At 41.7% G+C, this 122,512-nt stretch overlaps 3 protein-coding genes across 3 annotated transcripts; 2 read left to right on the plus strand and 1 right to left on the minus strand.

The window, feature by feature from the left end:
- The first annotated feature begins 619 nt into the window (after nt 1-619).
- On the plus strand, nt 620-1,984 carry LOC131258470 (elongator complex protein 4). The gene is made up of 3 exons (XM_058259796.1): nt 620-815; nt 882-997; nt 1,081-1,984. The coding sequence occupies exons 1-3, from the start codon at nt 665-667 to the stop codon at nt 1,915-1,917; spliced, it is 1,104 nt and encodes a 367-aa protein (XP_058115779.1). The 5' UTR covers nt 620-664; the 3' UTR covers nt 1,918-1,984.
- A 54-nt stretch (nt 1,985-2,038) lies between these two features.
- On the minus strand, nt 2,039-5,541 carry LOC131259018 (CD151 antigen). Its single transcript, XM_058260428.1, has 4 exons — nt 5,479-5,541; nt 2,939-3,178; nt 2,474-2,869; nt 2,039-2,404 (listed from the first exon to the last, which is right to left on the minus strand). Exons 1-4 carry the CDS (start codon nt 5,539-5,541, stop codon nt 2,039-2,041), a joined length of 1,065 nt encoding a protein of 354 aa, XP_058116411.1.
- A 31,734-nt stretch (nt 5,542-37,275) lies between these two features.
- Nucleotides 37,276-120,429, plus strand: LOC131259691 (neurogenic protein mastermind-like). The gene is made up of 7 exons (XM_058261260.1): nt 37,276-37,964; nt 81,624-83,780; nt 94,275-94,340; nt 111,573-112,233; nt 114,204-115,436; nt 115,861-116,130; nt 116,185-120,429. Exons 1-7 carry the CDS (start codon nt 37,401-37,403, stop codon nt 116,733-116,735), a joined length of 5,502 nt encoding a protein of 1,833 aa, XP_058117243.1. The 5' UTR covers nt 37,276-37,400; the 3' UTR covers nt 116,736-120,429.
- Nucleotides 120,430-122,512: the final 2,083 nt, after the last annotated feature.

Below are 122,512 nucleotides of genomic sequence, written 5' to 3' on the forward strand. Positions count from 1 at the left end.
ATTACATCGATTTAAATTCCTGAGATGTACAACCACACGAATAAATATGTAAATTACACATTTGCATAACTTACGCATTTTATTTCGTTTGTTGCAATTTATGTTGTTTTAATACGCTTGCATTGCATTCATATTAATGAACAAAGAAAAATTTCGAATATTCTATGATACATGTACACAAGAGCTCGATCTCTTAACTCCTAGTATAAACTATGTGTCAAGCAATATTCGAGATACGCGGAAATTCGAGATACGCGGATTTCTCTGGTCCCCATTATCCGCGTAACTCGGGAACAGACTGTAACGCCAAAATTTCTCGTTGGGTAATTTTTTCGAAACTACACAAGTTGATCAACTAATTTGTTACAAATTTATCTACTACAGGTAGCTAAGAAATATTTTTGCAATAACTTTATTCATCAGAAAAGTAAATGTTTTTCATCAGCACACGATATGCATTGTTCTAGGGCAGATTTAATTTCTCTCAGTTTACACCATTCGTTTCACGAAAATAGTGCGATATGTCAACTTTTTGTTTATATTATGTATCCCTCGTAGGATGAACGTACCTGTTCATACATACCTTGGGTGTACAAGGAGAATTGTATGAACCGTCATTATTTGATTTTGTTTACATCAATTCACGTGGAATATTTTGAAAAAGATGTCCGGGTTTGTAAAACGCCGTCGAGGTTTAAACATAAAAGGTTCTCGTTTGTCGCTGCACAGCGGTCAGCCGGTGGTTTCGTCGGGAAATCCTTCACTTGATCATGTTTTTGGTGGCGGATTCCCAATTGGTTCGATTATAGGCATTGGTAAGCAAACATTCTGTCGGTAACTCAATTGCACTTCTAGATACGATACATCTGATGATTTTTCAGAGGAAGACAAATATGGAAACTATTCGAAAATATTGGCGAAATACTTTCTAGCCGAGGGAATCGTCAATAATCATGCACTAGTACTAGGGACATTGGAGGAAGACCCTTCACAGCTGGTAAGTCCGTTTGCGCGGAACACATAAATCTGCTATACATAACGCAGCAGCTGATACTTACTGATTGTTTATTTTCCATACAGTTACAAAAGTTGCCAAAAGCGGTAGAAGAAAAACCAAATGCAACCAAGAGCTCCACACAAACCCCGGAAGATATGCGTATTGCGTTTCGATACAATCAGTTAGCGCCTGTAGATTCGGAGCAGAAATCCTCCACTACGTTGGGGCATTATTTTGATCTAACGAAAGCAATGGGCTCAACTGTACTCGAGTCACAAGACATTACTCAATGGCATGGAGCTAACAGTGAGAAAGAGGAGTTAAATTTCACAGGTTTCAGGAACCCTCATTACGCATCTCTGTTAACTTGCATCCATCAGAAAGCTAGTGAACAACTGTTCAATTCTAGCACAGATGAAGGGTCGAAAAATCTGCTAAGAATTTGCCTAAACTCCATAGGATCTCCTGTGTGGTACGACGAAACCTTTTCACAAGATCTGCTACGCTTTCTTGGAATACTTAAGGCTATCGTACGCAACACGCTGTCAGTTTGTCTAATTTCTATGCCGTATCACCTTTTCCACCATCTGGATGATAGCTCTCTGTGCAAGAAAGTTACGAACCTTTTTGATTATTCCTTCGGGCTAGAAGCTTTCAGTGGAAAAAATGAGGAGCAAGCTAATCCTGTGTTCAAAGAATATCACGGGCTGCTCACTATCTCAAAAATGTCTCCTTTTAATACACTGGCTACATTCACACCGGAAACACGTGATTTGGCATTCAAACTGAAACGAAGCAAATTTGTCATTGAGAAGCTGCATCTGCCTCCGGATATTGCGGACGATGATGGCCGAACACCGAAATCAGTGCCTACGATGAGTTGTTCCGCTGGTGGAGGGAACAATAAATTAGATTTTTAATCAAGCACCACTGCTATGAGAATAAAGTATTCGTAAATGAAAAATATTTTATTTTCGATTCTTAAAAGTACAACCTTATCTTATCCTATCGAGTGTATTGAAATCTTATAATTTAGTACCACTACACTAGATAACTTTTGGAAATCTGATAGTAATGTGAATTATTGTTGTACGGCATCTCTTGACGATGTTTGGTATATTCCTTTGGTTGAATGTAAGTTTCCCGGACGGTCGGCACAGGTATCGGTGTCGGTAGGTCATGCTCGTAAATATTATCCCGTACTCGGCGATTTGTTGGCAAACCAGGAATTGGTATTGGTGGTAGTGGATTGGCGCGTACCGGGAGCGGATTTTTACCGGGCAACTTAGTGCAACTCAGGATGATGCTGAGCAGAACGCAAAACTCAACGACGGCCACAATAAGTCCAGCGCAGAGGAAGAGAAAATATTGTTCACGATACCACAGTTCGATTTTATGGAGGCATCCCTGTGGATACAAAGGAAGAAGTTCAAAGCTCTGATGCAATTCAAAGTCATAAGAAAGCTCTAAACCTACATCAAGATGACGACTTTTTTCATAGTCCTGCGTTTGAAGCGCCTGGCAGAGCGTCATATTTATCGGAGAAGGATCCAAATAGGCGGAAAACTGGAAGCGGTTCTCCAACTTACAGCACGTTAGCGGCACGGTGAGTTCCTTTTTACCCAAACTTTGCAATTTCCACAGCGATGTGTCGTAGTTGATGCTTGTATTGATGGCACAACATTCGAAGATAGTTTGCGCCAGATCCATCGCGGCGGTGAACTGCTCGTGCCCCGGTACACCGTAGCTTCCTTGCAGTGCTTTTACCATTGCCGTTTCGTTCAGGTTCAATCCCAGACACTGAGGCCACGCTGTGATCATCAAACAAACGCCAAACTCGGCCACCAGTAGCGACAGGATAATGAGAAAGTACTGCAAAGAGAAATACAAGTTGTTAATGTGGTACGTGCAGGAAGGTCGTTTTTGCCATTTGCTACCAACAATCGTTAAAACGCAGTATGTGTTCATGCACGAGGCCCAGCAGCCCAGTAGCGAAGCGATGATGGCCACTAAACCAGCCGTGGTGAGTCCAAATGCGACATAATAAAAGAGTGGCTGCTCCAGTTCGGATAGTGGTGTCCTATGTTGGTCGGAGGCGGATATAAGCAGCCGTGATAAGAGGATCCTTGGAGAGTCGGTGAATAGATAGAAACCTGTTGATAGTAGCGTTATGCCACATAGCTGTAAAAATGAAATAGGAAAGTTTGCATTTCTATATTATTTCTAAACTCCGTTTTAATTATATTTCTTAAAACTTCCCGTTCAGGGTACTTGTTTAAAACTTCTGTTTGTTTTTTAATTAAAATGGAATGGTTATTTTAAAATAATGTTAGAGTCTTAGTATGTTGCTCGTTATAATAGTTATGATGAAAGATAGCTAGCTGATTTACTACAGTTTTCGGAAATTCTGCTGGAACCCGACGGCCTGCAACAACATTCTTGTTACGAAATATTCGGAACGTAGTGGTTGATCCAAGGTAGACATATTTCAACAAACTGTCCAGGCTCGACGGCGCTCAATGCCAGCAAAAGTTCGTTGACATTAACCCATACCTATTTTCATTGTATTTTTATTGTAAAACAAGTGCTTGTTGGAAAAGGAAAACAGCATAACAATTTCCCGTGACGTTCACATTTCGTCACCGGAGCAACGACAAATTGTTTCAACTGTCTACACCACCGACAGAGACGTGAATTAAAAGCGTGATCGTACAGGTGTGACAATTGTCCCACATGCATATTGTTAGTGGAGTTGTTCCCGCACAATGCAATGCACAGTCGGAAGTACATCGCGTCATGGCATGGGAAAAATTTTAACCGTCGACATGCCGGGATGGATCTCGCCGTCAATAGAGAACTTGTTAAAACACTTCATTAGTAGCATTAAAGAATGTTGGTACATTTGTACAGTGATCTTTATTGGTATTCGTTATGGAACATGGACATGTTAGTATTTAAAATTAAAATTGGTTCAATATAACGGCTAAATGGTTATTCGAGCAGTTAGACGAAAGATTTAAGTCCATAGAATAATCCTTATGTTTGAGAATGAAAAAAACCATGATGTTCTGATCTTTTAAAGTTAGAAAACGTATTTTAACATGTCTTTTATTAACAACAATTATTGGCTCTTCGGTAGGTACTGAATTTAATCATTCACCCTTCTTGATATCTTTTTTGCAGCTCACTTCCCATGATATCGATAAATGTGAAATATCGTTGGTAACAACATTAGGATCAGCGCCACACAAATGGTGTATGCTTGCCAACTGCTTTTACATGCTGTTTAACGATGGCGTGAAAACATAGTATCTTTTTAAGTGGTACGTTTCACGCTAAGTATCGAAGGTATTTCATACACGCTGCTTACATTTTTTATGTTTACCCCTGCTCCTGTTTACGGTGGGATTAATCGCTCCGTGCAGGAAGAGAAACCGACTAGAGTTTCTGAAGAAAAGGAAAACCCGCATATGAAAAGATGAACATATTTTCGCAAACAAACAGGCCACTGGGGGATCTCGAACAGTTAGAAGAATCTTATATAAATTGCGAAACGCATTAGGCCCAATTTTCACTTAGCCTTCGCGCATCGTGCATGTGCATTATGCGCCGCCAATGCAGGTGCGCAGGTTGTCGGCAACAACTCTTTAGTAAGGTAAACGCGTGCACTGGAGATTTTCAACATGATTTATGACTACAGATTAACACGCGTAATTGTAATTGCTGCCTAGCTGCTGCTTTTCCGGCCAGTTTTTACCATTCATTTTTCCGCCCCGGGTTTTTCTTCCGTTTTCTTCTATTCCGCGCTGGCTCAATATCTCGCACGTACTTTCAGCAGTTCGTAGGCTATGGCCTACGTTACGTTAACGGTTTGAAAGCGGCAGGTGCGCGGGAAACCGCCGAATTAAATCACCACCCGAAATCACTCAACCGAACTGGCATTTTCCATCGTTCTCCCTGTTGGGCTTTTATTTTTACGTTGTTTAAAGGCTCAACGTGGTAGGTTCTACATACCACCGTACGTTGGATTGGTAATTGTAGTTGAGGCTTTCACAGGTAAAAGTTGACACTCCATATTATTATTATTTGCCGCATAGTAACCACAAACACGAGTTGAAATCACTGTCACATTTTGCTCGCTGATTACTTCCGCTTTGCGGGCTTTGATATTTCTTTGATGGACACTGTTAATGAGCGTATGCGCCCTATTGAACAAACTGGTTCAAAGGCACTAAAATTGGTTTGTTTGTTATATTTCAACATCAGGATTTTTAACCGTATGAATTATGACGAAGGGACGTTGCACGTTGACCGGATGTGAATCTCTTGATCGAAACACGCTACTGCTGTGCCACAAAACAATTGATCCTATTCATAACGAGACTTGTGAGGGTTGTTACTAGATTAAAGCCAACGGTTTACGAAACTTTCGGCGTCGTATGATGCGTTCTAGTTGAATTATTTATTTCTCTATCAATTACCATGAATATGAGGTTGCAGCTCCCTAGCACAAACTTATGGTTGAACACTTTACCAAGCTTCATGATGAGGAGTTGAAGCCGGTACCTTGGAACTTTGTGTTAAATTTGAATTTCCTTTTTTTCACTGTAGACTACCGAAATTTGATGAAAGCCTCTTACTAACGACTGTTATAAAATAAAACCGTATCAACCGCTCGATACACGTCTACGATATAATACTTTCAACGCAACGACCATTGCACCACGAATGCCGACAAAGAACTGGTGGACTGGACGGACTGCTGGCCGAGCGCATTGATCACCCTTTGAGTCCGGTGCGTCCGTGTGCACGAAGCGTTACATATTTCAAGCGTTCGCCGCGACCACACCTGCAAGAACGCATAGGCCGCGTTTCGGACCAGCGCGCCAGGGCTTCGGGTCTTGGTCTCTCCCTATTCCCGCGCCGACAAACATGAAAAGTAAAACACTCACGTAAATTAAAAAAGGCTTTCGATGCGATCAACTTTTAAACTCTAACGTGATCCTCACGGACTGGCCTTTAGAACGACGTAACGGCACGTGCTACCGGGCGGCATATCGGACGGGGGTGACTTTGCTTGCAAATTGGACGTGATGGTGGATCGCTCAGAGCTATAGATAAATTTAGGACGATAGAAAATGCTATCAATGTCTGCTGAGGGATCTGTTAATGTAATTTTATAATCCTGAGGAGAAACATGTTTACCCTGCATAGTGTTAGGCAATTCGCGATTCAATTTAAAATCAAATGAATGGTCTGCGAGATAACATATGTAGACCATTAATTGAAAACATTTTAAAATGTACATTGCAATGTATACGAGAAAATTATTATTATAAATTGGTAAACGAATCCGAAGATTGCAACAAACATCAACGAGGCCTACCGATTTTCTATAAGAAACTAGTACGCAATAAATAACAACTTTGTGCCCGACTTCTCTTTAGCTACAGATTACATGTAAATAAAGGTAAGTTTATGTTTTAATTTATTAGCGTGTTTTGCTTAAGATGCTCCCTGAATTGATCATAACATTAGGTGTTACATGAATTCCAAAGAAGTATGCACAGGATAAAAACTTGATGGGGATGAACAATGTTTATACTATCAGCAAATACTGATTATAGTATGTTTCTATAATATTGTTAATTTTTCATACAAAGTGATAAAGGTACGTGAAATCGAAAAATTAAATACAGTTTTAATAGAATGAAAGATCCCTACATATTCACATAAAAAATTGATTTATTTGTATTTGTGCTGTATTTGTTTTTGTATTGAAATTGAATCATTTTGGAACTCAGTTATTTGGTAATAAAGTTTGAGTATTATTAGGTACCTTGCAAATTTATACAGGCTTTCTACACGTTTTAAAAAAATCGCATAAAATGTTTTAACTGACGCACATGTGATCTATTTGACGATTCAATAATGTAAGGCTAGTCGTCTTTGCATATTCTGTTAAATAAGCATCTGGATTTGGTCTTATAAACGTATGGAAACCGAAACGGTACGTTTACCGATTCGGTTATAAAAAAATTTCATATATTTATCTTTCTCTTTCGTACTGCATGTTTTTGAAACGAATTCCCTTTCTAACGCGAAGGACCAGTTGAAGCTTGCACGTTGGATAGTAAACAAGTGATGGTAAACAATTGCGATAGTCAGCTAATGCTTATAGTTAACGGTAACGAAGTGTATGTTTCGGTGGCGCTGTTATGTAGTGCTGCAATACACTATCGGGATTCCGTCGACAGAATTTTCTTACCAAAATCCCGTATCCATTTTCTTTCCACGCAATTTTTCTGTGCGAGTGCGAAAGAAAGCGTGTTTGCGTGTGCGAAACACCAAATGTTGCTTTTCGATTTCCTTCGTAGGGTACGCTGTACGCAAGAAAGAGAAAGCGACAGTTGGTGTTGCACTGAGTTTGCCAAGGTGCTTACAAACGTGTCAGCTTGACGTTGAAGAGCGTTCGAGAGAAGAGGTTGCAGCGACGCTAACGGATTCATTGAAAATAGTGGTGGAAAAATTGTATAGAGCGACTCGTTACGTGACTAACTCGCCTCACATCAAATTCAAATAGTTTCGGACTTAGTCAGAATCGAATCAAATCAAGTCCCAAACAAATCAAATCTGATTTGAATTATAAACAAATTAATTCTGAATCGAATCCCAAACAAATAAAATCTGATTCGAATCCCAAACAAATCAAATTCGATTCGAATCCCAATCGAAACAAATCTTTCGAATTCGTAAAATGGCATTCGAATCTTTCGAATCCGTTTGGGGATCGAATCTTCAAGTCTTCTGAATCCCGATTCTGCCAATTTACCAGCAGTATGCCGGGGACTTCCAACAACATATGAGCGTGCGTCGGGTGGGTAGCGTCGAGGTGTTTTGCTTTTTACGTTTGTTGTGCTTCCGGCCACCACCAATTGCGTGCTAAACTGTGACGAATTTGTGCAATGTTTTCGTTGCGAGATACAACTGTTGTACAATAGCAATAGGTGGAGTGTTGTGGTGAAGCGTCCCTATTTTGTAGATCGTAAATAGATTGCGATAGCGCAAGAAAATGCGTGTGCCAATGTGAGGTGCAAACGTTGAGACGCGGTAGAATGAGATAATCCAGTGGTAATGGCAATCGCTATATTTTTCCCGTTATAATATCATTTCTTAACAGGTTTCGTAGAAGTGTGTAGTGAATGTTTAGAGTGATTAAAACGAATACAGATCCCTTCAACATTTGTGCAACAAATGATAATCGTGACGAAGAAATTTCAAATAAACGTACAAGTGTAAATAATGTAAAGAAGTGAATGCATTATTGTGATCTGTAGAGATCAAAGTCAAATATGTAAGTATACACAATTTGTTTTTATTCCCACAAACCAAACTAACAATGGTTGGTCACCTAACAATTCCAATCGAATGCAATTAACAAATGGTTCGATTTTGTTTGTTTAATTTGTTTCGGAACAAATTGGGTGATAGTACTTAGTTTTCGTTTCAACGAATTTAGTCAACTTTCTAAAGCAAGTCGACTACAAGACAAACCGTGATAGGTGAAAATTAAAGCACCTATCAATAGTTATGCTCGTTGCAAAACAAACACAGATTGTTCCAAGTTCAATCCACTTGGTGCAGAAAAAATAAAACGCTTATTTTAGTTAAAAGAATGTTTACCCCTTCCACGGAAAAGCCACTGTCACAAAGCCATTGTGACATCCTTAGGCTTTTTAGGTCGGTCTCATAACGATTCCACATTGGATCGAGCCTGATCCGTTGCATAGATCAAACCGTACGCGGACAATCAAATATTCGACCTGCCTATGTATTGGCCCGTGCGCTTTGCTTATCGCTTCGCTTCCCGGTCTGGAATAGATCACTAACATGATTGACTGGGTGGGCGCTGATCGTCCGCATCGATCACGTCCCGGCGTGGTGTTATGTTGTGTTGAAGAATGCAGAACGGAAACCATCATAACCTGTGCGCGTTCCTTTCGCTCCGCCGTCGTCGAGCACACGTTCCTCGGTGGAAAGGTGGAAGGTTTTCGGTGGCCATTTCGGAGCAGCACCACGGCCGCCCAGGAATGCCCCGTGGGTTTGGTCGACCTTTTTCTGTTTCTTTCTCCTTCTCGATCGCTCTGCGGTACGCGCCCAGCGCATTCTCCGTTTCCTGTTGCTTGACGACGACCTGGCCGAGGGGGTTGTGTGTTACCTTCTTGCTTACTCCGTGCCTCGTGCCTGCTACCTGGCTCCCGGTTTTTTTTATTCGTATTCACTATAATTCTACAGGAACTTCGTTCATGTTACCCTCCGCGCTTCTTGTTTGAAATTTTGATGAAAACACCATACACTCGACTGTGCGCTTGTGACCTGCACTGTTCTCATCAGGCCCACCCCTCTGAAGGGTTGAAAGCTTCGTAAACCCTTAAAAGCCCATCCGGGATTCTGTGCCAATAAAGCGCACATTTGGTAACAGCCCGAAGAAGGAGGGTGGTGAACACACGTGTGAAGCAGAAAGGAGAGGAGGGAACAAGTGCAGGGGTGGGCATGGATTTCGGATCATTCGTTCGGTACATGTGCGCAGCACCATCACAAAGGAGACAAAGATTATGGAACGGTAGGGAGAGACAAGCAAAGCAAAGATCGAAGGCAGAGAGTGAGCGAAGGATGCGATTATGCATCGGCAGCATTTTTGCATTTGCTCTTGAGGAGGGATGCGGGCAGGGGCTGTATGGAAGCGAACAGTACAAGGGGACTATCGTTTGTCCGGGAGCAAAAAAAAACGTTAAATGCACACGAAGAAGGTGTCTCACGCACACTGGGAATGGAGAAGAAAATAGAAGGAAACGGAGATGGATTGTGCATTTGCGAAACCGTCCTATCCCGTTTTTAATTGCTTGTTCTTTAGGTGTTTTTCTGCTTATATTTAACATACCGATATAAAAGGTTAGGTAAACAATTTAAATCAGTAGAATAGGATGGAAAGTTTTGAATGTTATGTTTTGATTTGTGATTCAAAATTTGTCAGTTATTATCAATATTTGTAAATATAATCGGTTAAAACGCTGGTTGTTTGCAAAACGAAAAAGAATATTAGGAATGTTGTGGTGGGAGTTGCCTAAATCAGTACTAAACCGCCAGTGACCTAAGACAAGATTGGTGTCTTTGTGGAATTAGAAAACAAAGCGAATCAAACACATTGCGGGAAGAAAAAAGAATGTACATAACGGCAAACGACAGCCAGACAAGGCAGTGGTCACAGCCCAGTAATATATAAAAAATAAAAAGAAAATCAAGAAAACTGTAGAAAAAACCTAAATCGTCCAAAGCATCGTATGGAGGATGAATACAATCGTCAAATCTGGAAGACGTATCAGGGATACGCTGATGGAAGGCAAGAACGGACGTAAGTGAAACAAAAATAAAAAAAGAGCAAGATCGTGCACGGGAATGATCTTCTTGTTTACTGCATCGCCACGACATCCTCCACCAACACACAATTAACATCGGGTGTGTGATATTTTTTTTGTTCCACCATTTTTTGTTGTGGAAAATTTTATTTTATTTCGAACCGACGTCGCGCGACGACGTAAAGCACCGTTTTGCTGCCGTGTTTCAAGTGGTTTGTAGTGTAGGTGCACACTGCCTGGTGTAAACATGAACATTAAGCATAAGCATAAGCCTTTCTGATGTTGTTTTTCTTCTTGTTTTTATCGTCATCGCACGCCTCGCCGTATAGCGTTCTCTCTGTTTTGTTACCAACCTTTCCTCTTATTCGTGTAATCTTTCTCTATTTCTCGTTTTTTGCACTCTTCTTTCTCTCTTTATCGCTATCTCCTCTCATTCATGCTTCATCGTGTTTCTACATACGCACCATTCGTCACCATCGAATCTATCTGCTTTCCGGTGAATTCACCTTTCGTTGATCGCTGTGTTTTTCAACGATCGTTTCATCTGGATCGATTTGAAGAAATATAAGACGTTAAAATCAAATACATAACGCTAGACGGAGGCGTCATCACTTTTTAGATAGGGCATTGCTAAGCTATTGTATTTGACACGGTCTAAGTTGTTTCTAATCAATAAGTCACTGTGATTGCAAGTAGACACAATCTTTGCTATACCTATCCCTGGCGTGCGTTTCGCAGTTGGCAGGTTTGTATAACCGGGTCCGCTGTTTCCGGTAACTGTAGGAATTCTCCGCCCGGTTTACCTTTCTCATCGTCCTGTTCTTGTCTTGAGCACACCGGTAGGTATGCTGCCTGGTAGGTGTCCCGGTTCCGAACATTGTTCACGGTTGGTTTCTTACTTCCATCTCCTATCGGACGATCGCGTCGAAAACACGCGGGGAGCTTAACAATCGGCCATACTATGTTCGTTTATTTTTGTGGGAATTTTATTATATCTCACGGTGTTGTATCAGGGTGATATATTTTACTATAGTCTGATTTGGTAGTTTTGGTTTTGGTGTGGAAGAAACATTTTCGACACATGCTATTTTGCGAATTGAAGCAGTTTTGTGGTATCACGCACCCTTTTTTATTTCGACACAACTCACGTCCTTCGCCTTGGTTACGACGGTTTGGTTACAAGTGGAAATGCGAAAACTTAAAGTTTACGACACGCGGAAACATTTTTTGTTGCATAGTGAAAAAGATTTATTTTTGATAAAAAATGTTTGATTCTTATGCTGCCTCAAACAAATTTGTTTGCGCATTTGACGTAAATGATAATGATATATTTTTCACTAAAAGTTTTGTTTTATGAGCTATTTGTTTAACTTGCAATGAAAAGTTTTCTCGCGAAATTGTTTTACCATTGTTCAACTGGTTTGCAATCGTGCTAATAAAACACAAATGTATGACTGCCCTTCGCCTTGTTCATCGTTAAACCCTGCATGGCTGGTCCGTTCTCTATGTTGCGAAGCGATTTTTCGAAGATCCAACCTTACGGTACATAGAATACGGAAGCCCCCGGTTCGTTGTGCTTGGCCCCTCGACCATTGGCGAAGGGGCGGCTTAACGAAATGTATGTGGCATGTAAACGCAGCGCAATGGAAAAACGTAAAATAAACGGTACAATGATGAGCGGGGAGTAATTTCTTGGCACGCGGAACATCTTCACACTGGACGCCTAAAACTTGCCACCGGTTCTGGTGCTGGTCGGATTGGTTAAATCGTGGCCTTTTTTGCCCCGTTTGGTAGCGTTTTTCTTCGCCCGTAACGGTTGATACGTACGCTCAAATGGTAATTGTAACCACATACCTTAAATTCAAGTCTCTTTTAAATCATTGAATGCATACTTTCCATTAATTCATTATTATTATTTCGTTTATTTTATTACTTCGTCAATAGTTTGTCGTGGCAGCTTAATTATTTAGTGTAAATAAGAAATTCCTAATAAACGTGTTAATTTTTTAAATTCTTGTTACTCTTGTTGCTATCTGTTCCTGAACATGCCAACGACATAAGATTCAACCATCGTTTAGTTGGCAATTAAGTTTAATTTTTAAAATATTTTAATAAAATATGTCAGGTTTCGGCTTAAAACATTTTTTCTAAACTCAGTCTGCTTTAATTTTTCAATAATGTAAAATGCGATTTGCTGAAAGTTCTAAATATATCCATTTGATTTGTGACAATCGCTCTGAGTTTTGTTTACCATCAAAAGCTCACAACAAATAATGCGTTAGCAAGTTGCCGCAACTAGCTTTGAACGGTTTACCCTTAAGGGCACGGTAAACGAAGCGTAACCGCTGGTCTCTCGCGTATCGTCGATATTCTGGCCAAGCGTCATCTGTGTTTTGTTTATGTTTCGCAATTTGGTAAATGTTGCAATATTTCTTGAAGCTGCAGCTATTATTTTGTTGTGTATTGTTGAACATACGAAATCGCGGTCAAATGAACTATTGATTCGCTTGTTTACATTCTGACAAGATTACGTATGCGATGATAGGGTAGGTGAGCGAAAATTCTTTTTGACAGTTTGAGCAGCGGTATAACACGATTCCGCTTCGCTTCCCTTACCCTTTATAGTTAAAGTATCTTTACTGAAGACGCGGTGCCACCTACGGTAATCTGATGACGATCGCGACGTAATCGAGTGCTACTGTTAGTTTGTTCCCATCGATATGGTCGATCGATATGGTATCCCAAAACGATATGATTAACCGCGTAGGGTTATCCAACCGCCTCAATCGATCTTCCGTAGATTGATGGAAAATAACATTGACCCCGCGTTTTTCACATTGTTCCTGTTATTTGGGCAAAAAGTGGTCAAACATGAAAGAACATTTTACAGCATGTTCCTCACATTGTCAAAAATTTCCTTCATTGTGCCAATGAAATCAAAGCGATTTGTTCGGAATGAGCTCTTGATCCACTTTGACATTAAGATCAAAAAAGGTATTAGGGACCGTATTGACGTGGATGCTACGAAATAGTTCTGTAATCTAGCAAAAATAACCTTTTTCCCAATCTGTCTTGTATGGAATCATATTGAATCATCCAAACTGCCTCTAACGATTTTCATTCTTTTTTACGCAAAAACTATCTTGGCAGCATGATTGAATGATTTCAGATGTGATTGCATATGTTGTATTTTATTATCTTTTATTGCACAGTTTACCATGAAAAACGTTTATTTATTTTGTATTTATTCATTTTTTCATTCAGTTTGAAACATTTGAAACTAGGCTTTCAAACGTAACAGGTTGTTTAATATAAATTGTTAGTATGACTATGGTTTCGCCCGTATTTACCTCAATCAAATGATTTTACTCATTTAGTTATTGATTAATCGAATTTAATAATCGATTTAACTTACCTTTATTTATAACCTCGCCTTGGATAATCCTTAATGTTGACAGTTTTAGATTGTTAGACTACAAGTTACGATTTAACTTGTGTCATGAGATTCTTCAGGTGGTTTTATTTGAATTGAATAATAGTTTTTCTGTTTTATTGCCTGAAAATAGGGCAATAAATGGATATTTTTGAACCTGAAGTCTATTTGTAGTATTCAACGCCTCATAGGGATATTTTGTGGAAAACCCAAGATCGACTGATGGAAAATCTTCTTGTGCTACTATGGCTCGCTTAGTGTGTTCGTTGTGGATTACGTGCGTGGGTGAGAATATTTTCCACCTGCGGAAATTATTATTGCCTTTGGAGGAAAGTGGGACACGGAAGGGGGGGCAATACCACCGAGTGGCTAATCGGTTGGGTAGATGTGTTTGGCGCCATTGGTTGGTGTCCGTACGTAGGTCACATTTATTCGTCCGGTTCGAGCACCACCATCATCATTAAGCTTCACCGAAAACACACTCGATCACATTCGAGTCGACGAATGTTTTTGCGGCAGCAAGTGGTGCGCTTTTCTACAAATAGCGTGTCCTTTAGCCCTGTCCCTTCCATTCGCCGGCTAGTGTACCGGGAGTTGGAGGTGATGCGCATTCCGCCACGGCGCACTTCGACGTCACGGGTAGCCTTCGAAAAGTTTCAGTTCGGTCGGGAGCGCATCGATGTCGGTTGCGACCCTTTTCCGCCTATCGCAACGCCAAGCTTTTTCTCCTAAACCGGTACGCTGTGGCGGCATGAGACACGAGCAGGAATAAATGCGACCTAAACCCGGAAACCAGCGACGACGCCGCCATCCATCGGTTCAATGGATTTGACAAACACGCTAAATGAAATTCATTTTCGTGGCAAACAGGCGTCCGTCGATTAGAACATCTTATTACCAGAGGGCACCTTTGCAATGTCGCCAACATAGAAAGCGCAAATTTATCCAGTTATTTAAGGCTTTGATGTTAATATTAAATGGAATATTGTGAAGCCTATGAAAATGATACTATTTAGCTTTTAAAAAAACTTGATTAACAAACTTCTTGTATCGGTTTAAGCTATCATTTTCATCGTACCACACATTTCGTAAAGTTATATTGCACGATTAATTCAAGCTCTATTTAATTAGTTAGGGGAATATTTTCTTGTGTGCACCTTTTGGGCTAACAATAATATGTGGACTTGGTCGTTTTGTGGCAAAAAAGGAAGAAGTACATGTTTACCATATTCAGGCCCTGAAATGCTTTATTTTAACGTAAAATAAAGGCACTATATAAATTCTTAAATACAGGCTTTGCCAGCCAACTTTGCCTCGAAAGTGGGTGATTTTGTCTCTAAAGCTGGCTGTAGACGTCACATATTAATCTGTGCAGATCTTTGACGTCTACAGCTTTCCTTTGTTCTCTCCTCGCCATCGTCTGTCATCAACATCCCTCCAGATATCCCGAATATCTCGAGGGATGTTGGAAAGAGCAAAGGAAAAGCTGAAGACGTCAAACATCTGTACAGATTCATATGTAACGTCTACTCCCAGCTTAACACACGTTATTTTGAAATAGCTCATCAACTGTTGTCTCTAAAGCAACTGGTATTGAAATAGCTCATCGACAGTTGTCTCTAACTCATCTCATTTTGCCTCTAACTCATCTGTCTATGTCTCTAAAGCATCTGGGTTGCCTCAAGCCGAAAAACAAGGAAAAACCAAAGTAATTGTGATTATGAGATGTTGTAGAATTTCAAGAACAAGAAACATAATTATTTTTGTATGCTTTAAAGCTATTTTTTATTATTTTTAACCAATTTTGCGTATGCTTTTCATTCGTGCATGTATACGTATGTCAACTAAGAAGGCTGCATTGTGATGTTTAACCCGGTGGCATGGTCGTCAGGCCCTGAAATGCTTTACTTTTACGTACAATAAAGGCACTAGATAAATTCTTAAATATTAAACATTCGACTAAAAAATATAAAACATAATCCAACACTGTCAAAAAATCTCTTCCGCGGACATATTCAAAATCTATTCCGCGGACGACATGAATCCACGTGGTTTGTTAAGTTTGCAAACAAACAGAATCCATGTTTAGGAAATAGAAATACAAAAATCGCCAAATGATGATGATTAAAATGTGAGTTCAACCTGAACTGTGATTTCTAAACACCACCAGAATTGCTCAAATTTAATGTTTAGATGTTTCAACCTAAGCGTAAAGCTAGCGAGGAATTTTCGTAGGAACACAAAAAGCTACTATTTGTATTGGAACAGCATGTATTCGAGCAGGTATAGTTTGATGTTAATCTTGATCGCTGGGAATAGTCTAAAGCTCTTTTAACTTGGATGGTGCATATTGAAACACAGTACCCTATAATGGCCCATTAAATCTCACAAAAGCGTTGCAAAAGGGTTGGGCCATTCAAAATATAGGGTGTTGGATGTTTATGGTCGTATTTATGTTAGAACCGGTGGCGTATTTAGTTTTTCCAATTTTTTTTGTAATTTATATATTGATAATATACAAAGTGATGCTTTTTCCTTTTTTTCGTGACGAGAGCTGCTTCAAAGCTTCTGTTGCGTTCAAAAAAGTGGCTATCTATCTGCATCGGTGGTTAAAAGCGTCTTATCCCATCCTTACCGCGACGCACGTGATGGGTTGACGCGGCTCGCGATCCTATTGGTCGAACAGCTCCAACGAGCAGAGGGTGACCGGCGCGGTTTTAGCAGGGAACCCTGAGCATCAGTCAATCAGTGGGAGAAATGTCTTCACCGAAGCTTGCGGACCCAAAAGTAAGCCACGTTCGGATCGTGCAGACCCCTTTTCGGTGAAGATGGAGGGAGATCGTTCATCCCCCACGGTCACCACGGTCGATGTGGCCGGCGGCGGCGGCGGCGGCCTCTTGGCAAGCTATAAGGCTCAAACCAAGGCGAACGCCAGAGTTTTTCTCTCGGTCTCTCCTTCCTTGGAGTTGCTGCGGCTCGGCAGTTCGTTCGGGTCGGAAAGTGTGCGGCGGCTCAGCAAGAGCCCACGATACGGGAGGAGGTTCCCTTGCCTGCCGACGAAGAAAATCATGCCCAGCGCGCGCGGGCATCATGTTTTCCTTCCCGCGGTGGTGAGAAAGCTGCAGAATGAATGAAATGTGTTTGTACGGCAGAAATGAGATCATCATGCGAGCCCTGGTCGGCCGAACGGAAGTGAAAGAGCTCTCGTTGTGCTCATTGTTGGCGTTCGGGGAATATACTTTTTTTCTTAAACATTTCATTCGCCTCTTGCGCCACGAAACCACCGGGCCTTACCGCCCTTTCCCTTGTCGAGTTCGCTGGGGCCAACCGTGTGCTGTATGTATATGTTCTCGGTTACTTCCGGCTAGGCTGGGGGAAAGTAATTTTAAAACGAAACCCTACTCTATGAAACTGCAGTTTTAAAACTTCATGTTTCATCAAAATGCTTCTTCTTGTAACATATGCGATAGATTGATTATCAGTACGCATATTGAACATCCCAAATAAATTCGCGATTCATTTACTTTCGTGCATCTTTATCCACGCAGGTTGCAAAATATGCAACAATGCATACAAAACAGTATTAGTAGTTTGTTTTGACGTACTTTAGTTTATCAGATACTCTACTTCAAACGACATATGAAACCTGTTTGCTACGAATTCAAAACGAAAAAACCATGCAAAAGCCCTGGTTGAAAGAATAAAAAAGCGCGCCTGACATTAGGCCTAAAAATATTGACGTACATCGAAATCTCCGATATCGATTATGAAGCAGTACAAGTGTGAGAACGGACCAATTCTTGCCGGGTGGGTTTTAAAGATGGCGTACGGGATTATGGGCTTGTTTCGGCAGGTTTCTATTTTATTCATCACTTTTTCAAGTGCCCACAGACCTTTTACGGTTAATTTTTGTTTTGCGGTTACCATTGCCGGTGCCTTTCAATAACATTTATGGGGCTGAGTTTTCCCACAGCAGAAACTTTCTCTTTTTTTGGTGACCATTTTAAAGACTTTCGGGTTGAAAATGGAACCTATTGATTGAAAATAAATCATAATTAAACCATCTTTATTTCGTTAAGTCGTATAAACCCAGAGTGGCATAAAAGTTGATAGAAACGCGTACCAGTTCCGTACCCTGGAAACGTCGATTAAAATGCATACTTCGGCACGTTTTGCGAACGGCGGACGGTTACGGAACACTACGGCAGAGATTGTAAGTGTGGAAAAGGTTAAAGTTTGGATCCGGTGGATATAGCCTAGGATTGTACAGGAAAAAACAAACCCTACACCACTATCTCGATTAGTTCTAATACTGTCCTGCGCCGAACAACCATGGACGGCTTCGCCCGTTACGCCTGTGTATGCGTATCCGCACCACCGGTAAAGTGTGCGAATAAGAAAGCGAGCGGGAACAATTCGGAGTTTTCACGTCCCATTTCCCCTATTTCTATCCTGACAAAACCGTTAGGGGTTGACTCCTTGGCTTTGGCCGAAGGCCGCAATGCACAAATCCTTTCGGAAGAGGCAGAAAAGTTTCCGATGGCTTGACTCGGTCGGCACTGTTGCACCCGTGCCGAGTGCAAAGCAATCCTGTTTGGTAACAGTGGTGTGTTTGGAAAACAATTCTTCGCCGAACGCAAGTGACGGTTTTTAATGTCAATGAATAGATATCAAATAATTTCACAGTAATAAAAAAAACATAAACATTAGTGTCAAACGATACTTTTGTTCCATGATTGAAAGTTTTTTGGTCAACAAAAGCTAAATACAGCAAGACGATATGTGAAAATCAGTCAACTATAATTATAAAAGGGTTGTTAAGTAATTAGAAACATGTTGCTAAGATGCTCTTGATAATGATAACTTTTTTAATATCCATTGAAGTTACAAGATTCATTCTTGCAATTTTTGGTGGAACTCAACCCTTTAGATGACTCGGAATAAATTTAATATTCAGTTTTATTTACGTTTACGAGTTACAATTGACGAGTTACAGTTAAGTTTTGATAAATTTCAAAACTCGTTTCAATTAGACTTCCTTGTCTAAAATTCTTCATCATTTGTTTTGTTTTACATTATTATCCTCTAGTTCAGCTTTTGTTAGTTACTTGTTACTCCACTTGCGGGATGATCTGTTGAGAAAAAAAGCCACCTACAGACGAGGCTGCATACATTGAGCGGGCATTCGGGAAAGTGTAATCGCGGCCACCTAAGATGGGATGGGTACTGCTGCGTTTCTGTAACTCTCACCTTTTTCCGGCCTGTCCCGCACTGATGATTGCTGTCTCGGTCGCACGCGTAGCGTTGACTCTGTTGCTCGCTTCACTTTTTGGCCGCTGCATGTGGTGCTGTTGCTGCACGTAGTACAAGTCCCATTGTATGTGTGCCAGACCGATGGGGGGGAGGGACGGTAAAACGACTACTGACTGCTGTACTTTCAAATTATGCTATCGCGGGGTGAACCTTTTGGGTGGGAGCTCAGGTTGGGAGGGCGATAGTGGTTGCTAGGGAACGGGGATGGCTTTACGGCTCGCACGCGGGGTGGCATTAGGAAATGGATGAAAGGGAAAAAATACCCATATGTGTGCTGCTCATCTCGCTGCGAAAGAAAAGTTTCTTATTGCATAAGTAAAGTATATGTATTATATTGAAAAACTTATTTCGGATTTGTTCTTTATGGTTCTGTAACACAAGCTCGTTTGGTGATTGTACGACCTATTTCGTTTAGTACCTGTTCGGCCATATCAAAACATTAGTTTTACATAGTTTTTTTTTTTTAAATTTTTGAAGGAACAAACATTATGTTTTTTTTTTTATATTTGGTAAAATGTATATTCGGTTTAATGTGCCTTGTATACTTGTTCCTTCAAAAGAAATTATCTTATTTGATTCTTCTTCTTTTGGAAATTGTCGTTGGAAAGAACCAGTTAAATAAATTTTAAAATTGTATAGCCAAATAAGAATAAAAACCAAATTTCGATAGTTATATTCCTGTCACCGTTTGGGCGAAAAGAATATGCTACGGTAACTATCCGTAAATAGCTCCGTTTTATTTGTTTTCGTTTTCTCGTCTTGTGTTTCACGAGGCGCGCGTGAGCCTTCTCCTAACGCCACCGTACGAGACGCGGCCACAACATTCACTACACTTACACCAGAAAGTGGCGCCCTTCGCGTCGTCGATACGCAATACGCGGCGTCGTTCCCAATATGCGTGAAGAAACGGTAAAAAGAGCCACCGAGCCGAGCCTTTCTGGTGCGCGAGCAAGCGAGATGGCGGAAGCCGAACCCACGCGCGGAAGTGAGAGACATGGTGCGGGGAAAAGAGAGGCGTATGCAGCTGCTTTCGTCACGGTTCACAATCCCCGTCGAACGTTTTGGCTTCCTCCTTGCAACCGCCCTCGGAAGAAGCGCAAACAAACTCGCCTTTCGCGGCCTCTTGGTCCGACTTCCGGGAGTGTTAGGTTCTTCGCCGTTGCTGTTGACTGTTGGTGAGACGTCTCGTCGTCGTCGAATTGTCTTTGTACATTGGAGTCAGTCTGCTGGAGGACGGGCGCCAGGAACAGTCGTTGTTCTCTACTCCATATCCATCGGCGGAGAGGTCAATCGATGTCCGGTTTTGATAGCAACGCAATGCGCGCCGAACAACGGTGGTGTTATGGTGTGTCCAGCACACATCGTCAGAAGAGTCAGCCGGCACTAACTAACCAGCGGTTCGATAGCCGAACTCTCTTGTGCTCGGTAGAGGTCTATCGCCGGTAGCGTACACCCAGTCTCGGGGAACCGCTGGGCGCAAACTGCACGCTGGAAGAGCATGTATGTGGGGCCCGAATAGTGACTTATGTAAATTAACCTCTGAACTGCCGGACCGCGCTGTACGTTGGGACGCACGCTTCGAGCGCGAGTTCTCACCAGGTTGGACGGTGTCCGGCAGCTTGTGCTACCATTCGCACAACATAGCTTTATACTCGCCACCGAAATTGAACCCCCTTAAGAGTCCATGTTGGTAATCCAGTTGCCTTTTGGCGGAGCGTGGCGGCACACATCTGGCATCCGTGGCCGCCTATCGTATGCTGTGGTACGCGGGCAACTGCTATCAGCACTGTTCTGGTTTGCTGCTGTTGCTGATCAAACTGTTGACTCATCGAACTCAACTTCACGTTTCAGATGCAAATGTCCGTTTCACTTACCAGTTAGTACACTAACTATAGTTTCAATGAACTAACAACATCCAGTATTACGAACGGCTGACCATATACCGTCTTTCGGTCACAGTAACTTTCTTCGAGGAGAGAGGGCTAGTTCCACTATAGGATGTTGTGCCAACAAAAAAGGACCAACAACAAACACTAGCGTATGAGGTCATAAAATTTGTCAATCATCTTCTGTTTTTACCTGCATTATCAAAAAAGCGAACATTAGTTTGCGAAACCCACAAATTACGCAGAGCATTCAAATGTTACCCATTTCGAAGGCAAACTCGTTAGTTTCTACACTGTGAGTAGGAGAGTTTGAAAACTTAATTAAGCAATTGCCGTTCAGCAGCATGTTTCAGCATACTTTGGAGACATTATTTTTGGAAACTTCAACATATTTAATTCTGATTGTTCTATTTTAGGTTCTGCAATGAAAAAGATCAGCCGAATGACAAATATTTGCGAATTGAGGTTTTATATGACATGATAAAATAAAGATATTATAAATCAACCATCCTGACAACCATAATCAACCATAATGAAATTAAAGGCAATGATTATATAAAATAGAACAGAAGTAAAGAAAGTAGCAGATTGTTCTACGTCGCTCAAGCCAAGGAGTAGTTTGGGACTATCAGTGTGCTTCAACGTATTTGACAATGATAGTTAAAAAGGTCTCTGGTAAAGTTTAGTTAGGGTTCACATTAGTTTGTTTAATCAGTTTTGTATCCGACAATCCTTTTAATTACCAATTTAAAAAACCTTGCGTTTGGAATTATCCTTGAAGAACAATCGCTATTGTAACAGATTCGAATGGGAAAGGACTTCACCAAAAAATTCCCGATGAGGGCCTGAGAGATACTTTCAGCTGTGTCTTTTTGCTGGTGTACATGTGTTTAACCGCTTCGTAACGACGAACCTATTTGATCCTGATTCCATTGAGAAAGACGACTGTCGTGTCGGCGGAAGGAAGTAGAGGTCTCGAATCGAACCGACTAGGTGAGATGGAAGGAAAGGACTGAGTAAAGGAGAGATAGTTTAGCATCTGTCATTATTTTTGGTAGTCGATGGGGAAATGTTTTCTTCCGTAGCTCATCTTCCCGGTGCCAATATAGGAGTTTTATAACGCTTCTCTGCCTTGTCATTACAAGCGAGTGGCCCGTTCGTGGCAAACAGGCGTCGGTTGCATGCAGGCTTTCGTCTCGTGCAGCGTGCAGGGTCCGCTTCAGATGTATGGGTAGATGGTGCATCCCGAGGACTCGGCACGTGTGTATCGGTAGTTGTGTTCCGAAACACGCGCGTCCCTACAGCAGCAAAGTGTATTGCTAGAGTGCGGTTAGGACGGGGTGCGGGCACACAACTGACGGATCGTAGAGCAGTCACCATCCCACTGAATCCAGAGATTCAGCAGGAGTACCGGGTGCTTTAGGTTTGGGTTTTGGGTATCGTCGGATTTTGGACGACACACACTGACCCTGCCGGTTATACCACCACGAACTGCCTGTATGCTGCGTTCACTGTCAAAGACACGCCGTTTATGATGCTTTATCCTGTGTGTTCGGGTTTTGGTCCCTTTCCGTCGTCCTTTGGCGGATGATGAGGTGCTGGTCTGCCTTTCTCTTTCCTGCGGCTATCCTGTCTCACCCTCTCAAACATTCGTTTTCAGTTCATTCGTATTCTTTTCCACCAATACACCGATACGCGCATCCGGTGTCGAGTGCAAACGGTCTCGTTCTCCTGTGCCACCAGACCAGACCCTGTACGAAGGGAAACGCATATGAGAAGGGAGCACACTGTGCGCCGGTATCTGTCCTGTGCGTCGTGGTTGCCCGTGGTTTCAACTGACACATCTTCTTTGGCTGCTGCTGCGGCTATTTCGTGCGGCGATGCACGTTCGTTCAAATCGATGCCAAGTGTTGCTCCTCAGTCTCGGTGATCCCTTCGAGGCAGGCTTTGGGCTCTCTTGTGTTGATGGCGGCGGGTGCCATTTCCACCCTTTGCATATCCCGATCAGCGTCATCTCGTTGTGGAGGATGGTGCACGCTTTTGTTTTCTTGTCTCGGAGATTGCATTTCATTCCGCCAAAACTGGTTTGTGTTGCACCCTAATTTTTGTAATTTCATCAAAGCGAGCGGTTACACGTGTTTTTGTACCGCTTTTTTGCGCAGTTAATTTGGTTGTGCAATAAAACATTTTGGGAGGAGAGAAACTAAAAACAAAAATAAATAAACACATAAAATTCATCAACGCCTTCAGATCAACGCGCTTGCGTTGAGTAGCTCGAAAGGAATCTAAGTTCGTAAGGGACCAAGAAACCTTACAAACGAAAAGCTTCTTAACTAAACTTCTCGTCATTTACTTTGTGCTCTGATGTAAGCATGAAAAACTGTTCATTGGCAGCATCTGAATGTTAAATGCTTACGTGACGACTTATGTAACATTTTGGCGATTGGGTTAACTGTCTGTAGGATTAGTAGCGAAGCAAGGTGTACGCTTTGCAAATAACTTTACAGTTTCTTCGAAAGGTTTCATTTCGAACAACAAAAAGTTGTAACATTCTTTGGAGTGTTCAGCGCTGATTGGATTCATGTTATTCGTTGTCATTTATAATAGTATTCAATTCAGTGGGAAGTGGAATTGATTCCTCGTCTGACTGTAAAAACCTGCAATATTTCTTTAATGTTTCTGTACCTGCTATCTAATTACACTAATCTGCAAGTACGTGAAACGAGCGGCAGAGAAGCAGTATCAGTGCATATTTACTAGCGGATATAGATAAGATAATGTTAATTTGACTTTTCCGTTCGGTTGAAGGGGATTTCCCCAGTTCGGTCGGAAGAGATCGACAAGCGAAGAAGCAGCATTCCGCTGTGTAAATCGTTCTGTTTCACACACAAATTACAAATCAGAACACAATTGTTTTAAGATTGATTTAACAAGTTGTTCACAAATGTTTTGAGATTCAATGAGCAGCAATTCAGTTGTATGTTTTTAACAATGAAAATATGATATTAATTTAAAATCTGTTGATTTTTCGGACGAATTTGATCTATTTGGATACTTCAAAATTGCCTTTTTTGTCAAGAAAAATACACAAATATGCCAAACAAGAAGTTATGAAAAGTGCTCTAGTTAGTGTAACATGAATGGAGTTTACATGTCACATTATAAGTTTGTTGATTGGACTTCGATAAATTTTTCGATCGATACGTTATGTAGCGCATATTGTATAATTCCTAATTTGGTTTGGTGTATATTTGAAGCAATGTAAGTAATCCCAAATATACACATTTCGTGCAAAAAAGTATTGAGACGTCAAGCGATCGTTTTTTAAAGTGTCACGCCTCAACCGAAGATGGTTTTCTTTCAAATGGCCTAACCAACACACCTTGGTTTGTGTTTTTTTAAGGCGTCACATTTTCTTTGATCCCTAGTGAGTCGCAATGATTTGTTTTTGTTGCTGTCGAGTGGACAATTCATTGGTATACAAGTGTTTAAATGCATAAAATTCATGCTTTACATTTTTACATTATTTGTCAATCGATTTAAGTCAATTGTCATTTAGTTGAAATTGCATACTTCTTCTTCTTGGTGTTACGACCATCACAGGTAATACCTGTTCGTTAAGGGCATACTAGACTTTTTCCCTTTGCATACGTGGATAGTCAGTCCTCTCGTACAGCAGAAGGTCCGGTCTCGGCTGGGAATCGAACCCACGCTTTCGAGGTGGTGAGTCTCGGCGCTCATGGGCCGATTTTCTAACCGGCGCTACCTCTCGGGTGTCGAGGACCCCAAAACAAAAATTGCGGAAATTGCAAGCTATCACGTTGACTGCCAAGCGTTTTTAGCACACTTTTTTAGAACAATCTTTTTTAATATAATTTGTTTATAACATTTATTAACACGTTGCGTACCAAGCGTTTTAGCACAATTTTTAGTACAAGTTTTTAAACTACAATTTGTTTATAATATTTGTTAAACCGATTGTTTTCGAAGGCCAAGCAAAAACTTAGCTTCCCAAAAATTTATGTAAAATATAACAATAATTTTTATGTTGCATTTTCATTTATTTATGGGTCAAAAACTTTTTAGAACTTGAACTGATGTCACCCATATTTGGGTGACGCGGTACGGAACGTGTTAAACCAACGATTTTTGTTGGCTAAGCTAAAAAACTTAGCTTCCCAAAGAATTGATATGAAACATTACAATAATTTTTATGTTGCATTTTCATTTATTTATGGGTCAAAAATTTTTTAGAACTGAATTTTGCTGTCACCCACTTTTGGGTGATATGGCAGTCGACGTGCTATACTGCTTTTTTGCACAATTAAATACTTGCTACTAAATCTAAACGTATTTTTTTGTTAAATAAATTTTTAACTTGAACATTTTAAAAATTCAGTTCATTTGGAGAATTTTTTGTCGTCGTTAATGTAAAAAAAAGTGTTACTTGTGAACTTAAAGAAACAAACACGGATAAATAGTGAAATTGTATTTGCTCGCCTACACTTCGAACCAGTCCTCTATCTTTCAATGACGGCCATACTTGTGTGGCAAAACTCATTCTTATGGAACATTGCCCGCTGCCCTCAATTTAAGGTTATACCCATTATCGAACCTTCTGTGTTGGCCACCTTCGTCTGCTGCGTGCGATTCCCTGTGCTCTCCTGTTCTTTTCCTTACATTTGCTTGCGATTAAACCTTGGCGCTTAGTTGATTATGCTACCAGCGAGCACTAACTTTACTGCCACGATCATGCGCGTGTGTTTGTCTGTGTGTTAGAAAACGATCGTGACGAGTTGTGTACATATAAGACAAGGTAAATTTATAGGTCTACTATTGGTCTCTATACTTCCCCGTTGGGTTTCGTTGCTGGTCGTCTAAAATTTTTATTGTTTGTAGATTTTTGTACGGGTTCCAAGTTCCAGATTCGGCCTTCATTTAAAGGTATTCTTATCTTCGACATGCACTATCGGTATAGTCTGTCCAGTTGTTTTGCAAAAAGTCAAAAAGCAAGGCATGAAACGTTCAACAAATTTCAACGCAAACAAAAATGATGCTAGCGATCGTGCAGTTGTTGTGTATAGATTATATCAATTTTTAAAATTACCTCATCTTGAGTTTATATGTTCAATGTGGATTTATTTGTCCTTTACTTGCTTACAATCCACTGTCAGCTAGTCGAATCTAAGGGATATGTGTGTTGGAAGAAACACTAAAACATGGGTAATGGCATTGGTCAAAATAGTTCAAAAATCATTCTCAGTGGGTTTCCAACCAGCATCTATCGTCCCGCTTCAACGGGCAGCGGACGGAACTGAATCTGACCGTCGTTGCTGATAAAGTTCTTCTACTCCGCGAGCAACTCGAATGACAGAGCTGATTAAAAATAACGCATTGGCTAATTAATCGCGATCGTCGTAATTCAAAAGCGTTCGCTCGTGTGTTTTCCGAGTAATAATGAGCCAAGTTTGCCGTAGTACTCCTGTGTGACTGAGCGGGAGCAGAACGAAACCCGGCGTGACAAGGAAAGATCGAGCGAGTGACGGAGATAAAACTCCAAGGAATGCTGCTCGATGCGTGGAAAAACTGGGTGGAGGGGGAGCGAGGAGGGGGTGGGGAGGCATCTTAGCCAGTTGCGAGCGAGATCCCCGAACATCGCGTAGCGCGACGAAAACGGACAAAATAACAGAAAACAGCACTTTGGATCGAAGCGCGATAAGAAACGCGTTTAGGTGAATATAAAATAGGCGTTAAATAAATTGTAACGCTTGGCGGTGGTCATATTGATAACGGCGTTTAGTCATACAGGTTGTGGTTGGCCCTTTGGAGTACTCGTGATGTTCTACTGTGCAAAAGATATATCCGCATGTCGCAACAATCGCATTACATCCGATTTGGCAACACTGACACCCAGTGTTTATTTCGTTGTTTTCCTCGCGCTTTCCCGTACTTAAACACCGAACGGCATCACGTCTGCCCCATTGAATGGATCAAAAAAAGGAGGTTTGGTGGGGCTAGTGGGGGAGAGGTCGCAAGTGTTATTATGAAGGGGGAAACCGCGGGTGCACAAAAACCTTCGCTCTTTGCATGAAGTGTTTTACTATGCTCAGCAATTTCTTCAATGTCCCACACTTGCTTGACTGCCTTATTGGTTTCGACTCTTTTGCGTCCGCGTTCTCTCCGCGTGCTGGGGAGCATGCTCCGTAGCTAACTCTCGGGTAGCTATGAAACTGTGGATGTTTTAGTTTACTCGCGCTTCCGAGAACGCGTCTTCCCTTTCTGACCCGAGTGCCGGGGTATACATCGTTCTCGGACAAACAGTAAAGGTCTCGCGCTTCTCCTGCGGATCTCGCGGCACGTAGCATTAGTATACGGGATGGTACCAATCGAGCTCTCTTCTCTCGCCGGGTGCGCTTTCTGTGCGAAGCAGTGGTACATGGAGCCACTTGTTTCTTTTTTTTTTATTTCTACACTATGGGGCCAGACTGGACCAAACTTGCTAAACAACATTTTTTTTGCATTTCAATGATTTGATGTCGTCTTGTTGAATGATTATAGATTGTATGGGATCATAATGTATAGGGGTTTAACACGTTCCGTACCGCGTCACCCAAATATGGGTGACAGCAGTTTTAGTACAAACAAGTTTTTGACCCATAAATAAATGAAAATGCAACATAAAAATTATTATAATATTTTATATAAATTTTTGGGAAGCTAAGTTTTTGTTTGGCCTTCGAAAATAATCGGTTTAACAAATATTATAAACAAATTGTAATTTGAAAAATTGTACTAAAAATTGTGCTAAAACGCTTGGTACGGAACGTGTTAAAGAATATTCAACCAAGGAATTTTATATTTAACACGTTGCGTACCGCGTCACCCAAATATGGGTGACGGCAGTTTTAGTACAACAAAGTTTTTGACCTATAAATAAATGAAAATGCAACATAAAAATTATTGTTATATTTTATATAAATATTTTGGGAAGCTAAGTTTTTGATTGGCCTTCGAAAACAATCGGTTTAACAAATATTATAAACAAATTGTAATTAGAAAAATTGTACTAAAAATTGTGCTAAAACGCTTGGTACGCAACGTGTTAAAGGAGATAGCCTATGGAGGGGGTCCGCGACAGCCGAGCGGTAGCGCCGGTTAGAAAATCGGCCCATGAGCGCTGGGGCTTACCACCTCGACGGCGTGGGTTCGAATCCCAACCGAGACCGGACCCTCCCCTGTACGAGGGGACTTGACTATCCACGTACAACAGGGAAACAAGTCTTGTAAGCCCTTTGCGGGCAGGCATGACCAAGAGGTCGTTATGCCAAGAAGAAGAAGAAGAACATGTCTTAACACGTTCCGTACCGCGTCACCCAAATATGGATGACAGCAGTTTCAGTTCTAAAAAGTTTTTGACCCATAAATAAATGAAAATACAACATAAAAGTTATTGTAACATTTTATACAATTTTTTTAGGAAGCTAAGTTTTTGCTTGGCTTTCGAAAACAATCGGTTTAACTAATATTATAAACAAATTGTAATTAACACGTTGACTGCCATGTCACCCAAAAGTGGGTGACAGTTCTAAAAAGTTATAAAAAGTTTTTATCTATAAATAAATGAAAATGCAACATAAAAATTATAGGGTAAAAGAGTAAATGAGGCCCCGGGCTATATTCTCCTCTTCCTACTGGTTCACATTAAGCGCCTGAAGCTATGCAAAGCGCGACACATGCATTCGTTTCGAATTTTTGAACGCTAACGGTTCGCTTAAAAGGCAATAACGGTTTAAACAAATCACGCAGTGGAGGTTGAATGCGGGTTAATATACTTTTACATGTTAAGTTACTAGTAAGTAAACTATTCCACACATGATGGACAGCATGAAACAATGAGTTTCGTCGAAGAAATGAGTTGGAAACGGCGGCGCGCCCGCAGCGAGCGCAGCGAGCGGACTGCGCTAGGTCTACCGAAAAAGAGAGTTTGTTATAGTTTTGAGAAATAAGGGGGGCCCGTGGGCCCCCCTCATACCGCACCCCTAGGTTGATTGCGTAGCCGAAATTAACGGTACACACTACGGTTCAAATACTCGTAGGTTGAATTTAACGAATTAATGTATCACCAATTGCATACATTCAGTTTAAACGTCCACAAGAGGTGTAGCCACGATCGAAAACATGGCGGCCGGGGCCTCATTTACTCTTTTACCAATTATAGTAATATTTTATGTCAATTCTTTGAGAAGCTAAGTTTTGGCTTAGCCTTCAAAAATCGTTGGTTTAATAAATGTTTTAAGCAAATTTTATTAAAAAAGATTGTTCTAAAAAAGTGTACTAAAAACGCTTGGCAGTCAACGTGTTAAAAAAGTAGTACTAAAAATTGTGCTAAAACGCTTGGTTCGCAACGTGTTAACACTTTGACTGCCAAGCGTTTTTAGCACACTTTTTTAGTATAATCTTTTATTTATAAAATTCTGTTACAACATTTATTGAACCAACTGTTTTTGAAGGCAAAGCAAACACTTAGATTCCCAAATAATTGATATTAAATATTACTATAATTTTTGTGTTGCATTTTCATTTATTTATGGGGCAAAAATTTGAATGTTTTGTTTTGAACTAGTGACAGCTGGCTATCAAAAATGATAGCCATTTCAGTCAACGTGTTAAAAGCGCTGAATGGTTCTCAACGGTAGTGTGGACTTGAAATATGACCAAGACATCAGGTCCTTTATGGGAAGTCTTATCACCAATTTCAAAGTTAAAGCAAAGAAAATTCCTGATTATGATTATCAGTAATATCTAAATCTCTTAACACTTTGACTGGCAGGCGTTTATAGAAAATAGTTTTAGTACAATCATTTTTGATAATATTCAGCCACAGCACACGGACTATGAATCAATGCAATCCATGTCAATTGTCATACATATCACACCAACAATTCGGTTCTTTTGACGCGATATCTATGAAAATTCATAGCTCGATTCGATCAGATTCCAGTCCAGGGTGGGTCCAGTCTCGGTTGTAAATTATTAGAATATTGCTAGTAGAATAAAAAAGGTATTTTTTAAAAGCAATTCAAAAGACATGCACTGAACAAAAAACGCTAGCTTCCCTTTTACGTTTGTAGTAATGAGATAATTTTAATGCTCAATATTTAATTTAAATTCAGTGTAATATTTGGTATGTTTTATTTGTATCAATTTATTTGAATATAAAGAAGAATTTCGACATGGATTTTGATTTCTAAGCGATATGAATTGATAAAGTTTAGTGTGGCGATTTTTGTTGAAATGTTAGTTGCACAAAACAGAAGTTTTCACATACTGCAGCAATATGGTGCACAATATTGTTCGATCAAATGTGCGCTGCTCTTTCTGTACTTCAATACCGCAACCTCCGATCATTGACATTCCTGTGTGGCCCTAGCCCATAGTGCGCGATTGAGAAAGAAGGTAGCTGGTGTCGCGTGAAACCCATGGAGGAACACGGGCGGTATTGCTTCGCTCCCGTTTGCTCCACTTCTCGCGGATGTCTCCACTTTGTGGCACGTTCGTCCGGAATCACAAAGTGTGCGACAGCAGCAGCAGCGGCAGCAACAGCAGCAGGTCTTCGAGCAGCAGGAGAGCAGCCAAACAGCAGATGTGTTTTGGTTTGGATCGTGTGGCCGGCAACGCGACGCGTTTGTAGCTGGGCTGGGTTGCGGGCGGACACGGTACGGCGGTGCACGCGAGAAACACGGCGAACGAGAAACGTCGACGGCAGCTTGCCGGACGAACTGAGCGAGCGTACGAACCATCCAACAACTAGCGATGGATGATGGAACCGTCGGACGCTGTGTGTAGGCACGACATCGAGCGGACGGACGGCGCGCATGGAATGGAATTACGAAGAAATCGTTCAACGCGACGACGAGAGATTGTGCCGATTCAGTCGATAATTGCGCGGCCGCTGAGGTGAACGCGCGCGCGCGCTCCAGAGAAGCAACTCGTGCTTTGTGTGTGCCCTTAGTGTTCGCTTGGTGTCCACGGCCACGAAATATAGTAGCATTAGCTCACCGGCAACGTTGTACGGCGGAACGTGTGCGATATACGAGTCGACTGCCGTTGGATTGGAGCGCGGTGCCGGGCCAGTACTACTATTGTTGGTGCAGGAGACAGTCGCTGATAGTCCGATAGTGGAAAAATTAGCGCGGGAGAGACGTAAAGGCAACCCGCGAGGAGGGGGTGCGTGTGTGTGCGGCCGGTTACCGACCGCGTGTTTTACGCAAGCGAAGTTAAATCCGCAGCAACACCGTGCTGTTTATTAATTTGGCGGATTGGTTCACGTTTTTGGTTATTCGTCGTAGGTAGTTTAAATATTGGGCACATAAGTGGTGCTACATTTGACGGCATAAGTATCCCAGAAGTGATAGTGCAAAGTGTGAGCTACTAATGTTTGTTCAATACGTCGTGTTATAATTTTGAGATTTTAAAGCTGGTAAGCTTTGTGTCTTGATTTAGTTTCTTAATATTTTTTGGGTAAAACAAACCACTCTATCAACGACATCAAAATGTTTGAAATGCGCAAAAGAAGATGAACGCCATCTGTTTATGATTATTCCTCATCGATATTCCTACATCGCCTCCGGCTGCGATCGATAACACTTTTGACCACTTTTATTCCTCGCCCAGTGCGTCGATCATTCCGGCATAACGATCAAAACACAACCACCACTGACACAACGAAGCATGGGAAGAGCACCACAAATGCGGAGCGTTTGATACGAGTAGAAAACAGGAAACAGGCAGAAGACAGGCTGTAACGAAGAGGATGAATAACAATGTGAAGGACAAACAAAGCTAGATACCGAGAGAGAGAGAGAAAGAGGAAATAAGGAAAGAGAGAGCGGAACAAACAGCAAATCGGCAGGAAAATCTGGCGGAAAATAAGGATAATGAAACGAACACGGGATGGTGTTTCAATGTTCTCCCTTAACTAGCTTCACAAAATAGGCCACTAGAAACTAGAGTTGATGATGGTTACACCAATGACCCACAATGATGTACGTTATCATCCCACGCTTTGTTTTAAGTTCATCCATTCACACAAAATTTAAGAATTTGACAAAAGTAACAAACAGCTCCTAAAGCTAAAAATAAACATTTTGATTTTTAGTTATTTTATTTTTATGCTATTTGTGACATTGCTTGAACTGTAACGATGGTTTTATTTCTATTACACGATGTAGCTACAGAAACTAAATGAAGGTGACAGATGTGGTCAAGTCCTTGTTTAAAACAATTTGTGTTTGATTGAAACCATACACCCATTTGGGCAAGTATCAAGCAGTGTCTAACAGCGATTATGCGGTTCCTAATGAATAGGGCCCGGATGTTTAAACCGCTCGCTAAACGTTGAATAAAGCAACAATTTGATGTTATTTTAAAATGAAATATTTTTTCATGCACACCCCGAAATAATCCCGGCAAACCAAAAAAAACCCACGAATTATACAAAAAAACAAAAACGTAATCCCCAGTTCAGTGCATTACTGATGAAAACAAACACCTAACCACCTAACCAGTGAAGTGGCCGTGTACGTTTTGTTGGCGATTATCGACTCTAGACAGCGTGCTCGTTTTTGATGATGGACACAGTTAATACGAGATAACAGTGTAGAAGCATACTGTTGGGATTCTAGCGCACGCAGCCACAAACACCACCGTCAATGTCATCGGTTGATGGAGCCGACTCTGGGACGCGATGTGTGCAGATTAGCTTCATCTGCCAAATTGATGTTTGGAGGGTAAAGATTTTACTGGTCTACTAAATAAGACAGATTGTTTCTACCTCATAGCAGACCAGTATCCTTCGGGTTTGACTTTTATTTTCACATATGAGTGAAATTCAAGTATGATTAGATCAAATTTGGTTGGATACATCGTTTGAAATAAGATATGAAATAGGGGTTTTTTAAGTAGAATTAATTTAAAAATTGAAAGCAAAAATTTGAAACGTTAAGTGAGCGTCTCGTGATAAAGGTTAATGCACTAAAACAATTGCACGCACCCCAAGCAAGGAATGTCTACACATACCAAATGTGGCTCTTTTCTGCATTAACAAAAACCATAAATACTTTTCTCAACAGACCATATAATTGCGCGCTTCCAAAGGGAGTGCATGAATCGATTCCCATGGGAGAAGGCTAATGCCCGGCAAAAGCACAGGAGCGGGGTAGAGATTGAGTTCCGGTGATAATGGTGTTATCATAACATTCTCAATACATTCGTTAATGTCGCGCAATGCTACCACAGTAGACCTCAAGGGTGTATTCAAATTTTTACCAGGGCGATGAAAAATAGTACTCGAGCCAAAGACTGAAGGTTTATTGGGTCGCTAGTCATCGCTTGAACGAGTTTGATGCTGGACGGATCGCTGTGATATTGTCGTCCTAACTCGTGCATATATTCTCTGGTGATACTACATTCCACTTGAACAGCTCAAAATCAATTATCATTCGCCCTCGGTTGGCTTGGAAACTAATGGACCTTCAACTGACGTGGCCATATATCGCAATGACGTGTCGCATGCAGCGAACTCCATAGTTTCGTGGCCTAGCTCGATTTGTTTTAGTTTACTTTGATTATGCTTGTACGTTGGTACTATGCAGTAATGCATTAGAAACTGTCCCTTTTTCTCCGAAATTACTGTCATTTAGATCTTTTGTGGGAGATACTGTTTCACTGGGGACTATCTGTTACATCACTTAATGTTTCTTTATTTCTTTTCAAATCGAAGATTCTACCTAACATTAGTATTCTTAATTATAAATTATATTATAAATAATAAACGTCATTCACGTGCTTCATTTTACACAGCTGTAAAATCGGTTACTCGAATTGATTTACACATTAAAAACTATTGATGACATTCTCCTTTCGCTGTGCAAGACCATAGCTTTGAATCCGTGGTGCTTTTCGCAACTCCTACGCACCTTCGGTCACTGACGCCCGGTGGTGGGGCGTTGGAGGGACGGTTTGTCGTCTTGAACAACAGCCATCCTTAAAATAGCCCGACCCACCAATAGTCTGCGTGCAGCCGGGTTGAGCCTAACGAACGTATTAGGGCATAGCCAAGGTGTCTGTGTCTTCTCCGGTGGAAGTATAGTACTCCCGATGATGACAGCATCAGTTTCGCGGACAGCTTGGCCTGGTTCCGTATCGAAACATACTTAGACATTGGGCCTCGCCTAAAAGGCTTCGATTGTTCGCAGATTGTTAATGTTATGTTGATGATTTGCGTGCACAATTCACAGCGTCTGGGTGAGTGTGAGAAAGCTAGACTGTATTTTGAGTTTTTTTTCTGTTCTTGGGGATGTTTACCAAGCACCTCGAATACTGTTGAGCTCTGTTTAAAACCCTATTCTATACTGTAGGGCACTACGAGGCTAAGGCCTTGATTCTGTATAACCGTTCCAGTCGTCGTCTGACTGATGGTTATTTATGAGCAGGATAAAATATTAAAATCTAATGAAAAATTAACTTTGGTTCAACAACCGGTACCTTGAATCAGAAGAATTTCAAAATATTTTGTTTATTTCAAGTAAATGTTTTTTTTATCATTTACATAAAAGTATGTTCTTCTGGTTCATACTACGAACCGTTCATTCTGAGAACTGGATACGTCATTACCATTCGAGTAAGATATTACTAGCCAATGGTGAGTCAGCTATCCAGTTCTGCTTAAATCAAATGTTCGTAATCATTCCATCAGGGATAACTCGTTTATGAGAAGCTGGAATGAAGATATGTAAATGAATCAGTAAAGTTCATTCTTTGCATGTCTTTTTAAAGCAAATAAGTACTCTTATGTACGTTACATATCCAAATGTTCGTCCTTAGCCTCTTGCGCCTTTATTGCAGTTGATAGAATTTGCTTCTCGTTTATTACCCAAAAGGGTTGTTCTGTGTGCTCGGGTTTGGGTAAAAGCGGAACTCAAAAATAAAGATTAAAACAATAGTTCATACAAAAGTAGTCGATGGGTAGCGTTCAGAATTTTTTTTTCTAGATTCTTGCACAAACTGTCAGGATTTCTAGTTCCAATGGTCGATTAAAACGTCCCCGTACCAAAAGAATGGTTGGGTGCGTAAATTTGCGCGCCATGAAGACAATTATCAATTAGCTTTAATTGTCATTTCCTTGTTAACTGCAATTGCAATTGGGAAGGTTTGGTTGGTGTAAAGCGGGCGCAACAAAAACTAAAACAGTCTCTTTTCTTAAAGGAAGGGGACTTCGAGAAACAGACAACTGGCAATTGACCAAGCAAATACAAGAAGTTGCGAATAGATTAAAGAGGCAGATTTAGAAATAATTGAAACTATTTTAAAAGTACATAGATTCCCCTCTGTTCCCAAATTGAGCTCAAATTCAGCATGTTGTCTAGAACTATGTGATATTATTATTATATTTATTATTTATTTAATTATTGTATCTGCCACTTATGGGCTAAACAAAAATTAGAAATTAAGATACAAAAAACAGGGACTTAAGCACTACAACCCTAGCTCAGACTACAAACGAAATTTGTGCTTTTTAATATTTACAAACTTTTATGAATATTTTTTTTCAAATTTGAGATCACTTAAATGGATTGTGAAAATGAAACGAAACGATATGTCTCCTTCGTTTGGTGGCTGCTTAGTGTTCCTTTTATGGGGTGTCTAAATTTACGAAGAGGCTAGTGAGGGTCTATATCTTTTTTGCTTCATGAAAGCTCAGTTTTACCGGACTCTGAGCTGCGCTTCCTAGCTCTCGCATCCCTAATCCGTCTCGTTCAAACACACACCCACATGAGAAGCACTTTTTCGATCGGTTCGCATTGCTATTGTCGTGGTTGCAGGGACACATGAAATCCTAAGACTGGCAAGGTGTCGCATATAAACTGGTCGCAGAAGTACACCAGCAGCGTCAAGTCGCAGAGATTTCAATTTGTCGTAGAATTAATCGATTTCTCTTCCGATATCGCTTCGTTCTTGTCTTATGCTCTCCTACTCATCCCGTCTGTGTGCCTTCTTTCTTTTGGTTCTCTTTCTTTCAGCCCACCTTCTAGCTGCTTCTAAACCGGTGACTGTCGTGCATGTCCTATTGGTTGGTGTTCAGCGGAGGATTTGCTGCCCATTCTTAGCACGAACTGCCTTGCCAGCTACCCTCCTGTAGGTGGAGCCTCCCGAGCAGAAGCTAACGATTTGCTCCACGTGCAATTCCTTCTCGTGCCGTACACTTTATTTCGTCGTGGCAAAGGCAGCCGTTTTTCGTTCGTCCATTCGGCGTCGAATACGGGTGTGTGTGCGCTGGCACAACAGGAGAAGGACCTAAGAGCGAAACTAGCCCCAACTGCTATCGATTATGCTCCACTATGCTCCGGCCTGACACCCAGCGGGCAAAAACCGGTTCATCATCGGTTCGCGCACTGACAGCGAAGACGTCGTCGTAGTGTGCAGCAGCTGGTTGTGGAAGTTGGCGGACTTCTTGTGGCCGACGACGATCGTGAACGGCGAAGCGAAGTACAGGGCGTGTGCAGACCACGCACGATCACTCCTGGACCGTGAAGACACGAATGGCAGTCACAGTGTGGCCCAAGCACACAGTCAGCACTCAGTTAGCAGTGAAAATTGATCGATGATAACTACTCGGATCTCGTTTGGAGAGCACCTTTAGGAGGCCTGCAGAGTGCGGGATACGATACAATGACCAATAGTAGTGGCTTAGTGATAGTGCCGGGAGGGTATTCTTTGTACCTGCAGCAACGCGCAGCGTACGGCCATCGGAAGGTGGGTCACCAACGGGCCGTTTGTAGTTCAACGTACGTTAGCGATCCCGAAAGTGTGACCCCAACGGCATCCTGCGAATGAGTAGATCGCAGAGTGTATTTATCCCCGACGAAAACGGGGTCCGTTTGTGCAATAAGTTCGTGTCCGCGCGCGTGTGTGTGTGTGCCTCTTTGGAAAATTCGCAATCAGCTGTTTTGTCCTTAATCAGTAAGTGTTGAATGTTTAGGTGCAGGCTGAGTACATACAAATTCGGGGTAAAATAAAGAGAACCCACCGGCTCCCACGACTGGTACCGACCTGTGTGGAACCTTACTCAAACGCGACCTCGAGGTGGGTGGGCTATGGTGTAGTAATTGGGAACTAGTGTAGAGCGAGGTTTCGTCATTTTTCGAACGGCGCTTGGCGCGGAGGTACACGACGGCGACGCGGGGTCTCTCGCTTCTCTTTTGGGGACTACCACCGTAACATTTGTGGGTTCGCACGCACGCAAACGCGGCGCGGCGTGAGACCACAAAGCAGCCACCAAGGCACCGGCAGTCTGCATGGATGCGGGAGGACTCCCAGTGTTTCCGGGTGCCAATCAGGCCAATCACCTGAACAGTCTTCACCTGCAGCAGCAGCAACAACAGCAAGCGCAACATCACCAGCTGACGCTGCAGCAGCAGCAGCAGATGCAACTGCTCAACAGCCACGGTCTCCATCACCAGCAGCAGCAACATCCCCAGCAGCAGCAGCAGTTGCTTCAGCAACAGCATCAGCTTCAGCAGCAGCAGCACAATCAGCAACAGCTACCTTTGCAGCAGCAGCTCGCGCAGGGCGGAGAAGTTCCACAAAAGCGTCAGGCCGTATTCGACAGGCTGAAGCGACGGATCGAAAACTACCGGCGGCGGCAAACCGACTGCACGCCGCGGTTTGAGCAGACGTATAGCGGGATCTGCGAGCAGCAGAGCCTCGAAACGACTGCCCTGCAGAAGAAATACCTCGAGCAGAAGAACAAGCGCTCGCTGAAGAAGACGGAAAAGAAGCAGGCCGAACAGCAGCAGCAACAGCAGCTCCAGCAGCAGCAGCAGACACTTTCGTCCAATCTTCAGAGCAGCGTTCATGTGGTGAGTTACTTCAATGTCTCATATATTCTTTTATGAAAAAGTGTGATGGAATTATCCATAAAATCGGCATGAAAAGTTGGGCAAATAACAATACATATTGAATGTTACTTTTGTCTTGAAAATTTCTATTTTCTCCAACAAGTAAATATGTGTGGATCAAACTGAAAGATAATAATAGTTTTTTTTTATTTATTTCACTGTTTAGTGAATGGTTGGGTTTATTTTTTAATGGTGCTTTTTAGTTGAGAACCATCCAGATAGACACATATTTTTATGCTCAGAGAAATCTTTTGGAAAAGACAAACAAAAAGATAGAAAACACTTTTTTGAGTTTATACTAATATGCTCCAGACAATCATCAGAAAACGAATTCGCAATCGATGGTTATTTGCAACGAAATACTGATAGCAAACGAATAGAAGCTCCACAAATGTGTCAATATATTGCCAGCTTGATTTACCACGTTTCAAATACGTGGTCATCGAGTGCTACGTTTTGTGTGCTCCACATTGATTGGCAAATGGGCGAAAATTGGTTGCTAATATATAACAAAATAAAATTTGAGTATATTGATGAAACCAACAATACCATCTTAGGATTACCCGTTCTTCTAGATACATGAATCTCTGGTTAATTTTAGGCAATTACTAAGGCAACTTTAAAAAGTATTACAAATTTGTTTTCCATAAATGCAAATAATACCAGTGATGATAATGTTTTGATTTCTACGTAGTCAAATGGATTATACTGCATAACTTGGACAATTTATTATTCAATTTCGTTTGCTACATAATTGATAATTAGTAAATCAATTTCGCATGTTGTTCGATCACATACGTTGTTTAAATTAGAAACTTATCACCATGGTGGCGTGGGTTCGAACCTCACCGAAGACCGGATTCTCCTCTCCTGTGCAACTAGTAATCCCCATATAGAAAAAAGACTTATTTTTGAGGTTTCTTTTATAAAAACAAGAAATTTTTAGCAGGTGTAGTTTTAACTGTATCTGGTTAATGCAGTAATTTTTCAACTTCAACGTGAACTTTATACACCAGAGTTGTTTATTTACACTTGAGAATACCTTCTCTACCTAAACTGGTACTACAATTTGCAAGTCAATTTTAATATTTAATTCCTTTTAGCTTCTGCAAATATAGTTGCCAGCAGTACAAACGCATATTTGTTCAATAAACAATTTGTCTCAAAAATGTGTGAATGGTTGGGAGGAAGAGGTGCATAAGCTGAAGAGAGCCGTTTAGCTTTTGCATCGGATAAAACGTTGTTAGGGAACGTAGACGTATGCGACACAGAATTGATTGAAATTAATAATCTCACCTGTTCGGGTTGCATCGCGTCGTGTGGAGGTCAGTTGGATATTTCTCCCGCGTGCCAACTTGCAAGCCGCCTGCATCTCCATCGTAGCACACAAACACCTAGCGTGCTTCTGACGTCCGGTGCATCTGCCCGCTGCTATCGGGATCGTTTGTGTGTGCGCTTAAATTGCGCGATGAGGCAGAATCCAATTTTCGTTTTCAATTTTCACGTCTGACGAACTTTACCGGAGTTTTTTGTACATGTGTGTTTGTGTAGGAATGGTCATCACCTGCTCGGAATTAGCGTTTTCTATATATGAACTCCATGGCCCACCGTATCCACCGAACTATTAATGTGGCTGGTTGGTTTTATATGAACCTTATGTAGGTGTATGAGAATGATTTTTGTAGTATCCTATCCTCCCCCGTCGAGATCATTGGGAGGAGTTGTATCATCGAGTGATACCCTACGGGGTGTTGAATTTCATGTAATCTACTCAGCGACCCAGACTCTGCATCCCTGTGAGACATCTTATTTTGGTTACATTTGACGTTGCACTAGTTCGTGTGCTGCTAGTTTGTGGCATCGATCGAGTTATTGTTAGCATAATGTGCCTGCAACCACTAAATACTGGACGAAGTACACCAAAACGACACTTACTCGAAGAAAGGGAGTGCCTTTTGGAGTTCACTATCCATCAGGTGGTATTTAACAGAACATGTGTTACATGATGGACGTTTATTATTCACATTGCTCAGTATCTTCATTTTCGTAGACGGAACAGTAAGGGTTATGTGAAATTAATCAGTTCATCAGGAAATAGCATACAGCGGTCGCTATAACTACATACAGGAGTAGAACTCCAGAGTTATCGAAGGATTATCCACTACTATTCAAAAAACAAGATGCTAGACACGGCACGTTAAAGGACTTTGAACAGCAATGTGTCCTGTTTGACCTTTATGTTTATGAAGGCAAAAGCACAAAGGCACGCTGCTCGGCCTTTCCAGATCTGACCTGAATTGTTCCAGCTATTTTGTGTTTAGATTGCATAAAGTGTTTATAAAACAATAATACACCTGGCGCTAACCGTCAGCAAGCGTTTGACGTTGGACTTCGGTATGCCAGTTGTGTGCGTGTATGCTTGTACGGTACAGTTCTCATTGATTATTTTTCGGCATGATTGTATGCTTTGGGGGGGGGAACTCGCCTGTATCGCATCGAGCATGCTTATCGGGTACGGTGTATCGGCGAAAAGGCCACTGGCGGTGTGTCCTGTGGCCCGTGCGACCGCAAGGCAATTTTCCCTGGCAATGGTCCCACAGTTGGACAACTGTGCCTGGATCTGACGGGTGAACGATTGCAAACCGACAGTGCGACACCGTTGGAATCGTTGTATGGTTCGGCGAATCTCGACCCGGTTGGAGCAGAACACACTGTTGTAAGTACAGCTGCCATATAAGCTTCGACTAAAGGGCGATGGTTAGCGTCGCTCTTGGAAGCTCCTTCAACGGTACTCAAGTTGTACAATATTAAAATAAAAAAAAAAAAAACAATATACAGTGGCAGGACGAACTCCACGATGTCTCTATCCGAGAGACGACGGCGCAACTTGTTGTCGCTTGTGCTCTCGCACACCCGGTTTGGCTGACACCAGCTGGAGAGCTCAGCAGGTGTCAGCTCAGTCGGTGAGACTGAATGCTGCTTTTTTCCTTCCTTACTTCAGTATCGATTACACAAGTATCACTAACCAGGGGGTGAAGCTTTTGGGCCTGCGTTCACCAACAACTGCGACGAGTGCGACTGACTATGTCGTATATAACATTGGGCTCGTGTATTGAATGTGTAAAATAAAAACATATCTTACTTTTCGAAATGAACGTTTTACTCAAAACTCAAAAAACAACAAAAACTCATCACGTTGCATACATTTTGAAAGGCATGTTCATGGTTTCTTGTTAACTTTCGAGTTTCCAAAGTTTTCTGTTGTTAACTATACTTCTACTAATATAAAGGAATAATTTTCATTTATTACATTTTTGCAAATTGTTCAGAATCAGTAGCCAACCAAGTTTTACTTGCATATATATAACATATTTTTTTTGTCAGTTCTCTACTTTTCTTTTTAAATCGGTGGAATCTCTCTCAATGCATGCATCTCCTCCACTAGTAATTCTCCTTAATTTTAACACTAGATACTCCAAAATGCTTTAATATTTTAATGCGATTACTGTTGTAATATTTTGTTTTGAGTTTGCACTATAGACGAAATATCAAAATTGAATGTCATATCTCACAAACAGACAATTTATTAAACTTTTCTTGAGTTGGACGAAGTGAAAAACAACGTATCGATCGATTGTGGAAGCCAGGTGCCGGACTAATAATTTTGATCGCTTATTCTAGTGTTAATTAAAAATACATATTAAATCTATTGAAAACGCATTGGAACGAAAACAGTTTTTGTAAATGTCATCTAAAGTGAAATAAAATTTGACATTTCTACCAAAAATGACAGTGAATGCAATATTTCGATGCTTAGTCACCCGTCTGGATCTTTGCAATATTGTAATGAAATACGCATAGCAATATTACAATGACTGTCATTTTAGGTAGAAATGTCAATATATCAAACATTTTAAATATGCCGTTATTCTAACTATTAAATTAAATCGAATTTCAAGCAAAGAGTAAAACCGTAACTCTTTTCTCAACCTCTTCTTCGCCGAGCAACGCCGGGCGTCAAGCTAGTGTTCTATACAATTTTAATTTTATTTATTTGACTATTATTGCTAGCGGCTTTACGTAATCTTTTAAATTGGTTTTATGTTATCCATTTTATCAGTCTAATCAATTGCATACAAATGAATATACTCAGAAAAATAATATTTATAGTTGTAGTATAGAAGTCGAAAAGTTGAGTTTCATATTTCTTAACTAACTGTGCTAGTTGATGTACTAGAGCCTTCATTTTTTTTTACACCAGAAGGATGCTCAATACCATTCCCTCCATTGGTATTTTTTTTTCCCTGAGGTACGTTACCGCGCGAGAGAAACCTTCAACTGCGAGGATAGGTCTGGTAGTGGTCGTAGTAACCGCTCACGCACAAACATCGCATGTTGGCACCCGCTAAAGATGGGAACGCGTTGTCACTGTCGCTTCATTCGCGGTACACTTCTTCGATAAGCATCAGATGTGTGTGGGGGATGATCGGTGGACCACTGACAGGGTCGGCTAGGGGAGAGTGTAGTGCCATTGACCTTTCGGGTCGCTTCTTGGCATAACTGCACCTGAGACCTCGACACGCGGGCTTGACCTTATGAAAGAATCAATCGGTTGGATCGAAACCTGACGGTTCCGAACGACACCTCCTGTTGTACAGCGCACTGTAGTGGTTGCCCGTTGCTAAACACTGTTTGAACGTGTAGCTCATGAGGTCAGCTGCAACTTGCAGTTCAGCAGACGCATCACTCTGCACATTGATCTAAAAACTCAACTACAGACATTTTCGACCGACAGTTCTACATACATCGTTTCTTCATCTCGCTTTTACGCTCTCTCATTCGCTTGTGTGTGCGAATAGAAAGAGACCTATGAAGGGATAAGTGGTAGAATGTTCGGTCCTATTTTTAGATCCATTCCATTCACGTATGTTGTTTTGTTAATCGTTTTACTCACTTCGTAAACTGAGAGTTATACCTTTATTTCAAATCTAACGATCTTCACTAGACTAGTCCTAGGGTGGTTCTCTCCGTGACAGAATCATCCGAACAGTGATGTCCGTGGCACAGTCTCTTGAAACAAAATATAGAATAAATCAGGCATGGAATCGTCATCAAAGCTAATTTTAAAGCTTAAATAGGAAACATAAGGATTTACTTAAGTACGGAAAAGAGATAAGCATGTATTTTTCAATTAAAAATGTATCGATATATTGTCTATATTCGTCCTTGCTTATTTCTCGGCATCTACCTACGTCCTTGCTTATTTCTCGGCTGAATCTACCTGTGCTTCGATTTAACCGTATTGCGTCCTACATTAACGTCCCAAACACTTGATTCCGCCGGTCATGGCGTACGTTATTCGAACGCGGTTGCCTCCTCATTAGGCACCGTTTTGACGGTTTGTTGTTCATTTGATTTTGTCAATAACAATCAAATGGAACCTTATGCAAGCCATCCTCCCGGGAACGTGTATTTAATTGGCCGTTGACAGTCGCCGCTACGGCGAGCTTACGTTTCGTAAAGGTTTCCTCCGAGGTCAACCTCTGGAATCCCGATTCCGGGTGTTGGTGGTAGGGAGGGCGGGGTAAGCACATGCAAAGGAATCGGCACCGGACGTTAATAAAATGTTCATTAAAGAAAAGTCACGTGGCTTTAAACGAAAACAGCAAAAAATACACACACACACACATACACACTTAGTAAAGTAACCAATGTGCTTTACTCAAATGACAATCCCTCGAACAAATGAATGAATGAGGTAGAGGGTGAAACAGAGAAGGCAAGAGAGTACTTTGGACGTTGTTACATACGTACTACGTTACCGCAAGGTTTTTCTTCAATGTGTAGGGTTGTCTCCAATGGTTTTTTTTTCCTGTTTTGCTGTTTCTTTTCTCATTGTTGTTGCCGCTGTTTTCCATTGTGTTGCTGTGCAGCAAAGTACAAAATTAATCACGTCCAGGGCACTGTTTACAGTGACACGCTTTGGAGGACGAACTATGGTGCTAGGCTATATTTTAAAGGAGTAGATATCAACTCTTACGCGAATTCACTGTTAATTTACTACCGCGCCAGTAAACAAAGAAAATTTTTCAGAAATTTATTAATGAATTTTCTGTTCGAAAAAAAATCGTGTGACACTTACATGAACAGCCGAAGATCATGGGATGGACGACGGTACGGAGTGGTAACGAGCGTATTTTGATTTAAGAGCTTTCATTGCTACTAAGCTTTACTGCTGCTCATCAAAAACCTTTTAAGTTTCGGTACATTCGGTCTTCGGACATTTTTGTGTATCAAGGGCCAATGAATAGTAACATTTCCTATTTCCAACGTATAATGTGGTACATGAGCGATTATTTTCTACTATAGTTTACTCTGTAGGATTGTCAATTATTAATTCAACCGCCGGAGATGGGATGTCACAATGAATGTACTATACTCAGTTGGACGTTTGTAACCTGCTTTTCATGTTCAAACCTTGGTGGTGACGCTTGACGTTCTCGATCATCGATAATGATTGTTTTGTGTCAATAGAATCCTTTCGGCCGTTTAACCTACGTAGCATTGGCTCGTTTACTTTGTTGTACATAAAACACAGCGAGAAAAAAACAACTTTGGAAAGTCGTAAGCAGTGAAAATTCCTAAGGCTTCATTTGAATTTTCACTCCTGCATAATTAATACCTACGAAGTGTGTACGGTTAAAAAACCGGGCACCATACAGTCCTGGTCCCGGTCGTCCTCGCACTAACACAACTCTACCGTCTGGTGCATTACTATTACGGAGTCGGGATTGTAGTCACAGTGTCGTCGTAGGTACCAGGTTTAGATGGGGGCTTTTATTTTGTGCTCTAGATGGGTTTCCTTTTTGGATGAGCCGAACGAAACCGACGGTCTGATGAGAGGGGTCGAGTTGATGGTGGAAAGGCGGGGGTTGAAAGTTTGCTGACCACGACACCCACCCTCAATGCATGGGAGGAGTGCCCGGATGTCTCTGGTTCGTAAAATCACTCGTTTGTTAACTCGGTGGAAATTACCAATCTGGGTAAGATTCGGTGTAAAAGGCCGTCGTTTGTGGACCCTCTTTTGAGTCCTGATTAACTCCAGGACTCGAGGGATCTTCGGACAACGGTGTGCAGGGGGTAGCAGTCCGGTTAAGAAGATGGACGTTTTATTCTTGTTATAAGGAGCACAACTTGCCTTACCTCAATTCTCAATGCTCTCAGTTCTTCCCATATGTTGTTGTTTCAGGTTTGGTTTCTTTGATGATTACATCTTGATGAATTTTATCTGCCTTCTATGCGGGTATACGCCTGTTGATTCAATATTTGTATGAAGCCTATAAATAATAAATTTAAAATATACTCGCATATATATGGTGGTATTCGTCGATGGTTTTCAACAGAGTCCTCCGTAGCACTTTGTTTGAAAAAATAAAGAAGATCATTTCTAAAATAGATTTAGTTTTCCAATCGATTTTAAATATAGATTTTTGTTGTTCAATTTCTCAGTAAACGATTCACGCTATCCTCTCCTATTGAGTCATTGCACATGTAAACTTTGTATTGCGGGCGATTGTCCAGTGCTTCCACCGTTACCTACCGCTTAATCTTGAACGGCTTATCGATTTTTATAGCTCGTTATGACACGGTGTGCAGCTGGTCAGGGAGAATATGCGAACGAAGGCATCCCAAAACCTTTCCGCTAGGTTACGTCGCTTTCTCTCCTCACCTGTTTGGCGGCACTAACAATCGTGGAAGAAGTTTTCGAACGGGCTTCAAAAATCTTTACGTCCACTGTGATGTGATGGTTGGTGGTTGGCAGTCCGGCATTATGCTGCTCCGTTTAAGAACCTGAAGACTCACGCTGACATGGGAGGCTCCTCTCTCCATTTCCGAAACCTTTGTTTCCGCCTTCCGTGTTCGGTGTTTGCTCTTCCGTTTCGAAATTGGCATTTCGGTTTTCGGTAGCAGGGAAAAGTTCGACCACCGGCAGCCGAAAAGGTGGCGGGTGTTTTTCGTGTAGCGTGCGAAGGCTACAACGTACCATTGGCAGAGAGGACTTGTGGGCTCCAGCCGATTCGAGTTTGAACGCTTTGATATGTTTTATTGCTTGCTAATATGCCAGTAGTTGCTGGAAAGGTGATCTTAATATGATAGAGTTTCAGCATTCATTTATGTTAATTGTTACCTTTATTGACGTTGCTAGTCATTGCTAAACGAGAATATTCCAATTTACAATTATTTGTAAATTGGTTGTTTCAAGAAGAGCTCTACTTGGTATAAGAAATTAAATGTTAGAAGTCTTTGGCTATAAATATCTAATGCTTAAATTTTGAGTAGCTTTTTCATCCTATCTGGCCTTTATCCGACGTGAGCCCTTGGCTGCGCTATTGATCACTTCGATGGACGTGACTGTTAGTAAAACTTCATCCCCTAAACCATGCATTTTCTTTCGTGTAGAGCTCGTGGTTCAGTTTTTGGACAGCTTAACAGCTTCCCCCTACCCGCCGCTATAAGCGCTTTTGCGAAGAAGGAACACTCGGTGAAAGTATAACCGAGAGTCACTCCATTTCGTCGCGAATATGATTGCATGTCTTCGAAATGCAACGTTGTTCGATCACTCGTTTCCCAGCGAATGAAACGGAGTGAACTGTCGGCAAATATGCTTGAAAGTGTATTCCATTTTCCGTAGTTTGTTGTGGTATTGTTCCGAAATGCGATAGGCGCACGCAATTTTCTGTCATTAAATGTGTATTGGTGTGTTTCTTTTTCCGTCGAAAGGGAACGTCACTGATGATACAGTTTGATTTCTACCTTCTTCCCGGAGCCCTCGGTTAGTCGGTGCCTCAGTTTTTGAAACAACCAAAATGAAACACAATAGGCCAGCAACAACACTGTTCATCCTGCGCAAGAACACGAAACATAATGGGATCAAGCAAAAAATACATTTTCCCATAGTTTTTAGTATATTGGCAGGTTCGAGTGATAACAGGGTTTGAAAACCAAGAGGAAGTATAAATTGTAAAGTTAATAATATTATGCTATTTAAGAAAAAGAAAAATACATAATGCGTGTCGTTTTCCTACTGTATTAGCAAATATCTAAAAAAAACTTAATCTAGGGTGCTTATATTTGTCGAATGAGTCATCCATGGGCAACGATCCATATAACAACAGCTGTTAATATCCCTTAGTCGTTCAATTTCCACGTTTTTCACTTCTGGTACAGTTTAGGAAATCCAAATCCACCCTTTATCGCGAGCCCCTCTAGATGACGTTACAACAAAAGGCTATGCTTGTCATCGAAAGGTTGATTTAGGCAGTCACGTAGCGTCAGTTACGATACATATAATAATTAAACTATAATTCGTCACCAGTTACGGCTCTCGGATTCGCCAAATTGGTGGCTTGATATGTTTTATTTACAATTTTTACTTTATACGGTATACGTATTCATTCATTTCAATCCAGTGTTACTTTTTATAATTTAAAATTCATGGTTCATTAATTTCTTGTTCAACTCGAAATTAACGTTTGGTATGCATTTACTTATTTCCTGCCGACGAATATTACAATCTTTGCTAGACATGCAAACTTTTTTATTGTTACTATTTAAATATCATAAGCATTTTTTTAATTCGCTGATAGTGTTCGCTAGAATAGTGGAAATAAGTACACATAGTCTTAGCTATTAGTCACGGCAAATAAGTAGTTGTCAAACTTTATTTAGGTAGTTCTGATGTTGCACGTTGTTGTTATTTACAGTTTAGAATGTATAACGCAACGGTGTGTATGATACGCAGCATATCTTTATATCGGCGTATTGTGTCACTTTTTGTTCATTGCTTAAATGGTATAATAATGTGAGGTTTGCGATTGGGTATAGCAGAACTCATCCCATTCAGTGATGCATATGCACGCGGTAGAAGGGATTTTTATGATGATTAAAATGAAAAGTGTCCCCGCACAATCAAGGGTGCAATTGTGTTGAGTATCTTGGGGCGTTGTGCACCCCGCAACGCTTCCTTGTACCAAGGGTTGATGAAAAAACAACAGATAGGGAAGACAGGGTCACGCTAACGGCAGTGAATGTATGCGGACAATAAAAGGGATTGAACTGTATAGGGGTGTGCACACGTCGTCTGCGCGTTCTTCGGGCGCGGCTAACGCGCAGACGAGGTGTGCGGATTAGCTTCGGCAAAATGCGAAAAAAACTACTGCAGCGAGAGTGAGCAGCAATATACTGCTTTCCTTTGCAACCGTACAGGAGGCAAGGTAAATTTGGAATATTTACGCATACTACCTTATAAGTAACGTACATCCCTAGATGCGCATCTTTGGTTTTTCTTTAATTGTTTGACCATGAAGGAAATTTAATCATTTTGGTTGCTGTTTTCTCATGAAGAACTACAATGTCGGACACAAGTTGTACACCACATCCATTTCTCATTTTTGAGCCTCTGTATTTCCCATTGCACGGCTTATAGTGCATATTTCATTAAATTTCGTCAAAGCCGCTTAGCTAAAGGTAAAGGTAAAGGTCCTACACTCTAACCCGTAAAGCAGTCCTAGATCATGATATACAAACTGTGCCGACGGGTAGCTCAAATCGTAGGTCATATAGCTTGTTCCGGAGCTGTCTCACATATGTCATACCTTGAGTTCATCACTGAACAGCACATTTCGCTAATGGACTACACCTTAGTGAGCAAATTCAAGCCGAGCCTGGCAATGCTGCACGCTGAGCTTCGACTGTTGCTAGAAGGAAGCTGGTTGATTCTGTAACCTCTGACCGATGTTCTCAGTGACGGACAACTGCAGTTCCATTATGACTCGCGCAGCTGAGGAATATGGTTCCGTTCTATGATCAATGCTGTCTTCTGAGTATTATAAGCAACACTGCGTAGGGATTCAAGAAATATAAATTTTATGTCATGTAAATCTTTTGTCTAAAACTGTTGCAGTCTTAAGAACAAACGTTTTGTAGCTAGGACATTTTAAAGAGCTAACGAAAATAGGCGCTCTTCTAAACTCATAGCAGCAAAATAATAGCCGCGGTGCTATAACACAACGGTTCCAACACATCACGTGCCAACTGCAAAGTCGCAATTCGAATTAAGACCCCTTGGGGTACGAAAGGCCGACTATGGTATCTTTTTAACGAACTTTCTTAGAAAGGGACATACTAGGAGACCCATAATTTAGCGACATATCATGAGAAACAATTATAATACTCTTTCCTTTCCTGCTCCTCCAACAGTAACAGAAAAAAACTGGCAGCAGCGGGAATGGGAACTCCGAAAACCCGAACATTTTCTTATCCTGTCGCTCTTCTGGTAGGCAATGAATAACACGATGGTTGCCGAAACCGGCGCGAAAGGTTCCGAGCAATTTTTTTCACTACCACTGCTTTGATTTGTGTACGTACACGAAATGCCGAAATCGTTACTTCTCTCTTTATCCTATGGCAATTTTTGTTCTTCCATCTTCCTCCGATGTATGTTCGGCACATGCAAAAAGAACGAAGTACTGAGAAAAATGCCGATGAAACAGTTTCGAGAGAGAAGGAAGAACAAAAATGATTATATGAAAAAGGGGGACGCAATGAGTTCGGTGTTTCGTTTACGTACACAAATCAAAGCAGTGGTAGTGAAAAAAATTGTTCGGAACCTTTCGGGCCGGTTTCGGTAACCTTCGTGTTTTCCATTGGCTACCAGAAGAGCGACAGGATAAGAAAATGTTCGGGTTTTCTGAACTCTCACTTCCGCTGCAGGCAAGATTTTCTGTTACTGTTGGTGGACCCGGAAAGGAATGAGTATTACAATTGTTTCTTTTTTGGCGCTAAAGTTGCTGGTTGCTGTTGTAATCTGACGGTGTATGCAAACTTTTGAATGGCCTCTCGTACTCCCGTGGGTCTCAAGTTGCAAGTCTGGCCTATTTTGACATGACCTTCAGAGGACTTTTTGTATGAGTACGAAACGGCTCACACCAAACTAGACTAACGCTAGAGCAAAATGCCTCAATTTTGTATCAGCTGCAAGGTCATACAGAACGATATAATTGGTAAAAATAGCGCTATCTTGCGATGTAGGATAACCAAAACAAACATTCGTAATAAACTTATAAATTCCGTTCAATAACGAGAAAACAATAGAACCAGGGAATAAAACACATTTATATTGATTTACAGTTACCGACCATACGATTCCTGTATCGGGAAACCTGTTTGATTGGTATTCTAATGAATACTTTTATCTGTGTATCTATATCAACTTCAAAATTTATTCATTTTTGTACCCACTATCATCTAAGTAATATACATGAAAAGCTGAGGCGATCCAACTTGTAGTTCCAGTAATGTAGGCCAGCCGTTTCGGGCTCATACAAAAAGTCCTCTGAAAGTGATATGAAAACAGGGCATTTGAGAAGATTGGTTGCACGAATGTCTGAAGGGCTCAACCTCTCGGTATTGTCCTCCAACCATAATGTCATGAGCCCAATTATTTTTATTTTACTGCAATGAACTCAGTGCTTATGTTTTTCGATAACGCTTTCAAATGCCCTTTTCTTAAAATGTTTTTCATTGGCCTGTTGGCTCTACAAGAAATAACAGCTACCAAAATAATTAAAATTTCTCCATGCTAACCCACTAGAGAAAACCCAAAGCTGCGCATCTAGGGATGTAAGGCGTTTTTAAGATTGTGTGCGTAAACATCCTAAAATCCGGAGTGCAGCTCAGATTTTACGTTGCTTCCTGTACGGTTGCAAAGGAAAGCAGTATATTTCTGCTCACTCTCGCTGCAGGAGTTTTTTTCGGGGAGGAGTTTCGCTAACCCGCGCACTTCGTCTGCGCGTTCTTCGGACCCGAAGAACGCGCACACGTCGTCTGCACCCCCGGTATGTAACTGAGACTGGTGATGGTGGTGTAATAGTAGTGTTGACGGTGTATTCGATGGTACAGTTCCAGGGCTTCACGCCACTCCTCCATCTCATTTTAACACACCGCGCCCCAAGACATAGTGACGCTTTTCGTCGGCTCTCCCGAATACGTCGACTGGTTTTTTTTGTCGAAAACTGGCACCAAGAAGTACGGATAAAATTGACCCTTATCACGCCAACTGTATCTCTTAGTGTTGGCAAAATCGGTCGCGTCTTGCGTTAGGCTAATGAAAATAAATTGTTCCTCGTGTGAGGATATTTTTGCGAGGGAAAGCATACGGCGTTAAGCAACTACGATGATGATTATCGATTTTGGCGGTCGGGAAGTAGTCCTATTGGCATAGTATTATAGCATATATTCACACAGTCTGGTTCAATAATTGATTATTTTGAGCTTTTCCTGCTTAAATGATAAATTCAATTTGTTGATTGTCTTTAAACATTTAACTATAATGTTAAAATGTAAGGAAAATGGAAGATTGATTTAGGGAAGAAGCTTCATTGTAAGATATTAATGAGTTAGAGTTTTTTAACAATCTGTTTTTTCATTTTTGTCAAGCACTTTATATAGGTACTTTGCGCTGCTTTATTCTGATTTTTGCATTCCTAAAATTACGTAAACTGAGTGGTCGGTTATTGAGTCTACTCACTCAAATAAAAATGCATATCAAGGATGAGGCACGATAGATTCGACAACCAAATTGATTGGAAACATTATTACGTAAAAGATAAAAATGATTGCTTTAAAAAAAAGAAAAATTTAGAAGCAAAACTAACGCGTTATGTCAAAGACAGACAATGTCTTGTCTCGGAAAAAGGTAAAACATGATATGTCATGTAGTAAAAATAGCTTTATAAGTTGTATTTACTGTAGTTGTATTACCCAGCGGAATCAATTTTTAATGTCAACAATAAACGGTATCTACTGTCACTTTTGTGCTTTGAGCTTTTATTTCTCTCACAAATGTTTAGCTTTTTCCTTTCAACTGTATTTTTGTATTTCTTCCGTTGTATATTGTATGTATTTTCGAACATGTTTGTCCTTTTTTTAATCTTCCATATATAAACTTTTTTTTTTAGAGTTTGATAAAACGAGTGGCAACTATACAGTAATTGTTGTAGTGAACTATTCGATTCCAGAAACGTTATCGCGTGAAATTGTAGCTCACTAATATGCGGCACTAGCGTATACTACGGCTAGTTTCGTGCCGATGTTGTCGTGTAATGTCGTGATTGTGGTGCAACGGCATTAGCTACACATGCATTGTGCGCTGGCTATGGTCATTACAGCAGAGTTACCCACCCAAGGGCTAGCTGCTCGCACCGATGCTGCCGTTTCTTCGCCTGCCTGTGCTGCGCGCGGGTGTGTGCACTCACTTTATGTACGGCGGAAATCATAAGTCGGCCCGGGCGGCTTAGGGAACTGGTGACTCCCTTCTCTTTTTTGAATTTGGTATGTTGCGGGCACTTTCAAAGCCATGGTTTACCAGTGCCGTACAAGAAGAAGGAGGAGGCCCTCTTATGAACCTTCTTGCTACGCCTGCAAGTCGCGCTACAATGCGTTGGACAATGGAAGGAAGAAAAGCGGGGGGAAAAGGCGGGGGACACGGTCATTATTGCACTAGTGTGGTTGACTGTTGATGATGAAATTTGTGTTCGCGGGTGCTTGTAGTATTTTTTTTTTTGATTTTCGGCACCGATTGCACGTCTCTCTTGAACGTTCCCGGAGTTTTCGCTTTTCCCACCGGACTGATTTCCATTTTACTGCGTGCTAAGATGCTGGCGAATGAATGTGGACCGCAGAGTCGCGCTTGTACCTGCTCGCTAAACCACCCTGTGGGAGGCTGCTTTTGGAGAGTTAAATTTCTTACCCTACCTCACAGAGTCAAAACACTCTGACACGGAACGGCGAAAGCTTAGTTCGAATTCACTATCGAAGCGGATGGAAACGTAGGAAACGGACCGTGCAGCGCTCGAACAGAGTGCGGTTTCTTCCAAGCATTTTTTTCTCCGTTCTGCTTTCACAAATTTTGTGCAGGGGAGTTTGTTTTCCCAGCAAATTAACGGGGAAGTTTTTACGAAACAAAAGTTTGTCTACCATGGAATGCGTTTGAATCAAATCGATTGATCGATGGCCGCAGTTTTAAGCCAATGGTCGTAGGTGCTAACAAGTTTCAAATAGAAACACATCTATATCAAAATAATACAAGAAAAGAAGCTTTAACCGCTTCTTGAAAAAATTATAAAAGTTTTGGCAAACATGTTAATAAACATTCAAACTTGAACTTTAAATAAGAAGTTAAAATATTTTAGTGACATTACAAAACGCTTAGTTTTATGTGTAGAAAACTTACATGAGTAACCATGTCGCAACGATGTCGATGACATAAGTTAATCGTAGAGCTTTACGTTCCTACTGCAGAACCTTTCTGATTGAAAGCTATTTTATCGTGGAAGCTTTTATGTTGGCCTTTGTAAAAAATGTGTCCGCACAGTCCTTCATTTTTATTTCTTCTTTTAATTTCACCAGGAAATTATTTCCTTCGAATCAGAATTGAAATACACTTTTGATGAACAAAATCAGCAACTATAATATTGTAAATTAAATTGAATTTTCTGCACTTGCATAGGATTTATTACAATTTTTCAAATAAATTTAAACTCATCTTTATCACATTTATTAGATTAAAACCAACCGTGGGTTATGAAGATAAAGCTAATATTTAAATCAGACTCACTGTGTTCCTGATACTGATTGTCTGGTAAAAAAAAAGAAATACTAATAGTTTCCAAAGCTTACAACGGAGACGTGGAGATCGGTGCGATGAATGTGTGTGAGCTTATACGAGCACGACAATAGAAGTGCAATATTGGCCCTGGGTGTTTTGTTGTGTGCGTGTGCTTAAGGCTCCAAAAGCTTAGATCGTACCAGGGGAGCAGGAAAAGTTTATCAATGAAAGGCTCCAAAGATGTAGCCTCCGTAAAGAAAGCTCAAAATTGATTACCTTCAAGTGTCGAAAGTAGCTGCAGTTTTGTTGAATTTTATTTAGGTTCACCAACGTGTATTTAATATGGGTGCTTCTTTTAAAATACGTACATTACTTTTCAGTAGAGTGATGGACTAGTGCACTTATAGCAGTATAAAATGTTGTTAACTATATTTTACTCAAAGGAATTTTAGCTGAGCTTAATGGAAGTGTTTTTTGTTTGTCTTAAGCTTTCGGTCGAGATACAAAGTTTGTTAAACAACTGTTCGCTTCAATTCGTTATTTCATGAAGGTAGTGAAATACTTTAGTAGTCTATTTTATTTTGCTGATTTGCATAAAAGGTTTTTTTTTGGTTTTTCTTGCATGTTTCGAAACTTGATTGAATCGAAGCACAATTTAGGTATTGGAATCCATAATGGTACAAGTATTAGGTAAATTTTTTTCACAAGCTACCATCTTTGTATGATTTTTGCATACCACGCTTATACGGGTTATTATGAACACCCTTGCTAATTCCCAACACTGATACACCTTGCTCAACGAATATGTATTTAATTTATTACCCTTTTGAGAGACGAAGATCGAATAAAAGTAAGCTGAAGAATCCGAGAAACAGTTAAATCGCGTAAGCCAGTCATCACCAACACACCAGCATGAGCGGGTTCTTTTGATGCCTGGCCGATTACGGCGCCTGTGCTCACGATGAGAAACTGTTAAACTTGACGGATTGTCTATAACGTCGCGACCGCAACTACGAGAAAATCTTGCAATCGCGCAGATTACACTAGGGCAATATGTGTCATTAGGAGATTCCACGACCATACGAGCATCAGGATCGATCACCAATGCTTTGCGGTGTCTGACATAGGCCTCCACCATTTTTGCCATGCCTTGGTTCATTGTCCCTGCCTTAGTAGCTCTATTCTGTTTAACCTTACCGACTTCGCACTATCGTTATGATCGGTTAGGGACCGTACAGACATAGATGAACTAAGAAAACCCAAAAAGGAAAGCGTTACGGTACCGACTATAGTTATTTGTGATGGATAAAGCTACATGCAAACCAAGAGGAAAGCAAGAAACAGGTAGTACGTATTCAAATGACAGCTTATGAAGTATGATTGAATTCGTATCCAAAAGTATGATGCATTGAGTTTTCAAATATCGATCAAAGTAGCTACACATACTTATTGAAATGTAATTGCAACAACTTAAAATTTCTTTTTTCATGAATGATAAAAAGGTTTTATAAAAATAAACGGATCGATCTTTGTTCTAAAATTATCTCAACTGATCCGGCAGAAGTGTGCTAGGTTTTGAAGCTACATACTTCAACAGACCTTCGTTGCCTTCCTGTGCTCCTTCAGGTTGCGGAGGAGTAAAATTTGCGTGGGATGTTTTCTTGTTTTTGACTAAACTTTTGACGAATTCCGCAACTGCCCGACAGATAGGTATCCGCTGCGAATTTATGTACTAGTATTTTATCGTGCCGACGCGTGGGTTATGACGACCCGCAATGATTGTCACTGAGACAGTATAATATGAATTTTATACATGCGAAACGTTAGAAAAATCATAGGAGATTGCAATATCATGTTGTATAGAGCAAGGTTTATTGATTTCCATTCGTCTATGACTGTTTATTACTCGTCGTACGTCGATTTAGATTTAATCCATCCTGATTCCCAAACAACATTTACTTCTTGGGTTTTGGTTCTGCTTAAAGATTTGCCTTCGCATAGTGTAATGTAAGCTCGGAAGAGCTTATCCCAGTAGTTCGGCTGGTTATCGTTACGAATAAAGCTCGTTTTTTGTGACAAAACAATTGGACTCTCAGTCTTTCAAAGCTTTCTGCCTGAAAATTGGTTTCCTCAAACTGATGGATGTTTTCTCGGTTCGGTGCCGTATTTAGACAGATAGACGTTGTACAAACGTACAGTATACGAACCGTATTTTACATGATTGTTTCCAAATTTTTATCCCTAACTTGTGATCAGTTCGTTTAGCGAAACTCTTTTCACTTCTTGAATTTATTGCTTTATTTCCAAGTTGTTCAATGTTTTTCACCACACTCAAATGGTTTTTTGCTGACAGTTTGAAAATGATGCTAGTCGTGCAGCTTATACTCTGTATTTCGCATGTTTTTTGTTTTTGTTTTTCTTTCTTCTTTCCTTGCAATCATCATGCTGCCAGTGTGAGCGTACGTGATTCGGGTACCAAATAAGATTTTTATTTTTCATCTAATTGCCCGTACCTCTCAGCCTCTCTCGTTGGTCACGGAAACCGGAGCTTCCTTGTTTTCTTGGTTTTGCTTGCGTATTTTCATTTGAATGGGAATAAACTACGCTGTTGAGTTACGTCGTTGAGACTTTCAAGCGTGAAGTTCAAACAAATTCCTTTTGTTAGTACGTTCAGTTTTGTTTCTCAGCTTGCGTCAATCAATTTTTAAATTAGTTATCCTCTGTTAAAAACTCTGGTTTAATTTAACTTTCAAGTAATTTCCAAGTTCCACCCCAAACAACTGATAAGGAATTTTGAAATATTTTATTTTGGAACATTTTAGTTTTACTCGATTTGCTTGATTATTTATTGATGTTGGATAAAAGTACTTATTTCTTTATATTTAAATACATACAAATGAATGGCTTTTCGGTTATCAATGTTGTTCATCCAGGTGTGAGATAAGCTTAAAAATTTGTAGATTATCGTTCAGTTCTGTATCATATCTTGATTGGCAGCGAATGTCGGGGGCAACCGGTAGAAATGTCTTATCGGAAGTGCCTACTGGACGTATTGGAGCCATTGGAAACGTATCATCAGTTTACCCCCTCCGCAAACCACCTTTACAGTACATACCATGTTCACAAAGGAAGGGGAACTACTAGGCAATATGATCAAGGTGCTCTGCAAAACTTTCCCACGGCACGGTTTCACGGCGGTGGCGTTTGAGTGTGTCCCTTTTTCACGTATCATACCCCCTTTCAGTTAGTCATAGCGTTGAAGCGTTGCGTTAGCGTTGGAAAAAAGGCATTCTAAGCGCAGCATAAATTATGCATTAAACATAATCTTGGATGAAGTACTAGTTTAAAAATATTCTTCTTCTTCTTGGCGTAACGACCGTGTTGGTCATGCCTGCCCTTTAAGGGTTTACAAGACTTTTCCCCTTTGTGTACGTGGATAGTCAGTCCTTTCGCACAGGGGAAGGTCCGGTCTCGGATGGGATTATCGGGCGCTCATAGCCCGTTGCTGGCGCTATCACCAGGTTGTCGCGGGCCCCCGGACTCTAAAAATAATGTCATGTCAAAAAACAATAGTTAAAGCTTAAAGACGGTAGAGTATTACAACATTCAACAGCTCAATTTTTAACAGGTTCCGCTTAACGAGTTGTCATTTATAAGACAATTGTCTTTGTTTTGTATCATATGTTTTATAAAACATACATGCGAAAGGGCATATTTAATCTATCGACTTGCGGGAAACTTAACATCAACGCTAACATTTGTTGCATTTTGATTTCAAAGAAGAATGGTTTAGATTTTAATTTAAATGCCTAATTGACAAAATAACTGTGTAGTTATTTTAATTTAAATGCTAAACTGTTTTATTAACACCTATCCCATTCATTTTCAAGATATTTGATGAAGAAAATGAAAAACTTGAAAATTGACCAATTGTAGGGTTCTAGTGACCATTACATCAAAAGAGTTTAGTTTTACTAACAGTTTTATTGACGAAATGTTGTAAATCGTTTCCGGTTAGCTTTGAATTGAGTTGAAGGTGTAGTAATGAGATTTTTGGGTCTGAAAATTTGATTTCGTTGTAGCGTAGACATTCTCAAGTCTATTTGAAGTATAAATTTTAGCATTATTTTCTCATTTTTAAGTGCTAATATTGCACTACAAAACCCGTACTGTAAACAAAAAAGTGGCCCATAAGATTATGTCATGCCAACCACAAATGTGGCAGTTGGACAGTTTACATTTTAGTGAAATTGCAAATAACTTATGTCAAATTGTTTCTGTTTTATTTTCAGGTGAGTTTTCTCGTTCTCGCGATAACCGTGGCTGCCAGTGGCAATGTATTCTATTTCCCGAAGTGGTAAGTGAGGGACAATGTTTTCGGCCAAATTAGCACTCGTCAGCGGGTTTGCGAGCGGCGGAACGATGTGCGGAGTTGATGCCGTCGTTCGCTATCATTAAATCCCAAGGGTGGTTGTGCAATCAAAAGTGTTGACCTTCAAAGAGCTGTAACAAACCGGTTACCGGTGCACGCGACGTTTAGCGGAAAGTCAGCAGCCAGCGCCGGCTCCATGGGGCGATAAGGGAGCGACACAAACTTCGCGCACAAACCGCGCTATTTCGTTGGTTTCTGCGCTTCGGTCCGATTGCTTCGTGTCGATTGGAAGATTCTGAAACATTTCATCGTAATTTCTCGATAAGAAATGGGGAAAATTTCATAGATCTGAAACATGGAAGATTGAACACTCGCAAACATTGCTTAAAATTGACTAACGCTTCAGTTGCCCATTTATTTCTATTTCTATATTTAAAAGCACAAAATCTTATTTTCGTTACGTTTGCTGATAAATTACTTTTATTAACAAAGACTTTTGCCAGCAAAAATTGTATTCTCTCTCTCTACCAGAAGAATTTGCACAATAACACAAATGGAAAAATGGTGTTATCTACTACTCTAGTAGAATGTACCGTTGCTTTAAGCAAGAAGAATCCGTGTTATTACTTAAGACAATATTATATTTCAAACAACACTGAACATTTGATCAAAACAAGTCAATCTTTCTAAGACCGAATAAAATCGTCATCAATTTTACATTACTGTTTTTTTGCACATTAAAATTAAATTATTTATTTTGAAGAAACAGAAATTTGGTTTATTCCCGAAAAGATCCAAAGGAAGATTTTCGAGATTAAAGTGGATGAAAACGTTGAGGTGTAGGCTTATAACTGACGTTTCATGTGGATTTGATTACGTTATTGGTCTTCATTTCGTTTCAATAAAAGAGTCTAAGTCTATAGGCACTGTTTTTAAAGATCTCTTTAAATAATAACGCAAAGATGAACGCAAAGTACTCTCGTGCACTAAGGCTACTACTAAGTAGTGGCAACTGCTGGTAAATACCATGTTTTTGGCACCTTCTATTGATTTTGCTCACTCTTACAAACGTAATGGTTTCCTTCTCGCTCAAGTGTGGTACTCACTTGGATCAGAAGGCATCTCCGTGGTGAGCGCTCTACACGTATAAATTGAACCACTTTCCGTTGACAGGCAGTGCATGCGATCTGGCGTTGTATGATAACTGAATTTTAATAGCAAACTGATTAGTTTCGTTTTCCTATCGACTAGTTTTCCGAGTATTTTGAGTATGATTTCGTAACTATCGACTTGTTTACTTTTTGTGCTTAAAAGGCCAAGAATCATTAAAAGCTACGAATTAGCGAATGAGAAAGATAATTATTGCATAACTTGAATTTTAAACATTATTTAGTATGTGTTTTTAAACAATTGTTGGGTCCTGTTAAATCGTATATAGATTTTTTTCCTATCACATCGGATGCTTTGTTTGGATTGCCTATCGGTTGGATTATGACAATTGTGTTTCTATTTTCATTTTTGTCTGAAATGGTTTTGGTGTTAATTTGAAACATCTTGCTTTTGTCTTTTGCTTTTGCTTTCCGGATTTATGGCACACGCTTATCAATTAGCGTTTTGCTAAAGTTCAATCAATCGTTTGTCGTAGTAGTTTGTAGTATTTACGATGACTTGAACACGCGTCGGGTCCGATTTGACAGAGAAATATCATGTGGGGAAATATTCTAAAAATATAATATATGAAATTCAAAAGATAATTATGTTTAATTTAATGTTTAAATCCAATGTGTAATCCACTGAACCGTCAGCAATTGGGTACTATGAGTTTATGTGTCGGTAAAAAATACTATACCTGTGTCACCAGTGTGTCCTTTGAAGGGCTTTCATGGTAGATTTTGAAATCATGCTCACACGAGCCGTCCTCGAGGTATATTCTCCGAGAGCATCGGAATCGGTACAGCATGGCGCGACGAGTATGCGAGAGTGCAAGTCAGATTCGGCGCACGGTAAACCACAACCCGATTGGTGGCGGTACGAGTCCTTCTTCGGATGCACGCAAGTTGTCACGTTGGTTTTTGGGACTCGTTTTTGCAGTGGCGACCGAAGGAGTGTACACTACCACCGTGCAATCGTATCGGTTGTTTGGTTTTGAGATTCCTTCTTCTTTTCGTATACATGTCCCAATCGACCCACCGTTGCCTTTACCGTTGGGCTCAGATACTGGAGAGCGTGTCTAGCGGCAGCCACCTACTGGACTTGGGAGTGTACTAGCTAGCCTGTAAGTTGAATATATTTCTGTTAACCTCTCCTGGACAGCCGCCAGGGCGGGTGAGAATTTTGACGATCTGTATGGTATTGCTGGCCCGAGCGAACATGCCCCGAATTGTGTGGTTCGTACAGGAACCGATTGGTTTACGGATGGAGCCACAGGAGATTCTCTTTTGTGATTTTTTCTCTTCATTTTCCAATCGCTTATGGGTTCATAGGAGGAAGAGGGGGAGGTCCCGTTGTTGGGGCGGTGATGAACACGAAATACATATAATTTTCTCTCCGATTCTATGTAGGTTTAATAGACATAATGGAAGATGTAGATTTTGAAGCCATTCGACACGCTAGGACTAGGAAGCGTGCTACTCCGAGGCGGATCGTACGCAAAAGCTAGCTAGCGAAGGAGGACGGTTTGCCATCGCGCGCTAGAGGGAGAAACCATCGGTTGTCGGGACCGTGTCGGAACGGTTACTTTCTGCATGTTGGATGACGAAATTCAAATCACCGTTTCCATGGCCGGGTGGTGAGAAGGTCGTTTAAACACATTGATTTTGTGCTTCCCGAAGAGGGGTGTGCATGTACGAAACACTTCGATATCGAGCCCGTCGTACACTAGCAGCTCGGGTCCTTTCAAACCGATTTATTATTGTTGGTTACTTCAATGCCATTCTAAAAAATTGCGTTTTCGTCGCAAAATGGTAATGCCCATTGGTATAAAACTAAGATGGAAAATGCGAAAGCTACAAACGATAGGGTCTGGGTTTACGAAAAGGAATTATTTGTTCGATGAAATCGTAGTAGATTGCGGTTAATACCGCATTTACTTGAAAGCTAAATTTTTTAAGGATTTTCCGATTATGTGAAAAAGAAAAGCAAATATTTGTACTCACGGAGCACTGTGCGGTTAACACTAGAACTACCGGACCAGTCATTTTGACTGATCAGGTACTTTTTCAATCACATTCATTTTTTAAGGTTGTACATTTCTACATAATGTTAAGCATGACTTTCACACATCGAATGGAATGTTAATTTTAAAGTATTCAAAACAAATTTTTTTCAATATTGAACATACATCGCGGTAAAGTTTCAAGCGTAAAAATCGCGGTAGTTTTAGTGTTAAAAAGTTATAGTACATAGGATTTTCTGTTTAAAACATACTAGTGGCATGTTATATTCTTTTTTCATGTATTCAACGCATTAGAAAACGTAGGCAAAACTTCTTTTTTTCATTTTTATGAAAGTACAAACCAATAACAAAAAAACCGTTGTGAAAAAAGTAATGTGCAAAAGAAATTTTATATTTTCAACAAAATTTTTCAAGTTATAATAATATTTGTCTGGGTTACGACACAGGTCTACATGAAAAAAATAAATCTGGATGTGATTTTCAAAAGTTAGGTTTTACTGTGTCATGTCATAAGCCCTTCTTCTTCTTAGCCTAACACGACCGTGTCGGCCATGTCAATCCGTTCAAGGCTTACTAGAGTTTTTCCCTTTGTGTACCTGGCTAATCAGTGCTCTCATATAGAATGAGGGCCTGGTCTCGATTTGGATTCGAACCCACGCAGTCGAGGTCGTGGGCCCCAGCACTCATGGGCCTATTTTCTCACCAGCGCTACCGCTCGGGTGTCGTCAATATCAATAATAAGCCCTTTAATAAGAACCCATTATTAGTTTTGCACACCAAATTATAGTTTTAATTAAATTGAAAGTAATACTGTACTATTGCTTTTGCAACATTACACATTTTAAGTTTAAGCACTGCAGATTTTGTTGAAGAATTGTTTGAACATTGTTTTTAAAAATAGATTTTAAATTAGAAACTTAGTTCTACTAACGCAAACAAAATAAGTATGCACGCTTTCAACGCTTTTTGACGAAAAAAAAGACAAAATGCACAAACCCGTTTTTTTTGTTACGCAATCGAAAGGTTATCCACAAACTTATTTAGTTTTCACGCTAAACAATAATCAATCATTCGTAGCAATTTGGGTTTTTCTTTACAATTCCACCAAATTTAGCCACAAGCACGGTTCTTATAAAAATAACTCTCACTAAGCGTATGTATACATCGCTGGTCACTACTGTAATCCGATAACAGTGACATCACATCCTACGTTAAGGTGTTTTTATCGAAGGGTGCACATTAATATGTATGAAGCAAGGGGGAAGCGATGAAATATCAATCGTTTTAAATATTCCCTTTAGTCACTATTGTATGAGACCTCTCAATATTACAACGCATAGCATAAAATAGATACAATTATTTAAAAATTATGTTCAAATCTGGTTTTCGTGCTTCCTGGGAGTGTTAAAAATATCTTTTTGTAGAAAATGTTTCAAACTTTTAGCTCAAACATAAATCTTGCGCAAAGAGTTTCAAACATAACTTTTACGCCAACGAGCTCTTTACAGAGCATCGCCGGGGCTTCAAGCTAGTAAGATATATTTAAGAACTTTTGGGAACATAAAAATTTCAAAGGTCCAAAAGTAAGTTCAAATGCGCGAGTTAATGTGCAAAAGCAAGTTGATGACATAAGATTTAAACTATTATCCTAAAACAATGTCCCAATCTCACAATTATTAAAGAAAATATATGTTATACAGTATTTAACTAACAGCGTAACAGCACAAACATTTTGCATAGGTGGACTAAATGTGTCGCCCTCTCTCGCTATTCCTCGTTCACAGAGATGCCAAAGCATTCCAAGGGTCATCAAACTCACGTAGCTACTTCTACCGTACGCATCCGTCAGTCGGTCTGGTTATTAGGGTCATACAATTACATTTCAGCGTTCATTGTGGCGTTCATCGTCATGTTCTAAAAACGATTCCAACACCTTCGACTCAAAAATCGCCTGCGGTACGGTCTCGAAGCTGATGAATCAGCTCTCCCCGAAGCTATCCGAAGATGCCGGATATACCTTTCTACCAACTCGTCCATTTGCCTCGCAACGCTTCCCGCAATCCCAAGAGTTGCGGGATCGTAAGGAGGCTCCCGCAGGTTGTTGTATGGTCGGCGATGTGGCTCTCGGGTGGATTCTTTTTTACTTCTTTTCTTCCAAAAGGAAGATTTGTGTGTTTGACGTTTGTCTTGCGGACCGCCGACGCTGCACACGCTCATCACACGGTTGCTCCGAAAAACCTGTTCCCTGGAGGCCGGCGCGAACTCGCTTGAAGGCGATGACGACGACGACGACGACGACTCTGTACGGTGATCGCGTATCAGTTCTGAGCTGCGTGTTTTCGAATGGATGTATCTGCCGAACAAACACACACCAACACTCATGTAGACCTCCGAGCACGCCCAATTGTGAGGGCCCCGGTCCGGTTGAACCGCGGGAGTCGCTTGCGCAGCATTGATCGGCGATGAACATCATCGACGTGTATTTCACAGGTTGTTGATCCTGCTGTAGCACGCGCGTCCACCTCACACAATCGCAGAAACGTGCGGTCCACAATGATACGGCCGGCGCAGCACAACCCACTCGAGTTCTAGTTCGTTCCTTTACTTCCAGTACTCTTTTAGACCCCTTTAGCCGCACTCCTGGAGTGCGCGACGAGCGCTGTACGGAACATGAAACATTGTTTACCGGATTGTGAGAAGTTCACTCTGGTCTGCAGCTTCTTCTGCTGGTGCGAGTTTTTCGGCGGACCTTCGAGCCCACGGTAGCGCTCCCATATTAGCGGACCCGTGTTGATTGGCGTCGTCGTTTGAAGCTTTGTCGGCTTGCTTCCCTACTTGGGGGTGAGAAAATTTCAAGTAGTCTGACATCTGTGGAGTTGTTGGTCAAAATTGTCTGATTTGAGCCTTCGCCCGCTGGGTGGGTAGCGTCTTGACTGTCATAATTTCTACATTTCAATAATAAGAAATGGATGTTTTATTTGTTTAAACAACATGTTTGTTGTGTCTCTATGGTATACAGCTTTCGTGCGAATATCTCTCCTGTTCGGCTTTATCTACACAGCTCTATAGCTTTATAGCTCTATGGATATTTGTGGAATCTTGCGTCATACATACTATAAGCAATGTTGTCTTATAAAAGTTTTACTTTAACAACCGCATATGCAATTTAATTCTTCAAATCACTAAGAGCTGTTAAATTTCTTAGGTTCATAAAATTCAAACGCAGAAATCGTAAAAAGAGATAAAGTTTAGTCGAATAACTGTTGGTAAAATGATAATTTTTTTTGAATAGGTTTTGTAAATTAAAAAAAATGAATATTTGTTGGAACTTTTTACAATTTATAGAAATTGAAAAGTGGGTAATATAACTTGTTTATTTTGTATTTCCTGGAATAAATTATATCACTACAAAATTATAAAAAATTGTATGCCCAGCTCACCTATGAAAAACCCATGTAAAATCATCTTGCAACTCTTTATGTTAATCCTAATTCAACAATGGAGGTTAAAGCGAGCTCCAAATTACATGTCGAAGACAAAAAATATTCTGCACTACAGGTGAAGCCTAATATACATGTTTTCCTTTTTTGTTGGAGGACACACTCCATTGCCACTTGAATATTGTCTTTCAATGGCACGGGGTAGTGAAAGCGAAACTAACTAGTTTGTTTGTGTAACCCCCCCACAAACACTTCGATAGACACTGTAGTTCTGATCTTCGATAGACACTGTAGTTACTGATATGATTTTCATAAATTTCTTCACAGTGCGTACACAAAGTTAAATATTTAAAAAATCCAATAGATTTACAGCAAGAAAAAAAAACTGTTCAAGTAGTTCGTTATCATTTATTCTTTCTAAGCTAATTTGTACCAAACCTATTTAAGGTTGAGAATATTACTCGCCTCTTGTGGGTGAGATAATCTTTCCCAAACATTGTATACGCACATTTGTAAGTAAGGTGCAAAACTGTAAAAACCGACCTCCAAATTTAAAGCGGCGGAGTGAAGGGATGCAGTTAGGTTAAGGAGTTAACAGGAAGGACAGAGAATTTATAAGATAAAGAGAAAGAGAGAGAGAGAGAGAGAGAGAGAGAGAGAGAGAGAGAGAGAGAGAGAGAGAGAGAGAGAGAGAGAGAGAGAGAGAGAGAGAGAGAAAATGATACAATAAGAGCGAGGGAAAGATGAAGCAAGCAAAATCGAGATAGAGCGAGTTCGGGTTTCCATGTGGCCGCCGATGGATACGCGATGTATGCCAAACACTACGTCAGTGAGCAAAAAAAATGAGCGTGTTTCGGATTTGTAAATGAACAATTTCCTCCCAGCCGGCTCGCGCGTTCCGGTGCGACGTGCAACGGCGTGAAGTGGTTCCGTTTCTTCCTCAACTCTTCGGTCGCAGTCGGGAACCGTAGTGGACTGATGCTGTTTTGGGGTGTGGAAGTGGCCGGAATGCAAACGTAACAGATGGAACTTCAACCTCGTCACAAGACGACGAAGTCGACGACGGCGGGCCCACGGCTGTCCACTGTCTACTGCCATTGGTCTCAGACCCAGCGGAAAAGGAGTAGAATTTCGTGGTCCAGCAAATGGATGCAACAGCTGCAATGTATGCGCGTCTGATGATGGGTTACTCGGGTACAGTCGGTGTCGATTTTCATCGATTTCAGTTCAAGTTTCTTTAGCAATTTTATCCACGTAAGTCTAATGATGCAGAAAGATAACAGAAACCTTCATTCATCGGAAGTGTGTTGGGAATTATGTGAGTGAACTAATATCGCATAAAACGACGCCGTTTATTTCGTTTAATGATCGTTTTTGATGGTTTCATACCGTTGACACCGTTCAAAGCAGATAAAAAAAAAGAATAAATAAATAAAAATTCTAGCCTGGCTACGTCAAGTGAACATTTAGGTACGCGAATATAATTGCTTGCTAATAATGCGTTAAGACTTGCTAAATTGGGATCTAAGCTGTCTAATGCTAAGTTCACTTGACTGAAATAAATGTTTGACAGTTGCTGTTAAGTGGAAGTTGCAATCGTTTAAAATTGCTTTCAATGCTCGGTTTGATCTTTTTAAATTATATTGATATTTTTGTTGCTATGAATTTGCGTAAGTAACCGATCAAATATCTATTTCCATCTCCATCTGGAAAGGCTAACACAAATTATAAATGCCATTGCACCTGCATATAACTTGACTTACGAATAACGAAAAAATGAATGCCATTTGTCAACTTCTTCAAATCAATGTATATAAAATCCATCATGTGCATCATGTTTTGCATTTTATTCCACATGGTTTGTGGGTTTAAACATGTTTTTACTATTGACTACAACTTCACGCAGCATATTAAAGTTTGATTAATTATTGATTTTAGGTTGTATAGCTAGATAATTTGATTTTTATTTGAATTAATACATTGTATGTTATTCTGTAAAGGGTCATTGTATGTTTAATTCCAACGGAAGGTTGTCTCGACCAAAACGGAAGTGCACTGTAGGAGATCGTCGCGCGCCGTCTGATGCAACTCGTCTCAGCAGCAACAATAGGTAACGCAGTGAAACCTTTTTGCGCTACCTCGACGAAGACAGTACCGGGTGGCTCTGGGGCCGGCTGGTGCGAGTTACACTTTTATTACGACACATTACCCTTCGCCAAACGGGGGATGATACACACACACACACACACACACACACATACATACATACGCACACCGAGGCGGCAAACATCATGGGGTCGACGGTCGTATTCAGGCGGAAAGGAGGAACTCTGTAACTCGCCCACGAAGCTTAGCATTGGCAACGGCTTGCGATAGATCATGTTGCATACCATGGAAGCCTCATTAAACCGGGCGTTTAACATCGGTGCCGTTTTTGGGATCAGTGTGTGAGGAAACACAATTTTGGGCCATCCGTCAGGCATGACTTTCGAAGTTCTTAACCAAATTGGTGCACGATACATGAAGGGATTGCTGTAACGATATCGATTACTTCTTTCACGACTTTTATATGATCCAAATTGAAAAAGTTGTTATTGCTGTTGTTCTAAAAACAGTACCAGATTTTAAGTTGCGTTGCAGATATCGAGATATTACCGTACTGTGTTTCTTGGTTCGTTATTCAACAGCAGCATACACGTACAGCAATGATTCAATTATCGATTTAATCATTTGATGACGTACTAACAAAGTCGTCATTACTTCAGAAGATCACTGTTGCAGCAGCGTTTCAGCCGTAGCTGACTAATGAGTCTCAAATAGCATTCTCGTGAATCACGAGCGCAGCTAGGGAATCAATTTTTGCTCTCACAATCATGGTGTAACTACGGTCGTTCATCGATTAAATATTTCGTAAAATCAACATCGATTTGAAAACCTGATAAAAAATAACCACCAAGAAGCGACATCATCAGCAGTAGTGCCCTAGGATCAGAAATGAATAGAGTAGCTCCAAGCATTCGTTTCTTCGTGCGCGGTGCAGTGTTGTTGTGGTGATGTGGCCATGAACTGTATTGTTTGTGCTTGGTTTATAGGTTTAATTAAATTAAAATGATGTCACTCCCCGCTTCTTGCGCTTCGACCGGCGTTCAATCAGTTAGCGCAAGAACTCTTTTCGGAGGTTCCTTCGTGAGTTGCAACAATGATAGTTGTTTTTTCTTGATGATTCCGGCGATTCATTAAATTTAAAATTACGCACAGTTGAGGTATAACATATATTCACGGCGTTGGTTATACGAATAAACTTGTGGTTTTCTGAGATTTGTGCTTGTCCAGTGAATCTGACATACTTGTTTTTCTTCATTATCCAGTACTAGTTCTCAATTTAACTATTGTTGTATTTTAATGTTGCATATGGTTGGAATTTCATTTCACTAAGAAAACAGTATAAACATTAACTGGCGTTTCAACTTTGAGAAGATGAGTTGTACAACAGTTTACAAAATAATTCACCGGCGTAAACATCGACTTGAGATCTTCGCGCGAAGAGCAGTATCTCATAAACACGGATTAAGCGCATTCATAACCGGTTGGTGCATGCACAACTTGAGATCAGTTTAATGCTGATGACCACCTTTGTTTGAATCGTAACCGAACACATGTAATTAACTGAATGGTTTTTATGAGCTATAAAATAATCATTTGCTACTTACTGAAGTCGAACTTGATTCCTTTTTTATAAGTTGGAAACCACATTTCTTTTTTCATTCATTTCTCGCTTGATGGTGTGCTGTTTGAGAAGTACGTCACAAATAAAAAAAAAAAAGTTTGCTGATAAAATACCATGGGCTGGGTTTTTGCGGTATGAATCATACGTTTACTTGACATGTTATTGGATTCTACCATGTAAAAGCATTAATGGAAAGAAACAATGAAGAAGCTTATTCAGTTTATCGTATGAATATATAAATTTTCCAAAATAGCTTTTGTATGTAGCATCTTCATTGTTCAAATAAAATTGAATCAGTAAGGAAAGATATATGTAAGTAAAACACTGTATGCAGAGGCTCTCGCAAAATACTTTTTGATGTGGGATACTATGTGTAGATTCTATCCCTTAGCAAATTACATCTAAGGTTTTGGTATTCTTCATGAAAAGACCCTGTATTTCCCTGAAATGGTGCATATGTTCACTCTAGTGCAATCACGTTACTAACATACAAGCACGTGATTAACAGCTCTACTCTCATTACAGAAAGTCATGACTCCTCTGTGGCTTGACGTGGCGTTCGTGTTCTTGCGTGAATATTCTTCGAAAAGCGTGGAACTTGTAGCGAAACGATCGCGTCAGCTGCACCAAAATTCGGTGGTTATGCGGAGGAATAAGAAACCAGTCGTACGCTTCTTTGTTCGATGCACTTCCATCGCTGGAACCTTCGAAATGATGCTGTAGGCCAACATTGTGACGGACAACGGGAGATTCAAAATTTGATCGTTATGGTCAGATCACTAAGGATCAATTATTATGTCACTCGTAACCTGAGGCTTTTGCTAGAAAAAAGACATATTTATGTGTTACATTATTTAGTTGTGGGTATAGCCTCGACAGCCTTCATATATCGGCGTAGTTTATCAAAGTTGATTTTACGATACCAAGAATCGATCTTCGCCATGTTGGTAACTCCTTTTTATCAATATTCAAATATTTGTATTTTAGGTAAATTTTTGTACCATATTGTTGATGTTTGTTGTATTTTATTCCAAAAAAGACTTTTTAGAAGGTTGTTGTGCAACAACTAACTTTTTTTTATTACTATTTAGAACATATTTTGCGTTGTGTATCGATGTCGTTTGCTGCAGATCGCGTTTTGGAGAGAGGTGCAGCGAATATAGTAATTTGATGGACATTTTGTAATTCATTCTCTTTTTTTGAAAAAGGCCAAACAATCTGGCAACCCTGACAGTGATAAATGGTTGCGTTCAGTCAGGTTCCTCGACTCGTCGAGTGGTGAACCAGGCCGAGCACAAATAGCGAACTGTGATTATGATTCTGATCAGATTTCCTCTCGTACCAATCTGCCTGCTGGCTTTGTTGCTCGTAAACCCAACTTACGATTCCGTGCTGTGCCGTACAGCCGGCGAAGTGAGAGGCCAAAGCAGCCATAAACAATTCTTCATGGAATGCGCGAATGTGAAACGTTGTGGAGCGCGAGAGCTAAATGCGGGAAATGTTGCGCCACGGTCGTTCGCGGGCAGCACTTGCTTGCTGCCAGTTCTGCTGGGACGAAAGAGACCATTGCAAAGATGAGGAGCAAGTGAGTTGAAAATACGGGTCGGGTGATGACGTTCGCCGATTGGGGCCATCTCCACGCGAAATAGAGAGATGATTCGTAGTATCGCTGATTCGTGCTCGTGTTCGGCCGAAAACTTTGGCTCTTTCGCTCTTTGGATGTTGTACGGGCGAGCGACTTTTCTGATGAGAAACCCCGGTTTGTCCGGTGGGAGCGTTCTGCATTCCGTGCGTGTAGGCGTTTGGTTTGAAATGGAATGTTGGGGGTATTTGCGGGGAGACACGTTCGTTCGGCAGGTCAAAACCGGAAGCACGAGCACGAGTGTTATTTTTTTCCTCTCTCATACAGCAAACGAAAGAAAAGTCGTTTGAACAATAGAGATAACCAACCCAACACTGCTGCTATCACTTTCATAACATTTGACTTTTTTTTCCTTTTCAATCAACTAGGTAGGCTTTCTCCTATTGTTTAGTGTTGCTTATCTCATTCTCTCCGAGATCCAAATGACGCTCTTTCTTTGTCTTTAAATTTCCACATTGCCAAGGAACAAGTGACAGATTGCTTAAGGATATGAGGGTGTACTCTATTACCACTCACTGCTTGACACCGGTGGTCGATTTTGTATGGCGTTGATGTTGGGGGTATATTGCTTGCTATGATCTCTGAGCTATTCTGAGCTGACTTCATAATGCATTTTTGGAACTTTCCTGTTCTTTTAAAAATTAAGTTGTATTTTTATCTGGTATGAATATGTAATATCTATTTTCGAACCTCGTTAGACAAAGTAATATTTACCAGTTTTTAGGTTTTTAATCAGAAAGGATACGAATTCCTGTGAAAATTCACAATAACACAAAATCGCATATTTTATGGTATACTCGGATCTCTTGCTAAGGAATCGTTTCATTTTTACGACACATTTGGGGAGCTATGAAAATGTGAAAAGCTCAAAGGTTGCCATTTTTTAAACCGAGATTTAAAATCGTGTTTTTTAAACTCTCTTTTGTGTACTGAATATATCATTTTGAAATGTTGTCATTTTAATAACATACATGAATTAATTCTATAACCGAGAATGATTCAATCATGAAGATGATGGCATTGTTTCATCGACATTTTCAACGATAGATAGTATTTTTGGTGTCGCAAACAAAAAATCCAAACCAACGAAAAAATGGCACACATTTCGTCCTGTAATACGCGGGGCCGGTCATTTACGGAGTTGGCGTCCGTGCGTAACAATCATTGTCGCCGTGTCTGTATTCTGTCCCCTGTCGTCAAACACCCCGCCATCCGTTCCATCAACCGTACACTGGTTCTGCTTCCTGTCGCACCGGCGCGGCAACACATGGCCCACGTTTGCAATACGACGATACACTGTAGTATCTATTACTCCTACCTCTTCCGATCGACGTTAGATTCGCTCATTTCTCCTCAGGCACTCAGTAACGATTGTTTCCGAAGAGTTTTAGATCCGCTTTTCTACTAGCCTGGATGCAGGGTGGGGGTCATAAACCGCGAGCAAAAGACGGAGCGAGTGCGAGCGACAGAGAGAGTGAGATAAAGCGAGATTGCGCGCGGCCGAAAGAAGCGACCGTCCGGCATCCCAAGCGGCAGACGTTTCTTCCGTCGGAACATACCGTATGTTGTGGGAGAAGGTACTTATGGCAATGACTAGCGGTATGGCTAGCCGACCGACTGGGGCGCCCTAGGGCTGGATGAACCAGCGGATGCGGTGTAGCAGCAACAGCAGCAGTATGAAATGTTTAGATTTGACTCTGGCGCGCGGCTCACATTAGTGCGACTGCGACCCGATAACTGTTGGTGCTGCTCCACCGTCATGCCGTCGTCGTCGTCGTCGTCGTCCTCGTCGTTATGAGCGCAGCGTTGTGGCCCCGTTTGCGCTGCGGGTGCGCGCTCGGTTCGGTAATCGGGTGTACTACCGAAGTGAGCATTCAATTGAGTGCGATGGTAGCGGTTAAACCGTGGCTCGCAGCCGTGTCGCTGCATCGGAAGCTGGCAACTGGCAACGTCCGTAGTAGTTCATCTTACGCCGTTCGGTGTGCCGGACGCACGTCTTCTCGTGGTACTCTCCGGAGCAGTGTGTGCGCGGGAGTCGAGAGTGCGATATGAGTGCGTTTTGAACGAACCTAAACGGCGTGTTGTGAGGCGTGAAGTGACGAAAAACATTCTGTTCTGGTGACCAACTAGCTGTGCGTGTTTAATGTTTGGGCGAACGGTAACGTGTGCTTCCTTTTTTCCATACTCTGTTGTGAGCGTCTCTGACAAAATTGTGGTCGAACGAGAAATATTGTTAATTGGGTACGATAGCCGTGTGGTGGATAAATTTAGAAGCCGATGGATGGCGGAAACATACTGTCGTGTGATGCAAATATCGGTTGGAATGAACCATTATTTGGGCGGGAGCAGGTGGTAACAGCATCAACTTGGGATTTATTTACACACAAAAATATGTTTTAATGTGACGTCTTATGAATTGCACAAACAACATATGTGTTTGATACCTGTGACTAGTAATCGTTTTGCAGTAGCAATATTTGCAAAATTGTGTCTGTTCTTTTTGAAATGTTGAAACAGGAAATGCATAAATTATGTTCATGAGTAGTGGTTTTTTAAATAGTTACTATTCATTCGAGATTGCTAATTGTATTTTGACTGAGTTTTTTCCATATTGCAATTTAGTATCACGTTTTCCAAGGTGTCATGGTGCTTTATGGTTAAAAAGAAGAAACCATGGTTTGGTGTCGCCGTTATCTTGTTGATAGTAAAAAAAAAAACATGAAAACGTATAAACATTTTCAGCAAAAATCTATATTGTTACCTTCCTATCCACCTCATTTTATATACAGTTGTTTCAGCAACTCTGCATTGATTACTCATGCCATTTCTCTGGACCTCTTGGGGAGATCTCACTCCAATCCAAACCCGAGGAACTGCCCAACAAGCGCCCATTACACATGCACCGAATGCACCCGCGCAGGTTTTGCTTCGGCTGCAGTGTGAATTCGTTTTACGGTTGGCTGAATTCGTACGGTATCTCGATGTAATTGCTACTCTGAGGCCTTTCTTTTCTTTTTTTTTCTTCTAACGGGGAAGGAGTGTTATTTTTTATTTTTCCATTCAGGAAATAGCGACATCAATTCGTCTTCTCCTACGGCAAGAAGAAGCTCGTCGGCGGCGATAGGGCACGTTCGATAATACCTTTCCATTCAAATGGCTTACAAAGCAATTTGTTTCTCAGGGAGAGTGGGTTGTTTGACTTTGGCTGCCAATTTCATTATAAGGGAAATAACAACGATTCGTTTCACGAACTGATAGAGTCACACTTTTAAATCATAAATATTTATGTTTGCAACTGTAATTATGCAAAAAACACGAAAAATTGAGACTTTTTGTCGAAACACGATGTGTTATTTTTTTATGAACAGATGGTCAATTCAAATTTCAATTTGTGCTCGCGAAGGAGGGCACAAAGTTGATTATTTTATTAAATTTCAATTTAAATGATAATTTCTTTGATTTAAATGATGTTTTAAAAATATAAGAAAATATCATCAAGGTTTAGTCCTTTTCCAATTAAGTTTAAATTATTTTTATTTTTCGTAAATAAGACTATCTTCTACAAAATATTGTTACAGAGGCAATTATTTTTTTCACGAGTAATAAATTGAAATTTACATTAGTCGCTAAATACCATCTTCTCTGACTTAAATTAGTTAAATTTTTCCTTGTTGCCTAAACCGTTTGTAACGGTACCTACGAGGATCAATTTGAATGTTGTCCGTTGTATAGATTTACTAGCTCCCCCCCAAGCGTGATGACGTTTGAAGCTATGGACGAATCAAAACATAAACAAAACAATGTCAAAACGTATCAGGGTCTAACAAAAAGTGAATTGTGACGTGCGAACAACATCGTCACAGACCACCAGCCGATGGTTGGGGAGGTTGTTTGAAAATTGTTTTTGAGGGGTGTTGAAGGTGGAACGAAAATGGTTCCTCCCGTGCCTCGGTGTGAGTCCGTTGCTAACCTAACCAAATCAACCGTAGTTTCGGTTTCGATGATGGGATTTTGTTAATTTAAATCGTTCGCATGTGGCGACGTCTTCAACCAGGGCGTTGTGGAAGGAAATAGTTCGTGAAAATGACGCTAACTACGGTTCGGATGCGTGGCGGAAAGTATCCATTGGATCCATTTGTCCGTCTTCCGTCCATTCCGTTGGATGTAGTACCGACCGGTGGAGGCGAAGAGCTATAGGAATGTGATGTAGCACACTTGCGTGCGGTGAAGAGTAAAACTGAATAAAACATACACAAGTTTCCACGCGTCCCCCCACCGGGTAAAAAACGGTTGGGTATGGCTACGAAGCCGCGAAAAAAAGGGGATATAGTACACTCTGGGTGAAACAACGGCAAAAAATAAATATCACGCGAAAAAGAAAGCGAAAGTGTGAGCGCATCGGCTGCCGGTGGAGTAAAAATAGTAGAGATTCACCAGTACCAAATGATGCCGTCTGACGGTACTGTACTGAAGTTGGCATGTAACGAGCCCGTTTTACCGATAGACAGAGTATGGGTGTTGTATTAAAGGGGGAAGTTGCTTGTTCTCGTCCGAAGAAGTTGGAAGTCCGATTTCCCGAATTTCACGCGATGCTTTGCCTCTCTCGGAGGTTGGAACAAAATTAGCCCATCGATTGAATCGACACCACTGGCCAACCCAACTCATGACGAATGGCCGTAATGCGAGGCTTCATGCTATGAATATATGTTTTGAATAAATATAACATCGCTTTTAAGCCAGCTATTTTTCAATATGTACTGACAATAATTTAATGAACTATTGCTTCACTTGTGTCGAGGATCTTAGAACAATATCAAGCGTAAGATATGCACTATGCATTGTTGTCGTTTAATGAATTAATTAAAAATTTTACATTTAAAACATTGTTATTTTAATTGTAATAATTGAAAATTCAGCCATTTTGTTTAGAACTCCCTTCTTCTTCTTCTTCTTCTTGGCGTAACGACCTCTTGGTCATGCCTGCCCGTTAAGGGCTTACGAGACTTGTTTCGTTCTGTTGTACGTGGATACGTACTCGTACAGGGGAGGGTCCGGTCTCTCCTGGGATTCGAAGAACCCCCAGGTTGTGCTAATTTTCAGACCAATATACATGACCTCGTAATTGCTTGATATGTTGTTTTCAAATATTTCAAAATATAAGATATTTTGAAATTTCAAAATATATTTTATTTTGAAACAGTTAATAATGATTTTTTTTCCAATAAAATTAATTAATAAAATTAATAAATTCTACGAAATCATAAAAAATGGACCGGCCGATTGAGTGTACAAATATTAGACTGGCGTTTAAATAAAACAAAGAGAAAAGATAAGACGATTTTTGTACTTTTGTAGTGCATTTGTTTTTGTACATGCTATTTTTAAATGTTTTAGTAATCGACCACAAGTCGATACTAAAAATGCCCGTAACTCTTTTCTTCGCCATCGGGCAACAAATGAAGCATTGAACTTATCCTGCCCGTAAAGTGCGTAACAAAATCCAGACTGCCGTCAGTTGCTCTCAGAGAGCAAACAAAACAGTACGAAGGAAAAAACATTATGTTGATTTGTTACAATTTTTATTCTATAAATACTAATCTTCGTTTGGGGCGGACGGCGGTAATATCGGTATCGGGAAGCTCGGGCCGTCCTGGAATGCGGCGGGGTGTGTGCTTGACGCCAGATTGAACGAGAGACGCCAACGACGACGCAAACAGTTGATAGAACCGTCGCTAGGTCGGTTTGGTGGTGAAAGTGGAACGGCAGATATTTTCGAAACGTATCGCGTGGCGTCGTGCGCCTTCTCGCTCGACGTTTTCGGATAAGCGGTGAGGGTTGGATGGAACGCTGTGCTTTCCTTCGCAAAGAGCAACTTCGTCGCCATCCTCATCATCATCCGCATCATCACCATCATGACCGGCCCACCGTTGCGGTGGTTGGGATGGGTGAAAAAATAGCCCCGCTGGTCGCAGCCGGGTCGGGGAGTAGCTTCCACACGATGGGCATCCGTCGTTGGCACGAGCCGCCGGCCCCAGAGGTACGGCACCAGTTCCATCACACCTCTTAACAAGGGAGACGAGAACGCCAACCTGTGTTCCCCGCCCCAAACACACTCATGCACAAACACATTTTCGCACCCAGCATTCAGTTGGGAAAGGAAAATTCGGCCTCCGAAGAGCAACTGCTCCACACCAACCCGCGTTATTAATGAACGTTTGGGTAAATATCGTTTTAATTGCTTGTTGCTATTTAAAAACGGGAAATTTTTAGAACTTCTGGAACGTTTTGGCAGCAAAAGTGGCATCCGCACGGCACAACCGCGGTACGCGCCGCCGCAACCATTGGAAACTGGTTGGGAATGGTTGATGAAGAAAATAACAGCAAACCCGAAACCAATCGCGGGGGAAAGAGCGTGCGAATTTTGTTGTTGTTTTCCGTTTTTGTTTACCAACTATTTGGTCCTAAATTTTCCATTGCGTTTGGGATATTCTCGAAAGAAGAACATAAAATGAACAAAAAAAAAGGTGAACAAAGGAACATCCTTTGGGCAATTTTTACTTTTAAGACAGTCAAACAGAAATGTTGGGCCAAAAACTTAAATCCTCATTTAATAAATTAAAATTATACCATCAATATTTTTTTAAATGGACGGCTCTGTGATATAAAAATATTTATCATGTTACGAAACATTTTTTAAACCCTCTGATTTATTTTTTGGCATTAGTAAATTCTTAAATCAAATTTAACTGTTTAATTAAAATTTCGATCCACATTTCTAAAAAAAATAAACATTGTTCAACTTATACAAATTTGGAACATTCTTTGTGTTCTTCGAGAAACTGATTACACAAACAATCAAAGCACAAAATGTAGTATAATTCTGGTTTTAATCTATCAATTTTGAGGTTCTAATGGATTCGGTATGAATTATACATCTCAAACTAAAATTTGAAAGATACGATTGTTCTTCTGATTCATCCACGTTGTTATAAAATCTAAATATTATTTCACGCATAATTTAATCTTTGTTAAAACCTCCTTATCTAATACTGAACGATTTTTTAAGCCCTGTTATTTGCTTTTGCGAAATTTGTAGAGACAACGTATGGATTATCAATCCAAATCTTTTGTGCAAATGACAAATATTGAAATGAACAAGTATTTTACCCGGAATTCGACTCACTCATCGACTGCTCGCATCCGGCTCAGCTTCTTTTGTGTCGAGGAAATACTCATCCTTAAAACACTGAAACGCACCGTACGCCTTTTCGCATTGGTCCTTCACCGCTTCGAGGTTGAGCTCGTCAAGACATCGGCGATGTTGGACAACGAATTCGGCTTCCTCATCCACACTACCTAGATGTTCCCAATTCGCGTGTAAATCCGGCCCTTGCTCGTCGTCGTACAGGTTCAGCGTCACCCCAAGACACCGGACGAAGCAGTGCGTCACCGGGTCGTCGGGAAATTCGTTCGCACGGTACCGCTCTCTGAGGTCATCCGTAAGTCCTTCCACGCTTTCGCCACAGGACACGATGAGCGATTCGAACTCCTCCGTCGCCGTTAAACTCTTTGCGAGGGAGTGGAAAACAGAGCTTTTATCGATAGTCGAGAAAGGATTTTCCGGATCGCGGTCTTGAAGCCACTGCTTGCACTTCCCGAGTTGCCAAAGACGACACCTACCTGCTGCACGCAGCATGCCACGAAAAGCACTCCGAAGAGAATTGGTGCCTTCATTGCTCACTTCCGCTTGCGTTGACACACGACACTTGGTGAGGCCACGAACAACTGTTGTCGTGAATCGATTTTCTGTCAATTTTTATAGCATTGTCTACTCGCATTGCTACTTAAAATCGCCTGCCTTGGAAATTGATCTACCGGTGGAGTCGGCTGACAAATGGTCGGATCGCGTGTCGCTACGATGAAATTGAGCAGTGTTTTAGCAAATGAGTGCATTTAACCTTAGTGTTCCTAACCGTTTTCGCTGAAGTGGCGGTAGCCGGATGCACATCACTGTAGTCAAATGTCGTAAACATTTTTCAAATTGGCTTCCTTCGTAGGGACTCAGAAATCTTGACTAAATGGAGGAATGTTAATTTCTATTTTATAAATCAATTGGGAGTAGTGGCGCTTCAAAAGCGATTGTTGACTTTGCCTTCGTACGAAAGATTGCTATTTGTCATCCATTATATTTTATAGGCATGCGGCAGAACGATAATTTGGACGAATGATAAATTAGTGAAGCGATTTTAAAGTATTTAATATTAAAGCAACGTGGTAGCACGGCGACACATTATGATAGAATTTGTAGGTTCTAATCTCATCTTGGCACTCTCAAGTGCACCAACGCTGATAATCGATCTTCAATATTAAGAAACTCTCCTGGGATATGAGGAGTTCGTATTTCATAGCATCCTCGGTTATATCAATGCAAATCTTAGCACTATAATTTCCAATGATAAGTGCAAATAAACTAATATCTGTCAGAATTTGAATTGAGAGCTACAAATATTAAAAGCATGAATAATATTTAACAATAATTGTCACAGAACCTGTAAATAAAACAATTACTTGGTGGTGTCGAATCGCTTGTAATGACATGCTTTTCTCTGTCTGTATTATATGCGTAACACTGTCTGTTGGCTAGACCTCACATTCCATCGTCGATGTTCAATGACAACGACGGCATGCTACCGTAGTAACAGCAAACACTATAAACCGCGCACCATCCAAGAAATCGTGTGCGTCGGAAGTCGGAATCGTCTGGCACTTGTGGGTTGAAAATCAAAGGCGAGAGCGGCAAGAGGGTATGCTCCGTTGCAGCAGACGGAGGAAGGACCGTAATTTCCGAACGTATCGCCGTTTGCTGGAATCAAGAGGGTAGAGGAAGCAGGGACCGTGTCTCATATGCGTTCTCCGAGGAGTTCGGAGTGAGGCGTGTTGTTTACTGTTAATAATCATCTGCTCCACGGTTACTCACGAACGTAGGCACGGGCGAGGTAGGCTTTGAGACAGGGACGAATTCTTGGCAGCCTCTGGTATCTAAAGCCTGTCTCATAGTAAATTGAGCCAAAGAAAGCGCGCTACTGTGGCGCCTCTAGTAGCGTCAGCCGGAAACTAATATTTTTAGTAGTATTAGTAACTAGTAACAATGATGTTGTGAAAGTTTCAGACCTGTACTATTGTTTTTCGCTAAATGCCGTATTTTGGAAATTGAACGACCAAAAATAAATCCGCACAAATAACTATAGCACCGAGGTAACTGAGCAAATTGAAAAGACCGGGAACCCATTAAAACAAAAAACAAAAAAATGAAAAGTATTTTTCTCTGGTACAGTTTTACATACAGTTTGTTATAAAAATAGGGTTTTACTATTTACGTGTTCCCTGTTTTTTTTAAATTCACGTATTTGGTTTTTGTTTCCTGCATTAACGCCCATGTCGTGGAATGGGACACCGTTTTCGCAGCCTCCGTTCATTTCCTCTTGACAAGAACATCTGTAACTATTTCACCAGTTTGTCTAAGACGAAGTTTTGAGACTGCCCAGTGTTTTTCGATGAGGCGAAACTCTGGGAAATTTGGTTTTGGTACAAAGTGAATCTTATTGGCCCTGTACCACTCTAAGACAACCGTAGAATAATGGCAGGTCGAAAAATCGGCAAAAAAAGTATGTGAATTTATAAGAACAGGGAACACGCAAAAAGTAAAAACCTATTTTTATAACAAACCTTATGTATAACTGTACAAAAGAAAAATACTTTTAATTTTTCTTTGCTTTTATTATGGATTCCAGGCCTTGTCAATCTTTCCACCGGCGCTCCAGTTATTTGTGCGGATTTATTTTTGGTCGTTCAATTTTCAAAATACGGCATTTAGCGAAAAACAATAGTACAGGTCTGAAACTTTCACATCTTCATTGTTACTAGTTACTAATACTATTAAAAATATTAGTTTCCGGCTGACGCCACTAGAGGCGCCACAGTAGCGCGCTTTCTTTGGCTCAATTTACTATGAGACAGGCTTTATCTGCTGGATTCATGATGGTTTGCATCAAGTATGTCACATCATTTGCCACCTCGCGCGACGAGTGCTGTTCGGGATGGGTTATCCGGATTTGGGTCGTCAGTGGCACGAGACGCTTTTCTCGTATTTCGTGCAGTTCGAGTATTTGGACTACAAAACGGAAATGTTAGTGCGGAAAGAGACGATGTTTTACTGAAACATACGAGCTGTTCATATCGGGGTTCGCTACAATGTATTAATTGCATGTCGCTATTCGAATAGTTGGGTGATTAATTTCTTGACTTTTTCAATCGTCCAAAGTCGTGTAAACCCCTTTTTTACCTTCAAATCTTGTAAGCCAACCCCTAACTCAAGTCTTGCGAAATATATCCCCGATGCTTTGTTCACAGCACAGTAATCCTTTCTACATTTGTTTCTTATATGCTCGTCCAAATCTTCAATAGCAATGAAATATTGATTTTACCCAAAGTTGAATGCCTGAATCTCAAGACCCTGTTATTAGTCAGCTGAGACATTTGGTAACTCCTGGGAACAATGAATAACACTTACCCGGTGGTCGTTGTAGCTGCGCGCGAAGGAGTCCCAGTATCTGAAGCGAGCTGAAGCGTATTAACCTTATTTCTACTAACATAGAGGTTCAAAAGAACCCGGCCGGAGGTTCCATCTTCCAGCCGGATCACTGGTTGGTGATGTGTGTTTAATGTTTAAGTCTTTCATCACGCTCATCGCCCAACATGATCGATCCGATTATACAAATCGTGGCTCTGGTGAGCGGGCTCTTTCCATCCTTCCTCCCGCGTGTGGTCGGCTGATGCTATTGCAAAGATGTGTTTCTTTTCTTTTCTCGTTTCAACCCGTACTATGTAGCTTTCTATTTTTTATGCAGCGCTGATGTGGCCCTCAGTGAGTTTTTGTTACCATCCTGCGCAAAATCCTCGTGGTCGTTTGTGTGATGGCGACGAGAGTAGGAAAAAATGCATTCGTGCAGTAGACGCGAAGAGAAAACGCTTGCTTTCAACGGCCCATCTTAAATCGATCGCGTGATGATCGAAAATGGCGACCGTGTTCGACCGGTGGGCAAATTGATTGCGGTGGTGTGATTTTTTGTCCCTCATTTGTGTCGCCGTTTAATTTTACCCATATCGCTGTAATTTGTTCTATTTTACTTTTTATCCACTCCGTCATTGAAACGACTTCGTGCCTTCGCACTTAGCTGACGGATGGGAGAAAAATAAACGTCCACCAGCGCCAATCACATGGTGCCGGTGGTGGCGCCGAATGGTAAATTACGGTTTTAATTAACGTAACGGAACTTTGGAGCGTACGTTATCTATCAGTCGGCACTGGATGAAGTTGGCTAAAAGCTTAGCGGGTGCGCAAAGTAGCGAGGTTGAAACGATACTACGGCGAGTGTTCACCACGCGGTCAATGATCATGCGGTTTGATCGGCGGTTTTTAAAATGAGTTTCAAAGATCACGAGAACTTAAATTTGCGTTCATAGTGTTTGTGTTAAACAGATAAACAAAATGGGAACTAAAGGCTGACTGTTCGTTTCTTCTGCTTCGTTCCTTACAGCAACAAAAATTCCTCAAGCGACCAGCTGACGACATCGATTCCGCCTCCGATTCCTATGAGCCGCCGGTGAAGCTACAGCACAACGGGTCCGAGAATCTAACGAAATTCTCCGTCGAAATCGTGCAGCAGCTGGAGTTTACGACGTCGGCAGCCAACTCGCAGCCCCAGCAGATTAGCACGAACGTCACGGTCAAGGCGTTGACCAATGCGTCCGTCAAGAGCGAAGGGTCGACGACCACCGGTGGCCCGGGTGGTATTGGCGGAAACGGAGGCGGTAATGGTATGCCTGGTCAGCAGCAGCAGCAACAACAGCAGCAACAGCAGTCGAACAACAATCCTACCCCGTCCCCGCACATGCACGATCTCGGCAACATTGTCGACTTCAAGCAGGAGCCGGAGAACGAGTTTGCCGACCTGTCCGCGGCGCTGGAGAAGGACGCGGCGGCCAACGGGCACTTTCCGGGCCTGTCGGACTTCATCGGGGACGATACGAACGATGAAAATGACACCTTCAAGGATCTCATCTCGGATCTCTCCGACTTTCATTCCGATTTTCTCGACTTTGAGGAAAAGCCACAGCCGCCGATGCAGCAGCAGCAGCAGCAGCCACAGCAGCAGCCATCACAGCAGCAGCAGCAACAGATGCAGCAGCAACAGCATCAGCAACACCAGCAGCATCAGCAGCACATGCAGTCTCAGCAGCAAGGGCAGCAGCACATGCCACAGCAGCACTCGCAGCAGCACCATCCGCAACAAGCACCTCACCATCCGATGCAGCATCAGCAGATGCACCATCAACATTCTCAGCAGCATACTCAGCAGCAACAGTCACAGCAGCATCCACAGCATCCTGGCGCCGGGCCGCAAATGCTACCAACTCTCCAGCAGCAGCAGCAGCAGCACCATCGACCACATCCACAACAGCTTCAGCAACATTTGCAGCATCAACTGCAACAGCATCAGCAGATCGAGGTGAAGCAGGAGAGTTGCATAATCAAGCAGGAACATCCCAGTCCGGGGCTGATGGACAATATGGGTATCAAACGGGGAGGGCCTTTAACGCCACAACAACAACAGCAGCAGCAACAACAGCAGCAGCAACAACAACAACAGCAGTATTCGAATGCATTTGGCGATGGAATGGGCGGACCGGGTAATAATGGACCGATGGCGAAGCAGAGACCCGGCGCTGGCTACGGTGGCGCACAGAACGGTCCAATGTCGGAGCTGTCGCCCGCGGCACAAACACTCAAGCACATGGCCGAGCAGCATCAGCACAAGAACGCGCTGAACATGGGGTTCCCGCGGGGTGGACCCCAAGGCGGACCGCAGGGTCAGCAGAGGGCACCGTACGCCGAGTTCGGTCAGTTCGCGGGTAACGATTTCATGAACCCGTCGGTTGGTGGGAACGGTGGCCCCGGTGGAAACGGTCCCGTGGGCGCCGGTCCGGTAGGGCCTGGAGCTGGTGCAACCGGCGGAACCGGGGCGGCCGGTGTTGGCCCGGGCAATAATGGGCCTGTGGTCGGCGGTCAGTTCCACAAGGGCAACGTGCCACCGTTCCCTGGTGCGGACATGATCAAGCAGGAGCTGTTTTCCTCCCAGAACGACTTTGATCTCAAGCCGGCGCTCAATCGCCTGCAACCACCGATGGGTCCGAACGGTCCCAAGATGGGCCCCGGACCGGGAGCTTTCGTGAAAGGGCCAAACCAACCACAGCAGAGCCCGCAACAGCAACAGCAACAACAGGCACAGCAGCAGCAACCACAATACTCACCGTACGGTTCTCCCGGAGGTCTTCCGACGCACGGTGGAAGTCCCGGCCCTGGCTTTATGCCCGGTCCTCGAGGGGCCGGTAGCGGGTCAAACGCTGGACCCAATCAGGGTGCAACCGGAGGAGGGCCCGGTGTTCCCGGGTCCGGTGGTCCCGGCGGACCTGGAGGAGGTGGTGGCGGTGGCGGAGGTGGCAGCGGTAATGGAGGGCCTAACGCGGCCGGTCCCGGTGGCAACAATGGTGGGCCCAACAATGGGGCGATGCCTCCGCGCGGTGGTGGCTCCAACGGACCGATGCCTGGAGGACAGAACTCCACGATGCTTCAGATGAAGCAAACACAACAGCTGCATATTAGTCAGCAGGGTCCTGGAGGTCATGGCATTCAGGTAAGTGTTTTACAGCAAGTACTTATTTTCATAATGGGCTGAAGTTGACACAGCCTTGGTAGCATGAAAAGCGAAAGACTGGGGATGCAGTTTAGGGGCTAAAGAAAAATACAGGCTGGCCCCGGTTTTCTTCACCAATTGGGACTTTGACAGCGACGAAAACCGGCGCTAGCGCTCAAAATTGTATGTCAAATTTCCACGTTTCCACAGATGCAAGACCAAAGGCTTAATTATGAACATTCAGTTCATCTAAAATTTCTGCGGTAGATATGATGGTGTTCTTCAAACAAAATCAAAGTTTGAGTGTTTTGCCATCAAAACAATGGCCACCACTAGTTTCATACTCCGTTTTACTTCCTTGGTTTCCATGCCGTGTAGGTTTACAATAATACATTCAGTGCTTCAATTGAAAGACATTTTTGATTGAGCAAAGTAGTATGAAGCGGGAAACCTGAACTTTGTCGTTTTTGTCGTGTTCTAATCTTCTGTCATACAAAATGCATTAAATTATATGAGTGAACAACAAAGTACATTACTGTAAACTAATTTTAAACTAACTTCAAACGACGTAAACCGAGGTCGACGAAAATCGGGGTCAGCCTTTCATTCATTTATTTTTTATTTTTTTCGTATTTTTATGAAAGATCATCAATTTTTTACAATTATTTCATTTTAATTTCTTGAATTTATATGACCGATAGCGGAAACTGTCGTATTCGATTTGACTTCAATCGATATTGTCTTTGGCACAAATATCTTTAAGACCACATTTCCGTCGTGAAAATCCGAAGCTAAAAGAATATAACAAATAAAGATATTTTTCGAATAGGTCAATTTTTCGATTATGACGCTTTGTTTTTTCTCCATAGTACAATTGATTTCATTTATGAAGTTGGTTACCCAGATGAACATGTTTTCAATAAAAAGTGTACAATTTTACATAATAGCTTTTAATAGGAGACTCATGCACCCTAAAATATGATCAACAGACAAAAAATAGTGTGCAAAAAATGGGTAGAGAGATCCTTTTTTTATTTTGCTACCATTCACGCAAAATCATGGAGATTTGTGAAAGATCCATGAAACATTCATTAAGGTCTCGAAATATCTTGAATGTTTGAAGATTCGAATCTCAAAAGATTCATGAATCCATCTGAATGAATCTTAGGGTAACGATTCAAATGAACGAATCTCGGCAAAAGATTCATAAGGCACAACTCTAGAACGTAACCCATTAGTATCTATCAATGTTCTCAATAATGCTTGCATGATACCCTAGCCAGGCCATAGGAACAATTTTGTACTATTTCGAGTAAAATTTCGTTGTACTTTTCTATTTGTTTAGGAATTTTCCATTTCATATTTCAATTTTCGATAAAACAAAACAAAATAATATGATTTTGTATCATCAAACAAAAATCAGTTTGATAAATAAAATTAGAACAATTTTGAAATCGGTACACATGGACTAGGTTGTGTGTTTGTGGGTTCCATTTAGTTTATTAGTAGTGGGGAAGGAAATAAAATCTAAAATGCATGCTACCTTTCCCATAAATCTAACTGAATCCCATTGTTATTGGCACAGTTTGATTTGTGGTTTCATCATCCTCGTTTAAATATCGGTGTCATTTATGGTTCGGTCATACAAAAAAATGCGCAAACATTAATACCGTTTTGACCAAGGCTTGTGCATCTTCGCGACTTCGCGGAATATAGACATTCGTGTGCGCACACTCATTCGTTTCGTCCCCGTTGGCGAACAGATGTGACGGATGGGATCTCGGTGGCGATGGAGAAGTTGCATCCTCTTAGCAGTCCGCCTGGTGCATTACACGCAACGCCCTTCGTATAGCACCTCGCGGGTTTGCGCGTAGCGTTGCTCACTGACACCGGCAGTACGAACGAAAGGAAGGCGGAGGGGGAGGGCCTGTTGCTTCACAGTAAACCGGGCTGTGAGGCTGCATATAGCCGATGCAGGCGGGTACAGCCATGGGCACCAGCACCAGCAACAACAACGGCAACTCTACAATTAATGCACTTGCAAAGAGCGCGCGGAACTGCGACCAGCCAAACACTAATTTGCATTAATTATTCCAGAAACAAATCAATCCGATGCTTTCCGTCTGCTGTCTGCCTTCCTGCCTTTCGGTGGGGCTGGGAGGGTGAAAGCGGCGCGGTAGGTCCCTTTGGTAATGGCCCCGACTCGCGAGCTGACTGTTGGAAAGTACTGGCTCTCGCGTTCGCTGGTGTGTGCGCTGTGTAGGTTTTTTGAGTGTATTGGGGCGCCGAGTCACGGTCGCCAGCGTTGTTGGCTGCGCGTTCCATGGACTTCCATATTTATTCCTCTTCGACTCTTTCCGCTTTCGCACACCACCATGCGAAGTGCATTGCCGCACGTGCACGACGGTTTTTTGTTGTTGTTTTGCGAAATCGGTTGACGTAGAGCTTCGAATGTGCGCGAACGCTGGAACCACGGATATGCAGTTGGTCTGGTCGGCCGGGGCAAATATTGCGATATAATTTTCTTTTCTTTTTTGCACGCTGTTGTTGCTGGTGCAACAAAGGGAAGTCCAAGATGATCATCGATCTTGCGGCAGTTGTGGGGCAGGTTTTCTGCGATCTATATTTCGATGGAGGATGCATTTCGAAAATGTTTACAAATTTCTCCTCACTCGTGATCGAACGGGCCTCCGTCTTGGACCGTTTGAATGGAAATGGAGATATTGCTATTGCTCTCTGTATTAATAAAAGTGGCTACGGTATTTGGTCTGGAAATTGAGACAAGACAATAAATACCGTGCACACACCACAAAGGAACTCGATCGCTAATAAAATTTAATACACTCTTATGTGGGTTCTATCAACAAATCAAACTCATGTACTCGTCGAAAGCTGCTGACTTACCATTTTACGAGTTGACAGTTCCGCGATTGTCCCAGATTTGTTACAAGGTTAGCAATCCATATGAGTTTACTTTCCTAAAGCAGGAGTCGGCACACGTTTCCAGAAAGGGGGCAGATGATGGAAAAGATCTTAAAACCGCGTACCGGCTGCCTTAAGCGATGTTTTAATGTTTTGAATGTTTGTCCAATGAAGTATCAATTTTCTTCTTCTTGATACTTTTTTCGTTGAATATGATAGTGTTTGAACATATTGAATGTTTGTTGTACTTAAAATAAATTTCTTTTTACATTTCAAACCAATCATTTACCCGATCAGTATTTGTCCGCGTTAGTCTCAGTTATTAAATGTTTCCTTCATAACTATTACCATATTTCGTACGCGAAGGAAACATGTTATTTCGAAGCTGGATTCTCAACGAGATTCGCGAAACTGGGTAATTTTAAAACGATTGATTGTAAAATGAGATCAGAAATCTAATAAAAGTATACGGGATAACTGCCTGGAATTGAACAGCACGTCAACAGTTTCAACAGAAATTTTTAGGAAGAAATATGCATGATATCGTGAACAAATTTAATAAGAATTTTAATATTCTTTTGTTGTATATTGTTGTAAAATTTTCTTACGGATAGAATAAAATCAGCTAGCGGACTAGGTTTCACCCGTGTGCTTGAGTTTGCAGCCCTGTACTCTATGCAATTGTTTTTTTTTTAACATAAATCTCTCGTAATAAATTGTCAGCTGTAAAACATCAATTATAAAGTTAATATCTTTTCGGATTCCAATGTAACGACTTTCGGAGCACTTTTGGTTATTTTTAACACTTTGTTGACAGTTTCATTGAAAAAGGTTTGATTTTGCGATATTAATTGCATATGAATACTTATTATCCTTGGACGGTATTTATTATCCTAACGCGATAGTATTTTGCTAAAATGTTCGAAACGATTTCCTAAACCATGAAAACATCGCTCGATGCACTTCCGTTTATGAACGCTGGTATGTGCGCAGTGTTCAGTTCGTTGTCACGGCGCGAACAAATTGTAAATTGATCGTGGGATCAATGAAAGCCCCGTAACCGTTACTGAAATGATGCCAATGGAAAACGATGTGCGGATAGAAGGCTTTAAAAAAAAAGGCTATCCTGGCACCTAGTACCGATTTCCGCCCTTATTTTCCTGAAGAGAGTCACTCTCTCTCTATCCACGTTCTCCTCACTATTTGCCTGCCATCTTCTTCGACCCAGTGTTGGTCCCATTTTCCCCGGTCCTACATTTGATTTTCCTCTCATTTCGCATCCCAAGCGCGCAGCCTTCGATGGCGTGGTGGCCGATGAGTTTCGAACGTTCGCTCATGTTCGCAAAGTGGGGGAACACACTCTAGGAGTTGCTATCCCTGGAACGGCGTGTATTTGGCAGCGCGCACTTTTCCCCGGCCTCCGCCAGTGGAACAGATTCTCGAGGGCGCAAGGCACCATAAATCGCAAAACTGATCATGTTTCCGGGAGAGTTTAATGGGTTTTGCGAGACCCTTATATTTCATGTTTATTACCAGGAATGCTGCTGCTGCTGCTGCTCCGTTTGGCTTCCAGCTTCCAACAGCAACGCACGTATCATGGTAGGCATTTGTACTAATACTGTGAACGCCTTGTGAGCACACCAGCACGCACTACCCCCGCACACACTTTCCTCCTCCCCGCCCGCTTCGCCGGTCGAAGAGTGGATATGCTACCGTTGTGCTGCCAATGATTATAATGATGCCCCAATGTTGATGACGATAATGATGTTGCGAATGCCGCCTGGCAATGATGGTGGTGAATGTGCTATTTGGCAAGCATATGGCGTGTGGTGTGAACTGTTTGTTTTTTTTTTCTCTTGCAACCCTGATATCATATCGATCCAATTTTTTACTTCTTGGTTGCCCGAAGATAGGTAAACGAATTGTGATAACACCTTTATAGAGAGTCAAACGAGTTTTTCACGGGGTATTTCAATTCCTCTTTGGTATTCAAAATCCAAAACAATTTTATTGTAATTTTGAGTATGTATGAACGGATGTTACCCATAAGCTAAACAAGCAAAAAGCATATCGTATTGTGAAAATAATAAAATGAAATGATCTCTTTTAAGACACTTGGTGCGGTTTTCTTTTAGCAATCTTGTGATAAGTACAAGTTATCGTGTGCGGAAAATGCAAGGAGGCGCATGATTTCACATTAACCTCAATGTGAAGGGCAACACCGCTTGACTGTTTGTTCGTCTTCTCGTATCATGTAACTGTATAAGTAAATCTTAAGGGGTTTGCAGTGGATGCATGTGCAACTAAACAGGCAAAGTGGCAATGATTACTAAGGTTCAATGAACGATTCCAAATCATTTCATCTAAAGCATGTATATCAAAAAAAATTATTCATAAAACTTGTTTGAATAACGAATTTCTTTACAATGTTTCAAATCAATTATTTAATTCATCCAATTATTTTATTCAGTTACTTCGAATGCAAGTTATGTCAATTCTTCCAAACCACAAGACAAAAGCTAAAGCCTGTCTCATAGTAAATTCAGCCAAAGAAAGTGCGCTACTATGGCGCCTCTAGTGGCGAAAGCCGGAATTTAAATGCTTACATGCCGTACAATTCAAATTGAGTAGTCAGATCAGAGCCCGCACAAAATACTGCGGGCTCCGAGCTCTGGCAATAGACATGGTTTACATCTGCGAATTTGTTGACTTCCCAGCACGCAATTATATTCTACGGTCTTGTCCTGGTCTCAATGGGTGTGTTATGTCACATCGATTAAAACATCTTTTCTACATACTGAGTGTAATAACCTGAAAAGCTCGAGCTGTGTTGCTGTGAACTTTCTGCGCTTTGTTCAACAGTGCCCACGGAACGAATCATGCTAAGATATCATAAAATAACAATATGCGATATTAAATTCTTCCTTTTATGCTCTCCCTAATGGCTTCGGTTTGCTTGTTGCCTGCGGTGATGTCATCATGTGATAGATGGAAAATGTGCCTTTTGCGGCACTCCCATTCGATTCGATGTTTTAAAAACATTCTTTTGAATTGAATTTTACGATTTCGGAAAATAATGAATGAGTTTGTTTTTCGGAAACAGAATAAGAAGTTTTGTTTGAAAATTTTCATCCCTTTTACGAAATATTCATACAGCTAGAATTTATGGTGAGAATACGAAATAAACTAGCTAATTAGGCGTTATTACCTGTGAAAAGGAGCACCAATGAAATGGGTGAATATATCGTTAAATTACACTAAGAAATCAATATTCTCATAATATTACCAAGGAGCTCTCGATTACGGTGATTTTGGCATAAAAGTTTTGAAGGAAATCGTTCGAAAAACACCAATCGCACGGTTTTTGAGTAGCGCTGGTATTTTCCGTTGGCAGGAAAGCGTTCAATCTTTAGTTCGAGAGTGCCACAAAGTGAGCGCACGAATGAACAACCAACCGGTGGTTGAGAGAGCTTCGATCACCTTCCTACCAGGAGAACAGAATCAGGATTCTCGGCTAGGTTTGGTGCGTTTTGATTCCTTTCCGGAAGAGGTGGTTTTCTCTTCTTCGACGCGTTGCTTCAAATTGGTAGATTAGACCATTCGATTGAGTGAAGCCTAATAAATTATGTTATATAACACTTATTTACTATATTGGTTTTGTAGTTCTACGTTTGTATGGTTGGACACCATGCGCCTCCATTAGTATATTTAGCTTTGAGTTGAAATATATGAATGCTTCCGATGGGAACAGTTATCATCGACCGACCAAAACCCTGATCAACCGTATAAGCTATCAAACCCAGCAACTTCGAGTGTCGAGTGTTCCAGTGTGCAAGCTTTATCATATGTCTCTCTTTTTTTGTAAATAAAAATAGAAGGTTTCGGCACCACGCTGCATCTGATGGGGATGGACGCGAAATGCTATGGCGTGCCATTTCCATTTAGCAATCCCCAAGGTAGAGGGTTGTTATGTTAACGAAACACGCCGAAACCACCAGATCCAACCACTTCGGACGGTTTGTGCGGTGAATTTTAAGACTTTTGTGCGTACATTCACCTTCACTCCGAATAAAGTGAGTGTTGTTGTAATGCAGAAACGGTTTATTGAATTGTTAGAATGTTATAAAACCCATCCGAAAGGCTTCGTACTATGGTGATTTGGAAGTTTTGGGCCTTTGAATTCCGAAGACGATATTTCATTCCTTTCAATCAAACTTTTAATGTATTTCGACCTTTTGTAGTAAGAATAACTGGAACTTAGATTTGCATGGCAAATAATAAGCATTTTAGCAGTACATTTACTATTCCTGATAACTTTTCCGGGAAGATTATCTATTTAATCTACCTCCATCGCATAACGTTATCGTCGTCAACGAAACACCTTCGGCACTCGGGCTTTTAGTTCAACTAGAACATTCACCGGACACAGCTTTTATGTTCTTGGCAGGAAAGCTCCACGCTCGTATGGTCACGTTTTCCGCGAGACAAAAGCGTGAAGCGCTATGAGAGAGGTGGGCAAACCTTCTCTACGCCGGTGCTTCGGAAGGCAATCAGGAAAAACTCGCCCAATAGAAGGTGAGGGGAGGGTGTGCTGCGCCATACTAGCACATTCTTCGTGTCGGTTGCCGTGTGCAAAGTCCTCTGGTTATCCTGATGCATTACGTTAATGAACTATCAGATCCACGCGACGATCTCGACGACGACGCTGTTGTAAAAAGGGGTTTAAAAAGATTTAAACTTAACACGTTAAGTTAAGGTTATTTAGTTTAAAGTGCGAACAAGGTTTATGTTAAATGTCTTATGTAGTGACAATTTATCAGTTAATTTTTTTAACAAGATTTTACGCTTCATTTTCTCTTCACAGTACATCATTTTTCTTGATGCTGTTTTACTCTTTTATTTGATTCCTGTAATAATGTAACTAAACGTCATGTTTGATGCACGTTAGCCTAGTTCTGGATTTTGAGTTTTTCGAGACATGCCAAATGTCACTAGCGCTAATACTCTCGCTGAAAAAAATGCAATCTTCAAAAGCGTAGCATGAAACGAGCCGATATGCTGTTACCTGCTGGATTTGATGTGCAGATAATAACGACGCGGTAGCAAAAACTGATATGCCGTAGTTAGTCTCCCCGACCTGTGGCGCGTGGACTGGCATCGATCGATATTTGCAAATTCATGCAGCAACTTTATCGCAAATTGTGTGGCTATGAGCAGCGTACTTTTCCGTCCTGGCAGATGGACTACAATCGACGTGTATAGGCCTAAGGTTGTACATTGACTAAAATGAGCATTTAACCTAAGGTCCTTGAGTTATACATCTGTGAAGGTTGGTTTTTATTGGTTTAAAACGAGTCAAATTCACATTTATTGTATAGCTGCTACTAGATTTTCCAAGATTATCTCAAATTGTGCAGTGTTTGATCTTTGTCTTTGTGTGGAAATTGATTTGCTCGTTACGTCATTTGGTACGACTTTATGCATACAATGTTTCAATAACTTTACAATACATTCACTGCAAACGACTCCTTTTACATGGCAGAAACGCTGTTTGCATGGCTATTTGGTAAAGCCCCTTGGGATGATTCGTTGCAAACGATTCTCTTCTGTTCTTCGGAGGGAGAACGTGAAGCGAAAATTATAAAAAGTAATAGGCACCAGTTAACGTGCGTTAAGAGAAGGGATCGTCAACAGAAATAAGTATTAACTAGAAAATCCAGCCATACCAACACACACAGCTTCCTCCAGGGAAGAAATTAAGTATACTGTGTAAGCCTGTTGAAAGTGGCATGCTTTTTTATGTCTTGTAGCTTGTATGAGTAGTAGTTAAATTAATAGAATAACTGCAAAAATAGGTGCAGATTTCGTTTGTTTTAAGAACCATGAAAGGCAAACTACATAAATCACGATTTTACATCTGTGAAGAGTGAAGTTCAAAATGAGAAAAAATCTTTCCAAATCGGAGTGTCCGAAACGAGTTTAATTAAAACTTTGCAGATTATTGAAAGTGTACTGTGAAAATCTTTGTTCGATGTGACGGCGTGGCGGTGGAGCTGGCAGCAATTTCAACAAAATTTTATGTGCCTCTCTCCCAACAGAGATTTCCAACAGCATGTTGCCCTCTCGTTCTTCGGTCCGGCTACCCATCCGGCTAGTAAATATATTTTTATACATATAGGTGTGAGTGTTGGTGTCGAGGGTTCTCTGGAGGTCGGTCGGTCGGTCCAGCGGTCCGAAGTTGATTTCGGGACCGAACTGGATTTTTACGATCGCCACTCGCAACACTAAGACGTCATTAATCATTCAGGAATGCTATAACACTCCGTGAGTCGTTGTTCCCTCGTCCCCATGGCCGTATAGTGTGGGGCCGCTGCATCTCGATGGACCCATCCCGCGTGGCTTTTGCTTTGTTTGCGTTGTAGCCGTTGTTGTTGAGCCTGTGCTAACTCGTGATACACCTTCAGGCACGCTCTCCTGAAGCACATACTGAAGCCGATGACGATACTACTGCCACGGCAGTAATCCTTTCGTACTTTACGGTTATTAGTCTTGAAATTATTGAAGTTTGCCAAAGCAAATTCAATTCGTGTTTGTCTGAGATGCTGGTGCTTGGAAAGCTGAGGAGAAATGTTTCACTTGGGAAGTGAAAAGTATTCGATGATGTCGTCACGCCCCTTCAGTTTGACTAGTTGACACAATCCATCTGGTTTATCCACGTTATGTCACCAAAATACAGGAAATCGTAGCTAACAATAGATTTATGAGTACCGTTTTGTTCCAGTGCGGGAGTCGATATAACAATAACATATAACACTTTTTGCAACTTCATGCCTTCTACTTCGATTTTTGTTTTACAATATTTAATGTAATACAACAATGAATTGAAAAAGATTTATAACAAAAACAAAACACGTAGCGAGAATGTTGAGTGGAAGAGAAAAATTATGTTGAAGTACAAAATCGAATCGAAAATATGTTGAAGTACAAAAGAGGGTTAAAAATAGGAACATAGCTATAACCAATGTTTTTCCATGTCCTTTGGGGATCTGAAGTGAACCAGAATCATGTATCGTTCTTGTTGTTGGGAATATAATTGGTAATGTGTTCTTAAAACCCAATCAATGTTTCTATCCTATCAGGACAGAATATAACAACGTAGCATGCCCAAGCCACCAAATTGATTTACATCAAACTGATTATCAAACTTTACATCATTTCTGTATCTACAAATCTTAGTTCACGCCAAATTGCTGTTGTAAAATGTAGGTACTTGTATGTTTGTGTCAGCCTAAATTGTTTACTATAGTGGTTTTTATGATTTGAATGTTTAGCTCTAAAAAAACGAAAAAGTTGTTCAACTTTTTGACATATGGTTTATTGAAGCTTGAAAGCGAATAACAATACGATTGAGATAGGAAAACGACCATTTGCTTTTCTATCTAACAGTCGTCTTCCTATCTCAAGAGAAAACAAATTGTGATAATTGGGCTAATACTCTGGAAGACTTAGAACATGTGTAGAAATAAATATTTCAAATCAATTTAATAAATAATGTTTTGACTTTCCTTCCAGGTAAGCACCAATTGCGAAACAACCATTGCCCGTCACTCCAAAAGGAACAACAAAACTGTACACACGGTAAGCTTTCCAGCGACAAGTTATGCAATATTTTGACAACGTTCAATTCGCTTTAGAAATTAGCACTTTCCGGTCGGCTGGTGGAAAAACATATTTAATTGCATACCTACAGTCCGACGTATCCTTTTTTGACACAACCGAGACAAACGGGGGCGCCTCCCTCCCGGTTGGCAAATTGCCCACTTCGCGCCTGCTTGGCGCGCGCGTTCACCACCACCAGGTACAGGAATCAATGCACTGTTTGCTCTGATACGATGATGTGCCCCAAACATCCGTTGGTCACGGGGCGCACAATCTAATGTACACACACACACGCTCTCTGTTGTGACTCTTTGTGCGAAAACGCAAAGCGGATTCCAGGCGGAAACGGAAGTCACCTGCGAAGCGCATTTGCGATCGATTCGTAAATATAAGATTGATTGGGTTCACACCCCGAACGCGGGCTTGTTAGTACATCCGCTTCGTGCAGGTGCGGGTCACCATCGTTGACCAGCAACACACACACACAAACGCGCGCTTTGACCTCGTGCTAGGAAGGTGCAATTATGACGCTTTCTGGTGCAATGACAGCGCGGGCGAGATTATAGAAAATTCATTAGATTATGCTATCTAATGCTACTACCGGAATGTGCCGAGTGTTTTTTTTCCATAGCCTACATTTGGTGCTGACAATAGAGCTTTTTTATGCCAAAATAATACCGTGGTCACCAATGGAATTTTTCTTTTTTGGCAAATATGTATGAACGGAATAGAACGATTCAAAAAAGATTAACTATTATGAATATTTCGTAATTCAAACACGACGGGCTTGAGATCAAATCTGGTTTGGTATCCAACCTTGTAAGGATGCCTTACCGGTTGTTTTGTTTGTATAGGTCTTCAATAAAAAAGACCTTTGAGTTATAACGCAGGCTCTACATTACTCTCTCAGAAATAATTTACTTTACTCCATTCAATAACGCTGTTCACTAAACTCCCGCCAATCCTCAACCATGAGGGATTATGAAATAATGAATCCATAAATGACACAAGTCCTTGATATCGTAATATTCTTTACTCGTGTGATTGAGTACCGATCCTATGATTCAAATGTGAATAATCCTCTATATCCTAACGAGTTGAAAGCGCCAGCACCGATGGATACTCGACCCTCTGCAGATGATTATGCAGATGACATTGTCACGCAAAGATTGCATCTAGAAGTGCGTCGATTTCAGGGAAACGTGAGTGCGCTAAGTGTACCGAAGTATTAATGATGCTGCTTCGCTTTCACTCGTGTGCTCGGGCGAGAGGCTCGCCGCTTTGAAGTCGCAGCCTGCGAAAGCCACCACCAAGACGTGGTGGGAGACACGGCACGAATCGAAGCTTTTCCATGTGGTTCCGACGTTCCGCAGCACGCGGAACTCGTTCGACGCCAACGTGACCCATGGATGATGGGCCTAGGAGTAGGGCGATAAGGCGGCACGTCGGCAATAGCGTTAGCAGCTGCCGTACAGCGCGTCGTGTGCGCCGACATCCGAATAGTACCAGGAGCACAGGTTCGACAGCTGGGCGCGCAAACCACGCTTGCTGCTGGTCGTGGCCCGAACATCGCTGCGAGGGCTGCTGCGTGAAATGAAACGCGCGCGATCATCCAGCCGAAAGGCCGACAGAGTTCCGATGACCGCCGACGTCTCGCCGGAGTCGTATTTCGAACGAACGACCCGAGAGTATGCCGCGATATGGTCGATGGGAACCGAATAATGCAATGCGAATGATTGTGTACAGGCCCTGAATCTCTGAACTCGTGTGTGGCAAATGCGCTACGGATGTTTGCTGTGGACTAATGATGGAAGGGAGTTATTCCGAACAGGCGATATGGAGACTACTCGCAATGTACGTTGATTGCAGCTCCATTCGGACGTGTACGATAGAAAATCGCTATTTTCGCACCTCGATTAGGTGCACCACTGTCAGTGTTTGAACTCGTTTGGGTGAGTGGTTTTCACTCTGGCTTTCCTGTCTCCAAGGCCGTACCCTTTTGCTTCGCCACCATGGTCACTCACTAACCAGGGCAGACATCATCTAATCCAGCCCGTGGCGTACCGTTTCTCATAAAGAACCGTGCACTGCCAGAGCATGTAATGAAGCTGAATTAATGATTATGCAATCATTGTCAACGACGGTAGTTTCTTGGCGTATGAACGCGATTCTCCGTGCCTTTACACCAGCTGCACAAGCGCGTTCCTACTGTGAAGAATTGCACCTTGGTGCTGCACAAATGGTTTAAATCTGAATCCTGAACACGATGTTGGTGAAGGAACCTATCGGATGAGATACGGCGATAGTGGTCTAAACATTTTCTCAAACAAAAAAAATCAATTAAACAAAGAGCCCATATGGCCCTGGGTTTGCTTGATTGGGGGTAACGAAACCCTCTCTTAGATAGACACACACACACCAACACTTCATGCATGCCCACATCATGTGGGTGTTCTGCATCGCTGCACCCGCCGGGAGCGTTCCAGGCAAGCACGCCAGTGGTGGTCACGTCCGGCCAGCCGGCAGTCCGTAGCTCCATTTGTCTATCACTAAGTGAAGCTTTTAAACCATTTGCCTTAATGAAGCTGATATCTGAACGAGTGATGGGTTTAAAAACGGTACTGACGTTCAAACCAAGCTGCACAACACAGAGCCGTAAATTCACCGACTTGGCTGCGCTCTCAAAATTTTGTGTGGTTTATTTCACCGCAACCCAAAGGTCTTCTTGAGCATACATTAGGGTTGCTGTGTTCCGGACCGAGGTTCTGTGTTTGACTTGACACCCTTTGTATTGCAAATTAATGTTGGAATAATATCCAAAAGGTTTGTGCATCAAAGTTTACTTTTCTACTTCATAAAGACAAAACCAGATCCACTTACTTGTTTTATAGCTCCAAACGAAGATGCTAATTAGGGTAACTAACATCAGTTCTACTGCTATTGGCTGTTTTTAAGTAATCTTATTATGCAGGAAAAGCTTACTTTTTATTGACACACAAATATGTATTTCATCGTAAATTGAAATTATCGTAAAATTTTCTATTTCACACAAGAGTATTTTTTAACTTTAGTTCGAAGAATAATCATTCATCTATGTTTGATATGATATGGTTTAAAACATATTTACTTCTAAACGGCAATAGTAAGAAAACCTCATTATATTGCGTTACTTACAACTGCAATAAAATTGTCGAAGCCCAAATTCCGGATTAAGGTGAAACGATTCATCCAGTTATCAGCATGTTGATGACTAGCAAGTTAGGTTTTATTCTCTAGAATAAGCACAGTTTAGGTAACCAGCTGTATGTTATGAGTGCCAAAGTGCACACATATCGAAGTAATTTCACTTCATCAGCAAGTGATGTAAGCATGTGATTTAACGCATGTTGTAGCGAATTAGCGTAATCCAATATGTTTGCCAACCATGTTTGCGAAATTAAAATATCGTATGTTTATTCCTGTGGAGTGAAGTTGAAAAAACGAACATACATTTATGTCTGTTTTAGCAATCATGAACATTTGTGAAACACACAACTCATAAACTTTTTTCAATAAGTACTTTCAATTTAAAACTGAAACAAGAAGAAAAGCCCTGGTTCAAAATCAATCATTGCTACAAGTTTGCATTTTTGTGCCAAAAGCGAAATCGAGTTGGTTTTGCAGTAAGAGTTGGCCATTGCTATTGCCCGATCCTAATGGATAGGGTTCCTCGGCAAGATAGCGATGTCGTACATCTTTTTCTGGGTGTCAGCTGCAGAAATAAATGTTTTCCCAATCGTAATCTCCTTCGGGATAACGTTGCCCTTCCTGGTCGCCTTTGTGGCGTTCCTTTTGACGCCTTTGTTGCCCTCGCGGGAGTGCGCATCAAGATCGAGGATATTCTTAACCACGGCGATAGGCTTTTCCCTTGAATCAAACGGTTTCGGCTGTTCCCACGCCCGATCAGCGCCCGCAAACGGCATCACCTTGATGAAGGTTCTGGCCCGCTCTTTGCGCCGATAGTAGAGCACTTCGCCGAACAGCGTGATCATGGCCAGCGCCAGCCCGACCAGCGTCGCGATAAACACCCCACCGAGGCTTTCCAGCGTGATGCCTTCGCTGTCGTCCGTGTTCGGGCACTGGCCGCGCGCCGAGTTATTCCAGAACTTCGCGGTGAGCGACTCGAAGAAGCGCTCCTTCTGCAGCTCCAGTATGAAGTAGCTCAGCTCGTCCTGCAGATGGCTGCCCTGCTGTACGGCTATCCCGTACGGTTGCTCGGCAAACACCTCGCCAACCTCGGTGAAGTTGCAGTTGCGCAGAATCTCGTACTTGATCTCGGCCGAATCGTGGATGAACGCAAAGTCCGCATCGAGCCGCTCGTTTACCCGCCGGAAGCCGTCCGCCGCACTCGCCACCGGCTCGGCCGACTCGATGGCGGCGAGAATGTTGATGTACTGCTCCTTGATCGGATAGTCCCAGACGCGGTACTGTGCCTGATCGTTGCCGCTCGAGAGCGTCAGATTGCGCCACATCTGGTACAGCACGTCCTCGGCGTTCTTCATGTTGCGGAAGTAGTCGTGTGTGTCCGAGTTCCGCACGACCGTGTACTTGATTCGGCTCTGGCGCGACAGTTGCTCAAGTGATTGGACCGGTGTTTGCATGCGCTCCACCGTGAGAAAAGCGGCCAGGTTTGCGGTAAACGTCGCCAGCATGAGCACCACGAACAGCCAGTAGGCGGCGACCAGCGTTCGCCCGGAGAGTGCCTTCGGAGCTTCACCACCACCTTGCGGGGTGAACGAGGTCAACGCGAACCAGAAGCTTTCCTTCAGCGTAAAGTCCCTGTATGTGGGAAAGGCAATGGAGCAAACGGAAACGAACACAGTGGAGGAGTTACAATATCTTAGGGAACCTGATCTCTTACCGACACTCGTACGGATAGGCGGCCTTGTTGTTTCTTGCACTGTAGGGCGAGAACTTGTCCAGCAACCAGAGCATCACGGCCGTGGCCACGATCGCGAGCAGGATGCTCAGCCAAACCTCGAGCCGGAGCACGGTCATGAACTTGAACAGTGACGTCTCCCGGACCGGCTTACGCATCGCTATCAGGATGCCCGTCTGCTCGAAGTACGGCGCAATGAAGTCGACCACCTCCTCCCGCTCGGCCGTCATCTTCAGCGACGCGATCGCAAAATCGATATCGCCCACCACTAGTTCCCCCACCAGCCCGTCCCAGCGACCGGTTGCGCCATCCCGCATCCCGAACGTCCCATTTCGCGGTGTTACGATATCGTAGTCAAAGTTCATCACCACCGACAGCTGGTGGAGGAAATCGATGCAGTAACCCTCCCATATCGGCTCGCCAGTGGCCGGATCGCGCACTATCTGACCCGACGTCGGATGGCGCTTGCGATAGGCCCACGGAATCGATTCGGTGGTGCCAACGCGGAAAAAGCGTCGACTCGGTTGGATGGTTGCGTTCTCACCCAACACCACCTGCCCTTGCTGGACACTTCCCTTGATGGTGAAGTTGGTCCCTTCCGAGGGACTGATGATCGATAGGTTGAGATTTGGCCGTATCATGCGACTCCCTTGGGCAAACCAAAACGATCCCATCGTGGCCATCTGCTGCATCAGTTCGGTCGCGTTCCAGCTCGCCGGCCCTTCGGAACCAAACTCTTCCGCCGTGCAGTTCAGCGCTCGTACCAATGGAAGCGATACCTCGCTAGCCCAGCGAACCAGGAGTTCCAGCACGTTCTCCAAATGGGCCACCATCGGGTCGAACTGCGCCGGACAGACGCACGGTGGTTCGGTGTCTCGCAGCAGTATGCAGCACGTACTTTCGTCCAGCAGCAGGCGACTCATCTCGGGAAAAGTCTGCCCATGGGCAAACCTATCACCGTGCAAATCCGTAAACAGCAGGTTCCACTTTTCCGGCTTCCGCACCAACCCACCATCGATGGCCTTCTGCAGCAGGCTGTTCATGTCCTGCGTGCCAGCAATGACGGCGTAGAACGAGGGATACGGTCGAATAGCCTTGATCCTGTCCACCGTCGCCCCGCCCAGACTGTCGAAAACGATAGCCCGAAGGTATGAGCCGGTTATTAGTAGATAAACCGTTGCGTCGGCCTCGAGAGCGTTCGGCAAGATGTAGACCACATCGTTGGCCACGCGTGCCAGCAGGAAGTTCTCCATGAGCTTGGCGTACGTCTGCACGGACAGGTCGACGTGGAGGTACGGGATGCCGAACTGATTCGCCGTATCGGCCAGGTGCTTCGTGTCGATCCAGGTGACATCGAGTAGCAAGGAGGCTCCTTCGGACATTGCCGTACAAACTAAAAGAAATTCAAAATAAAGTACCAGCCAAGTTGTTTTTTCCACACGATTTTTGTTTAACGAACGTACACTGGTCATCGTTGACAAAATGCAAACCATTTCTTTCGTACTGTACGTAATGATCCTTAACGTCGATACCAGGAATCTTCTCGAGGGCTTTTGCGATGGCCTGGGAAGCAATCGATGGCACTTCCGTACGTTCCTTTTCGTGCACAATCACTGCCGGTTGGCGATGGAAAATAACGTTAGTTTTTCCTTCCCGAAAACTTATTCATCAGTTTGTTTACATACCGATTCCGATAAGAAGATTCCCCGCTTCGTCGTACGTTACGTTCGCAGCTGACGCTAAACCAACGGGCAGACAAAAAAGGACCAGCAAGAGAAAATCCATAGTTTCTTCCCTTGTGGCTCAGACGGGTAAAGGAAACAGAGTACCAACCCGTTGTACCACCGACAACTGAATGGCGAGAGAACGATTGCCTCAGATTGTAAAAACTTACACCCGTAAGAAGGATACCTTGACTCGGGACTGGTTATTCCGCGCCGAAAATGCCTTTCAATTGAAAACCCCCGTAATGCATCGGAATCGGAATTGTGGGTCATTTTAAGAAAATTACCATTTATTATCGACATTGTTCCGCCGCAAGCCGCCTACATGACCTGACGAGAAGTTGCTTTGTCGTGCGCCCGTTTCGATTACCGTTCATAATTAATTTGATAAATTGCAACCGTTGGTTAGTTCGGTGCAGGAAATATTCGATTAGTTGCGTGGCTTCGGGTACTGGTTTGCCCCATCGTTTGGAAGTATTGAACAGATTCGGTACCACCGAGTGTGTCGGCGAGTATGTTAATAGTACACTATGTTCTCCAATCCGAAAAGTTCCTGCAGGAAGCGCCCCATTTTTGTCGAACTGCTCCTCCCTGCCAGCGGAAGACAAACGCACCGTTTCGGTGGCTCCAAGAATTTCCGGTTGAAAGCGATCACAAGTGCGACCATTGCCACTATAGCAAGCATAATCCAATGCCTACGAAATAAGTTTCCAAACCTGTAACAAAAACACATATTCAGTCTTAATAATTCAAAATGGTCAAGAAGAAACTAGCTTTGCACCTCCAATATCCACGGCCGACGAACGGTTGTTGCCTTTGAAGTTGGATGCGATGAGAAAATTCGGTTTCGTGTTGATTTAGCTGACGTTTGATGCTTCTGACAAGACTTCGCTCAATACGCTGAAACTGATCGGGCATTTTTTCATTGTCATTATCGACAAATGATACTGAAATTTCCAATTCTCGAACGCCTTCCTTCATAGTTTCGAGGAACAGAACATTTTTGGTATCAAACAAACCTGTCGTGGATTGCTGCGATTTTTGTTTATTGTGCTCGTATTTCTAATCATACGCTGGTGGCTACTTTAATGGTGAAATGTTATGTAGTTGTCATCATTGCAGTGAACTGTCACTCTGAAACATTTTGCACGGGAGTTTTTTTTTTTAATATTCGGGTAGAGCACGGACTACGACCGGATAAAATCCGTTCGACGGTCGGTGAAAAATGAACTCTGTGCGTTTATACCTTACATGTTCAAAGGTTCCATTGAAGCCTCCAACTTCGTTTATACCTAAGGTGTTGAAGTGTTTCAATGTAATGGATGATTGTTTCTTTTCAAACGAAGTCGTTGGTAATCATTTCAATAATTACACAATAAGATAATTAATTCATAAAAACTACAAATAGGATCCTCAGAAAAGCGATTAACACTCTTTTTATAAATAAGAACCCTCAAATTTTCGAATTCGTTGAGAATCCGCGGCTTAAAACCTCGCGGATTTCTTCCCATACAAACGGGAACGAACGGATTTGCCCAAAGAGTTCATTTCGTTCACATTCAAAATGGCAGGTAAAATGAACATATTTAAGGGGAGATGAGTGAAATTTTTCCCGCGCTTTTTCACTTGAGTGACCTTTGACAACTCGATTCGAACGTATATTTTTCGATCGTAGTCCGTGCTCGACGCGAATATCTAATGAAGATAAATTTATTTTACTTTTCCTTTATCGAATTGAACCTCGGAATTTGGGGTACAATTTGCGTTCGTTCAAAAATAAAAACAAAAACACATGCCGTGTCTTCAAACATCCTCTTCAATCGGGAACAGGATTGAGAAGACACTTTAACGAGAAGGTGTTGCAGTAGCAAAACACAAAATAAAGCACTTCGAAGAACTCACCCCCCGCTCGGCAAAAATGTCACGTCGCAGCAAAAATGTGTTGCACACCCCGCTTAGAAACCATCAAAACCCGCTTAGAACCCCATATTGACCCGCTTAGAATGCCCAGATTCTAAGCGACTCTGAGTTACTTTTTTGAAAGTGTGTGCGTGAGATGAGCTCGTTTTGAGCATGTGTGCGTGCCGTACCGCAGTATCCCTTGCGTAGTGGTGTTAGTGTCATCAAAATGCAGTCGTGTGTGTGAACACACGAAATGAGAAAAATTATTACAATAATTACATCACAATTTATTCACTTAAAAACTATAATTTCACGCACTACACACATGACTTATTTCACGCACTTTTTCACGCATTTCACACGAACTATTTCACGCACCTAAGGGCAGCAGCACAGCGATGATCGGCAGCAGTACATTGTTCGATGTCCGGCCATCGTACTTTCAACGCACTTTTCACTTTTTCCGTCAGCCGATGGTCTGAAAAACAAAACACAAATACGAAGTTAATTTTATGATTTTAAGATCACTTTCACGCACTAAACTATAACTTACCGTGAACAGTAATGATTGGCAGCATTACAGCGGTGTTCAGCAGCAGCAGCTGCTGGCTGCTAACTGGGCTTGACGACCGGCTTCAGCTCCGTCAAGGAGGTCTGAAAAACAATAAAAAAATGATGTTTTATACGATGTAGGCTTAAAATGATAGTAAACTGTACTATAGATTATGAAAATACTTATCTTTTTCTGTCGTGCAAACAATTTCCTCCATCCTTTTCCATTGGTCAATCCAGCAGCTTTTCCCGACTCCATCCGGCTTCATACGACTTCATCCGGATTCGTCCAATCTGCAGCAACCGTGTATAAAGCGGCAGGAACTAACGCTTTTTGCTAAAAGAAAGCAAATAACACTAAATACTTCATTAACATTTTAAAACAAACTAGTTTTACTTAGTTTTTGCTCCACGCACAGCACACACCACTGCTTTGTTTGGGTTTTGGTTGAATACTGCGAGCTGTCTAGGAATACTAGATCAAAGTGAAATTTTATTTCAGCCAAAATATGTTGGCCGGAAAAAGCGGGTAAAGCATGATGAAAACCTAAACCATCATTTTAAAAATAATTCATAATGTGTACTCGTTGTCAAAATTCATTTTACAATATTCGCACAGGAATTAAGCCGTGAATGTATAAAAAAATTGATATTTATCAAGACAGATTAAATTATGTCCGCTGAGCATGACGCCCCTCTTATTATGTAATATTTAGATCGGCATTTGCCGATGAAAATTAGAACGGAATCGTAAGGTAAGCTTCGAACTCATGAAAAATAACACTTATGTTAATTTTTACTTCTCTTTTGCTGCAACTATCATTAAAAATGAACTGCGATAAATGTAATAACGCGATGGAGCTTTCGCACCAGAGTGTTGGAGTCCAAACAGAGCCCGGAATGTTGGAAGCGTGGTATTATAAAGGATGTTTACGGAAGTGTACGTTTGCATTAAACAAAAATAGACAAATTTTAACGACTTTTCATGCAAAACCGGAAAACGCTAGCGATTTTCTGTTGGAAGCAAAATAAAGAGTAGCATTTCTTTTAAATTTAGAACAAGTTTTATAACTGTATCTTTTAAATTGAACCCGCCTTAGCCAAAACATTAAACCATCTACGTTTGATTGTGTGTTAAAACATCGAGCTTTATCGCGGACCACGTGACCAAAGATTATTTAAAGCCAGACGGCAACAAGTGGTAAAAAACCTTGGTACTCTATGTTGCTTTTGAAGCTTGTTACAGTACATTTAAAATATTTTGAGGTCCCTTAACTCTCATAGCGTGGCTGTAGAACACCATATCGTGGCTGAAAACCAGCGAGAAGGCTATGCATAAAGTCGCTGTTCTTTCTGTTAATACTTCCGGTAGTGTTATGCGGAATTAAGCATCTTAATGAGAAAACATCATAAACAGTACGATTGTGTACAGTGGTTTAGACATACCTGGGCACAGTAAATCATGTGCAAAGAGCATCGGAGGAGTTGAACGGGTCAAATGTAATCGAAATACCCCACACTACTATCCCTTCTTATGCCTCTCAAGTACAACCAATCGAAAAACATTTACTTCAATTAAAAGTAGGACCTATTCCAACATTTTAAAATCCAAATGGTGTAGTATTTGGGCATGATTGCATTAAAACAACTGTAAAGCATCCTCACAAGATTGGTTTTGTCGGCTATGGCTAAAGTTTCGGCCAAGGACCGTATGGTCGGCTTACTGGCCGTCGGAATATTTTTTAAAAGTACTTAAAAGGTTAAATTTTACAATAAAATTCATATCATTCAATTAGCTTGGTTGACTTTCTTCTTATTACCGATGAAAATTTGTCTAATTTTTTTAATGCAAATGTTATACAGACTCGTTATTTATTTACTTGTTTTACTTTTAGTATGGTGATGCCGTGTACCAACCATTGCTCTGCGTTGCTAAATATGGTTCAGCAAGGCGCAAGCACTTCATTTTTTCTACTAAGGTCTGTGCAGTGCATTCACGCCAAGGTTGATCTTTTGGAGGATAGCCGGTTTGTTCAAACTGCACCGGAACATTCTTCTTCTTCTTCTTCTTCTTCTTTTTCTACTTCTTCTTCTTCTTTTTCTTCTTCTTCTTCTTCTTCTTTTCTTCGTCTGCGAGGATTTGCACCAGTACGGCTGTTGAATCCAGCTTCCTGGACCTTCGCCAGCTAACCTGGTGATGTAGACCTCTGTGGATTAAGGATCGGCAACTAAGGCCCTATGCCCCCACCGGAACATTCGGCCTTCAATAGATCAATCTTTGTTTACGAACGTATTTCGATCAAAGACAAGTTAAAAACGTTCAACAAGAAAGTCGTCGAACAAGATTACTTTGAGCAAATAATTTCTTGGTTGATTTTATTTCTTCGACCGAAATGCGTTCGGAACAACGAATGCATGAAGCTTTCTATGCCTTGCTCGATCCATATTTTGGATCGGCAATTGGGTACACGGCAAAAAGAATAAAAGGGAGGAAGATCGCCTTTTGCGAATTTGAAAAATTATTATTATCGAAAGTTTTAAAACAATTACTCGGCAAAATGAGAAGTAGGGACCTAAAACGTTTTGGGACATTTGAAAGCATGATGAGAGCATTTGATATCAGTGCACGCCAATAACCGAAATTTGAGATGATAATAAAATTAAGTTTAATTATAAATGTTGATGATGCCCTTCCACATTCCCGTTCAAACGAGAGTGTTTTAGCAATTTATTTCTTAAACCACTATATCGTGCGCGATGTCCTGGGCTATTCACTTCCGTTTTTTGTAAGCTAACATTATCATCTATAAACTCATGAACAACAAAATAAAAATCATCATCAACATTTATGTTACTTAAATTACTTATTTTATCTTCTATTTTAACCACCTCTTACATGATATTATTTCCTAATAATAATGTCTAACTCTAATAGCTAAAAAGTATTGGTTTTATGCGATTTTTTTTAAAATTCAATTATAGAGCGTGATAGGCTCAATAACAAAAAAAAACGAAAAGGTCGTTGAAATATAGATCCAAATTAATTAATACAAAAGATAGTAACAAAGGGAAAAAACAAACCTTTCATTTTCGAGTAAGTGGAAAAAGTATTTATCTTTTGACTAATTATATTATTATATTATATTGGCTTACGTTAATGCTTTTGCTGGTAGTCATAAGGGCTCATCTTGTAATATGGAAGAATCTCTTTTGAATTGAATAATTGAACTTTATTCATACAAATGCTATATATGGACCCAGCAGTGCATCCGTGGAAGATTTAACATGGTTTAATTCTTATAAAGAGCCACTGATTGGTACTATTTACCTTTTCACTACACAACAGTGGTAAACAATACGCCAAACCAAACTTCTTGAGTAGTAATAGATGACTATTTCTACTATCATTATTTGGTTTTTCTGATTTGTTTTGAATATTCGACCGATTCGTTACCGTTCTTTGAACCTTATGCGCTCTATAATCAAATTTTTAAAAATAAATTTGCATCTATACTTATAGAAGTCACGGTAAAACCAGCATTTGTTTCATCCACCAAATTATTTGCACTTCACAACATAATGATTGAACAATAATCATTCTTTATACTTACCAAGCGGCCATCTAAATGTAGAAACATCAGGAGGCAAGTTCATCTGTTCTCCAAAATTCCCAGCTTCCTATTCTGCTTGCGCTGCCTGCTCCCCTTCCCTCGTGAACTGACGGACACGGTTATAAATTTCACGGCGAATTCTATTCATTTTTTATGTGAAAAAAAAACCTAGAAAAAAAAGGTCTGAAATTTTAAATCTTCAAACATTTGTAACTCCAAAACTTTTATGAAAACTAAACGCCTACTCACCTAGCAAGCCTGTTAAATCTTTTACACAAACACATACATTCAAACACGATGTGTATACACGACGCGGGTGATTGAAAAATATTCGAAGTAGCATAGAGAGAGACGAGAAAAAAATTTGATCGAAGGAGAAAGTAGGATGGCCTACTCAATGTATCGACGATGTTGCAAAACGATTCAAAAGTGTGGGCCAAAGGGGGGGTGAAACGGAAGGAAACGGGTGAAACGTAGCAGAGACACTCAATTTTTGAGTGATCCTTGCCGGCCGGGCCTTTGGGAGAAAGTATCACATTACGGAAATGATGAGTTGGTCCGAGGGCACGCGAACCATGTGATGAAGCCAAAAGCTCTCTGCGGAGAATAGTAGTGGAGACAGGCAGCGCATTGTGTGGCCTGCAGTCGGTGGAAGCTTTGTGCCCATATCCGTGCCTAACCTGCGGCAAAACGGAAAACGAACGTTTCGCGAAACGGAACGCTACATCGCCAACAATCTGACTACACCACCGTGTCGTCAGTCAGTCAACCGAGTCCGAGTTTAGCCACACTACTGCACTCAGTCAATTGGGGTCGGTTAGTTACCTGGCAGGCCACAGAGGTGGTGGAAATATTGGTGTCTGGGTATTTTTTTGCAAAAATAAAATATTTGTAACAGGACGACATGGATTACTCATAAGAAATCCAGTTCCAAACCATAATGATATAGATGGTGGTAGATGTGAAAGATATTGCAAAAGATTACACAAATTCACTTTTACAAAATTACAACAAAACGGAACTCCATTTAGTTATTGTTATTTAACATACATTCGCTACCTCCTTATCTTAATATCAATACAAAATTAATACGATTTTTTTTACTAAACCCAGTAAATCTGAAGATTGTCTGTAAATAACTTATTCATAACTTTTACATCTCCTTTGATATGGTTTGAGCAGGGCTGTTTTATTTGCAAGAAAATCAGGCACAAACTACGAGGCGCTTAGTACGAGCCATGGTTTCAGTGATTTTACATGCATGGCGAACTCGAAAAAGCTTCGGCTGATAGAGCTTCGGAATTGACGAGCACAGCGTTTCGTCGCACACCCACCCTCCTATACTGTCGTTGCCAAGGGCCCAGCCTAACCCGCCCTCAATGTTCGTCCGGGTCTGGTCTGCCTCGACCGGAGGAACTCTCGGAAAGCCTCCGCACAAAGCACAAGCACATAATAGCAAATGACCCAAATTAAAGTTTTGTGCTTGTGTTGAGCCCACTGCTGCTGCTATCCACAAGCCACATCATTCGCCCTAACGATGAAGAGGTTCAGCAGTGAAATGATAGGCAGGCAAGCAGGAGGTATATTTTCTGAGACACTGGTCGCTCACATCGTTCTTGTACAGTTCGTGATGCTGCGCTCAGTCCCGATTCCCGAAAGTTCATCTCGCAAATTGTTTCTCCTACTCTACCCGCCCCTCTGAAAGTTGTCGTTTCGGTCGGTTGGCAGCTTTTACGGTGAGCTTTTTGACGGTGGCAGGAAGGTGTTATGTTCGCCTGGTAGTCCATGGCGGCAACAGTGGCACCCCATTATATTGAGAAGTGTTTCGTGCGGTAGAGAATTGTCGTTACCACCTTGGTCTCGCGACACGAATCATACAAAGATCGCAATAATAACATCAAAACCCCCAATTTTGACTGAAACATAGATTTCTACATATTGATAAAGCAATCGACAAACATTATTTTGACTTGATTTAAATCCATTTGATAACGAGAGTCAACATTTTAAGAATTTGAAGTATGTTATGATATAAAAGAAATTTATGTAAAAATTTTTTTTTTATTCTTTGTTCAAATAAACCATGCAGTTTTAGCTCATATTCCCGCAAAAACATTCGTTCAAAATTAATGCAACGCTGCACGAAGCCTGTTTTAAATACCTTTTCGGCTGTTTAACAAATAACTGCCCAATCGCAACTTATCATTAATCACATAAAAGTTCACTTTCTCGTTCCCGATGTTAAATTGAAATGTTTCGTTGCAAAAATAACTGTTCATTATCTGTTGACCTTTTTTAAACCCCATATGTAATGAGAACTGGTGTGTGTGGTGGTATAATTTTGTTTTCGAAAAATTCTAGAGTTTATTTACTGACAATATATCTATTCGACAGTACAGGAAAACATTTATTCCTGTTTATTTTTACTGTTTGTTTGATATTTTACATATCATATTGTAAATCAGCATGCAGCAAATAATACCATAATGAGACTTCTGGGTATCGAATCACTGAGTTCATACACCATAATCCCAATCACTGGGATCAGGAAAGATGGTGGTGGAGCTTTCATTTGTGTACACTTTGCAGTTAACTGTTTCCGCCTATCAATAATTCAGCCTCCATGCATTTTATCGTTTGAAAATGAACAATGCCCATCAGCTAACGGGGCTATGGCAGCTCCACTATCACGATTGCCCGAGCGGTGTCGCAGTTACGCTGGGCTCGCTTGCTAAAATATCGATAAGACCGGAAACCGGTGTTATAAACTCACGCCCTGCGAGAAAACACCATCAATTGCGGGTTTCGATCAAACACCCACCGACCGGGACGACGATGCCTCGAGCTCTCGGAGGCAGGTATTCGTCCTTTACCGGCATCGTCCTGGGGATGTTTCCCCTTTCTAAATTTGGTGGAGGTGTTACGTGATTTCGCCAAATCTACCTACGCCTCGACGCTCCTGTTAATTCTGGTGCTTTTGTGGCTCACCACCATCCTGGCACCCGAAATAGTCAACTTCCACATTGGGAAAGAGTTCAGAGGCCAATGGTTGGAGAACCGATTGAGCGGGATCCAGTGGAAAATTGTGAAAATAAAGTGTGGTAGGTGATGATGACGCGCTTCCAAGTGCTGGTGCTTTATCGTACAATGTCGCCAGTGCAGCGTGCAAGCCGTGTCAAAGCTCTGAGTATTAAATGCAATTATGTCGTCAATAAATTGAACATATTTTATTCAGCATACTGGCAGCAACGGCGATACTCCTGCCGGCCGGAAATGAAACCAGGTTCAGCGTTGGTGTTGTGTTGTGCTGGGTTTTGACGCACAGTGCTGTACGTTTTGTGTTCACCCATATCTAGTAAAAAACAGGTCATTCGTGTGTGCCAATACAATAAATTTAAAATTCGTAATTTTACCGTTAACAGCACGAATAGAACTTGCTGTAAAACATTTCCTTCTTTTATGGTAGTATGATTTATGATGTAAATTTTACTATGAACCAAAATTTTATGTTTTTAGCCAATTTTTCAACAAAAGTATTAATTTCGTGTTTTTCATCACTCGAAGGACTACAAACTAAAGAATACAGTAGAATAAATACAAATGAGTGTTTAAAAAAATTCATATAAGTTGTTAATTTTCTATTGAATAGAATAACTTCATCTGTTGGATGATTTTAAAAACGAAAAATTAAGTAATGATTAGTGTTGGGCTGTGCTACCCAACACACTCAGCACTGTAAAGTGTGGCACCGCACATGACACAGAAAAAATTGTGATGCACAGTAAAGTTTCATACCGTTATACCAACAAATTGTAAGAACCGTTCTATGGTTCCTTGGTATACCAATACCATAGCTACCATAGTGTACGAATAAAAAGTATAAATCAGTGTTTGGAATGTTGAACATCTTTATCACACAATCATTACATTATTATTTTTATAAAAAAACTGCCATATGAAAAAAGGCTATGATTGATGCGCGATAGGAACAAATTCAAGAAGAGAAGCAATTCCCCTACCCAATTCAAATATAACGCATGTTCTTGAAAGAAAAATGCAAAGTTTTTTTTAATAGATTAGCTTTTAACGACTAATGATTTCCTATAAGGAACAGATTTTAAACACTGTGAAAGCATTTCAACTTAATTTTTACAATTTTCGGCTCAGATTGCAGCGGTTCAGTTGACGAGCATAAAAGAAAAGACTGATGAAATCCAATCGTTAAAATTTTTACTGCATAGCCAGGGGTACGATGCTAAATGTTTCATAATTCATTATTTACTACCCGAAACCCGAAAATCACAACGTTTGAAAAACTATCAGAAATCAATGTAACATCACAAACAGTTGTTACGTACATATTACGTTGTTACGTACGATCATTTTGATTGAAAGTCGTACTTTGAATGCTTTATAAAAAAAAGATAAACCATAACATTTTAAGATATAATTTACAAAAATACTTACCACAATTTCTCATCGTTTCTTTCATCGCTTTCAACAGGTTTCGGCTGGCCAGCATTTACATCTCAGTGGAGACCTCAAGTCTGGCGTTTCCGTCGCAGCACAGCAAGGTGTCTTCTTCAGTCAGCAACAAGCGGCTCAGCAACAGCAGCAACAGCAACAGCATCAGCAGCAACAAAACCAGCAACACCAACAACATCAGCACCAGCAAAATCAGCAGCAACAGCACGGGCAGCACCAGCAGCATCAACAGCATGGTCAACATCAACCGCATCCACAGCACCAGCAGCACCAGCAACAGCACCCACAACATCAGCAGCACGGCGGTCCGCATCAGCAGCACTCGCAGCAGCACCAGCAACACCAGCAGCATCAGGGCCACCAGCAGCAGCAGCATCAGCAGCATCAGCAGCACCATCCACAGCAAACCGGTACAAAGCAGCAGCAATCTCAGCATGCGAAGCAGGCTGGCCCGGGAGGAATGGGAGGAGTTCCTGGGGGACCGGGTGGCATGGTGGGTGGACAAGGTGGTGGTGCTGGTGGTAACGTTGGCGGTCCACAGACGACAATCCCGAACGGTCCCGGATCGGGGCTGAACAGCGGTGGAAGTGGTTCTAGCGGAGGTCCAAATGGAGGACCTGGAGGACCTGGCGGACCCCATGGAGCTAATCATCAGCCAAACCAAGTACCAAACTCACAAGGTAAGTTCTAGCTTCAACCATTTTTCGGACAGGAACACATTTAATTAGGTGATGCTCCCGCAATGGCCACGATTTCGAGTCGTAGTACCCGTCCGCCGCCCGTCTCGTCGTCATTCATCGAGCTCATTATTTGGTTGTCCAAATTTATTATCATCTCATTTTCCGTAACATAGAGCACCCACCCACACTTTCAACTCTCTAGTGCTTCTCGTGGAAAACACGAAGCCCCAAAGGAGTGTCAGAATCATATCGTACGCTTTCTTGTCGGTTTTGGTGAAAACTCGGAAAACCTCTGTCTATTCCTGCGAAATGAGTGACTTTACTTCCCCATGTACGGAACAGACCCGACCCAGAACGGTGCGCATGTGCCATCGTGTGGCTGGTCCGGTCGTGCTCTCATCGGCCAGTTTTCCTACCGATCGATGGCTTGCCGAATGCAACCGTTCCGAACCGTGTGCAGACCGCCGACTCCAGCGGCAACAGGAAAAAACGGCACACAGAACCATAAATATCGGTTGAACTAGAAGTTTGCGGAGGAACAAACATAACCTCACGGCTCACCAACAAGGGAGCAAGCAGGAGAAGAGCCCATTGCTGCTGGTGTGTGTTCGCGCCTGCCGATCGAACACACTGTTCGGAGTGTCCATCGTTCGAGGCGATTTGCTTTTAGGTTAATAGATTTCCTCCTTGCATGAAGAGAGTGACGTCCGGTCGGTTGCTCCCCATCCCCTTCACGCCGTTCGGGTTTGCGTTGCCTGACGATGGAAGTTTGTATCCTAAATTTAAACTTTCCTTACCGCCTCGTATATTGAGTGTGTTCCCATGTTCCCTTCTGGTTCCTGCTACCGCTTGTTTCGTTCTGGCTGCAAAAATCCAACCGCTTCCAGAGTTTCCTCTTTGTGTCTCTTGGTTGGTCTTTTTATTTCGGTTCGTGGCACGGGACCAAATTGCTTTTTGAAGCACACCACGCCGCCACGTCCGCCATGGGGTTTTGTAGTAGTAAGCGGATATTTGTTTGACGCTTTAACCGCCGTCACAATGTGTGTGATTTTCGTTCCTCGGCACTGGTTTACCCCGTTTTTTTTCGGGTCCGCACAGGACGCGAACCGAGCGCCGGTGCCGAGGCAAGGATGTATATATGAGTGGAGCATTATTATGGCCTACCGGTCCGCGTCAGTAGGTCGGGTTGTAATATAAGTGAGTGTGTTGGGGGAGAGGGAGGGAGAAAAAATGAGGTCGTTCCTGCACTCCTCTGCATTTGTGATGGCCCAAACGGTAATGGTGGCATCCCAAGGATAGCCATCGGATGGATTCCATTTTACAATGTTTGGACGTTGTTCACTGCACAATATATCAAGCAATGTTCCTTTCGATGGAATAAACTAAAAGCGTGCTAAATAATAAATCAGTCGCAATGTTTGTAGAACCCCCATACCATAGGTTATGATGATATACTGATTTTAAATCCGATTGGTTTGTTTATCAGGAGTTTCATGAAGCAATTTGTACATTGTTTTTGTTATATCCTATTCCGAATCCTATTAACACAAATTATGTTCTGGTAGTACGGAAGTTCGTCAAACTTTTTTTTTTATTTGCATTATCATAGCTCCTCCAAGTAGCAAGCATTGTGGTAAAATGCAATCAAAGGCAAACGAATGTTTGTTTGGTTTAAAATGCAAACATTTGGAATGATATTCACGGCTTTGATCAGTGATTCAATCGACTTAAAACTCCGAATGATAAAGTAAGAAGGTGCAAAACCGCTGCACAATTTCGTTTATTAATCTCCCATGTTCGACTTTTCTGTCATATGAACAGGATAAGTTTGTGAACGTTTTAATTTTATTTTCCAGGTATTGCCGATGTCGGTGGTTTAGAATCCATATTAAATTTTATTGGACTGCTTAATAACAAGTAACACCAATGAGAACCACTATAATTAACATTTATTTAATGCTTTTCCGTAGGTTCATCGATGGTAAACGAAGCGCAGTACACAGTATCACAATCGCAAACAATCAACTTCACCCAGCAAACCCTTCGAGCGAGGCAGCAGCATCAGGTGAACGGCGGAGGTGTTGGAATGCCCAACGGTGGTACCGGTGGACCACAGCACCCTCAGCAGCAGCAGCAACAACCGGGCGGACCTGGTATGGGAGGAGGACCGGCATCAAACCAAGCACCACCACAGCAGCAGCAACAGCAAGGTGCGCCGAGTGGGCCGCAGAATCAGGGAGTCGGTGGTCCCGGTGGAGTGGGAGGGCCGAATGGACCTGGAGGACCCGGCATGGTCCAAGGTAACGGAGCGGTACCGTTGGGAGGAGGCATGGTAGGTCCTGGTGGAATGACGGGTCCGGGCAACGGTGGCGTCGGAATGGTGGGAGGACCAAGCGCAAACGTCGGAATGGGCATGGGCGGTATTGGGGGCCCGAACGGAGGCGGCATTAGCGGTCTGAATTCGATGGTATCGAACTCGATGGCACCAGGAGTAGTGGCGGGTGCCGGCGGCGTCAACGGGGGTGCGGCTGGCATGATGCACGGTGGAATGGGTGGGCCCGGTGGGCCGACACCCGGAACCATGCGACACGCTGAGCAAATGAAGTTCCTTCAGCAGCAGCAACAGCAGCAGCACATGATCCGGGCGCAAGCCATGCAGCAGCAGATGGCGGCCGGCGTGAGGCCACCTCCACCGGACTACAATAAGGCGGCACAGCAGGGCAACCCGGCGGCTGCGGCCGCCGCTGCTGCCATGATGCAACAACAGCAGGCACAGCAGCAGCAAATGCTGCACGCTGGTGGACGCTTCCCGGCGATGCGACGCATTACCCAGCAGCCGATTCCACCCTCCGGCCCGATGATGAGGGCACAGCATGCAGCGTACATGCAACAGCAGCAACAGCTTGCCGGCCACGGACCGCGTGGCGGCGGAGGAATGGTCGGTGGATTCGGTGGTCCGGGCGTTGGTGGTCCCGGTGGAGGCGTGGTGCCCGGTGGAGGAGGTGCCGGAGTTGGAGGTAGTGCTGGTGCGGGTGGTGGTGTGATGGGCGGACCAGTACAGCGGCCACCAAATGTACAGGTTGGACCGGAGGGTATGCCGATTGGATCTCAGCAAGCGGAATGGCGCCACATGATGGCTATGCAACAACAGCAGGTTGCTTTTAGTGCCAGCAGCGGAGGAAGCATGCGGCAAGGATTTGGTGGTAAGGATACTCATGAAGGGTCCATAAAAAAGAATCTGGTCGTGCTCTTCGGATAAATCGAATAAACAACGTTAAAGTACAAATTGATCAACGATGAATCTGGCTAACAGTGAATCTCCACAATCTGATCATTGTATCAATGAGTTTATAAAAAGTAATGGTGAGAGATTTCCATGGTTTCTGGTTCGTTGCATGGTATGCAGCGACCTCTCTTTTTTACTGATCTGACTTCGAACACATCAACATTTGTCAACGTATAACTTATTTGCATGAGCAAAATGTCCATGCCAACGTTCTGAGTTGGTACAATTTAACGTTGAGTTCCATTATTTGGTGTGGTGCGACCTTATTCTACATTGCACACACTCAAGAAACTTGCACCACATTATCTGTTTGTTACTAATCGCACACCGTTTACTTTTAGGACCCGTCGCTGGCCCTGTTGGAGGTCCGAATGGAACGGGACCTATTGCGCGCATGGATCCTTCCGTCGGACCGGCAGGACCCGCTGGTCCCGGAGGCCCGGGTGGACCAATCGGTGCCGGCAGTGGACCCGCCGGTGGCGGCGGCGGTGGTCCTGGCTCGGGAATGGGACCAGGTGGTCCCGGAGGACCGGGGAGTGGCGGTGGTATGACAGCGATGCAGATACAAATGCTACGTCAGCAAGCCATGTACCAAGGAGCGGGCAACAACGGTCCCACCGGTGGTGGTGGAGGAGGCGGAGGTGGGGGCGCGGGCGGCGGTGGAGGTGGCGGTGGCGGTCCAATGAGCCAAATGCAGATGCTACAGCAGCACCAGCAACTTCAACAGCAGCAAAACATGATGAACCAAATGCAGATGAGCCAGATACATATGTCTCAGACGCAAACGATGTCAATACAGCAACAGCAAAACCAACAATCTGTGATGAATACATTTACTGCGCAGTCGACGCAACAGTCCACGACAACGACGATGATTGCCGGCGGTGGTGGTCCCGGTAGCGGTGGTATAGTCGGAGGAGGACCCAACGTCGTAAACGGTAATATCAATCCAGCCAATATGCTGACTGGCCCAGGTACTGGACCGGCCGGTGCAGGCGGCAACAATAATAACGGAAACAACAGCAGCAGTAACAACAGCAACAACAACAACAGCAACAACAGTGGCAACAGCAATAACAATGCCAGTAACAATAACTCATCCGAGTTCCTAGCGTTCCTGGAGAACCTGCCGGTGGGCGATCCGAGTCAGTTCAACGCGCAAGATCTGCTCAATTCGCTGGATAATGATAGTTTCAACCTTCAGGACATCTTGTAAATTGATGCTGTCCCAAAACGGAGCAACAAAGTTTCACCTGTTTGTTGGTTTTTTAATTATCACCCAACAGAACTAGCCTTGGTCAAACACTCGAGAAATAGCTTGACCCTGGCAATGGGAAGTGCGCAACTGAACGATGCCTATTAGTGAATTTTATCAGTAGATTCGCAACTATACCAATGGTGGAAAGTTGATTATTTCTCATAGAACGAATTAACTTCCAATGCTCGCGAATTCTACAGTGACGGATGGATGCTAAAGACAAAAGACAAATCAAAAAGTATAACCAAGAAGAAGAAAAAAGAGTTCAATCGGTGGACCTCATTGAGGAGGATGGATTGGGGGAGCAGACACAATCGCAAACACCAAAGTGTTGCAATGTACATAGATACAAGTTTTTTCTTCGTAACACGATTAAGCAAGTGATCTAAAAGGCGAATAGGCATGACCTTTCGTAAAGGGGTGACTCTTTCGAGGATCACGCCAATCAAACTACCGAGCAGATTACAAAGATTGCATACAAACTCATCTACCGTTTAGCAGCAAATATTGTACTATTTACTATTTAATAGAAATTACTAATTTAAAGGTTTTTGGCGCAAAATGCTCTCTTCATTTTTACACCCAACGGCGTTCCGTTTACGATGGGATGAAAGTAAAAATGCAACACAAGTATAGAACGATTCAAACTCGCACACATTTGATAAATGCGCCCACATCCTACCGTAGTGTATTTCTCTCCGATTTACTCGGTGGTAGTGTGTTCGCTTTGCGTAAGAATAAGAAAACAAAAACAAACTTTAAACACCGAAAAGAGAATTATGATGAAGGAGAAGAGAGAGAAAGCGCATCAGTAAACCAGTATCCTTGAGCAAACAAATATGGTGAAAACAAACAAGCACACAATGGTTTGACAAACATTCCTCACTTGAGTAGAGAATTCTTCTTTTTTATATGAATAATAACAACCGCGCAAGCATATATATTATATATATACAAACATATATATATTACCCTATGTATACATACCAACTATGTACGACGATTTGTAGCTACTCTTCATTTCCTTAGAAGTAACAAGCGCAAATCTGACGATCGTGTTCCGCATACGAAAAGGATCTGCAAGCCATGTATCGATTCGCCACTACCGTCAAACCGAGTGTGGTGATATCTATTAGGAGTTTTTTGTACTTTATCAAAGATGGGTTCTTTTAAGTCTCGAGAATATTTACCTCCATCTTTCTCTTTCTCTCTCTTTTCCAAAATGCAATCGATACCGGATAGTGTTAATTTAGCAATACGATGCGCTTTGATCGCGAGATCATCGTTCAAATTTCTTCTAAAGAAAACAAACGAGGAGCTAATCGAAAGCATTGCATCAAATAGTAGGTTTACATGTGCGTTAGTCGTTTAGGTTTTGCGTGTATAATAATTGACTGTATAGTATGTTCAGAGTTTCCGTTTTATCTATCTATTTAAAAAAGAACAGAAGAAAGTGTGAAGAGGTACGGTTTGACCATTATTTAAAGATTGCAGGCACATAGCGCGTAGTTTAATCGCAAATCCGTGCTGTTAGGGTACGGTGTCATACTTCTTTCATCGAGAAGAGAATTTATACAAAAGCGTAGAGCAAAACGAACAAGAGTACAGCCCGTGTTTTTGTATGGTGAAACAATATGTATACAAAACAAGTTGAAGCGCGCGCGACATGTGGAGGGCAGGTGGAACTATGTAATCAAATGAATTAATAATCAAATCGACCATTACGCAGTTTCGGCAAAAACGGTGCTTTATGGTATCCCATTTGTTTGGAATGTAGGGTATGGTCTGCTGCTTTGAAGTTCATACTCAGGAGAAGCAATGTCCCTCGGCATGTTTGTTCTATTCCATATGTTCTATTATTTGGTGTACAGTCGAATTTGGAGGGTGGTAAAATTGTCAAGAAAAGAAATATAATGAAATAGAACTATTTGGCTTGATGAAGTAGTGTTGATTATGTTGGTTGATAATTTTCAACACAGCCGAAATTTGCAACGCAAATCATAAAACTCTGTTATTTTTAGAACTCCAGGCAGCATGTGGATGATAAAGAGCGAAAATGAGAAGTTAGAAACACTCAGATATGTTTTTATATATTTTTTAACAAATCCAAATATTGTCAATTATAGACTACTGAGTAAACAATAGCGCTCCGACATGATGGTTTTGAAACATGTATGTAATAGGTTGATCCGCGTTTTTAACCACTGCATTTTATTTGAGTTAGCCTGAAATAAAACCAGAATTAATAAATCTATCCTCACAAAGTTCAACGTGAACACCGAAGTAAGCATACGAAAATTGTCATCAAACATTCAAGCATACAGCGCAAACATCATCATACATCCCATTTAGCGAATTATCATCATTAAAAAGTAAGATATAATGTGACAGCCAATTGAACAAAGAACATATACTAAATGCAGCATCAAGCATCAAACCAAACCAACCAATGCTCTAATACTCTCTATTGATCGTAGTAGAACAAAAAAAAAAGGAAATGAAAGCCAGCCCATACAACCATGCGAAACTAAACTGCTTCTTGATCTTACATTTAAGTATTGCATTCAAAACAAGCAACAGCATAAGCCGGGTTCGCGTGCCGGACTACAGTTATTGAGTAGTATTAAATGAATACAGTAAACAAACAGGACAGATACAACATTCGGGACGACCATAAACGGAAAATATTTTAAATTCATTTATACTTCAGGTACCGATAGAGACACGAAAGCCTTCATTTGATTTCAATTGATTTTTTAAGAAACAATTCTTTTTCTACTATCAATCCCGTTTCAATGCTCTGTTCCTAACAAATGTTCTTGCTTTCCAACTGTGAAATGTTTTCCAGCGACAACACGGCTTGCTTCGAAAGATTACCGTAGCTTCATGCTGCATCGATTCACTGGAACTCACATAGCAGGGTTTCTCAACGCATAGCATATTAGTACCGCAAGATGAATAGTTTTATTGAAACCAAATGCCACCATTTTGATACGAAGTTAAACCAAAACCTCCAAATGATGCTGGTGCCCATGATTGTGATGTAAATATTGATTTCTGATAAGGTACGTTCGGGTTCGCTTTGTTTTGATTTTTAAGAAGACAAGATGCCTGAATTGGCGTGTTTCTTACACTCGAAGGAGAGTAGCAATGTGTACGCCAATAGCGATAGAGGATTTCTATGAACCAAGTATTCTCGAGAAAGCCTTTGAAGGGAGGGAAAAGAAAAAAACAAAACAATAGGAATCACTAGATCTTAAAGAGATGCATTACTTACTGGCCTTGGAAGGCTTCCCGATTGTTTTAGTATTTTTATATCGGATACAATTTTGAAACGAACACAATGGAAAAAGGATTCGATTGCTTATGAAAATTTTAATGTATTATTTTATTCCACATAGTTTTTTTTATTGACAGAAACTACAAATCTTTAACCGACAATGCAATGAAGATTCTGTAAAGAACAAGTAAAACACTTTAATACTTAAAATTGATCTAAGAGACAAGAAATATTGTAAAGACGTATCGCAAAAAAAAATGTACATGGAAACGAAGTGGTACCAGACGCAGACGAATTGAAGGTGGCGACAAAGATGAAAAAAATACCGGACCGAAACAAAAAATTCATTGAAATATAGGTAATTGAATTGAATAGAACATTTCACCGAATTGAACATTTGAGATAGTAATATTGAGAAAAAAAAATGCTTCGTATAATATGGCCACATAATGAGAAACATTTCATCTAATTTTTCACTAAATCTGTCAAAATTATCCTTTCTATGTTAATGGTTTCGACAACTATGTCGTTTCAGATGTGCCTGTTGACGCCAAAATTGTGCTAACGAAAATTTGGGCTGTAATATATCTTTATTTTCAGAAATTTCCACGTTATAGCTATTGCCATCGAAAAAGTAAGTGTATAGCTAATGGATATGACTTGATTAAATGTGCCTAAATTATGTTCAAGTTTTTAAAAATATCTTTGCCGTTTACCGTGAAGAAATAGGGGTATGGAAAAATTGTCTACCAAATTAATGTGCATTTGACTAGAAGGCACCATTAAGAAATCAAACCATTTGTTTTTGTGTGTGAACAAAAAAGTGACAAGCAATTTGTTCTCATCGTTCCACAAACAAACTTGACATTGTTATATCGTTTAAGTTTATTTGGGGAACGTTTATTTGATAAATTTTCCTAACCAAAATGTGTGCAACTAACTAAAAACTAAAGAGTACATAGTACTACTAAGAGCTACGAGACGTAAGAGATATGTATCATTAACATACAGCGGTGAACGTGGGACACATATCAAGCAATTGTTCACCTAACCACAACGTATACACGATAGTTAAATAGTTCACCACGAAAAAGTTCTTAACTGGACTCAAAAGTGTATGAATTTATTTTATTTGTTTGGGCGCAACCCTTGCTATCGCTAGATGTTCCTTTCGGGTATATGTTTTGCAAACAAAATTGCTTCAGAGCACAATGCCCAACGTGCTGCTCTGGCAAACAAGTCAGCCATACTTCCGTCTACGGGCACTCAACCGAAGATAAATCACGCAAATCAAACGTAGCTGTCCTAGCTTGGCGTTGTTATTCTTCTATTCCCGTGCGCGCCAGTAGCAATTTGTGTGCGGCTGTACGAACTCGCTAAAACATTCCCCGATAGGATCTGGACAATTAATTTTTCCGACAACACGGTCTCTATCGGCCTTGTGTGCCAGGTGTGGTGGTGCCCTACCGGACGCACATCGCAAGAGGTAGCGACGGTGGAGGTATGGCGGTATTGAGGTGATACTAGTATGAGGTCTGTTACGAAGAATGCTTTTTAATTTAAAACATTGACCTTTTCTTCAAAATGTATCTCTTACACTGTACATGCCCACGTGCAACATGTGCTTTACTCCATAAATTACCTTTATGTCTTCCGTAATTAGTCAATGCTGGACTGGCAAACGTGTTTGTGGTTGGTACGAGGCTTTTACTATAATGTGTCGTCGATCTAATTAAAAAATGAACAGTTATTTTCTTTTTAAACAGATGAGTTTTAGTTCAGAGGTATATCTTTGACATGTATGCGTTTGAATCTATTGCGTACTATCAATTACATAATTGCTTGACCTTTGATACCGCTTCATTCACTATATTTGAACCTACAAAACACGATAATATAAATCCTGTCAATACAACTTAGTGCTAGAAGTTTGTTTGGGGTAACAAGTTGTTACGTTACTTTATCGGAGATTTCTAAGCGAAGTAACAAAATAATCCTGTTAGTTGTACAATATTTATTTAAAGTAGCTTACCCCAAATTTTCTTTATGATGTCGATGAATTCATTTAACTTGCTGTGACAATATTCAACCGCTAGCTTCATTTTTAGCTTTTCCCAGAAATTTTTAAGCTCCACACGATCGCCCCTTCCCGTTGGCAAAGAAGTACAGGTCGACGAACTGATGGTCATCTGTTCTCGCCTCCTGCCCACTTCTCGCAGCCCAAACTCTATGTCCAACCGTGTTCATGATGGTGTGTTATCAGAACTCCTGAGCCGTTTCTCCGTCCCTTTTCTCTCACCGGCTTTGACCAACGCGTGCCATCGAGGATGTTCCAGCTTGCGTACCTTTGAGAAGGGAAAAGAAAACTGAAGATACAAAAAAAAAGATACGGATTCGTCGGCGGAATCTGCGATTCGGTAGACGTGTTGAGTGAGACAGATATTACTCGTCCACA

This window comes from Anopheles coustani, chromosome 3, assembly GCF_943734705.1.
Source record: "Anopheles coustani chromosome 3, idAnoCousDA_361_x.2, whole genome shotgun sequence".
NCBI lineage: Eukaryota > Metazoa > Arthropoda > Insecta > Diptera > Culicidae > Anopheles > Anopheles coustani.

Excerpts from the sequence above, each read along its gene's own strand:
- LOC131258470 (XM_058259796.1), top strand. The coding sequence starts at position 665 with ATGTCCGGGTTTGTAAAACGCCGTCGAGGTTTAAACATAAAAGGTTCT. Across the intron at positions 816-881 it reads TGGTTCGATTATAGGCATTG|AGGAAGACAAATATGGAAAC; the intron begins GTAAGCAAACAT and ends ATGATTTTTCAG. Across the intron at positions 998-1,080 it reads AGGAAGACCCTTCACAGCTG|TTACAAAAGTTGCCAAAAGC; the intron begins GTAAGTCCGTTT and ends TTTTCCATACAG.
- LOC131259018 (XM_058260428.1), bottom strand. The coding sequence starts at position 5,541 with ATGAAGCTTGGTAAAGTGTTCAACCATAAGTTTGTGCTAGGGAGCTGC. Across the intron at positions 3,179-5,478 it reads GCTGCAACCTCATATTCATG|CTATGTGGCATAACGCTACT; the intron begins GTAATTGATAGA and ends TCATTTTTACAG. Across the intron at positions 2,870-2,938 it reads CATACTGCGTTTTAACGATT|TACTTTCTCATTATCCTGTC; the intron begins GTTGGTAGCAAA and ends TTCTCTTTGCAG.
- LOC131259691 (XM_058261260.1), top strand. The coding sequence starts at position 37,401 with ATGGATGCGGGAGGACTCCCAGTGTTTCCGGGTGCCAATCAGGCCAAT. Across the intron at positions 83,781-94,274 it reads CTGGAGGTCATGGCATTCAG|GTAAGCACCAATTGCGAAAC; the intron begins GTAAGTGTTTTA and ends CTTTCCTTCCAG. Across the intron at positions 115,437-115,860 it reads CATGCGGCAAGGATTTGGTG|GACCCGTCGCTGGCCCTGTT; the intron begins GTAAGGATACTC and ends GTTTACTTTTAG.